At 40.7% G+C, this 140,017-nt stretch overlaps 3 protein-coding genes and 2 pseudogenes across 6 annotated transcripts; 3 read left to right on the top strand and 2 right to left on the bottom strand.

Moving 5' to 3' along the window:
* Positions 1 to 12,637: 12,637 nt before the first annotated feature.
* Positions 12,638 to 17,941, bottom strand: EPM2AIP1 (EPM2A interacting protein 1). Its single transcript, XM_016198851.2, has 2 exons — positions 13,515 to 17,941; positions 12,638 to 12,984 (listed from the first exon to the last, which is right to left on the bottom strand). Exon 1 carries the CDS (start codon positions 17,866 to 17,868, stop codon positions 16,042 to 16,044), a length of 1,827 nt encoding a protein of 608 aa, XP_016054337.1. The 5' UTR covers positions 17,869 to 17,941; the 3' UTR covers positions 12,638 to 12,984; positions 13,515 to 16,041.
* A 252-nt stretch (positions 17,942 to 18,193) lies between these two features.
* MLH1 (mutL homolog 1) lies at positions 18,194 to 51,989 on the top strand. 2 transcript variants are annotated; one of them, XM_087824872.1, is made up of 19 exons: positions 18,194 to 18,393; positions 20,076 to 20,166; positions 22,196 to 22,294; positions 26,544 to 26,617; positions 28,387 to 28,459; positions 29,739 to 29,830; positions 31,204 to 31,246; positions 31,380 to 31,468; positions 33,380 to 33,492; positions 35,349 to 35,442; positions 36,283 to 36,436; positions 39,371 to 39,735; positions 41,566 to 41,714; positions 46,277 to 46,385; positions 46,798 to 46,861; positions 49,228 to 49,392; positions 49,862 to 49,954; positions 50,239 to 50,352; positions 51,674 to 51,989. In XM_087824872.1, the coding sequence occupies exons 1-19, from the start codon at positions 18,278 to 18,280 to the stop codon at positions 51,839 to 51,841; spliced, it is 2,265 nt and encodes a 754-aa protein (XP_087680998.1). In that variant the 5' UTR covers positions 18,194 to 18,277; the 3' UTR covers positions 51,842 to 51,989. The 2 variants fall into 2 exon arrangements, with proteins under 2 accessions (XP_087680998.1, XP_016054336.2); XM_016198850.2 differs by lacking the exon at positions 18,194 to 18,393 and adding an exon at positions 19,234 to 19,449.
* A 2,000-nt stretch (positions 51,990 to 53,989) lies between these two features.
* Positions 53,990 to 138,859, bottom strand: LRRFIP2 (LRR binding FLII interacting protein 2). 3 transcript variants are annotated; one of them, XM_087824875.1, is made up of 28 exons: positions 125,654 to 125,776; positions 114,760 to 114,846; positions 113,517 to 113,567; positions 107,886 to 107,942; positions 107,752 to 107,796; positions 104,989 to 105,057; positions 102,381 to 102,422; positions 100,913 to 100,978; positions 99,359 to 99,433; positions 98,022 to 98,072; positions 97,895 to 97,939; positions 97,014 to 97,061; positions 96,522 to 96,578; positions 94,312 to 94,377; positions 91,703 to 91,792; positions 86,068 to 86,112; positions 84,644 to 84,760; positions 83,029 to 83,100; positions 78,073 to 78,243; positions 73,261 to 73,353; positions 70,849 to 70,941; positions 64,898 to 64,999; positions 64,510 to 64,642; positions 62,382 to 62,431; positions 57,500 to 57,623; positions 55,428 to 55,507; positions 54,715 to 54,819; positions 53,990 to 54,261 (listed from the first exon to the last, which is right to left on the bottom strand). In XM_087824875.1, exons 1-28 carry the CDS (start codon positions 125,741 to 125,743, stop codon positions 54,151 to 54,153), a joined length of 2,235 nt encoding a protein of 744 aa, XP_087681001.1. In that variant the 5' UTR covers positions 125,744 to 125,776; the 3' UTR covers positions 53,990 to 54,150. The 3 variants fall into 3 exon arrangements, with proteins under 3 accessions (XP_087681001.1, XP_087680999.1, XP_087681000.1); XM_087824873.1 differs by lacking the exons at positions 64,898 to 64,999; positions 70,849 to 70,941; positions 91,703 to 91,792; ... (10 more) ...; positions 107,886 to 107,942; positions 113,517 to 113,567 and adding an exon at positions 138,593 to 138,859 and having other exon boundaries at positions 125,654 to 125,799; XM_087824874.1 differs by lacking the exons at positions 64,898 to 64,999; positions 70,849 to 70,941; positions 83,029 to 83,100; ... (11 more) ...; positions 107,886 to 107,942; positions 113,517 to 113,567 and adding an exon at positions 138,593 to 138,859 and having other exon boundaries at positions 125,654 to 125,799.
* LOC148091409 (U2 spliceosomal RNA) lies at positions 107,290 to 107,401 on the top strand (annotated as a pseudogene).
* LOC148091408 (uncharacterized) lies at positions 137,013 to 139,603 on the top strand (annotated as a pseudogene).
* Positions 139,604 to 140,017: the final 414 nt, after the last annotated feature.

Here is a 140,017-nt window from a genome sequence, read left to right as displayed (position 1 = left end):
CCCGCCCGCGCCCACCAGCTCGCGCTCGCTGTGGATCGCGGGCACCCCCGGTCGGACACGGGGCACTTACCCCGAGCTCCAGCCGCCGGGCTCGCGGCGCGGGGCGGCCGACGTCGGGATGCTCGCGGCGCTCATGGCGCCTGCCGTCGAGGGCGCCCCTCGCCGCGGGCCGGAAGTAGCCCGGGGCCGCCTGGGAGCGCGGCGTGGTGCGGGGCTGGAGGGCAGGTAGGACTCCCCCCGCCTGCCATTTCGGCACCGATTGGGCACTAGGAGCGGCACAGCCCCCGGCCCACGGCCCCTAATGCGCCCTCGGCGCCTCTGGGACGCCTCTCCCACTCGCCGGGACCTGGCCCCGAGAGGAGCCCTCCGCCTCTCCCGAGGCCGGCTCCGGCCTAGACCGCCTCTTGCTGGTCCTCGCTGCCTTCCGAGGCACCACCGCGCCAGGCGCCGTGGCCCAGAGCAGGGCGCCCCAGAGCAGGGCGCCACGGAGCATTCACAGAAGTTTCCAAGGAAGATGAAACGATTTGAGGACAGTGAGCGCAAGGCGCGCAGCCCGCGTACTTCTCTGAGCTGAAAACTAGCCTCTCAGTCTTCCCAGTGATCTCCTTGCTTCTCGAGTCCTACCTCCTCCCCTTTCTTCTGTGCGTCCATCTCCCCCCGCGTCGCTGTGCATCACTTCCCGTGCAGCAGCCTTCCGCGGCACCCCGTTGTCTCCTAGAGACCGTACCGGGTGGCTGGGCCTCTGAGACTCGTGGCAACTTTTCCCTGCCCTTCCCGTCTTAGCACAAACACTATGCCAGTGGCTCCCAAGCTTGGCTGCACACGGGTATCACTTGAGGGCTCTTTAAAATTACTGATGTCAGGCTCCTACTCCCAGATAGTCTGATTTAATTGGTATGGGGTATGACGTGGGCATGGGGTATAACATGGGGATTTTTAAAAGCTCCCCAGGTGATTATAACATGAAGCAAAACTGGGGAAACACTCCGGGAGAGAGAAATACTGACCTGCTGTATCACTTACCCGTGCACGCATTCATTGGTTGCACTCACTGGTTGATTCCTGTATGTGCCCTGATTGGAGCTTGAACCCACAACCCTGGTTTATGGGGATGACACTCCACACAAGTGAGCTACCTAGCCAGGGCAACACCGCTACTTCTTGTTGGTGGTCGTGTCGTCGTCGTCCCCCCCCCCCCCCCCCCCCCGTTTTATGTATCATCAGGTATAAAAAAAAAAAATTTTTTAGACTGTGCTGGTCTGAAAACCTTCACCCTCCAAATAGTTTGGCTGGGTATAAAATTCTAGGTTGAAAATCATTTTCCTTCAGGATTTTAAAGCTCTTACTCCAGTGACCACTAGCTTCCAGAACTGCTATTGAGAATTCTGAAAACATCCAATTACTTGTTTATTGACCTCTTGGGGTTTTTTTTAATTTTTATTTTTTATTTTTTTCTGAAATATCTTTTTTCTCCCCAAATGTTTCAAAATTACACAATGATGTGCTTTGATATGGGCCCATTCATCTGTTCCACTGTGTGTTGGATGGATTCTTTCAGTCTTAAAACTCAAGCTCTCTAGTTCTGGGAAATGGTCTTGCAAATTTTTGTTGGTTATTTCTTCTCCTCCATTTTTCCTAGTTTGTCTTTTTGGAAATTCTATTGAACTTCCAATATTGAACTTCCAGGATTGGTCCCTGTGAAACAGTCCCTTGATTTTCAAATCACTTCTCTCCTAAAGTTAAGATTCCCTCAACTTTATCTTCTGATTCTTATTAAAAAGTTTTTTTGTAAGTTTCTGATATCAGCCCAGCCAGGCGTGGCTCAGCGGTTGAGCATCAACCTAGGATCCAGGCGATCAGGGTTCGATTCCCGGTCAGGACACATGCCCGGGTTGCAGGCTGTAGCCAATTAATGACTCTCTCATCATTGATGTTTCTATCTCTCTCTCTCCCTCTCCTTTCCTCTCTCTGAAATCAATAAAGTTATATATATATTTTTAAAAAGTTTCTGATATCATACTTTGATTTTTCCAAGTGCTCTTTCTTATTCTGTGAGCATCCCTTTGTTGGAGCACTCCATTCTCTTTTTCATGGTCACTATGCAGCTGGACTAAGAAATGAGGAGGATTGCTATGTAATACTATGAGGCTGAGGCCAGGAAATATTAAGTGGGAAAAAGCTAGGTGAGAACAGTGTTTATTGTATGTCCTCTTTAGAGTAAGGAGGAGAGGTGAATATTTTTATGCATTTGCTTTTATTTCCTGATAGAAGCAGTGGAAGGAAAACCAAAAACTAAGACAAATGGTTACTTATAAGGAGGAACAGGGCAGAGGGAAAAGACAGGGCAGGTAGCCTTCTTTAAAGAATATTAATTTGAAAGAACAGGAAAATCACGTGGCAAGTGTCCACAGGTCTCTCTCCTCCGAGTCTGTAGCTTGTCCCTTACTATGATATTTGAGGACCAGAGTCTTGCCCCACATATCGTTCTGCTTCTCACATGGGATTGGTTGGTTGAAAGAATGCCAAGCTCTTCTCCCTTGAAAGTGTCCAAGAACTCATTTTGATGACCTTGAATAACTGAAAATTGACAGATGATCTTAGGGACTTAGGGAGGCCAGAATCATTACTATTCTGAATCAAATTAATATTCTTCAAAAACATCAATGAAAACAACTGATGAGTCAATAGTGGACCCAATGGCCACTATGCCAAACGAAGATACAGACCCAACCCTATGTACCCAGGTAGCTAGCCAAGTAAGACAAAGCCCTGGCTGTTTTGGTTCAGTGGTTAGAGCACCAAAGGGTCCTGGGTTCGATTCCGGCCAAGGGCACATACCTCGGTTGCAGGCTTGATCCCTGGCCTCAGTCGGGGTGAATGAGGCAATCAATAGATGTGTCTCTCTCACATTGATGTCTCTCACTCTCCCTGTCCCCTTCCCTCTCTCTCTGAAAAGCAATGGAAAAAATATCCTCAGGTGAGGATTAAAAAAAAAAAAAGACAAATAGATAGATGATAAAGAGCATAAATAAACATCAGTTGACTTTTTTAAAGTGAAGAGTTTACATAATGCCAAGTAAAAAAGGGAGTACAATTTATTTTCATTCAACACTTATATGCCACAAATTTTTAAGTCCTTATGATAATGTAAGCTGTTGTCAAAAGGGTTCTCTAAGAAGTATATTAATTATCCTCCATATAGTTTGGCTGGGTATAAAATTCTAGGTTGAAAATAATTTTCCCTCAGGAATGTCATCCCCATAAGCTAGTATGGTATCAAAGTACAGTATCAGAAACTTAATAGGAAAAGGGAACTAAACAAATGAAACGTTAAACAGTTTGTTGTGCAACCAGTTGGTCAAAGGGCTGAGGCTAGAAAACACTGATGAGCTCATAATGGGTTTGGCTGTGCTTCTTGGACCCTGAACTTAGTCCACCCTGGGTTTTGGTGCTAAAGAATGATGTCATTTGGGGCATTTTCTATTCATGACACATTACATATGCCTAGAGGCAGACAGGTCTACACAATAGGAAAAACCATTCTGTTTTTCATTTCCACTTCAGTAGAGCTGATTCTTACTCTGTGTAGCACTCAGAGAATACTAATTGTGTCATATATGATACCTGGCTGTGAGCTTTAGAAGACTCCAAGACTCTGGCTCTCCTCTGACCATGCCCCTCTCTAGGGGGTGAGGAGTCCACTGGCCCAAAAGGGATGTGCCCATCCAGAGGCCACACCTTCCTTCTAGACCTTGAGCTGGGTAATAATTCCCTGCCCATGGCTCTGAGCTTGCTTTCAGGGTCTAGCCAGGCCTGGTTCTTGAGTCTGTCCTTCCAAGAATGGACCAAGCTTCTGGTGTCCACACCTCTAAGCCAAGGGGTAGCCAAGGGGCAGCTGTTTGCCAGGAGCATGGGGGAGCTGTGACAGAACTTCACTCATGGGCTGGGGTGTCCACACACATGAGCGTCTCATGCTGTTGGACAGAGATGGGACTGGGAAGAGAAAGACAGCAGGCTCTGGGCTCTGGATCTCCATTTGTACTAGTGTCCTGGACCCTGAAATGGTCAGGGGTGGACCTATTTCACCCTCACAGACCAGGATCAGTGTCCAAGGGGTGGGTCCTGGGCATGTTTGTTCATCATTCTCTTTATTCCTGGTGGAGGTTCCAGCCACGGGAGTGCTGCCTCATTTCTCTTCCTTCGTTCTGACCCATCTCCCTGCAGAGGGTGGGACCTCTGGGTGGCCCTCTACACAACCAATCTCAGCAGCTGGGTCAGCTCTTGCTCCCCCCACCCCTTCTTCCTCACTGCCCCCAGCAGTGGGATCTGCATCAGGATTCTTAAGAATCCTAGCCCACACCTGTAGCTGAGATGGGATGTCAAAAGCAGAGGTTACAAACTCAGTTGCCTACAGGGACCAGGCAAGTATCACAACTGAGCATATCTGGCCAGGTGTAAATACTGGTGAGAGGTAAGATTTGCAGCAAACCAGGACAGCCAGGCTCCTTCTAAAGTGACTGCAGCTGATTGTTGCCATAGGGAAGATGGGCTTGATATCAAAAACCTCTTGATATTTTGATAGAAACCAGAAATCTTTTTGTTGTTATTAATCTTCACCCAAGGATATTTTTTTCTAATGATTTTTTTTTTAGAAAGAGAGTTGGGGGAGGAGAGGGGGCCGGAGAGGAGAGAAACATCCATTTGAGAGAGACACATTGGTTGGTTGCCTCCCACGTGCACCCCAACAGGGGCTGGGGATGGAACCCGAAACCCAGGTATGTGCCCTTACCAGGAATCAAACCCACGACCCTCTGGTGCACAGGCCGATGCTCTAACCACGGCCAGGGTGAAACCAGAAATCTTGATATTATTATGTCAAGTTCCTACTTAACTAATCAAAATTTTTTTTATTTTTTTTTTACTAATCAAAATTTTAACACAGTGGACACTAAATAAAAGCCAGTTATCCATAGCCCACACCTTCCTTCTAGACCATGATCTGACCAGGTAGGTCACCCAGTTGATTGCCACTAATAAAACTAAATAGGATACCAGGTTAGGCCGGGAAGCTGGGAGGTTCCCCACACGTGGTTTGCCCTGAACTCACGGAACTCCAGACAGTTTGAGGAATTAATAACGATGTTTTCATTCCACCCTCTTCCATCTGGTCAACTCTAAAAGTTCCCCTACATGACTTATCTCCATCACTACCTCCCATGTGTAAGCCTGGGCTGACTCATCTGCCCAGCCCAGGCTTCTCCATTCTCACCACTTCCTGCTCACTGTTCCTTATGTAAGTTTCTATTTCGACCCATATCACATTGTTTTATTACTGTTTACTTGTCATCCATCACTAGACAGCAAGCACCTCGACATCTAGGATTTTATCTTACTCACTGTTTCCAGCTTCCTGGCAGGCAGCTGACACAATGCCTGTGGAATTAATGAACAAACTGTATCAGTAGTGAGACTAACGTCACGAACCTGAATTGGTGCCCCAGACAGTAAGTGTATTGACAATGTTTATGAGCCATGAGGAGTGGGGCCAACTCACATTGGCCACGATGACCAAGCAATTTGCATTTCAACTGGGAAACTGATTCTCAAGGTATAAGGGGAGGAGCAACAGAAGAAACCAGAAATGAAACTGAAGCCTCTGGGAGGGGCAGCAAGACGACAAATGAAACAGCGATGGCGACATAGGCTGGGAAAGGGAAACTATGAGGGGGTTGCGCAGGGACAGCTGAAGGGGCGGGGTGAGAATAAGGAACTGCTTCCAGCACCTCGAGCAGTGCAGCACTTGGCAGGGGCTTTGTTTCCTGGGATGATGTGAGCTCAGCGGTTCCCCGCCTCCGTCCTGAGGGATTCAGGGCTGCCCCTTTCACTGAGGCATGCCGCCACCTAGAGGCTGGAGGGTGCAGTTACACCACTAGGCAACAGGCTCAAATTTTACCTCCACGCAGGAGGAAACCCTGCTCAATCCAGCATGCTTATCCACCAGCCTAAGGACACGTGTACAGCTTTCACAAGCTCCCTTTACATCAGCTGAGGCCAAGCAAAAGGAGACCCTAAGCCATTCTTTTCACACCAACAGGCCCCGCCCTCACCCTTGATGCTTGTCTCCGGTTTTTCCTCTGACCCGGCCTGAAGCCCCTTAGGGACAGAGGTTTATTCGCTTCCCCCACAGGGCCTTACACACTGCAAGTGTTTTTTAAAAATCTCTGCTTAGTGTATTTATATGAAGATGGTATCTAATAGCAAGTTTGTCCAAAGCTCCAAAAACAAGTGAAATAAGCCATACACAAAAGGGCAAATATCGCATGATCCCACTTATGTGAGCTACCTACAATACACTAATTCACAAGCACAGAAAGTAGAATAGTGGTTACCAGGCCCCAAGGGGAAAGGGGAGGGGCACTTGTTTAATGGGTTTGGCAGGGGTGGGGGAACTTATAGCCCCGCCGACTCGAAATTCAGTAAGTCTAGGAGCTTTTTTCATAGCTAATTTTTAAGTTGATAATTTTGTATGGCCCGAGAATGATGTCATAAATATCCAAGCGGCCCTTGGCAGACAAAAGGTTCCCCAGCCCTGTTTTAGAGTCTTTGGAACGATGCAAAGTTCTGAAGTGACACAGTGGTGACTGTGAATGTACTTTGTGCCACTGGACTGTACATTTTAAAATGACTAAAATGGAACATCTTGCATTGTATTTTACCATAGTAAAACAATGCAAGAAAACTGGTCTAGCTCTATTAATATAAGACAAACAGAATTTAGGTGAAAAAAAGCATTGGAGAGGGCCATTTCACTGTGACAAAGGGTTCACGTCATCAGGAAGAATGAACAGTTCTAAATGTATATGTCCCAAACAACTGCCTCCATATGTGCAATGCAAAAGCTGTCAGACTCACAAAGAGAAATTCACAATGCCGGTGGGATATTTTAGCCATGTTGTTTCAGTAACTGGTAGAACAGACAAAAATCCTCCTACACAGCAGCACCGGGCAACATGCTTAAGAATGTTTATAGCAGCATCATTCTCAATAGTCCCAGACTGGAAATAACCTAAATACTCATCAATAATAGAAGGGAGGAATACATTGTGTTAGATTCATGCAACGGAATACTACACAGCAATGAAAATGAATGAACTATATGCAACAGCAAGGAGGAATTTAAAAATATGTTGAGCAACTGAGGTCAAACATAAAATAATCCACACTGTATCATTCTATCTATGTGAAGATCAAATTAAGCAAAACTAGACTATGTGTTTAGGGATGCACACTTACATGAAAACATTATTTTTTAAAAGCAAGAGAGTTATTCCCATAAAAGTCAAAATTGTGAATATCTCTAAGAGGGAGGGGCAGCACTGTGATTAGAAAGGGGCATATGAGCTGGCGGGTGGGAGGTGGATCGTGTTGGTGTAGACTTCTAGGGTTTTGACAAAATTTATTTTATGGCCTGGATGGTGACTCTATGGATATTTATAAGTACTGGTTAAGAGACAAATTTGTGCTTATGCACCTTTCTGTATATGCATTCTATGTTGCAGTTTTGAAATTTTTGTAATGAATTAGTGGAGTACACCTTCAAAATTCTTGGGAAAACAATTTTGAACCTAGAAATCTATACCTAGCCAAACTAGCTATCAAGATTGGGGACAGAGTAGAGCCATTTTTACACTTATAAAAATTCAGAGAGTTTATCTACTTATTTACCCTTTCTGAAGGAGATAACTGAAGATGTTGGCCAGGAAATCAAGTGTGAGGAGTGTGTAGAAAACAAGAAATGACAACTAATCTTATTCATCTAATGAAGAGATCCCAAAATGATGGCTTGCAGCAGGGTTTGAAGGAAATCTGCCTAAATTAAAACAAGAGGTCAACAGACTCCAAAAAGATGTCTGAAAGAATTCTAGAATAGACCGTGAACTATTTTAGAATAAAAAAGAAACTCTCAGTGCTATAATGAAAAAGGCTATTACTTTTTCCACTGTAGGGGGCAGGGGACAATAAACAATTCCAAGAAGACAGGAAAGTTAGGATCCAAACTTAAAGCAAACTAAAATGTGCCATGTATTTCAGCAACTACGGCAGTTTAAGAAAATAGAATGCATTTGATGATTTGCTAGGAACATTTGCCGTGACATTGTAAGTACAAGAGAAAATGTAGCACTATGTCACAATTTATTATTTGTTAATTTTAAACTTCTAGCATAAACCTAGAGACCAAGTGTGGGGGATGCTTATGATTTCCAAACAGAATGTTATAAATTTTTTTAATCTTGACAATGTATAAATATAAAAGCAGAGCCCCATAACCCTAGCCCCAGGCTGGATGGTTGAAGGGACTAAGAGGTAGAAGAGGAAGGAGGGGCAGAGGCAAGGGCAGGGGTAGAGGAAACACAAATCGTTTAACAATAGAACCTAAATTTGCAAAACCAACCAATGGGACAAAACCCAATACAACTATGAAAAAGTGAAGCAGAAGAGTAGAAGAAATGGTATGGATTTGCTAAGTTCTTATTTCTCGCAGTTGGCCATAGAGAGACAATGTTTAGAGCTGATAAACTGAGTTAGTGACATAGAGAGATATATGAAACCAAAAGACCTAATGTAAGAAAAGGTTCCAAGTAGTTATTACTAGAGCATAGCAGTGAGGGAGGAGCGGAGCGAGGGCAGCCAAGCTTTTTATTATCTCGGCAGTTTTGATTTTTCTGTGAACCATCAATAGGCCTGAATGTGCAGGCTGAAAGGGAGTACTTGGGGAGGAGGAATCCTTTCTCTATGCACGCTTGCTGTGGACACATGCATGCCCGCAGCCCCGCACCATTCATTAAGCAGGCCCATTGCCAGGGCAACCAGCTTTTCACTGAGACCAAAGGTAATGCTGAGGCCTGCTGCTCACCAAGCAGCCTTTCTCTTGAGACATGCTGCCACCTCCCTGAACTACCTCTCGTCCTGGTGTGACGCTGTCCAGCTGTAGGAAGCTTCCACCTGCTGTCTCTTACTTCCTCCTTTGTTGCCTGTGACGCTGGCCAGTCAGCATGACCTGCTGCCCTTGTTTTGTTACAAGCAAACCTGCTCATGAGAAATGAGACGCAGCCGTTTTTAAAAATGATATGCATCAAAGCACAGAGACTAGTATAAAACTACACGACTGTTTCCACAGTTGCTTCATTGGCACCAGGGGGAGACGGAGAGAAGACAGTGTACTTTACAAAAAAAAAAACTGATTATATTTGCATACAAATAACGTATATTGGGGCACAGAGCTTAAGCATGTAGTTTTGTGAGTTTCGACAAATCTACACACTTGAAGAACCAACAGCCCAGCCAAGATACAGGATATTCCCACCAACCCAGAAAATTCCCTCTTGGACCTTTTTAGTCAGATGTGCTGACGTGCACACACACACACACACACACACACACACACAACCTGCCCCCGCCTTCCTGCCCTCCCTGTATCCTACCCAGCCTCTCTACCCCCCGACCACCCCTCTCTTGATTTCTACCACCACAGAATCACCACAGCTTGGGTTCTTCTGTTCTTGACCTGCAGGTCAACAGTATGTTCCATCCTGTACCTGGTTTCTTGTTGTTGCTGTTGTTAATCCTCACGTGAAGATCTTTTTTTCCCTGCCCTTCAGAGAGTGGGAGGGAGGGGGAAGGGGGAGAGAGAAACCTCATGTGAGAGCCACATCAACCGGCTGCCTCCCACACGCATCCTGACGGTGGGGAGGGTGAACCTGCAACCTTGACCGAGAATTGAACCCAAGACCCTTCCTTGCGTGGGCAGATCCTCTAACCACTGAACCACCCTGGCCAGGGTGTATCTGGTTTCTTTTAATTGGGATGTTTTTGAAATTCATCCATATTGTTTTTGTGTATCAGAAGTTTGTTCCGGATTAGTACTCCTTCGTATGAATAGAATATGTTTTATCGACTTCTTGTTGCCAGTTTTTGGTCATTATGAATAAAGTTGCTAAGAAAATTCTTTAACAATGAAGTTTTTTGTCACGTTTTCATATCTTGAGTAAATACCTAGGAGTGAAATTGCTGAGTCATGGGGTGGGCTTATGTTTAACTTTATCGAGTAAACTTAATTCTCTTTAAAAATTGTGGTAAAATACACATAAAATTTTCCACTTTAACCATTTTTAAGTGTACAGTTCGGTGGTATTAAGTACCTTCACACTGCTATGCCATCATCACCATCATCCATTTTTAGAACTGTTCTTGTTTCAGAACTGAAACTATACCCATTAAATCATAACCCCCAGCCTCCCTCCCTCCCTCCCTCCCTCCCTCCCTCCCTCCCTCCCTCCCTCCCTCCCTTCCTTCCTTCCTTCCCTCTCCCCCCCTCCCCCCCCTCCCCCCCTTTCTTTCTTCCTTTCTTCCTTTCTTCCTTTCTTCCTTTCTTCCTTTCTTCCTTTCTTTCTTTCTTTCTTTCTTTCTTTCTTTCTTTCTTTCTTTCTTTCTTTCTTTCTTTCTTTCTTTCTTTCTTTCTTTCTTTCTTTCTATGAATTTGACAATCTCTGTCTCATGCTTAACACTCCAGTGAAATCACAGTATTTGTCTTTTTGTGACTGGTTTATTTCACTTGGCATAAGGTCCTCAAGGTTCATCCATGATGGAGCGTATGTCAGACTTTTCTTCCTTTTTAAAGCTGAGTAATATTCCACTATATACGTATATACATTTTATCTGTTCATCCATCGCTCCTATCTTTTGGCTATTGTGAATAAAGCTGCTATGAACTTTAGTGTAAAAATACCTCTTTAAATCCCCCTTTTTACTTCTTCGGGGATATATACCCAGAAGTGGAAATGCTGGATCATATGATAATTCTATTTTTATTTTTTTAGGAACTGCTATATTTTTTATTTTATTTTTGAAAGTATTAGATATCCTCCCCTTTTCCCCCCCACTGATCCCCTCTACCCCATATCTGACGCCCCCAGGCCTTCACCACACTATTTTCTGTGTCCCTGGGTTATGCATATATGCATATAAATTCTTTGATTAATCTCACCCTACCAACCCACCCCCACCTTCCCACTGAGATTCATCAGTCTGAGGAACTGCTATACTATTTTCTACAGTGATTGCAACATTTTACATTCCCACCAAAAATACACAAGGGGTCCAATATCTCCACATCCTTGCTGACACTTATTCTGTTTTTTATGTTGTTTTTTTAGTAGCCATCCTAATGAGTGTAAACTTGATTCATTTTTGCTATGCAATTTTTAAACATATACAAAAGACAAGAGACGTCTCCATGTACATACCCTCAAGCCTTAAAAATTATTGACATTTGATAGCAGGTAGAGGACATACTTCTACACAGCTATGAGAGAGGGGCAAAGATCTATTTGGAACTACCAACCACGGGTGAGTAACTGGTATTCTGTCTTCCTGCCTATGTTCAAGTCATGGGATAACAGTCAAGCATCCTTGATAACGGAGCAGCAGAGAAAGGCCACCATCAATGGGCCATGAAGGAACCCACAGATCCATCATTATCCTTCCAACTGTACCCTTCATATTCCAACTAACGAATATTTTCCTGACTTGTCCTGGTGACTCATGCGATCCACCAGAGGGAAACTAAACCAGATGCTGTCGATAGAACTTAATCTGACAGCATTCATGGGCTGGTGGGCTTTCCTACTTACAAGAAAACTTGAGGAACGCTAGCCAAGCACAAAAGCCAGGACTGAATTCTCCATCAAGCCACTGGCTTGCCCTTGGCTGACATGCCCATGCTTGAAAAACGCCTAACACTAGTTAATCCCTTACACTGGACAACATGACTCAAGGAAAGAGACTAAGGGTATGGCTCTCTCGTGAATTCCGAAAGTCCCAGGTAGCCAGAAATTAAGTTCAGAAACCTTCCAAACAGGAAACCAAATATGCAATTCTAAGTACTGCTGGCTAGATGTCACTTCTGAGTCATCTTCCCTGGGGAGGTGATAAGGACAGCCTGCAGGTAGCAAAGCAAGTGAACTTAAATATTCAGTGACCCGGAGGGCTGAGTCACTCCTCTAACATTGTTAAATTTACTTACTTTTAAATCCAGAAGAACAAGAAATTGTCTGTAAAGAAAAACAGCAAGTGAATAGCATGCCACCTTCTCGTAGGACTGATGCCTACAGCAGGAAAGTGGGTATTAACTCTTACGCAGCATTACCCTTCTATATTAAATGTACCTTTCTAATTACTTACAAGTTGTTTTAGTCCATAAACAGCTGTCCAGTATTTTTCATCCAGGTTCCTTTGGAAATTAAAAAAAAATTTGAGGCTTCTGTATCAAGGAGGTAATGACTTAATATTACAGAGTGGACTTATGTATCCCTGGGTTCGAATCCTGACTTTACTATATGTTTACGAGGGCAAATTGCAATCTAAGTTTGTTTCCCCAACAACGTTTGAGCCACGTCCCAAGCACCGAGCTACATTCTGGGAATACAATGAGATCCCTAGCTACAAAGAACTTAGTCTCATTCCTTAATTTGTAATATATGGATAGCAATTACCCAGTGAGCAGTCTAAGACAGGACCACAGTGAAGGTCCAACGAGACTGCAAAGGGGCTTCAAAGATTGTAAAACAATACACGAACATTTATTCATTCAAACATTTATTGAAATGTCAGGCATTGTGCTAAACACTACAGATATAACAATGGGCAAGGCATAAGCGCCCTGCCCTTATAAAGCCTACAGTCTAGCAGTGATTAATAACAAGTAACAATAAAGTGGGTTAATTAAGTATATGGTTAGGAAAAAATAAGGTATTTAGGGAGTGCGTAGTAGGGGCACCTAGTCTAGTGGGCATCAATGAAGGCTTCCAAGAGGAAGTGGTATATAAAGTGAGACTTGAAAGATGAACAGAAATTGTACCTTATCCTGAGAGCAATGGTGAGAGCAGGGGAGTGGTACGACCAGACCAGTCTTTTGAAACACTCTGGCTGCAGTGTGGAAAGGGATCAGAGAAAGGGAGATTAATGAGGGGCTGCTGCTATCATTTAGGTAAGTTGATGGCCTGAATTACAGGCCAATAGTAGCACTGGAGGATTAAGAAAAAATTAAACAGTGGACTTAACAGAACGGTTTTTGTGAATGGTATGATGTATGAAGAGGGAAAGTCATGGATGACTCAGGTTTTGGCTTAGGCAAGGACAACTGAATGGTCAGGAGTAGTAGTGCCATTTACCAAGAGGGAACGTGACAGGAGAAGGTTTAGGGGCCAGATCAATGACATGCTGTGGTGCCTATGAGACAGCAAAATGGACTTAAGTTAGTAATTAGATTTATGAATTAGGAAAGGTCTAGAAAGGAGATATAAACTTGGGAGTCATGTGCATACAGGTGGTAACCGAAGCCATGAAAGGAGATGGGAGCAGCTAAGGAGATGATGCAGGATAAGACAGCCTAAAACAAAACGAAACCATTCCAAGAACACAGATATTTAAGGGAAAGAGGCACCTGCGAAGCATACCTGGAGGTGGTATCTCCCCGAAGCCAAAGCAAACATCTTTCAGGAGAGTGGTCGTGGTGTCAGAGGGTGAGAATATTCACAAGGACTTTGTGAGCTTGGTAGAGCAGTTTGAGTGGCAGTATGGGAGAAGGGAAATGCAGACAAATCTTTTAAGAAAACTAGTAGGAATGGGAAGTATAAAGACATATGAGGTTTTTTTTAAAAATAGTACTTATTTAAACTATATTCACTGATACAACAGGAACAGTAACAACTACTTTATAAAAAATATTTAAAAAAAACAAGACTGCCATGCAGTTACAGAATTGCTCAATACAGAAAACAGTAAAATACACATTTTTCTTTTACAAACAAGACTAGTTTATAGCAAATTCTCCTATTACTCAGGGTCAATTTAAAATCCTCGGCTTATATCTCCCCTCCCACCCACTCAATGACTATATGATGCCAACTAATTTTATTACCGTAAGCAAAATATATACTAGAACTTCACAAAATGTACAAGACTTCAATATTTGAGGAACCAGGGTTAGAAAACAGAAGCAGCTTTAGGTCTTCCAATCATTCTTTCAATAAAGCACTTGCCATAAGAGAATGCTCCAAACTACTGGGAAATTACCGGCAGATTTTTGTTTGGTTGGATTTTCACTGTGTTTTTACAAAAATTTAAGCCTAGTCCCCGTTTACCAAAATCTCAACTTGACCATTCTTGGTAAGTATCGTGTTATAACACTTGCTTTTCTGCCCTCAATGAATTATATATAACACAATGGAGTCCTTTAATTTGGTTCAATATCAATTACTGATTTATAAATGCCACTGTGAGCTACCAAAACATGTCAAAGCTTTTACCTTACCAGCCAAACTCAGAATGTTGGAATTAATCTCCCGTATCAAGTTTGCCCAACTTGTCCTTCTAATTTTGTTTCTACCGGTAATTTTCCCTGTCCCTCAAAATAAAATAATCTACACTGGAGGGGGTCCACTGGTACTTCAGAGACGGATGCTTCTTCAGTGTGCCAGGTTGTCCTATGCACTTAAATGCCAGCAGAACCCCTCCACTAAATGCAACCACCAAAAAAGTCCCCTGTATGTCCCAACATCCTCTGGAAAGAGGGCTTACTGCCTCTGGTTGAGAACCACTGACATGCATTGGTTCTTATGGCACTATTTTGATTGCTGAGGCATCAGTTCCTTCTCAATTCCTGGTTGTATCCTGGTTCCTTGAATTTGCTGGACCAATGACCATAAAATAACGTGTAACAATAGTTAAGACAGGACTTTAGCACACGTTTTCAAATTGTACTTGAGAGGACCTATAAACTGGGTCCTGTTTTTAAGTCATTTTACGTACTTGACTTTGCTGTACAATTTCCTTTTCATGGTTAACGTAAGCTTGAAAATTACTGTTTTAGCACAAAGCAGATGGCTCACTAGAAATATGAAATTGCTACAATCTGAATAAAGCTACCTGGTGAGCTAAATACTTCTACTTGTGCACTATCTTAAACATAGAATGTGGGGGGCAGTTTCAAATTCTCTAATAAATCCACTTCCAGCAGCTAACAAAATCTGCTATTATATCACTATAAAATAGTTTCCTTTAAGCAGGATCTCTTTATAAAGCAGTAACACCCATGCAGACAGGACAAAGAAGCTGAAGTCTCTCACACCTCCTCATCCTGGAGTGCAAAAATCTTTCTGCTTTATCCTTCCTGACAGGGCCAAACATGTGTCTACAACAGAAAAAATTACTAATGGGCAATCATTAAGGTTCTATACTTACCATAGTCCTTTAATAGGTGAGCTGGTAAAACAGTACCCAAATGTGAAAAATTCAGGGGAACCTCCAAACGCTGGTTAGCCTGATCTCCAAACTGCAGGAAGCCTTCTAACCAGCAATTTAAAAATAACTCTTGTTCCTAAAATTGTATTTGATTATTTCTCCTATTAGTAATATCATCATCACTGGGGTGGATAGGGAGGAGGTGAGAGGGAGGTAATCTGTCAATATTACCTCAGGCTCACAAATATGTTTTTTAAAAGTTTCAAATATTTTGACAGTACCTCTACTGAATGTATGTTCTTCCTTTTCAGAAACTTCTGAACTTGCTATGGGAGTTTCTGCAAATTGGATCAAACATACATTTAAAGAGTTGACAATTTCAGACTACATGCATCAGAATTTTAACATTTCATTAAAGACTTAAAATTTCTTTGAAACACCTTAAAAACAGACTTCTAATTCAACTCACATCATCAGTACTAAACTTCTTTAAAAACAATTATATCATAAAAGCAAAAGAAGACCTTGTCATTAAGTTTGAAAAGAGGTGTTCCCATGTTCCAGTCCCATGCTGCCTCTTGAGACGAGGGAGAAAAAAAAAAGTCAGAAGAATCTGAATTGTGATCAATTTGAGTAACTAAATGGTGCTTCCTCACGATCCAGATTAGTCAACTTGAAGGTCAAATTTTTGCTTTTAGAACTGGATTCTCGTGGAGTGTTTCAATGATGTACTACAAAAGCTTATGGATCAGGCGCATTTCTTGCTCTCACAAGAGCATCCCAATGTGGCTCCATTTCAGTTGTGGCAATCCTAAACAGGGCGTGGAGATGCTCATCTGTCAGCGGCTGGCTCAAAGTGTGTTGGTTTCTAACCAAATATGAAAAAGCCTTATCACAGATTTCACTACTATCAAACAAGGATGCCACCTTATAGGCAACCCCTTTGATAATTGGGTAGGATTCAGCAGACAAGCCAGCATAGAACTGCCCCAGGTCTTTGTTTCTGTACTCCTCCCAAAGGTCAGAATTTGCCTGAAGTTTTGTTAGCTCCACCCTTACTGAAATAGGTGCATGTTCGGCTTTAAAGTTAAAAGGATTTGCAAACAGTTCTAAGTCCTTCTTAATGAACTTGAGGTCCTTGAAATGTCTCTCAAATTCCTTTTGCAGGCGACAGATCACCACTTTATACCTACCAGGATCAAGTATTTTTTCTTCTTCTTTAATATGCTGTTTAAGTTCATCAACGACTTCTCGCAAGGCAGCAAAGTGTGTTAGATTTTTTTCCTCAATGTGTCTCTGCAGCAAATTCAGCTTAGCTTCAAAGGAGCAAATATGGTCAAAGGCAGTAGCAGCAAAGACTCTATTGAACCGCAACAGTTCACTGAGTTCTCGAAGGTGGTTCATGATATCCACTAAGAAGCCGAAGTCACAAAGCCACTGCTGGTCTGAGAAATGGATGGTTGATGCCCCTACGGAAGCCAGGAATGCTTCTATCTCTCTCCTTAAGGAAAATATCAGTTTTAAAGTTTTCCCTCTTCTAAGCCAGTTGTTCAGACATCGTCCATTAACCCTCTCGCCATGCTCTGATTCCGATGAAGTTAGCAGAGCCTGAAATTCGGGTCGCCGGATGCCTCTTGTCTTAATCAGAAGTATCCAATCAGATACGGTGCTTATGACCTGATTAACATCTACCTCGTAGGAGCTCAACAGTTCCAAGTGAAGGAATCCCGAATAATGGATGACGTTCCAACAGTTGGGGCTCACAGCCTTTTCTCTCATGTAGGACACCAGTCCCGAGTTCTCGCCGATCATCCTCAGGGTGTGGGTCGTGGTCAGTCCCACCATTCGCTGCAAGCTCAGCCCGGCCGTCTGCAAGGCCTCGAGGATGGCCGCCATGAGGGCGCCAATACTGAAGTGATTGGTCAGGTTGACGATGGTCAGAAGCTCTTCTTGCACCTCCAAGTCCAGGTCCACGCCGCGGACAAAGACCAGGAGGTAGTTCTCATAGGCCACAAACGCCTGGTCGTCCAAGGCGAGGGAATAGGCTTTAAAGTCCTTGACTCGGTTAAAAAGCTGACTGCGAAGATTCTCGTTCATGTTCAAGACCCTCTGCCGGGTGACCTCTGGCGACAAATCGATGCCACCCAAAACGCCTACCTGCTCCGGCAGCACATCACTCAGCATCACCTCCAGGCACTGGTGTACAAAGTCGCCCTCGCCCCAGCCGCGGCCCTTCAGCGCCAGGAGGCGGGCGATGCCGAGGCCGGCGCGGGCAGCCCTCTCCTCGGGCGTGGGGGGGACCACCTCGGGCAGGTCGCCCTGCCGCAGGCGCTCCACCAGGGCCGCGCGCTCGCCCTCCTCCACATACCTCTGGTAGTACCGGTGCTCGGCCTCGTAGTGGCGCCTGACGTCGCGTTCGCAGGTGGGTACGACGAGGTGGGAACACACCAGGCACAGGGCCCCTTCGCCCTCCGGAGGCTCCACCACCAAATAACGCTGGGTCCACTCGGGCCGGAAGCCCCGAGACTCCTCCACTTCCATCTTGCTTCTCTTAGGTGTCATCCACATTATTCTGGAGGCCACAAGCGCGGGGCAGATGTCCCAGCGGCTGCAAAGAGAGGGGCGGAGCAGGAGCAAGCGCCAAAGGCCACCGACGCTCTGCGCCAGATCACCCGAGCCGCGCGACACCAGCCTCCCGCTAGGGGATCTCCGTTCCTATTGGCCGGAGAGCGGACAGTGATTCCTGCCGCGCACGCGCAAATCCTCCCAGCTGCTGGACATTAGCTGCTTTCGGGAGGGACGAAGAGACCCAGGAAGCCACGGACCTCAGAAATTTGACTGGCACCCAAGCTGCCCAATCAATAGCTCCCTGATTCGGAAAGGGTAGGGGATGACGTAAGCACGGAGCTCTGAAGTGATTGGCTGACTGCGCTGCCACTGAGCATCTCGACGTGACCTAGCCGCCTCTGGCGCCAAAATGTCGCTTGCAGCGGGCGTTATTCGGCGGCTGGACGAGACGGTGGTGAACCGCATCGCGGCGGGGGAAGTAATCCAGCGGCCGGCTAACGCCATCAAGGAGATGATTGAGAACTGGTACGGAGGGAGTCGCGCGGGCTTCCTTAGAAGCTGCGACTTAACGGGCCGCTCCTCGAGGGCCGCGGCCACGCCCCCCTGCCCTGGGCGGAGGCGAGCGCGGCGCACGCCCGCCGCGGCGGCGGCCCTGGGGTCCTGCCTTCTCGCGCCCCCCGCGCTGTCGCGAGACTTTCCCAGGCTTGGCGGGGGCGCGCGCAGAGGGCCGCACAGTATTATTTTAATGGTGCCGTTGAGCGGGAGAAGCCCTTTTAAAATCATATACGCAGAAGATGCAAAGTTTAAAATGTATAAGAATTTTCGGTGGGGTTTCCCCTTCTTCCTCCAGCTTATCAGTTACATGCTTATGCCCCCCCAAAGTCGTGCACATTCGAGAGGACGATTCATGTTGAGTTTTACTATAAATAAACTGTCGAGATTTTAGGACAGGCCGGTGATCTTTCTCTGGGTTTAACTTGTGATTTTCCTATTGCCAAGTTGATGATCCCCTTTTCTTTTATGGGGGGCACGTGGAAGATACGTGATCCTAGGGAGTTCGGAAGTTTAGGAATGTCAAACACTTAAAAACGTGGAAAGAAAGGGGGTGTAAACTGCAAACCTCAGAAAAGACATGCCCATAACGTACCCGAACATTGTGTAAGGTTCTTTATCAACTGATGTTCATACATACCTTAAAAAAGAAAAAATGCCCCAGCGGAGAAGGGTACATTTGTTAGAGGGATTTATTGTGAAAACGTAAACTGTTCTGGGCAGCGGGGCTGAGAGAACAAAGCGCCAGAAGGCGCCCCACGGGAGGCCGAGACTTAGGAGGGGGCAGGGGCTCCTCCTTCTTACTTACACGGTTTATAAAGGCTGGCTGGTCTCTGCGCTGCTGGAATTCACGCGTAGAACGCCTTGGGCCTGTAATTGTACTGTGCCAGGATCCTGTCTAAGCTGAGTGGCTTATAATTAATTCTATAAGCAGAGACTTTATATGGATCCAGTTATGTTATTTTTAATGTGTCAGTCGAGGTGGCTAAAGAACTCCAACTCCCGGGCTGCTGGAAAAGGGCTTCAATAGTTAAGTAACTTACCGTCTTACTTCTAAATAAAGAATTTTCTGTGCGAGGCCGCCGTAACTTCTCTTTCTCTCCCAGCACCAGCCTGAATTTGTTTTCTCTAGCGGATGCTCTGTGCTCGTAGGCTGTTCTCTGAAGGCACAAAAGATTCATTAGCTTCTTAAAGAACTTTCTGCACTGCCATTTTTTTCTTTCCCCCAGCATAAATATATTTCCTTGAAAAAAGGGGGAGAGTAGAGAAAAACATTTAGAACTTTTAATGACATTTCACTTGAGTCCTTTAAGAAGCTGAGGCTGAATAAAGTTTGAGTAACAAATGGTTGAATTAGTAGAGGAGAGGGTAAGAACAAGACACGTGCTAAAAGGACCTACTTCTAACTTCACCTTCTTTCCTGGGGGAACAGAAATGGTGGTGGGTATCCTATTGGAAATAACGGTTGGCCCCTCCTGCCCCTCCCCTTCCTCTAAACATAACAGTGTAGTCACAGAGCCTGTAAAACAAAGGAAAAAATTTAATCAGACAAGTCTTATATTTATTTGGGATTTGTTTTTATCCCTTGGCTCATATTAAAATTTGTGCACTAGGGTAGTTACAGTCTGCTATTTTTTTTCTGTTTGATTTGACAGTTTAGATGCAAAATCCACAAGTATTCAAGTGGTTGTAAAAGAGGGAGGCCTGAAGTTGATTCAGATCCAAGACAATGGTACCGGGATCAGGGTAAGTAGACCCTCAGAGGTGCTCCATGTGATACACCTGCAGGAAGTGGCAAAACCTTTCCCTGTTCTGGACACTGGGCTTCTGTGGATGGGATTGTTTGACTGAAAAATTCAACATCAACAATAAATGTTTATTGAGTTCCTATTCTGTACTGGGCACTGTGCAGGGATGTCAGGGAGTGAGTCATGAGGCCATTTAAAGGATGAGTGTTCTGGACAAAGAGAACAGTATCTGCAAAAACCATGACATGGAAGCATGCCTGACATGTTTGAGGATCAGCAAGGAGGCCAGTGTGTCTGGAACAGGAGATGAGATCTGAAAGATAAGCACACTGATCATGTCAGACCTTGTGGGCCGTTGTGAAATCTTCAGCTTTTACTCTGAATGAGGTGGGGTGCTATTAGAGGGTTTTGAGCAAAGAGTGACATGGTCTAGTGAGTTTCTTATAGAATCCTTTGTCTGTAGTATGGAAAATAGACTGTAGTGGGATAGGACAGGACAGAAGCAGTGAGGAGGCTCTTGTAGCAATCCAGGGGAGGGGTGATGGTGCCTTGGACCAGTTTGGTCACAGTAGAGATATAAGAAGCAGTGAGATTCTGGGTTGATTGTGCAGACAAAGCTCTCAGAATTTGCTAGTGAAGGGTGTAAGAAAAAGGAGTCAAGAATGATTTCAAGGTTTTTGACTGTGCAAATGGAAAAAAGTTGCCATTCGCTAATGGGAAAGACTATGGAAGAAATAGGTTTGAGGGAAGATCAAAAATTCACTTGAGGGCATGAAAAACTTAAGATGCCTTCTAGTTGGATACATGTGTGAGTCTGGAGTGCAGGTAGAGGTTTGAGTTGGAGATTAAAATTTTGTGTATTGCATTTTGATGCTATTAAAAGCCATGAGACTCACATGAAAAGATGCTCGACACCACTAATTAGGGAAATGCAAATGAAAACCTCAGCAAGACACCACTTGACATGCATTAGGATGGTATAAATAAATAAAGGAAGAGAGAGAGGGAGGGAGGGAGAAAGAAAGTATTGGCAAGGATGTAGAGAAATTGGAACCCTTGTGCATTATTGGTGGGAATGTAAAATAGTGCAGATGCTGTGGAAAATGGTATGATTCCTCAAAAAATTAAACAGAATTACCATCACGCAGTTCCACTTCTGGGTATCTATCCTAAAGAATTGAAAGCAAGGTCTTGAAAAGATTTGTACACCCGTGTTTAGACCATGTTAACATTGGCCAAAAGGTGGAAGCAACCCATGTATCAACAAATAAATGGGTTAACAAAATGTGATATATACATATGATGAAATATTAGTCAGCCTTAAAAAGGAATGCAGTTTTGACAGATGCTACCACACAGATGGTTCTTCAAGACATTACACTAAGTGAAATAAGCCAGTCACCAAAGGAAAAATATTGTATGATTCCTCTTATAGGAGGTTTCTGGAGTAGTTAAACTCATAGAGACAGAAGGTAGAACGATGGTTACCAAGGGCCTGGGGGAGAGACCATGGAGAGTTTTGTTGAATGGATACAGCTTCAGTTTGGAAACATGGATGCTGGTGATGGTTGTACAATGTGAATGTACTTTATGCCACAGAATTGTACACTTAAAAATGGTTAAAATGGTAACTTCTGTTATGTGTATTTTACTACAATTAAATGTATTTGTAAAATGTATCTAAATTTTTACTATAGAAGTTTTCTAATAATTTTTGTAAAATCCATGAGGTTGGATGAGATTATCAAGAGAGTGTGTGTAGGTAGAGAATAGGTCCAGGGGTGGCGTCCTGGGTTAGCCCCCTGTCAGAGGAGATGAGACAGAACCAGCAAATGAGACAAGTGAGGAGGAAGGAGCACCAGGTCAGTGTGGTGTTCTGGATGCCAAGTGAGCAAGTTACTGCTAATTTAAAAACTCCTCTCCTAAGAGGAATCTCTTCTTGGGTTCATTAAAGAAGAGGGAAATTTTAAAAGATTTGGGAAAAAATGAGTAACATAACTATTCCCTTATTTTTTGGTATCTTCTAGAAAGAAGATCTGGATATTGTGTGTGAGAGGTTCACTACAAGTAAACTGCAGTCCTTTGAGGATTTAGCTAATATTTCTACTTACGGCTTTCGGGGTGAGGTAAGCTGTGGGTTAAATAAGTGTGTGAAATACCCTCCTGTGGTGACATTTCTGCCCTTTGTCAGCATGTTTCTCAACAGATAAATAAGAGACTTTTTGTTAAATAAATGTAAACCTAAACAAACAAGTTCAATTTGCCAAAACTGAGACTTATTTAGAGATACTTAATATACTATAAACTGTATCTATAGGGACCCCCCCACACACACACACGACATTGTGTGTCTTTTGATGGAAGAACAGAACCTGCAAAGGTTTCTTGTCCAAAAATCAAATGTGACTCTGATCAATAGTCAAATCCAAGTACCAGTATACAGAAAATACAGGGGGCAAGGGAGCATTTACTGAGACTGGGAAACTGCATGATAAAATGCTGTTTTCTTCAACAAATAAACTGCAAGGAAAAGAAGAGAAGGGAGCAGGAATCTGTAGATTAAAAGAGATGTAAGAGCCATGTGAACCAGCTTAGAAGTATAGCTCTTCCTTGGATTCTGATTTGAGCAAAGTGTAAGAATTTTTTGAGACAGAGATATTTGAACACAGATTGGTTATCTGACACTATTAAGAAGGTATTGTTAATTTTCTTGGTGTAAAAATTAAATCATGGGTTATTTTGAGTCCTTTCCCTTTAAGGTATATACTGAAATATATGTGGATGAAATTATATGATGTAGCATAGGAACATATGATACAGAAAATAGATGAAAATATTTTAAAGACAAATAGTATCATGTGTTTATGACAATATTCTGTGCATATCTTTTCATTCACTGTGTAAGTAGACCTACGTAAATTTTAATGGCTACATACTTTTATATTACATGTAAGTTAGACGGACCAGGTACAGAAGCCAGGTATAGAAAGCCGGGTACAAAAACTCACCAGGGCAGGAAGCCGCGGATGCCTAGCAAGTGGCGAAACTGGGAAAACAAGAACTTTGTCCCCAGGGTAACCTTTCCTCCCCTAGCATATCGCTGGTCACATGGTTTAGACCCCCTGAGCATTCCTCCCTAAAGATAATATCTAGGCCTCAGTTGTATTTCAGCTCCAGGCCCAGAAAAGCAGCAAAACCAGACTAGTGGTGTCAGTGGCTTACTCAGGACCAGATTCATACATTGAAGAATGACCCCCTGCCCTGGCACCAGCCAATCAGTGGAGACCAGGACCCTAAAAGAGCACCCCTGGAAAGCTGATGAATATTCTGTTGAGACATTCCCCTGAGATTTCCACCTGCAAGAAAAAGATAAATATGCTCAGGACAAAGGACCCAGTGGGTGCTCTCCTCAAGGGGAACACACCAGCCCCATTTCCATCCCTCCAAGGGGACCCAAGGGGCCTTGCAAGCAGGGGAGCAATGGGCAGCGGCAGCTCATCCTGGGCTTACTCCCTGAACCTGTCTCCAAAGCCCCCTTCTCTCTGACTTCTCAGTGAACCAAGGGATTCCAGTCTAGGTTCTCCTGTTGCTTTGTTAGGGGCAGAGATGTTGATCATGCTCTGTTGACCATAATTGTTAGCTATAGTTATAAGACACATTAATTGTGTTCTGTTAACTGTGACCTGTTCTAATTAGAAAAAGCACTTTCTAACCTGGCTGGGAGTTGTACACCCTGGGACATGGGAATTACTTGTGGAATGTGGTCCATGCACCTTTTTCCGAGAACTGCCTGTCACCATGGAAAGATTAGCAGCCTTGTTCCCGAAACGGTGGAATCCTGGAGGCACCTGCCCTTTTCAACCCCAGTCCACATTGCCTATAATCTGGTCCTGGAGGCAGGCACCCACCTGGAGTCCCTGAGGCGCCCGCCTTTGCTAGCCCTGAGCTACCCCCAGCCCTCCTTGCCCGCTTCCCCATGCCTGTAATTCCTCCTTTCCCGTGTAATCTTTGTCCTTATACTCAATAAGCAGCTGGCTTATGGGGGGCGGCAGAACAGATTTTTGTGGATGACCATTTCCCATGTTGCCGGCCAGATTGGAATAAATGCTCATGTATGACTCAACCCTGTCTCTGCTTAATTGGCTCAAGTGGTGACAGGCAGCCCGGAGCCACTGTTGTCTGGTTTCAGCTTCTATGCTCTTTCTTGTTTCACTGTCCCAAGTATATTTTTGCTGCCATCATGGACCTAATACCCTTTGGCTCGGTGCTGTGTAGCCTTTCCCTTTGGATATCCCCACCCCCTTTTAATTTAATTTTCTTTTACGCACTGTCCGCTATGGCTATTTAGCCTGCCCGCGCATCACGGACCATTAACCTTTTAATGTGTGTATTGTAGTCTCTTCAGATGGTTTCCTTTTGAATGTTTATACTCTGCCACTTTTTCCTGTTTAATACTCTGATGAATACTCATGTACCTATACAGTGTTTTGTTCAGTTATTTTCCTTAGGATATATTTGTAGAAATAACATTCATAAGTAAACATATGTATACTTTTCAAACATTTGGTTACATTCCTATTGCTGCTGAAAAAAATAACCACAAGTTTAGTGGCTTAAAACAACACAGCTGTTATCTTACAGCCCTGGAGTGAGAAGGGGCGGCACTTGGTCTCAGTACCGGCGTCGGCAGGGCTGTGCTCCTTTCTGGGGGCGCTGAGGCACCGGGAAGCTGCCCTGTAGCTGAGGGGAATGAGCACAAAGGTGGGGATGGGGAATTCGTTTTTCAGTTATTTTGTCATGTGCATGTATTACTTTTATTTAATTTTTTAAAATTAAAAGGCAGCCGCCACCCAGTCACTGTAATTCAGATCAAACCAGAGCGCTGCTCTCAGGCCTCCTCGCTCCCGGTGAGCCCGGAATTGCTGCAGGGTATCTACCCCTAGGCTCCTTGATTTTAAGTTTGCTTCAGGTCGTGCTCTAGCAAAGCAGTTTCATTCTGGCTTTGCATGACCTGGAGCCTTTGCCTCTCTGTAGGGTATCTTTGGGGTTATAATTTCACTGTAATTAAAGAAGATTTATTGAGGGATTTCTGTGTGCCACCATGGCTCTCAGCACTTTGTACGTATTAACTCTTTTACTCTTGATGACTCCGCAGAGAAGCTTCTATTATTACCCTGTTTTACATACGAGGAAACTGACACTGAGATTAAGAAACGTGGCGAGCACAGGACTAGAAAGTGGCAGGCTGGGGAGTTGAACCTTGCGTTTGCCCCGAGTCTGTGCTCCTCCCCTGGCCCCAGTGCCGTACAGAGGCCTGAAACAGCGGGACCGGCTGCCAGGGGCACCCTCTCTTCCCGGCTTATGTGGTACTGCGTGTGTTTAATGTCCTTCCTGACACGGTCTGAACATTATTAGCTCAGTTACATAAACCGGGGAAATCTGTTGGGAGACGTTGTTAATCACTGAGCGGAGCCTTTTCCATGCTAATGAACCGAACCCGCCTCGGGCTGCGCTGGGTCTCCAGCGCCTGGGGCGCATTCTTGAGTACCGGGGTGTTCTTGCGAAAGGAGGTACAGATTCCAAAGGGCTAGGAAACCAACCTTGATTCTAAAGGGGAAAAAAGTGGTCATTTTAAATTCGTTTTGTCTTAACTGCATACTTGTAAGTTCACATTTCTGAACATGTAGTTGCTTACAGAAAAGCTTTGAAAAAAGTATGCACTATTGCCTATTTGGAGTGACTCTTCATTTCTGAAGGCAAGTTTTAAAATTGTTGGAAGACAAATCATTGAGAATACTTAACATGCCTCTACATCTAAACAATTGTTATTAATACATTAATTCTTTGGTGTATTTCCTTTTGGATTTTTAACATATTTTCCCTTTGTTTTAGTAATTATACTACAGATTCAATTTGATAGCCTCCTTTATTTATTTACTTATTTTTACCCTCGCCCGAGGATATTTTTCCCATTGCTTTTTCAGAGAGAGTGGAAGGGGGAGAGAGAGAAATGTCCATGCGAGAGAGACACATCGATTGGTTGCCTCCCGCATGTACCCCGACCAGGGCTGGGGATTGAGCCTGCAACCAAGTTACCTGCCCTCGGCCAGAGTTAAAACCCAGGACCCTTCAGTCCACAGGCTGACGCTCTAACCACTAAGCCGAACCAGTTAGGGCTCTCCTTTATTTTTAAACATGTTATCAAAGTGAGTGAACACAGTGCTCATTGTTGCCATTTGTTAATAGAAAATGGAAGAGGCAGTTTAGATAACCTTTCCCTTAATGATGTAGGCAATTTGGATAACCTTTCCCTTAATGATGTCACTGGGTTGACTCGGCAGTGAATTTTTTTCATTCCATTTCCTTTTTTCCTAGGCTTTGGCCAGCATAAGCCATGTGGCCCACGTTACTATTACAACCAAAACAGCTGATGGGAAGTGTGCATACAGGTATAGTGTGTCTTCTTTCATTCATGTATATTCACCCAGAAATGTGCTTTATGTCTGCATCTCGAAGTAATTTTATTTAAATACCAATGTTACCTTTTTTGGCTGAGATCTTGGGTAAATTTTCTTGCCTCTCTTTGGATTGGTTGATATTCTACAGGGATGGTTATTAGGTTATAATCTTATTTCATGGATTCTTAAAAGATGAGATGTGACAGCCCTGGCCCATTTGACTCAGTGGTTATAGCGTCGGCCTGCGCACCGAAGGGCTGCTGGTTCGATTCCCGGTCAAGGGCACGTACCTGGGCTGCAAGTTCGATCCCCAGTCCTGGTCGGGGCACATGCGGGAGACAACCAATTGATGTGTGTGTCTCTCTCTCTCAAAAGAAGGAAAAAATATCTTCTGATGAGGGTTAACAAAGGGGGGGGAGAGGGAGAAAGAGAGAGGAAGGAAGGAAAGGGAAGGGGAGGGGAGGGGGAGGAGAGGGGGGAGGGGGGAAGATGTGACATATTACAAGTGTCCAGCAAGGTGTCGATTCCACAGAGATGTTCTGAGTGGCCGGGTGTCGCTTGGAGCTGATCACTGGGCCGTGGCTGGGGTGCTGGAGGCTCACGGCTCCTCAGCTGGCTCGGGAGCCACTAGCTTCCTGTCACATGTGCCTCCCTGTGCTGACATGCCTTCTCATGGTTACCACTGACCACCTGTCATGCTGGCACAGTTTTTGGAGGCTGATGAACGGCCTTGGAACAGAACAAAAACAGGATTCAAGGAATCAAAATCACGTCTTTGTTTTTATAGGCACTGGCCACTCACTGGTGGGCAGTTCTGCCTGTTTTCAGTCCCTTGAACAGACAGGTGTGTGAAGTGGTGGAAGGTGGAGCATGTGAGAGTATCTAGCGCTGATCTAGAGGAGTTTGACTGTGACTATAACTACCCCAGGACCTGGGGGGCGGTTAGGGTTAGGATCCCTTTTTACAAAGTGGGAGACGTATGAGTCAATGTCCTAACTAGACTAGGACACAACTTCCGTTTCTTCACCTTGTCTTGCCCCGCTCGGGACATCTAGTGACTCCCCTTCCAAGGCAGGATGAAATCCAGAGTCATCATAGCAGTGAGCACCCTTCTGAAGGCTCAGTCCACCTTTCAGCCTCCTCTCCATGCCCCCAGGCGCTGTGTTTTCTAAAGCCTCCAGGCTCCTGTTTATATTTTTCGCTTCCTGTGTGATCTCCCCTGCTCTCTGCACCTGAAACTGAGTCCTCCCTAGAGCCCAGATGAATTGTCACCTCTCCTGTGACACCTTCGCCTATCCCACTCACCCAGGCTGGCTGTCCTTCTCTAGATCCTTAGCCCGTTGCCCTCCACTTTGGGTAAGAGTTGATGCCCTCGCTAGATCAAGAGCTTTCTAAGGCCTGTCTTTGTTACCAGGGCCTGTGCAGGCCTGATACATGGTAGCCCCTCAATAAATCATTGCAGAATTATTGAAAAAAATTCACTGTTCATCTTATGCACTGGCAAAACTATTCTTTGTAGCTCAGAACTCAAGAATTAAAAAGCGACATTTGCTAGAAGAACAGGGATACATATATATTTTTGGTATCCAATTGGAATGGTTATGAGAGTAGTGGAAAAATAAAGAGGGAAATGGTAAGACAGTATATAACCTAGCTATGTTTTAATGTGTCATTGGTATAATGTTCTTTTTTATCCTTTGGACAACTAAGTATCTCTTCTGTTTCTGTTGGATATTTATAATCTTATGTTTTCTAATTAGAGCAAGTTACTCAGATGGAAAGCTGAAGGCTCCTCCTAAACCGTGTGCAGGCAATCAAGGGACCCAGATAACGGTAAGAAGGGGACATGGGAGGGTAAACTGTTGAAAAAGAGCTCTGTGTAAATATTGAAATAAAATTGTCCCTGAACTTTCAAAGTAACAGTGAAATGAATCTCTGCTAGTTAATAGAAATCCCAAGATACCACCCTCTGTGCAAGAGAAATGATTATTGACTTTTGTGGCATGGCAGCCTGTCCATCCCCTCATCTATGTTAAGAAGCTGGGAGATTCTTTTCTTGGGATGGCAGAAATCAGCAGCAGGGTAGTTGGCTTTGGAAGAACCTTAGGCTTGGCTCCAGAAGATGTGGGAAGTTAGAGTCCCAGCCTTGCCACTCAGTGGTTATGTGTCCAGAGTCAAGTCGCTTAATGTCCCTTAACCTCACTTTTCTCATCTATCAAGTGGAATAAAGAATACCTGCCCAGCCCGGCCGGGCGTGGCTCAGCAGTTGAGCGTCAACCTAGGATCCAGGTGATCGGGGTTCGATTCCCGGTCAGGGCACATGCCCGGGTTGCGGGCTCGATCAGTGACTCTCATCATTGAGGTTTCTGTCTCTCTCTCCCTCTCCTTTCCTCTCTCTGAAATCAACAAAGATATATTTAAAAAAAAAAAAAAAAAAGAATACCTGCCCACTCAAAGGGAGTTGGAGTAATTTGCGTGTGTCATCAGGAGAAAGTCCATTATGCTGCCTTATTTCTTTGGTGCCACTTGTGTGCTCTTCCCATTCTGTGATCCCGTAAAGCATCCCGCTGTCTTCATCCCACCACTCCGCCTCCAGCCCCAGCTAGAGCGCATCTCCCTGGAGACGCCAACCCCCGGGCTTGCTGAGGCAGGCAGGAGGGGACATGAACGTGTGCTTCCAAGTTCATGTTAACAGGAATCCAGTCCCAGGTGACCACAGTGTGATTTCCAAGAACCCCAAACGAGCTCAGAAATTTTGTAATTATTCTTATTTGAAAATATTTGAATGCCATGTGATATTATAACCGTCTGTAAATTTATGTCTGCCCCACTAAATCTTGTGCTGTTCCGGGCAGGACTGTGCTTTATGTCTTCACATTTCCAGTACAAAGCAAGGAGCCTGACCTAGAGCTATCGCCCAGTGCCTGCTTGAGAAATCAGCGAATGAATGTGGGAGGCAGGGAAAATGTCCCCCGTTTCCTTTGTAAAGGCTGCCCTGGGCTGTCGATAAATAGAGTTGGACTCTTCACTTTAAGATGCAGCTTTAGGTGAACTGCTTGGGCCTTTATTTCCACATCTGTGAATTTACAAGAAAACTCGGTCTTCTGTTCAGGTGGAGGACCTTTTTTACAACATTTCTACGAGGAGGAAAGCTTTAAAAAATCCAAGTGAAGAGTATGGGAAAATTCTGGAAGTCGTTGGCAGGTACAGTTCAAAATCAGGGCATGGGTCTCTGAGCTTGTGCACTGAACACAGCTGCTGAGCTGGAAACCAGCAGTGCTGGCCTGCAAATGTTTCTGGCCAAGGTTTGCTCACTACTCCTGGCTTTTCTCTCATGCCCCCAGGAGAGAGCAGTTGGTGTCTGTATCAGTGAGGGTTCTTTGGTGACAATCAAAACAAACTGACTAGCTAACCGGGCCCAAAATAAATTTCTTGGAAGCTAGGAGTGACTCCGAGGGGAAGAAGCGTGGACAGCTGCTCCTTGGGGAGGAGAAGAACCACGGTGGCTCCCGCGATTTAGTGGAGTGGCCCTGTTCCAGTTGCTTTCCTTCTGTTCTTGACTCTGCTCAAGAGTCTCCTGGGGCAGTGGCTGGTTGGCACAGCTTGGGTCCCCCAGCACATGCTCATGTCCCTGGGACGATTTCTTGGTTGGCAGTCGGACTGCGATGTACCGGGCAGGATGGGGAGGAGGTGGTTTCCCACAGGAAGACCAGGGCTGTTAGAAGGTGAAGGGATTCAGCATTTCGATAGACTTAATCTGCTGGCTCCGAGGCTCTCGCGTGGGCTCTCTGCACCTCCGTGTCCTTAGATTGTGACAGACACGTTAACTACTTTGCAGTCTTTCTGAAAAACCAGAAAGGAATAAAACACTTGCCCCTAATAAAGTGGAACAGACTCAGACATCAAGTTTCTGCGCTTTTCCTGGAATTGTGTAAATCAGTGTCAGAATATGCATCATCTCCAGGAAATAGAGGAGCTCTAGTGGGCGGTTTGGGTTCTAGGTGTGGTACAGTGCATTAGTTATTGTTATGAGTTAGTGCATTTTGCTAGACACAACCCTTCAGTTCATGGGACCCGTGCGGGGGGCGGGGGGGGAGTAATAAGTAACAGTCACTGAGGAGAGGCTGGGAGATCCCGGCACAGGACCTCGGGCTGGGGAAGAAGCGGGTGGCGAGCAGGTGTCTTGAGGGTCTGAGCAAGAAGAAGAGAGTGCAGGGGGTGTTAAAGCTGGCTTCTCAACCTGTCCTTGAGGCAACCCAGACCTTTTGAGTTTGTGAAAGTAAACTGTGGGCGAGGAAATTATACTGAGATACCCTTAGGTGTGGTCAGCAGCCTACAGCTGCAGAGTGGGACCCTGTTTCCCTCTGATCCAGCCACTTCAGCATGGCTGTCTCCACGAAGTCTCTGCCGCCTTGTTCTCCTGTGGGTAAAATGTACATGAAGATGTTTCCGTTTGTGTCTGTCTCTGTTTACATCACTTCACTCCACCAAGTCACTTAACTGAAAGGGGCTCTGACAAGTTTTGTGCATTTGGCCCCCCTTTGCTTACTGACTTATTTTCTTTTTCTCTTTGCCAGATATTCAATACACAATGCAGGCATTAGTTTCTCAGTTAAAAAAGTAAGTTCTTGATTCATAGGGGACGGTTATGTATTATAAAAGATAAAAGGACTTCTTGTAGTTTGCCTGTGGAGGTAAGGTTCCGATGTTTCCGTTACGCGTGAGACAGTCAGTCGCCTCTTCTGTTTATCAGCAAGGCGAGACAGTGGCCGACGTTAGAACGCTGCCCAGCGCCACCACCGTGGACAATATCCGCTCCATCTTTGGAAATGCTGTGAGCCGGTATGTTGAGAACTTATGTTTCATCACGTTATGTTGGATAAGATAGCACTTACCTTAAAAGTTTGCTTTAATCGAGCCTGCAGGCTGGTGTTCAGGCCCCACTTCCGGGGGGCTGTTGTCTCTCAGGTGGCCTGGCTGTGAAACCCGTGTTCTTCCTGGGCCTCGGAAGGGATCTTCTTCCTCCAGCGCTCCCTCTTCTCCGTCGCTTTCTGTTGTCGCCACTTTAGGACTTCACCTGTTATCGCTCAGCATTCATTCATTGCCTCCCATCGTCTAGGCTTTTTGCCAGAAGTTAAGGCTGTAAAGACAAAATATTTCCTGCCCTTAAAGACATCCTTCTGTGGTGACAGGCACATTTGTGAGCATCACCAAACCTTCACCGTCAAGGAGAGCCTCAGGCTTGCACTGCAGATCCCTCCTGGCCGACCCTCTGTCACCATTCCCACTACCACCAAAACCGCCGTGTCCCTCACACGTTCCCAGCCAAAACCCCAGGACTTGACAAAGTCCAGAATGCCTGTGTCGTAGTCGGAGAGGGGCACTAACGCCCTTCTACGTATATGCCGGGCCAGGCGCTAGATGAGTGAGGCAGCCCCTGACTCCACCTTTTCAAATAGTCTTAAAAGCAGCAGCAGGAGTCGTAGAACCCAGTTTTCTTCTTTGAAGGATGAATTATTCATTCTTTGAGCAAAACAAAGTTTCTGACTGGGGAACAGTTGCTTTCCTTTTGATTACCTTTCTTAGTGATTAGGTGTTAATGAATTGTTTTTAAATGGTGCTCCCAGAGCTAAAGGGGAGCTCTAGTGTACTTTTAAGTGAAAGTGTACTTTCTAGTGAAACTTTTAAGAGCTTCTTGACCAAATTTTAAGCCTAAGCATTCGTTGTTATGAAATTCCTGGGGACTGTAAGAGACAAGAAATCTCAGAGAGCAGCAGCTCCCAAAGGGTGTCTCCAGAACACCGAGCCTCTGGAGACGTTTTGGGAAGAAAGGGTTTGCAGGTTCGCTGTGCATGGGGAACGCCGCCAGCTTTGCCCTGTGCCCAGAGGCTCAGCGCACATGCTGCCACTGCGTGAAGAGCTTCCTCCAGTCAGCCAGTGCTCAGCGCGTGCCTGCTGGTGGCTGGGTGCCGCGCTGTGTGCTGGAGATATATAGGCGGGAACAAAGCAGAGATGATATTCGCCCTCAGAGGACTCCCGTTCTGCTTGGAAAGACATGAAATAATTATGCCATTCGTTAGTGGTTGCGCTAGTGCTGCAAAGGAAGGATATGAGGCACACTTACGTATAAGGTGCGAGGGAGACTTAGGGGAGGGGAGGGGAGGGAGATGGTCAGAGAAGGCTCTTTGAGGAAGTAATCCCTGAGAAGTGAGGGGTAAGGAGGAGCTGGGCAGAGGGACCAGCACGCAGGAAGACCGCCCCCCCCCGCCCCCCCGGCAGAAATGAGTGTGGCTTGTCCGAGGACTTCCTTTCACCTACTAACGTCACCTCCCTAAAAGCACCCTCTGGGGACACCACACTGGAGCGCCATTAGGTGCGGTTCAGTATAGTACAGGATTCAGCAGAGAGGAGTGTTTTAGGAATCTCATCTTTTTGGGATGTGGTTACTAAGATAAATAAAAGTTTCAGCAAAATAAGGTTTCAACTTGGCCTTGTCATTCTGCCCCAGCGATTAGAGCAGTGCTCGGCATATAACGTTGGTCAGTGCTTGCAAACACGGACTGGGTGGGTAAGTGGGTCGCGGGCAGGCGGACTGATGGGTGGGCTCAGAGGGCCTCAACAAACCAAGTCACTGGGGTCCTCATTCGGCAGTTTGTTTATGGGAAGGAGCCCTGATTTTTCCAATTCTGATTCTTTATAATGTTTGAACTTTCTGGTGTTTCCAAAAGCCTCACCGTTTCTCTTTCCAACCAGAGAACTGATAGAAGTTGGGTGTGAAGACAAAGCACTAGCCTTCAGCATGAGAGGCTACATCTCCAACGCCAACTACTCCGTGAAGAAATGCATCTTTTTACTCTTCATCAACCGTAAGTGCGGAGGGGCCGGGCGGGCGGTCCGCAGGGCCCTCGGCGGGACCGTGGGAAAACTCGTCCATGGGTTTGATTACACAGACCAGCTCGAGCCGAAGTGTGGTTTGATTAGGAAGCGTTTGTAATTCACTTCTGGCCTAAGTCTGCTCAGCCCTCTGAGACATGCCGGGAGAGGGCATGGCAGGCCCCTGCGAGCCAGCACACCTCCGTCACCTGCTGGCCTGGGAGCCTCTCCAGCAGGCCCCTGGGCAGAGCCGCCTTCTCGCCTTAGATCGAGGGCCACTGCTTGAAACCGCACAGCAGGACACAGGTGTAGACAGTGTTATTAAAGCAAAGAAATTGGATGCTAAGTGCCTTGAGATTTTTCTTTTTAAAGAATGAGAATTATTGCCTGGCTGGGCATGGCTCTGCGGTTGAGCATCGACCTAGGATCCAGGAGATCGAGGTTCAATTCCCAGTCAGGGCACATGCCCGGGTTGAGGGCTCGATCCCCAATGACTCTCTCATCATGGGTGTTTCTCTCTCTCTCTCCCTCTCCTTTCCTCTCTGAAATCAGTAAAGAAACATATTTTTAAAATTAAAAAAAAAGAATGAGAATTATTTATAATACAAAGAACAGTACAAAAATTGGGGGGAAATTAACTAATAAATGTGGAGCTTCTCAGATTCCTTTCCTGTCTTTATGTCTCTGCTGACATAGTGTTTACGTGACCACTGCCTGTTAAGCAGATATTACTGTGCATTCTGCTTCTTGTGACTTAACTGCATATAACAGGGTTTTGAGAGACAGCGACAGCGCAGCAACCAATAATCCCAAACACGGTCTCATTCTGTTTTTTATTTTCCATCTACAAACAAGATGCATCTTTCCACTTGTTCAGTTATTATCATTTTTATCCCATAGGTCCTTTACCTTTATTGTTTAAAGCAGCTCATAATTATTTTATAGGGTTTTTTTTTTTTGTTTCTTTGCTATTGGAAATGGTGTAGCCTCTCTTTCATTTATAGTGATAACCAGCTATAAATGTCCCAAATTATACATATTTGACAGCAGTTCAAATCAATATAGAAGCAAGTAAGGAGAGAGCCAGTATTTTATAGCCACATTCTGTTAAACTGATTTATTTTAGCTGAGTCTTTTCCAGCTTTGTTGGGAAGGACGTAAGCCTGAAATATAACAAAGGTTGCTTTAATCGAGGCTCGGAAAATGTTTTTCATTTGTTTTTTCCTGACCATGAAGAGTAACTGCTTTGTAACATATGTGTTGGCTACAGAACAGACAAGCAAAGATCACTGTAACTGCCATCTGAGTATGTCACGTCCATCTCCTGGGGGGCTGTTTACTGCACAGGCTCCGCGTAACATTAGCTAATCTGGTCCTGAGGCCAAGTTCCTGGTAGCAAAGAGGGGTCAGGCTCTTGTGCATGTCATTTGGTTATCTCACATGCTGCAGGCTCGCTCAGGTGGTGGGGACAAAGAACACTCCTGCGGCACGTGGTCGGTAGCCAGTACGTATTTGCGGAATGAAAAGTCTGAGAGCTGAAGTCAGACTGCCCACCGCCCAGCAAGGGCAAAGGTCGTCCGCGTGGGCAGGCAGGGGAAGGGAAGTGGACGGGCAGGATTTACGGCCCTGTAGTGTTTCTGGTACTTGGGCGAGCGGAGAGAGGCCCAAGCGCCTAGTGAGATACCGGGAAGGAGCCACAGGGAAAGGGGGCTCTTCCTTTCTGGGAGTCTGATGGAGTCACCCCAGAGGCAGTCTTCCTGAGGTGATCTCGTGGCGTGGTATGACTGTTCCCCTGTCACCTCGCACATCAGGACAGTTGTGAGCTGGTTCCTTCCCTTTTATTTTTTAGATCGTCTGGTAGAGTCAACTTCCTTAAGAAAAGCCATTGAAACGGTGTATGCAGCATATTTGCCCAAAAACACACACCCGTTCCTGTACCTCAGGTGAGGCAGCGCCAGACCCCTCGCCCGAGATGCACGAGAGCCAGAACTCCATGGTGCTGCGCTCTGAAGGAGCCGGCCCGCTCAGCCTGGCGGGAGGCATCCGAGCGCCACTGGCCAAGGCCTCTGTCCCTCCTCACAGCGAAGGGCCGCTTGCTCTCCTTTGTTCACTCGCGAAGCAGAATCTCACTGAGAGCCTCCCCTGTGCCAGGCACTGTGTTGGTAAAACAAAGATGAATAACATGTCTTGCTCCTAAACCAGGCAGATGTTGCCCCAAAGCTGGCAGAGAAACCCCTTCCACCTCCTGGGCCCCCCCCAACGCCCCCTACTGACAAAGGCTCGCATTGCAAAGTTCCGTTGTCAGCAAGCCGTGAAACAAGGATTTGGGGCTGATCCTGTAAAGCACTAGGCATGTAACTGGCACATTCATCATATGTCAGTTGTTACTGTCATTCCAGAACTAGTGGAAATTTTTATTATGTGACCTGGGGCAAGTCACTTAATTTCTCTGGGTCGGTTTTCTCATCTGTAAGCATGAACCTGTCCCCTACTTATTATTCGGTATTATATGAAGATCAACACAAGAATATACATGAGAAAACTTTCTATCACTAAAATGTAATATAAAAGTCACTTTAGAGGAAAAGAAAGATGATATAATTACCCAAAGCTACACGGCTTTTTCGTAGAAGTCAGCTTTTGAATCAGGAAACACAAACTTGACCCTGAAGCTGTGACCATTTTGTCACGTGGCCTCCCCAAGTCTTGGCCACGACATATACCATGCGTGAATTTTCCCCATCCTCCGCCATCTGAGGTGATTGATCTTTTGTTCCTGCCAGTCTAGAAATCAGTCCCCAGAATGTGGATGTCAATGTGCACCCCACGAAGCACGAAGTTCACTTCTTGCACGAGGACAGCATCCTGGAGCGGGTGCAGCAGCACGTGGAGAGCAAGCTGCTGGGCTCCAACTCCTCCAGGACGTACTTCACCCAGGTGCGGCGCTGGCACCCAGCCCTCTGTCTCTTGCGCCTTTGCCACCTTCAGATATGCCCCGTCAGACATGAGGCCCACATTTTTGCCTGTTGCTTTAGGACTTTCTTTCCAAGTATTTGATAGTTTCTTTTTAGTAACATTTCCGTCTTTGGACCTGATTGGGAAAGTGGTGTCACGTTATCCTTGGGCCTGGAGTCGTAGGCCTGACTTCTCATTTTGCCTCCATCTGGACCTTCAACCGACTTCCTAGGAAAACAAGCCATCCGGAACAGAGCAGGGCACGTTTTCCACGCGTTCTTCTCCCTTGGAGGTGTCCTAAGGAGGCTGGTCCCGCATACACAGGGCAGAGTGGAGGGGCTGGGCCCTGGGAGGCGGGGGATCCAAGGGCCTGCCTCTCTCTGTCAGTGCACAAGCCGAGCGTTGCTGTGGCTGGTGGGGTCCAAACTCAGCTGTCCCTGCTCCTGTGGCATCCTCAGCCTGCCTTCTCTCCCTGCTAGCAGGAGACCACCCGAGCCCCTGACTTTTGGCCTAGGAGTCACCTTCTGTCTGCTCCCCAGTTTGTACCTTATACTCCACTGACCACAGCTAATGCAGCAAAAGCCCTGGTTTGCTGTGAAGCCACTTGGTAAGGAAATCAGGAACCCTGGGACTCCTGCAGTTTGTTCCAGCATCATCATATTGACAAGCTATTTCACTGTTCTGGACTTTAAAATTCCTGGTTGCAAAGTAGTGTTAATTTCTGCTTCGTAAAACCCACCTGTGAGTATCACATAGGCAAATACACTGCGAGGGTTTTTAAATTGTCCGTGAAGAACGGTTTTTCCTTTCTGAGCAAAGTTGCTGCTGTAACTTTTTCTAATTTAACTCTTTACTATTGAATACTTCTAAACATGCATAAAAGTAGATAAAACAAATACTCATGTGCCCATCACCCAGGTTCATACTGCTTTCTTCCTCCTGCTCCCACTTTGGGGTGAGGAAAGGAGTGTTTTAAAGCACATTCCAGCCCGGCCAGGCGTGGCTCAGCGGTTGAGCATCAACCTATGATCCAGGGGATCGGGGTTCGACTTCCGGTCAGGACACATGCCCGGTTTGTGGGCTCCATCCCCAGTCAGAGGCCTGCAGGAGGCAGCCGATCAATAACTGTCTCATCATTGATGTTTCTGTCTCTCTCTCCCTCTCCCTTCCTCTTTCTGAAATCAATAGAGATATATTTAAAATAAAAAAACACACACATTCCAGGCATTTATTTTTTACTTAGTTCTCTGTTATGCACTTTAAAGTATTTTTTTCTATAACCCAGTGCCCTTTTTAACTAATAAAACAAATAGTAATATTACTTAATATCCAGTCCATATTCAGGTGTCCCAACTGTCTAAAAAAGATCCTTTTGTAGTAGCTTTGTTTAAATCTGTATCCAGTTAAGTTTCACTCTTTATGTTTGGTTATGTCTTTTAAATCTCGTTTAAGTGTCTTTGAAACTAGGTAAATCACCACCTTCTGTTCCCATTGGCTTACTCTAAAGGTTTCCTGTACAATAATAATTTTGAATTGGCTGCTTCTTAGAGTCATTTAACTTGTTCTGATCCTCCACATTTCCTAAAAACCAGAAAGTAGATCTAGAGGCATGATTATATTCAGGTGAAAAAGTGTTTTTTCTGCAAGAATTCCTAGTAGATGAAGCCACGTACTTTCTATCACATCCCAGCAGGAGGCGCACACTGACTTGTTAGGTCGTTTTGGTGATTCAGCTGGTGACAGTCTGGTCCCTTCCTTGTAAAGCTCCCCACTGATACTCAGATTAATGGTTTCACCATCATGGTGGCCGTTACCTGAATCAGTTATTTCATTAGGATTGCAAGATTAGGATTTTCTGATTTTATTATTTTTTGTGTTAATTATAATTCTTTTGTCTAGAACTTTCCCTCATTTGTTAGAGCTATTTGGTGATCCTGAAATACAGCACATACTAGAAAGTATGGATAATGCTGAATTCTGTCCCTTTAATTATCAGTTTGCACAGGAATGAGGTGTTCTAGCAATCTCCCATAACATCTAGTGACTTTTCCCTGTCTCTTCCTCTCGCTCCCTCTCCCCCTTTCCCTGTTTCTCTTAGTGTATCATAACTGTTAACAAGGCCCTATCATTTAATCCATCTTGAGCATTTCTTTTTGATGTTCAGATTATCCCTTCTTAGGCCAGCAGAAGTCCCTTCAAGCTGATGTTCTTGTCCTTTTGACCCAATTCCATTAGCCTTTGAGAGTTTGTTTGTTTCTGGCATGACAAGATGTTATAGGTTCCCTTTGTACTTTCCAGTACATTTCTCCAAGGAGCTCTGATTTACTTTGGTAGGGAACTATTTAGAGACTAATCTGGATCGAGGGGTCCTCATTACTCCTGGGTGGCCATGGCTTTGGGGCCTGCCCAGTGGACAGAGCTAGGGAGTGTGTAAGTGAGCAGAACAGCAGCTGTCGGGGGCTGGGGCAGAGGGGACCAGTGAGCGTGATGGGCACCGAGGTCCAGCTGGGAGGAGGAAGTCTGCAGAGGACGGTGGTGATGTCCACAGCAGTGCGGATGTGCCTCATGCCACAGAGCTGTGCACTTAAAATGGTTAAATGGTAAATTTTGTATATTTTACCACAATAAAAATAAAATCCCCTTCCAGCAGCAAAAAAAAGCTTAAAAATAGAACTTTACACTAATATTTCCATTTCAGGCCAATTTTATGATTATAAGGATTTTGCTGAATTTTTAAATTTTATATTTGTATATCTTTACTTTTATACTTCATATTTAGGTCTCAATTGCTTCTATAATAATAATTCCGTGATGATAATCATACCGGGTCTGACTGCTTTCTCCAGCGCTGCTCCACTCTGGGACCTGGGCTTCTAGATGTCATATTCTGAATCTCTGTCTTCTCTTTTGTCACAGACTTTACTACCAAGTCTTGCCGGCCCCTCTGGGGAGGTGGTTAAATCCACAACAAGAGTGACCCCCTCATCTGTTTCTGGAAGTGGCGACAAGGTCTATGCCCACCAGATGGTCCGTACAGATTCCCGGGAGCAGAAGCTTGATGCCTTTCTGCAGCCGGGGAGCAAGGCCAGTCAGCCCCAGGCCATCGTCCCAGAGGACAGCACAGATGCCTCCAGTGCCAGGCAGCAAAATGAGGAAATGCCCGAACTCCCAGCTCCTGTCAGTGTGGCTACCAGGAATGAGAGTTTGGAAAGGGTTGCAACCAAGGGGACTTCAGAAACGGCAGAGAACAGAGGGTCCCCCTCCAGCCCGGGCAACCCCAGGTATGGCCTTTTGGGAAAAGTGCAACTGGCCTCCTTTGTTCTGTAATAAAACAGCCTGTAACTTGGGCTGTTCATGAACCACCTACATCTCCTGTCTGCCTGACTCACCCTCGGCCTCTGTTTGGACAGTGCTGGGGCCTTGTCCAGCATCTGCTTTTAACCATGTCTTGAGAGTTACCCATCATAGCGACCTTTGAATTATCTTAAATGTCCACAATTCCAAGCATTAGTTAAAAATATCAGGAGAAAAATCAGATTTACCCTTTATTTTCAGTAATGACTTTGGTAAAGCCTCAACAGCAAAGGTAGTGAGAGAGAAAACCCCAAAGTACCTGGAGGATTCTCTTTCATCCCACTCAGAGCTGCTTCACTCCTTTCAGAAGAAACATACTTGCTCCATTCTAATTACGAAACTCCCTGAAGCACGTGAGCTGGTGATGAGTGGGGTAGAGGAAGGAGGCAGGAACAGGACTAATGACTGTCATTGCATTTTGAGCACATCCAATACATGATCTGCAGGTTTTTTAAAGATATCCACTGAAACCTGTGAGGTGGATTTGTTATTGTGCTCAGATACTGAACCTGGAGCTCAGGGTCATCTGCCCAAGGCTGCACCTCTACTGGTGGCTGACCACCAAATCCCTTCATTAATTGGCCATTGGAACCTGGACAAGGTTTTTGTTGTTGTTGTTTTTAAAAAATACATCTTTATTGATTTCAAAGAAAGGAAGGGGGAGAGAGAGGGGGAAATAGAAGCATCAGTGATAAGAGAGTCAGTGGTCAGCTGCCTCCTGCACACCCCCACTGGGGATCAAGCTTGCAGCCGGGGCATGTGCCCTGACCGGGAATCGAACCACTATCTCCTGGATCCTAGGTCGATGCTCAACTGCTAAGCCACACCGGCCGGGCTTGGACAAGTTTTTTAACTCCCATTTGCTCATTTCTGAGTCAGTCTAGCGAGATGACTTCTGAGGATTTTTTCCAGAGAATACTAACATTTATTGAGCACCCGCTATGTGCCAGATACTTTACATGAATTACCTCATTTCATGCTCTCAAATGAGAGCCCTGCCGGGGAAGTAGTACATTTCTATTTATTACTTAGGAAACTAATACAAGTTCTTTAACCACAGAGCAAAGGAAATCTTTTTAAACCGGAAATCAGATGGTATCACTGCTCTGCTGAAAACTGGTGGCTTCCTGTTGCCCTTGGGATAAAAACCCCTGCCCTCCATCCAGCCCACCACCACCCCTCCTCAGGGTGCTTTGGCCACGCTGCTCTGGTGGCCAGCCTGAGCTCACAGAGCTTCTCACCCCTGTGCTCTCACTGCTCCCTTGGCTTAGGACGATTCTGGCTTCTTTCACTCAGATCTCAACTCAAATGTCGCCTCTTACCAGAGGCCAGCCTTGTCCATTTAAAGTTTTCTTTCACTTCCCCACCATTCTGTTACCTTGTTTTATTTTCTTCATAGCATTTGTTGCTACTTAAATGATGTTTGATGCTCCCGCTGTATGTAGTCGGTATGGAGCACTGAATGAATGAGACTTGGGAAGGTCAAGGGCCTGCAGCTCTACAAGGCCGAGCTACACTCCAGAGCCCTGCGTGTGCAGCAGCCAGCTGCTGGGGCCTGAGGGCTGGCGGATAAGCAGCGTGCCAGGGAACAGACTGACCTTGCTGGCCTGCCACCAGGATCCCTCCTAGATGTGCAGAGCCAGCACAGGGAAGCTGCTCCCTTCTCCAAGATGCAGGATACCAAGCTGGGCTGAATTTTTTTTTTTTAAATTTAAAAAGAATAGTAATGATTTGCCAGTCCCTTACCTTCACTGCAGAAAGAGACACCGGGAAGGCTCTGATGTGGAAATGGTGGAAGATGAGTCCCAGAAGGAAATGACGGCAGCTTGTACCCCCCGGAGAAGGATCATTAACCTCACCAGTGTCCTAAGTCTCCGGGAAGAAATTAATGAGCGGGGACATGAGAGTACGTAAGTGCCGAGGCCTTTTGGGGACTCTGAGGGCCCAAACTGCTAACGTTTAGTTTTTGGAAACGCAGAACGTGTTCAGGTTAGGATGGCCACTGCAGTGTGCTGAGCAAACCTCCCTTCCTTTCCTAACCCACAGCAGCAGCAGCTCAAAGAGTTTTCAACTGGGAGTAAAAGGAAAATAATCTCTGGTTTTAATGGAATTAATAGGTATTCTCATAAAACCACAGGAGTCAGAATAAATTCATCATTTAAATAAGCTTCAGTTAGTTTCTTAAAGCAGCAAAATTCTGCTCCCGTGGGCTGGCTGGGAGTGCTTTTGCTGACAGCAGCAGGCTTGAGGGCCCCATCCTGGCACTCCCACTTCTGTGTGACCTTCGACTCATGACTTAACCCTTTTGTGCCTCAGTTTTTCCTCCTGTAAAATGAAATTAATTTTACCCTTGAAGATTATTGTGATTAGAGATAAAATATAAGTAAAACACTTGTTACATATATTTTTATATCCTAAAGACAGTGATAAAGCTTTACAACATCGTCCTCAGAAGTAGCCTCCCAGGATGCCTGAGTGTGTGACTCCATTCTGGTCCCGGTTACTTCACAACTAACTTTATGGTTTTAGGAAATTAAAGGGGGCTAGTCGCCTCCCAGGAATGAACTGACCCAGGGATTGAGGTGTGTGACAGCGACTTGTTCTTCACAGCACTGACGTCACTCCGGGCTCCATCTAGCAGCTCTGCCCTGGAGTCTACATGAGTTAGCATGGCTCTTCAGTTTTCCATCTGTAACACATTTCTTGATAAAAAAATAGTTAAATTTCAACACTGCTATAAAATGTGTCCTAAAATATGACAACCTAGATTAACTTTTAAAGGAAATGGGTGGCTGTAGAGCAGTTTAGTACCTTTCCCCCTAATCTCTAACCTTCTAGAACATCCGCTCTGACTCAGTGGCCTCTCACATTTTCTCTGTCCCAGTCACCACTGGTTTGGGCGAATTCAGGAAGGCCTCAATTTGCCTTTCCCCATTCGCTCTCTTTTCTTAGCACTCTGGGCTTTTGTCTGCATGTGGGGAAAATATAGGGTGTCTCCACTGTTGGGAGGGGTAAAAACTTCCTGTGACTAAGGTCTTGCCAGTGTGGAAGGAGCTGCCACTTGGCTTCTGGTTTTTGTTTCCATGAAGATTTGCTCCGGTTGCTCTTTCTCTGTTATTGGCTTTCCAGCTGGGAGCTTTTAAAACCATTTTAAATAATGTAAGAAAGGTGGGCTGTTACTTGATATATTTAGCAGACTTCCTCACAGTAATTTTAATGGACTCCCTCAGATTTGGAATTGACAGTTTTCTTTAAGGGTTTGTATCCCTCTTGCAAAGCAGACTATTTAAAGTTAGTTTCAATAAATTTCTGAATAGGTGCAAACTATTTTCATTGCAATATAAAAATAACATGCGTCAGGTTTGATCAGGTTTGGAGTCCATTGCTGAGGCTGAGATGGCGAATCATAGTCACTCACGCCATCTCCTGTAATTCTAGAATGGTCTTGTGAGGGAGAAAGAGGAGATGCTGTTCTATTTTAGAGTTGAGGACGTGGGATGGAAGATGGTGAGGACAGATTAGTTGGAACATGCAGGTCCATGCGTTGCTGAGGCTGCGTTGTTACTGGCATGGCCTATATGCAGGGAGGGCAGCCCAATATTCAGATGCAGAACTACATGCACGGCCTGTGCGGGACAAGCACTCTGACTGATCCCAGACAGCTGGGGTGTGCAGACGCGCCGCTGTGGGGTCTTACGGGGGAGTAGCTAGCCGTCTGTGACTTGGGGAGTGGAGTGAGCACTTCCTTTGGAGCCAGAACTCTGTGAGGCTCCTGCTAGCCACACCATTCCCGAGCTGGTCGGAAATGTGTTCAGTTTCAGGGCATCAATTTCCTGCTTTGTAAAATGATGCTACTACTGGACTGTTGCGATAAACACCTAAGATACCATATGCAAGCTTCAGAAGCTTCAAGCCTCTGCTTGAGGGGAGGGACCACTGCCTTGGGTCCTGTCCACTGGCATTTGGTTTCCATCCTAGCCCCTGGCAGGGGAAGCTGGTTGTCTTTGAGTTGAAAGCTGTTCAGGGATTTCTCGGAAGCGCGCATTTGGTGAGCTGGGCCACTCCCCTTAATAGGCCAACAGCCTGGCTTCCCCTTCCCCCAGTTGTGCCCCTGGCCCAGGAGACACAGAGGTATTTTCCTTGTGATGACATTCTGGTTGCATTTCTTTGTGTGGCTATTTCATCAGCGTAGCGTCTGTGCAGGATCACGCCTGTTGAGCTCACTGCCTCCCCTTGGTGCCTGGCACAATGCCTGGCACGTGCACTCAGCGGGCATTTGCTAAAGGACTGAATGACTGGGAGGTGAAGCCCGACAATCATTCCGAAAGCCTGTCCAAGTTGTACCCTCAGTCAGACGACTCCCTTGAGTAGATTTACCCATTCCTGGTGGGCATACATTCGATCTACAAATGAGGTTAATTTTTGACCCAGTATCCAGTCCTGTGTCCCGCGGAATTGGGCTCATCTCAGATTAGTAATGCCTGAACTTACTTACTGCTAGTCCCATATTTTTGAGTCTGTAAGTGAATGAGGCAAGGAGTATCCTAGTTATTTGCCATCATTTGAATGTGAAAGTGTGCTTAACATTTTTCTTTTCTTGGTCTTTGGTGAACAGTCCTAGGTCTAAATGTACGTACTCATGTCATTTGTCACCAGATGAGTTTCTTTGGTACAAGAAATCGTTTTAGCAGACATTTGTCAGGTATCTTCTCAATAGAGAATGTGCCACGCCAAGGCCTGAGGAGGACGGGAGTGAACCATGACCCCTGCCTTAAAGGCACCCGGCGTTGTGGGGACTGCGCCCTAGATGACAGGCTGCAGCGGAAGGGGCTGAGGTCACTGGGAGGGCTGCTGGGCTGGCTCAGAACATGATGTACAGGGGCTGCTGCCCCGCAGATGGCATCAGGAGCTGGAGGGTTAGTCACCCTTCCCCCAGGTGTGGCCTCCCTGCTGCTTGGGGAAAGCGCTGAGACCAAGGCCTCCGCTGTGAACTCCCGTGTGGTTGCGCTGGAAGCACAGAGGGATTTTGCCGGTTTGCTGCTGGCAGGATGGCAGGGACATGCCCACAGGCTTCGAGTGCTGTGGGGTGTTTAGGGACAGTGAAGTGGGCGCCCTTCAGGTCGGAGAGGAGGCTGTGAGGGGCCCCGTGAGGCCCAGTCAGAGGGGCCCTCCTGGCGTCTGGGTTGATTCTGGAGCCTCCTCGGGAGGCACCTTCAGGAGCAGGGCCTCCAGCGCCCTCGCAACGGCCGTGGAAAGTCTCCCGCCCGCCTCGGCGGCCTCACCGCTCCCTCTCCTCCAGGGCCTCGCTAGCCAAGATGATTTGATGTTCTCCAGCTTTTAAAATCATTTCCGCCCACGCAGAACGTCCTGCAGAGACGTTCAGTTTCCAGTGGGAGCAGAGGGCAACACTTACTCGAAAACTGAAGAAAATAAGCTGCTTTTTGTGGGGAGAGCAGGGAGTGTTGCAGAACTTATGTAACAATAGCTTGTGGTGCCCAGGCTTTAAAAAAGGCACAGTAAAAACGCAACGTACAGGCTCGCTGCTGTCCCCAGCACCCCTGCCCTTTGGTCTCCAGCCCTCTTCCCTCAGTCCCCTGCATGGTGGTGTCTTTACATCTCTCATTTAAAAATATACACACGCACACGTATACAGATATGTTAAATGCAAAATCATATTTATAAAATAAATGTAGGCCCTACAGAAGCAAAAAAACAGGCACGTGCTAAGGAAGCAGAGCACAGCCTTCCCCTTCGAAGTGCTTAAGTCTTTTTCCTGTCCCACCCGTTGCCCTTCTCCCTGGAGGTAACCGTGACCCTAAACTTTGTGATTATTTTCTTTCTTTTTATTATAGTTTTACCACCCATATTTATAGCCCTAAAAACACTAGTTTTATAAGTTTTAAACTTTACATAAATGGAATTATAGTGTATTTTTATGAGCTGTAAATACCCACACACATAAATATTCCTAAAACTCACCCACCTCGTTTTGCTTACTGCCCTCTGAGAGGGAGGGGAGTGGGTGTGGGACACGTTGGCACTTCTTTTCCTCACACTGAGGGCGCAGCCCCTTGGGGTCTCGGCTTCGTTTGTTGGGGAAGTGGTTGTGGTCTCTGGTTAGGGTCTCCGTTTCATACTATTCTAGGCTTCTGTTTTCCTTTCTCCACATCTCAGAGTCTGCAAAAACTAAAGTTCACGATTCCTGAGGACCCTCTGGTGCCTGTGGATAAAGCTGGCATCAGAGCTCTCGTCACTGCTCTGGCTTCCCGCTTTGTCTCAGATGGCTACCCCTGATTATTCCTTGTTGCGTTCTGAAAGATGAGTTGTTTCACTCCTCATGTGTGTTCGTTTTCAGCAAGAGGTGCAGGTCAGGCATCTTTGCTTACTCACCTCTAGTTGGGCGCTCGGTGCTTTGGGCTGCAAAGGTGGTGGTGGGATGGCACTGCTTACCTGTGTTTTGTTTTCCAGCTCTGCAGGAGATGCTGCATAACCACTCCTTTGTGGGCTGTGTGAATCCTCAGTGGGCCTTGGCACAGCATCAGACCAAGTTATACCTTCTCAACACCACCAAACTTAGGTACATCAGTGAGTACGTGGAAAGAGCAGAGCTACTGGAAGAATGGTCCTGGAGGCACAGGCATGATGTAGTTGGAAGGGCCTGGGCTTTGAAGTCAGACATGGTTTCAAATCCAGGCTCAACCATTTACCATGGATGTGATGGTGGGCAGGTTCCTTTCCAAAACTTTGTGTCAGAGTTCTCATCTGTAGATTGGGATAAAGTGTTACAGGGTTTTGTGAGGATAAGAAATGACATATTGGAATCCCAGCTCTTTGGAGGAGATGATCTTGGTGGACTGTTAAAAAGGCTCCCAGCAAGGCAGAGCCACCTGTGTCCCGGCCAAGTTTCAGGGGTGCTCCCTTTGTCCCTACTGCTTGGCTCTCAAGCACAGATTCAGCTTTTCCTAAGGTTGCTTTATTTTTATTTTCAGTGAAGAACTGTTCTACCAGATACTCATATATGACTTTGCCAATTTTGGTGTTCTGAGGTTGTCGGTAAGTTTCTTTCCTACATCCTATTCCTGAAACTTCGACGACTGGTCATTTCTGAAAACAGCTTTGCCCTAATATCTTATTTGTAATGTGGTAAATTTTTCTAAATATGCTTAGAATAGTTTGTGTTGTACGATTTGCATGTGGGGGTATCTTTAATTATTATAGTTTTATACAAAGAACAGCCATTTTGTAGCCAACTTTAAACAAATGTTTATTATTATAGAAATTAGTATCTACTTAAGAAAATTTAGACCTAAACACAACCCCAAACAGCAATTTTAGCTCATTTCTTCCAAGACTTTTTCATTGCCTAATTTTAGAGTTAAAAATCATACTACATATCTGTGTTTCATATTTTCTTTTTATATGTGACATTACCAAAAAAGCCTTCTGGAACTTTTATTAGGATTGTGTTGAATCTTTGGCATTTTTTAGAAATTCTAAGTTATTTTGCTATACATAGAAATACAAGTGTTTTTGTACATTGATCTTGTATCTTGCAACCTTATTAAACTCATTAATCCTAGTAACATTTTTATAGCTTCCAGTCAGATTTTCTATATAGATAATAGCATCTGTAAATACAGTTTTCCTTCTCCCTGTCGAATCTGGATGCCTTTTCTTTCTCTTGAATACACATAGACCAATGCTGAATAGAGGTGGTGAGAGTGGAAATCCTTCTTATTCCCGATCTTAGGGAGAAAGCAGCCTTTCACCATTAACTGCTTCCTGCTGTAGAAAGGTTTTTTATAGATGCCCCTTGAGGTTGAGTAAGTTCCCTTCTATTCCTGGTTTGCTTAGACTTTTTATTTAGGAGTGGATGTTGAATTTTTCAAATGCTTTTTCAGTATTTAAAATAATTGTACGGTTTTTCTTTAGTTAATATAGTGAATTACATTCATTGATTTTCATGTATTAAACCAGTCTTACACTCCTGGGGCGAACCGTTTGTACATGATGTATTTCCCTTTTTAAATATTACTGGGATTTGTTAAAATTTTGCTTACAATTCTTGTATCTGTATTCATGAATGATACTGTAGTTTTCTTGTATTGTCTTTGGTTTTGGTATCAGGGTAATCTGCCCTCATGGAATGAGCTGAGAAGTATCCCCCCCCTTTCCGACTTCTGAAAGCGTTTGTGTAGAATTGGTGTTTATTCCTTAAATGTTTGGTAGATTTCACCAGTGAAGCCATCTGGGCCTGGAGATTTCCTCATAGGAAGGTTTTAAACTAAAAATTCAATTTCTTTCATAGATACAGAGCTATTCAGGTTAACTTTTTCTTCTTGAGTGAGCCTTAGTATCCTGTTTCTTTCAAGGAACTTGTCCATTTAAGTTTTTAAATTTATTGGCATGCAGTTGTTCATATTTTTTACTCTTTTGATGCCTATAGATCTATAGTGATATAATCTAATTCCTAATATTGATAATTTATATCTTCTTTTTTTTAACTTGGTCAGTCTGGCTAGAGGTTTGTCAATTTTATTGATCTCAAAGAACTGACTTCTCTATTTTTCTGACTTCTATTTCTTTGATATCTGTTCTGATTTTTATTCATTGAGATGTTTTAGGGCCCAAAATATGGTCTAGGTTGGTAAATGTTCCATGTACACTGGAAAAGAATTTGTATTGGTCTTGTTGAGTACAATGTTCTGTAAATGGCAAGTATATCAAGTTGATAGTGATGCTCACACCTTCTGTGTCCTGGCTTTGTCTACTTGTTCTGCCAGTTACTGAGTAAGGGGTAATGAAACCTCCAACTGTAATTGTGAATTTGTCTATTTCTCTAGTTCTGTTAGTTTTACCCTTTATATTTTAAAGCTCTGTTATTGAATGTATAAACATTCAGGAGAGTTACGTCCTTTTGATTGAGTCCTCTCGTTATGTAAAAATAAGAACAGTGTGCCGTGGGTTTAAAACATGAAAGGAGAATGTATGACCACAGTAATGACTTCAAAAAGGGAGAAATGGAGGAAAATGGAGGCACCTTATTTTTAACAGATTTCAGTTTTCTTCCACAGCAGATGATTTACCTGAAACGTCATTCTCTCATTCACCCTCCCCATTGCTTCAGTTACGGGCCGCGCAGTAGAAAGAAATGATCTGCCCAGTGATTTTCTAGAAATGTGTGTCCTCAAAGCTACACAGAAGGAAAATGCCTCCTCGCAGTCTCGCCCTTCCCTCCTGTTGAGCAGGCTGTGTGTCACCTCTGCTGAAATGGCCACTGCAGAGCAGGAAGAGGTTTTATTGAGTTTCCTTGGGAATCAGTGTTAGGCTTGTGGCTCTGTGGCTCTTCCTACAGTGGTTTTGTGGAACTTGGGCTTCACTTGGGTGTTGACTCTCCTTCACGTTCTTGTCCTTCCTAGGAGCCAGCACCGCTCTTTGACCTCGCCATGCTCGCTTTAGATAGTCCCGAGAGTGGCTGGACAGAGGAGGATGGTCCCAAAGAAGGACTTGCCGAATATATTGTTCAGTTTCTGAAAAGGAAGACTGAGATGCTCGCAGACTACTTCTCTTTGGAGATTGATGAGGTGTGTGACGACCATTCTTGCGCTTGTTGTGCTCTTCACATGAGAGTCAAGTTCTGTAGTTGGTCCCAAATCAGGGTGAGACTAGTCGTTTGCATGTGTAGGTTACACAAGCTTTGTCATCCTTCAGGCCATTCCTGTTGCCAGGAGGCTGAGTGTCTCCCCGTCCCTGCCAGCCAGTGAATGAGCCACTTGCTCTCCATTTCTTCCTCTTACCCTGATATTTGGGGCTTTCCTTCCTGATATGCTCTTTGGGTGAGCCAAAGAAAAAGTTGTTCTGCTACATGACAGGACAAAAAGCTCTTTTTAAGTGCTTAGCTCTCCTGCCCCGTCAAGTACCTGGTCATCAGAATCACAGGTGTGAGGACAAGACCTGGAGGAAGCTCTGGGGAAATGGAATCTATTTAAGTTAAACTGTAATAGCATTATTTCTTGTCCCCCCCCCCATCCTGGCCTTTTTTCCCACAAGCAGGAAGGGAACCTGATTGGATTACCCCTTCTGATCGACAACTATGTGCCCCCACTAGAGGGTCTGCCGATCTTCATTCTTCGACTAGCCACTGAGGCAAGTGATGGAGCCAATACTAAGCATGTGGGCACGTGAGTGTGTGCTGGGGGGAGGGCATAGTGCCCCACCTGCGTTTGGAATGATAACCATGAAATGGGCAAAACAGGTAAAGGCCCCTTTCTCACCCTCACCTAACCCCAGCAGAATCCAGCAGTTCTAATTCACGGCTTTCATGCCTAAAAATCGCATTTAGCTTTAAAGTCATCTGTGATCTCCATTTAGCAATGAAGTGCTTTTAAAGCACATACTGATGTTGAGGTATTGAATTCTCTTTGGACCAGGTGAACTGGGACGAAGAAAAGGAATGTTTTGAAAGCCTCAGTAAAGAATGTGCTATGTTTTACTCCGTCCGGAAACAGTATATATCCGAGGAGTCGACCCTCTCAGGCCAACAGGTATTGTGGTGATGACGCTGGCACCCCAGGACTGGGATGGGCCCTCACACAACTTTAGGAGATGAAACTTTCCCATCTCTAAATTCCTAGGATTTCACTGCACATAAGGACACAATGGTCAGCCTTTATTCCTGAATTTTATTTTCTTCTGCTGGTCTAGAAGGTACCTCCAGAGTGATCTCCCTGTGAGATGTAAAGTCACAAGTCATCACAGTGAGACGGGAGGTTGAGTTAGATTGTCCAGGGCAAGTGGGTCTGTATCTCCCATTGGTAGCCCCTGAGTGTAGCCACAGTCTTTAGATTCTTGACCAGCCTCCCATCTCCTTTAGCTTTTGCCTGACTCTACATCTGACCACTGCTTTGCCAGGAAAACAAGGCTGTACTAAGGTCAGGTCCCCAGCTTTTCTTATGGAATGTCAGCTTGACACAAATAGGGTCTGGGTTCCTCTTGTTCCTGTGTCACTTTTTCTAATCAGATGACAGTGCTTTTCAATCAGTAGCTATTTCGGAAGGGTTGGGTGGGTGGGGGTAGTGGAGGTTGAAATGGTCTAAGAATCAAAGGGTAGCAGCTTTTTCTCGGTGATTACTTACAGCCATCCTCTGAGGTGAAGTGACATGCTCGTTTCACAGGGAGAAAACTAAGGGACAGTTGGCATGCTCAAGGATTCTGAGAGCCTGTAGGTATTGGAGCCACGGTTCAGTCCTAGGTCCTGTTGGCCAAAGCCCCTAGAGAATAAATATCTCATTGCAGTGAAGGAGGTAAGGTAGCACACTTACCAAACTGTGCTGAGAGTATGCCAATTGATTGGAAAAGTTTACTTCAAGGAAAAGATGGATGAGAAAGAATATATTCTTGTACATGAAGTAGTTAAGGCTCAGATTTAGGAGAGGAAGGATGGAGCAAAATAATCCCCATTATATTTATTTTCATTTACCTATGGAGCTTTTAGGAAAACGGGACTACATTAAGACCTGTTTTAGAGGTAAATTAGAAATGTACTGCCTACTATTGCTGCCCAAATACCATAGTCAGGACCAGACATTAGTTAGATCCTACCACAATAACGCATTCTCCCTGAATGGAAACAGAGGTTCCAGGGGAGAAAGTCTCATGAGAGCCGTGGCTTCTTCATTTCCCCCATCTCATCGCTGTGTTCAGGCCTGTAGGGTATGAGAGGCTGGCCTAGACCCTTCACAAGCATTAGGTAGCAACCCATTTATAAGCTACCAAGACTTTCCCAGCCCAGTGCATGTCAGCCAGGAAGCCAGCGTATGCCGGGATACAATGGGGAGGCTTATGACATCTGACACGTTTTTCCAGAGTGAAGTGCCTGGCTCCACGCCAAACTCCTGGAAGTGGACTGTGGAACACGTTGTCTATAAAGCCTTCCGCTCACACCTCCTGCCTCCTAAGCATTTCACAGAAGATGGAAATATCCTGCAGCTTGCCAACCTGCCCGATCTATACAAAGTCTTTGAGAGGTGTTAAATATGGTCACTTATGGACTCTGGGTGTGTTCTTCCTTTGTATTCTGACGTGGTAGGTCTTAAGGTTAAAGACTCACATTTGCCTTCTAACTAGTAGCACTCCGTATGCATGGGGATCAACTATAAATAAATTGTCAGATATGTCCTAACATGATTTCTTATTTCATTACACTTGAAAGCTTTTCTAGATTGATTTCGCCTAGTATATACCTGATAGTGTTAAAGAATCCCAAAAGTAATTTGAAAGCCCCCTGGACATCTGATAAGAATTCTAAAGAGGCCTTGAAGATTTCATAGATCATGTTCTGATTTGATTCTTTCTAATATTAGGTGATAGATATTGTTAGTTCAGGTGCTTTTTTAAAAGAGGTCCCTGAACATCGAAGACTCTAATGACACTGCCTATGGAGAAAGCTGAATTGATAATCTATTGGTACCTTCAGTAACCAAAGAATAATTGATTCTTAATTTAAAAAAGACTTGAGAGAAGAACATAGCCCTTACCCAGTCTACACCCAGTATGAGTTTCTAAGGCAGCGCGCTTGGTCAATAGCTATGACTGCCACCAGCTTAAGGTAACTGAAGTTCTAGGTCTTATTTGAAGGATGAGATATAAATACACACTTAGACTCTAAGTGCCATTAAAATAAGCTAATATTAACCTGCATTAATAGGAATGTGCACAGGGAGGAAGAATGCCTATATTTTTAAGGTAAAATCCAGATTATAAGACTCAATGAAGAAAGTTCTGTTAGAGCAAAAAACTATCTTACGAAGAAGTGGAGCCATTCCACGTGGAAAAGACAGACGACAGACAGAGAAGGGGCAAGATCCAGTTTAACACTCAGAACTTCCACAAAGCAGGCAAGGGCACCTCAGAAGTGAGATTCCACGAGCCTGGGAGGGACACAGGCTGAGTGACCATGGTGAAAAGAAGAGGGGTCTCAAGGCGCAAGAGCTGGACCACACTGCCTGCTGGTTCCAGCTGTGGGATTCTAGGGCAAACCTGCATTTCAGAACATGCCTCCCCAACTAGGAAATCATCTTAGTTCAGGAGAGCAGTTTCCATATTTTAAAAACAAAGGGCTAACTACTCTAAGCAACAGAATCACTGACTCATTTGAGTTCCCTTTATTATCTAGTTTCAGGTCTAACTTGATTCTCATTGTGGCCTTGATTCATTAGACTTTCCCCAGTATTTTTTCTGTGTGAACACACTGACGATACAATAATATTTCCATAAAACCACCTTGATTCTGAGAGCAAAAGAGAATCACAAATCCTACAAAATGGCTACACTCAGTGACAGAAACCTCTGGGGACCTTAAGATGAAACTGAAGTTTTTAAAAGACAAAGTCCTATATTCCAGAGCTTTCCCTAGGAGGGAGAGAAAAGAAGAGGGGCAAGATCAGGCAGGTGGCCATGATCTCCTTTAAAGGCTCCTCTAACAAAATGAATGTGTCAGTAGCCAATTGTGGTCAGCAAACGGATGTGTTTAATAGAATCTCCAGGTAGATGTCCCACCTGCCTGTCCTGCCCCCCCCCCCAAATTGGGCTTGTCTGAGGTTTCATTCCACAAAGCAGCAGCAGATGAAATACCTTAAAAGATACAGCACAGTTGATGTTGAAGACTAAGGACCCTACTCTTACTTTAAGAGTACTGGGACCTGGATTTCCCTGCCCCATGCAATAAAGCAAGTTTTATATACACTCCCCATATCTTTTTCTAACATTTTCTTATATAAATTTAAATATTTTACAAAAAAGGCTTTTTCCTCCAAACATATAAATTTCAGTGAAACATATATTCCCCACCTGTGAACTTGTTTCTTCACTAAAATATAAATGCTGTCTGACATGAAGGGCATGCTTTGACCACTGGAGATCACTGAAGTCTGAATTGCACTGTGGAGAAGGCACTTGTGTATTCTCTGAGGTCTCCAGCAAGTAGCTCAGTGAGCACTCAGAATTGCTGTCCTCCACAACCCGGGCAGAGGCCTCCGAGTGCCCAGTCACTGAGGAAGCTGGGGGCAAATGGTGAGTAAATTTGATTCTAAAATTACGGGAATAAAAAAACAAAAAAAACCCAGCATGGACCAGTTCTTAGCCTAGAATTAAACTACAAACAAAATCCAAAGTGTTCATTCATGAAGATTCAAACCTATTTCATTCTCTCATAAATTATAAAATACAAAGGTGGCTATATTAACGACAAAACTCAAACAGTACTGAAAGGGGTTTGTCAACGGACAGAAGTCAGTCCCTCTGGGTGGGGCCCAGGAGAGCAGCCAGGTAGACGGGTGGCGTTCTTATTGCTGGGCCAGAAGTGCTGTCCTGTTGGCCTTCATCTTCTCCAGCCGCTTGGCCAGGTGGCTGTTGGTCATCTCCATCTCCTCAATCTTGTCCAGTGCTGTTCGTAACTGGAGACAGGGAGAACTCGGTCATTTCACAGGGTCAAAAACAAAACCAAGTGCTACTTTATTTCCAACTTTCTGGGACATGGACGCACTGCTGGCTGTGATGGGCTTGCATAGGATCCCACAGCCTAATTTTTTTTCCAGTCAGCTACTGACTGATGTAAAACAATGGTGCTGAGCATTAATCATAGACAGGACCTACAGAAGTTGGAGAAATAGACCTCATCTAGAACAAAAATTAAAAGTATTCCTTTTCTTCTTATCTAACTGATCAAAACATAAAAGGAAATGGCAGTCACTGTACAGGTCAAACACCAACACAAAGAGTAAGTGACTCTACCGCTGTTTCCTTCAGATTGGACCCTGGATCATATTCCTTATGCAACAAAGAATTTGTTTCCAAAGGACTTTTTCGTTTTTAGGAATGTTTTCCAGGAAGCATATTAAAACAAGTACCTCTCGTTGTAGCTTCCTTTTTTCTGCTTTCAGTTCATCTTCCACTTTCTCAGCATTTTCAGCAGCAGTTTTATATCTCAGCACCTGTCCCTCAAGCCGGCTAATCTGTAAATATGAGAACACAAGCCTCTGGTATTGGGCACTAGGAACAATCACTTTTTTGCAGCCTAGATGGAAATACAATGTCATTAAAATTCCAAGTAATCTAACACAAGTCGCCTTAGGGTGAGTCATAGGTCCTCTCAGAACTCAACTGCTATTTATAAATCAAGAAAGGTCCCCAAAGGATTACAGCTGTAGAATCATTACAGGGCCAATTTCCCATGGTAAGTTTTATGATGACCATATTGTTTAAGCACCAAAGTAACAATGCAGGAGGAGACACTAAACGGAAAAGATACTAGACGTTTTCAAATGTGCAATAAGGCATTTTGTTATAAACTACGATCTTCCTGAATTCTCATGAAATATATACAAAAACTAAAATTACAGCTAAAGTTTTCTGTATTTTTACAGAAAACAGAAGGCGGATATACCCTGCCAGGTGTTCTCTGCTGGCTTTTCCACTTTAACATAGAGCTTTTCTAGAGATCCAAGTGTATACAGGCAGCCCAAAGGAGCCTAGGCACCCATGGGTTAGCCACTTAGAAGCAGGAAGCAGATGTGTTTTAAGGGAATTTAAATCACTAGGCACCATTAGAAAAAGTACTTACACTTTGCTCCAAGGTGGTTATATCCTGTTCTGCTTTTGAAAGCTTAAACTTGTATTCACTAATTTGTCTATTAGCATCCCCTAGAACAGAAGAGAATAAATGAATCACCTCTCAGAGGTGAAGGTGTGACCCATCAGGCAATGACACCCTCTGCAGCACAGGAGAGGGAGCACTGCGGGGTCTAACAGGACAAAGCAAATGCACATGGGGCGACCATGGTACTAGGGCAGCCCAACCTCTGGAACTGTGGATACTACGAGAAGCTCTAGCACATGTGTTACAACAGCATCCCTTGGGTCAGGGGTTAGAAGAAAACTCACTCTTCACCCCATGATGTCTGTAGGCAGAGCGTTGAGCAAGGAGCCCAGTCAGCCAGCCTTCTCTGCAGCCCTATGGCCCAGGGAGCCTGTGCTCACAGGACTAGGCCCTCCGGCTTCCCAGCCCCTAGCCCTGCACCTTCCCACCTCTCAGTCCTTCTGCTCTCCCATACCTCAAGTGGCCCTTGTTCCCCACCTCTGATTTAAGTCTTAACCAACCTCCAAGGTTATGCTCCATTTTCACCTCCTTCATGACTCTCAGTTAACTATAACTTCTCTTTCTCTTGTATTTTGTTTGCATTCTTTTATAGTATTTATCATGCTTTCTTAACATTACATATGTATATAAGGACAGAGGCCCTGTCTAGCCTTCTTGAACCCACTTCTGTATCTAGCCAAGTGCTTTGTATATAGTGCATGCTTCATAAATATTTGCTGAAATAAATGCTTTTCAATAATGTGGTCATGTGGTATGGGTAGAGATATATAAATCAGTAGATATATATTTGACCCAAGACGGAAATAATTTAAAATAAGTTTATCTTTAGCCAGTCTGGCTCAGTGATTCTTAGAGCATCGGCCCGTGGACTGAAGGGTCTTGGGTTCAGTTCCAGTCAAGCGCACAAACCTCGGCTGCAGGCTTGGTCCCCAGCCCTGGTTGGGGCACCTGCGGGAGATGACCAGTCGACGTCTCTCTCACATCTGTCTCCCTCTCCCTCCCTCCCTTCCGCTCTCTCTGAAAGCAGTGGAAAAATTCTCCTTGGGGGAGAATAAAAACATTAAAGAGAAGTTTACAAGTGATGGGGGAGAAAAAGCCCTCCAGCAAGGCAAAGTGGACCAGAGTGCTCCGAAATGATTGCAGGGTGGGAATTGTAATCCAAAGAATCCACCTAACTCAAGAACTTCTGTGCTGTCCCACACAGCTAGGTTACAACCACCTACATAATCTTCAATGCCAGAGGCTGTGCTAACTGGATGGTTACTATGACCCTAAAGCCATGAGGTTATAAAACCCTCTCCCCAAAAGCCACCCCTGGGCGTCAGAGAGAAGGATCTATCCTGGGCTCTGAAACAGAAGCTTCAGGATCTAGTTTTTAATTCTTCACCCCAGAAACGTGTGATCAAAATGTGCTGCTTCCTTCTCACTCTCAAACCACCCATTCCTCCCTGTTTTCAAAAGTCTACGTCCTTTGTCTCAGCCATTTCATCTGTGTTTGAAATTCCATTCCAAACACCATGCTTTACAGCCAAGGCAGTGTCCAGGTGCAGGACTCCTTTCCTGGCTTTCTGGTGCAAAGGAGCTGCCTGCTTTTGTTGTGGCCTTGTTTTAAATTCCATCTAATAAAAATTAGAGTTAACAAGAAAACAGAGAAGATTCTGAAACTACTCAACATTAGTGTGAGTTAGTTCCAAATATGCCCCTCCAATTATTCCAAGATAAATTCCACAAAAAAATTTTAGGTAGGAAGGGTGCTACATGGGAGCTTCAGGTTGACGTGGGTATGGAAGAAGGCAGTGTGAGGATGTCACTATGTGCAAAATGCTCTCATCCCTGAAGCACACAGGCTAGCAGAAGTTTCTACTTGGCTCCATCACTGACCAGGACTGTTCTTCCAGACAACCTGCAGACTAACCCATCTTTGTAACAGCTCCTCTTAAGAAATGTGAATTATAAGACACCAGCAGTGAGTTTACAATCCCACCTCTAGGACACGGCCCATACAGACTGGGACTGTCCTATCCCTCAGCACTTACTCTGCATTTCGATGAACTGCAAGTCGGAGCCATTTTGCAATCCGGCCAGGTCACCAGCCACCGTGCTGTCACCCCTGAAGCATTTCTGCCGCTCTTCCTCAACCTGCAGCTTCAGTTTTCTAACCTGCAGGAGAAACAAAGGCTTCTCAGCAAGATCCAGTTTGTCAAAACAGGCAGACGACTGGCCCAACGGCCATGTCATAGAAGAAGGCAGACCTTCACCAGCCACACACATCATTCATTCAGAAGCAATTTCCTTGAGTGCCCACCATGGGGACACACTGCTAGAGGTGCTAGGGGAAGCTGTGAACAAACAACAAAAGGAATGAGCTTCAGGACCAGGTGACACATAAAAATAGTTGTATTTTATTATGTGAGTGGGATTTTGGAACACCACTTTTCAGTATTTTTTGTTCCTTTTATTAAAAATGGAAATTCTACTAGCAGTTAGATGTTTTTGTTTTGTTTTAGAGGTAGGTTAACACATTGTATGCAGGAAACGTATTTATACGTTTTACGTTGACTGGTAGAGCAAGCAATAAAAACTACCCACAAACAATGTGTTAAATATTCTTATTTAGAAAATTTTCTGTATGCAGAGATAATTAGAAATACATTTTTAAAGTACGTTTAGAGTAGCTAATTCATGTCAGCCAAAACTAAAAATAATACAGGTGTCCGTCAACAGGAGGGTACACAAACCACAGCACAGCTATACAACGGGATCACTACTCAGCAAAAGAAGGGGGAAGTGCAACGGAACACCACAACAACATGGCTGAATCTCATAAGTATGTGAAAGACGCATTCCAGTTAGATAAAACTCCAGACAGTACAAACTAATCTAGAGTGGCAGAAGCAGGTCAGCGGTTGCCTGGAGAGGGGAGAGGGAGGTGCAGGATGGGAGGTCTACGAAGGGCACAGAGACACTGGGCGCTGTATTTTCAGCACCTTGGTTGGTGGCCATTTCACAGGTAGTGCTATGAGCTGAGTTCTGTCCTCCCCGCCACTAGTTCTTGAGCTGAAACCCTCAGAATATGACCTCCTTAGGAGATAGTCACCGCAGACACAGAGTTAAGCTGGGATGTGGTTGTATGGAACAGGGAGGAAGCCTAATCCAATGTGGCTGGTGCCTTTGTAAAAGATCTCGATGGAGAGATAGACACATGCAGAGAGATGACAATGTGAAGACACAGAGAATGCTATCTATGAGCCAAAACATGCCAAAGATGACCAGCGAACCACCAGAAGCCAGAAGAGAAGCATGGGGCAGACTGCCCTTCTCCAGCCTCAGAAGGAACCAACACAGTGCTAGCACCTTGATCTAGGGCCTCTGATCTCCAGAACGGTAAGACGATACATTTCTGTGGTTCCAACCACCCAGTTTGTGGTAGTTTATCATGACAGCCCTAGGAAAATAATACAGGTGCGTACATTTGTACACTTTAACTATGTGCAGCTTATTCTACACAAAGTATACCCTAATAAGGCTGGGGATTTTTAAATTTGAAAAATAAACTAAAAATTAAAATTAAAATGGACTTTGTGTTGTTGAAAATACAAGGCTCAGTGGAGAAAGGAGCCCCAGGTGTGGAAAACAAGGAGATTAGGGGAACAGAAATGCACTGAATTCTGAGGCCTCTAGTGTACACTCAGGTCCCAGAACACAGACATCTGGGCCTGCACCCTCAGGCAGAAGACTGGAGGATATCTTTAGAACTCTGACTAGCCTAAAATAAAAGACCGACATTCCCACATTGAAGTTCCCAACAAAACACCCAGCCACATCAATCTTCACAAAAACTTGGATAAGCCTCACCCATTTCCTCAGAGCTGCCCATCAGCTTTTAAGTATCCAGCTCTTACACTGAAGACCGAATAAATATACATAAGAGCAACTGGAAGGAAACAAACTGCAGACAGAAGAAAACAAGCCAACCAGCCTATCAATGTCCTCTGAGATAAGTGAAACTATGTACACCCTTGAAATGACTGCAGAAATAGAAACTCAACAAAAGTATTAGAACATAAAGTTGACAAACTTTTAGAAGTAAAACAAGAAACAAAAAGAAATGGGAAAACAGGAGAGAAACAAGCAATCAGAGCATCGCTGCCAGAGGTCTCATGCCCTCTCCTTCAGAAATCAGTCATGTCTCCCTAAATGCCTACAACTCTTATCATCACAGCAAGCACAATTCAGAGCCAATCTGCCCACCCACACACACAAGGGGAGGTGCCTCTGGACTGAGACACAGCCTCCCCATGCCTTCTTTATCCTTCATCAAGGGTCAAGGGTGAGTCTGCATGCTCAGAGTTCCATGTCGCTTCCCCAACTATATCCTCAACTCCAACAACAGGGGTCAAGGGGAAGCCTGAGCACTAGGAACAAATTTGCCACTCCTCTACTGAGGAAAAGGCAAGCTCAACACTGGGATTACAGCCATGCTTCCCAGGCACTTCTGCCCTTGCAACACACATACAGTCATCACGACTATTTGCCTTGAGTGAACTGAGACTAATCCCAGTATCACCATCATTCTGTCCAGCTCAAAAAGGGTCATACCTTCTCCGGCACTCTTCCCAAAGGGTTCTGCACAACCCCTTCCCTGTCTTCACCTCCTAATCTTTCCCAAATCCTGAAACTCTTCCCCTGTGCCCATTCTATCACCAGCAACCCCCTGATCCTTGATCTCTTCTCTGAGCACTCCCTTTACCCTAGTGCTCTAGTAGGATCTTGCTTCCTCTGCGGCCCTCTAAAGTACTCCCAGAGCCCTTTATTTCTCCCACAGTCCTCCTACTGCTGAGCCTGAAAATGGAATGGTGTCCTTTTGCTTTCCTTGCAGTTGCCAAACTAGTCTCCCTCTAGCCTCCCCAAACTCCCAGTTTATAATCTTATCTCTTCAAATTATGTATACTAACTACCCCTCATCACTGCCATCATCCCATTCTCTCTTCATTGTTTTAGCTCCTGTCTCACACTCCCTCAAAACTATTCCTGTCTTAATTCTTGGCAATTTCAAAATATATCTAAGTAGAAGATTACTCCTGCAACTGGTCTCAGTTTCCTGGAACACCTCCTCTCCAAGGATCTTTGCCGTCTGTCTTTTCTTGGCCTCAGCCACTCCCACAGTCATGTACTATATATTATCATTAGATAACTGCAATCCCTACATACATCTGATCCACATATCTTCTAACTGCTATTCCAGATCTTTCTGGCTCATTCTCTTTGGGCCCCAATTCCAAAAGACCTTTGGTCCCAATGGTACCTGTAATTCATGGGTCTCAGTTCTTTCCACTGTGTCTTGAGCTTCCCAGATGTCCCCTCAAACCTCTTTTCCAGGTTAATCCAGGTCCATCAACACTCTCTTGCACACACCCGCACCTCCTCTGCCCATTCTACTCGCCTGGTAAAAGCTAACTCTGCCCATTCCATGTCTGCACCGATGCAGCTTAATGAGGATGGAGAAACACAATAAATGCATTCACAGAAACCTCTAACATACCATACAATCTACTTGTTAGTTATATTTGTTGTTTACTGCCTGGTCTCCTACCACTAGAACATAAGGTCCACTGGGGCAGGAATTTTAACTGATTTCTTCACTGAAATATCCCAAATGCCTAGAATAGTGCCTGTTACATAGTGGAATCTCATTTAACATTTGAATGACTCAACAGGAGTTTCACTCAGGACATTTTCCCAGAATTGAAAGATAGGAATTCCTACAATTGACAGAGCCCCACACATGCATGAAAACTCCAAACTCCATCACTGTGAAATTCCAGAACACTATGAAGAAAGAGTATGACGTAAGATTCTAGAGAGAGGAAAAAGGGTCACATACAAAAGATCAAAAATAAAATGTCCTTGAAATTTTCAACAGCCAAAAGTAGAAGCCAGAAGACAATAAAGCAATTTCTTTAAAACAAAAAAAAGATGAAGGACAACAATTATAACACAGAATTCTATACCCAACTGTTCAATCAGCTAAGAGGGTACTCTGAAGACACTTTCAGGCCCACACACCCTGCTCTCAGGAAGTTACTGGGAGATGTACCAAAATAGGAGAATGAACACAAAGGAGGGAGGTGTGAGACTGCAGAGAGGAGAGGCGACCTACACTACAAGCGGGGGAAAGCCCAGAAGGGGATGAAGGGCGGCAGGTCTATGAACTGCAGGAGTGTGCCGGGAAGTCCAGAACGGATGAGCGTGAGGCTCCACAAATCAAAGGATGGGACCGAGAGAAGACTTCGTGCATCTGAAAACACTGAGAGGACTTAAACTGCTGTTGGAAAGTCTGCAGCTAAATTAGTAATAAACACACAGGAAAGCAAGCAAATGAAAGGAACAGTACAATATTAACTTTGGGGGAATCAAAGAGTCATGGAAGAGAGGAGAGGCAGTCGTGGGGATGGGAAGTATGCATGTGTGGTACGGACAGGGAATGAAAGAAAGCTAAGTGCTCACCTTCCATACATGGAAGGCAACAGAGAATGCCAAAAACAGAACAATCGAGAAGCAACATAAGCATGTTATACACAAATAAACAAGAACAGTACACACCAAATGAATCAGCTAAAAGCACCAAGTAGGAATGGTCGGGGGTAAGGGTGGGAGGCAGGGCCGAGCACTTCTGTCTTCATAACAACTTTGGAGAACGGTCTGACCCTCAAACTATGTGTCCTATAAATGTTTTCAAAGAATAGGAAACAACAAAGAGGTAAAATGTGAATTCCTTTTATCCTTCAAATCTGACTTGAGTGCTGATATTTAAAATAAGCACATCTCTTTCTAGTGTGCATTAGTTTGCTAACATTTCACCATGTGATTCAGTCAGTTACAATTAACATTACCTTCCAATGAGAAGAAAGCCTTTACCTGTGATAGCAGCTCTTCCTTTTCTCCAGCAAGTTTTCGTAGCCTTACATCTAAAACAAACAAAAAAGGCTGTAAACTAAATTTGTAATGATGTAGTATATAAACAATTAAAAATAATTCTACAAATTAAATAGCAAACATTATCCAATAAACTTACAGCTCTGACTATCAAGACATGAAGGTTTAATGGTTAGGAAAAGTACTTCATTACTCAACACATATTTCCACACAACTGATATTTATCAGGGCACTAAATATATTTGCTCCCAAGAGCAGTGATTTTCCACTTAAAGACAAACTGAAGTGCAAAGATCATTTCCCTGATTCAAAACTTTGCAGCTCTCACTAGTACACATACAACTCACACGCCAAGGGTGCTCCCACAGGCTTAACTAAGCCCTTAGCAGGAGAAAACGAAATATGGGACAGAAGACAGGGGTTAAGAGTGGGACTGAGAGGAGAAGCTGGATCAGAGAAGACAGAGGGCCCGGCCAGGCACAGTGCAGCGGCTGAGAGTCAATCTAGGATCCAGGAGATCGAGGTTCGATTCCGGTCAGGGCACATGCAGGGTTGTGGGCTCGATTCCCAGTTGGGGGCATGCAAGAAGTAGCCCATCAATGACTCTCTCATCACTGATGTTTCTCTCTCTCCCTCTCCCCTCCTCTCTGAAATCAATAAGATACATTAAAAAAAAAAAAAAAAAAAAAGGACAGAGGAACACAATGCTGGAAGAAGTGAAGGCCCACAAAAGCTAGTGGGGGGAGGGAAGGGGACCAGCTCTAAAATGTGAGCCATCAAAGGCTACTCAGTCTCGCAGCAGGATCATTGGGACCACTCCTGACCTGGAGGGAGGGGCTACTTGTTCCCAAGCACACGTATTAATATCGGACCCTTGGGCTGAGGGGATGGATACCAGCAGATAAGTAAAAGCAGCAGCTGAAACCCAGCCAGCAGCCACTACAACCAATCAGGGTCAGAGCTAAACATAAGCTCCAGTTTCTTCAGCACCTTCCAAACAAGCACAGATGCTCTAAGCTGCCAGAGCTGCACATTCAGTCCATTCTCTAGAGCAGCTCCACTCACCTAGCTAGCATCTACTGCTTCATCAAAGTGCTTTACAACTACATTTCTGTAATTCTGACACTAGAGACTGTGCTCACTAACTTTTGAAGAGTTTTTTTTTTACTTCCTCCACTCAGCCTACTCTTCTAGGAAACCTACACATCTATGAAAACAAGATGAAAAAGATGATTTTTAAAATTAATTTATTTTTTAAAATATATCTTAATTGATTTCAGAGACAGAAAGGGAGAGGGAGGAGAGAAAGACAGAAACATCAATGATGACAGTGTCATTGATTCGCTGCCTCCTGCATGCCCCCTACTGGGGATCGAGCCCCCAACCTAGGCATGTGCCCTGACCAGGAATTGAACCTCAGACTCCTAGATCATAGGTTGATGTTCAACCGCTGAGCCACATCAGCCGGGCAAGATTATTTTTTAAATAAATAAAAGTAAGCTGATGATACAGTAACTATCTGTGTCATTTTCCTCCTGTACAGCAGGGTTCTTAGAGGAGGCCATTGGTGGGCACCTGTGTGGTTTCCTGAGAGAGGTGTCACTAGATTCTCAAAGGGTTAAATTTAAGAGATTTAGACTTTACGAGGCTCAGAAGCCCTGCTCTGGAAGTAACACTAATATCTACCTTCTTGGTCATCTGTTTCCTGCCTTAAGAAATGAGGTTGCAAAGAGCTATAAGAACCCTGGGATAAGTAGCAGAACACAGAACCAGATGCTCCAGGAAGATCATACTTGGAAAGTGGCCTACCAGCCCACTGGATCCCTGAGACGCAGGTTTTTATTTCATTGCAAAAGCAATGTGCTATCTCTAAGTGAAAAAGCAATGTGTGTATACCCACAGTGCTTCCACCCAAGGGACTTACAATGACCCAAATGCTGGTTTCCCAAGGTCAAGATGTCTGAAGACACTGTGCCCAGATTTCTTCCTGTGAAGGACCTAGATAAGACTCAGCCCTTGTGTTGTTTTTGTTTTCCAAGATGAGATATGAACAAGCTGGAAGTCTAATAGGGTCACATTAATCCAAGTAACATAGCAACCAATGTCTTACCTAGAGGACCTTCTCCTGCAGACTCCAAGACCTGAGCAGCTTCCTGAGACACCACAGTGATGGCTCCAACCACTGGCTCATGATTAACATCACCATTGGGAGTGCCGTCGGGGATTATAACTAAGCCATGTTTCTGTGGGGAAGGAAAAAAACCCACCATCAAAAAGACGGCCCACATGGAGGCAGTATGCTCTGTGACAACAGGTCTGCCACAGGTAAAACCTGGTGAGAGCCAGTTACACACAATACAGCTCTGTAGAAATGACTTAAACCTAACAAATGTGGGTTGAAGTGCAATTGCTGTGGTGTGTACGCATGCCAGGAAAGATGACAGACGAAAGGAAGGAGAAAGCGCTGAAGGACATGAGCTGTAGGCTAATTAACATACCTCTCCTGTCTTCACCGTCTCCTTCAGGTCAGCCAGCTCCTCTCTGAGCATATCTCGCTCATTCCTAAGGCAGGCAATGTACTCCTTCTGTTTCTCTAGGGCCTGGTTTTAGACAGGTAGTGAGGGAAAGAACGGCACAGAAAAAAAAGCAAGTGAAAGGGAGCAGAGAAGTACCTGAATCGAATCAAGATAAAGGCATAAAAGACAAGGCAGCATTTAGAAGCTTGGAAACGAGTAGTTAGAGATGGGAGGAAATACAAAGTTATATGGATATTCATCTGCAGAGGGAGTTTTAAATGCAACTGGTTAATCGTGCACAAATTCAACAAGCGTGCTTATCACATCAGGCAGGAAAGCAAATCTTTCTTTTCCAGTCAATGAAAGAAACAGGAAATGGAAAATGAAGGCAGCAGTAATATTAAAATAAAGTTGACCTTACTGTCTCCTTAGTACGTTTTTATTTGGTGAATCAATCAAACAAACAAAGCCCCCCCATTTCAACTAAAATAGTTTATTCAAAAATACACTTGACCTTTTTTGAGGGAAGAAAAAAAGTTCTACAAGAGAAATGACCAGTATACACAATGTATTTTCATTAAATATAGGCTGTAGTGACTTTTCTCCAAGTAGTATGGCAAAACATTCCTCAAATACTGCTTCATTAAAAATAGCTAGTTATGTCCGGCCAGCATGGCTCAGCGGCTGAGCATTGGCCTAGGATCCAGGAGATCGAGGTTCAATTCCCTGTCAGGGCACATGCCTGGGCTGCAGGCTCCATCCCCAGTGGGGGGCGTGCAGGAGGCAGGCGATAAATGACTCTCTCATTGATATTTCTCTCTCTCTCCCTCTCACTCTCTGAAATCAATAAAAATGTATTTAAAAATTAAAAATTTTTTTAAAAAGCTAATATTCAAAGGAATTCTCGAGAACTTATTTTGTTAATTTAATTAAATACAATTAAGAGTAATTTGGTTTTCTGATATACTTTCTTTTTTAAAAAAAAATATATCTTTATTGATTTCAGAGAGGAAGGGAGAGGGAGAGATAGAAAGAAACATAATGATGAGAGAGTCATTGATCAGCTGCCTCCTGCACGCCCTGGACTGGGGATCGAGCCTACAACCCCAGCATGTGCCCTGACCAGGAATTGAACTGCGATCTCCTGGATCCTAGGTCAATGCTCAATCACTGAGCCATGCCTGGCCAGGCCTGATATGCTTTCAAAATGTGAAAAAAAAAAAACAAAACAGTGACAAATACAGCCCACCTATAGTGGGTAGCAAATGTGGTTTTTGGAATCTGACTTTTGAGTCCTGGCACATAGTAACTTGTCTATGCCTCAGTTCCCTCATCTGAAAAAGGGGCAGGGGTAATAGCAGCACCCATCAGGTGGGCACAGGCTTAAAGGGGTGGTCAGTGTAAAGCCTCACCTGCTGTGCATGAGATAACAGGGAGGGCTCTGGAGAAGCCAGCTGGTGCTTCTCTTTGCATCTTCCCTGCCACAGCCTGAAACCCACAGCTGTCAGAGCTGAGGGGCAGTGCAGAAGCAGGAACACACTTTGGTCATCAGTAGCAAATCAAATCTACTCTATGTAATCAAATAGCCCAGACCTCAAAACATACCCAAGTTAGGCAGTCTATTCAGGGACCTGACAGCTGGGCCTTTCTCTACCCATTTGTTCATATATTTAATGTTTTCTGCCAACATTCCCATTAACCCAAGAAGTTCAACTACAACAGGTCACTTTCCTCTCAGTTTATTGGGGTGGCTAACTGCTTAGTAACTGGTTGCTGAGTAGTTGGACAATTTTTGAAACCATTACAATCATATTCTACAACCAAACTGGGAGTAAGTAAGGAAAGAGAGCAACTACCATTTGCGTAGCTCCAACTATATGGTAGGCACTGTTATATATACATATAATTATGCCTTTATATATATAATTTCTCCCTTACGTACCCTGTATTTTGTCTTATCTCCATTTCACGGATCAGAAAACTGAGGCTCAGAGAAGTTATATATTTTTTTGCCCAAAGTCAGAGTAAGTGGCAAAGCTAGAAAATGAATCCAATTCTTTTTGTTTCTGAAGCCCTTGCATACTTTTCCTATGTGACAGCACCACAAAGGCCACAATTATGTTCTCTTACTGTCGTCCCAGATGCTTCTGGAAAAGTAGTCCACGGGGCAAGTCCTACTCCTCCCTTACCCAAACTGCAACATCAATATCTTTCTTTCAACAACTGACACCGTATGCCACGGCTCAAGTCTGCCTGTGAATTAGTATGTTTCTCATATCATAAGGCATTACTCTAACACTTCAAGCTAACATTAACACTCCATTACATTAATGGCAATTGTGCGACTACGACAACACAGCACAAGCAATACTCTCCTGTCCATCGACAGTCGCTGGGTTAGATGTTTTTGGTTACTGGTGTCTGCATGCAGAGGTAAGCTGTGCATCAGCATACGTAACTGCGTCAGTGATCACGGTCACAACATGATCCATGTAAATACCACCACCGAACAGAAAAGCTCTCTCAGGAACCGACCCACGTGAAACTAGGAATTCCAGCGAATGCGTGAGCATGCCATTTGCTCCTCTCCCACATCTTACGGCAGTGGACTTTATCTTTACTTTTGGACTTTTTAATTTCATCTTCCCATAATTAGGGATGGGAAAATAAAATACATCCTGTTAAGTTCTCCAGTTTCACCACAAAGTTTGAAGAGAACTGAAATACCTTATAATTGGAGTAAATGTATTCATGCTGCATCTGAAACCCTCTGTATTACCTGACCGTATAACCACTGCCCTTGTGTTTCCATTCAATAATAGCTCCTATGGTAAATTTTTTTCAGGGGTCAAGTACATGCTTGTGGTGATCTAAATAATTCTTTATCCCTGACCTAACCTCAAATTCTAGTGTCAAGAAGCCTGAAAGATATGTATAACAGGCTGAACTTTGGGCAACAGCTTAACTCTATATAATTGCACAGTGGCACAAATATCTTTAGTCAGAATGGGAGTGAGTCCTATACTGGGCTATACAGATATATAAGCGCTTCATATGTATCTATTCTACACATGGTCACCTGGTACTTGGAACAGCCTTGGGGATAAAGGCATGAGCACTAGGATCAGTGAAGGAAGAACTAAAGAAAACTGAACTTTAATATGAGAATAATGGCCATGCTCCTTCATGAAGTTACTAACTTTAAATCTTGAAAATGAAGCTAGAGATGAGTGCAGTAGGTAGTCACTGGCCATGTTGGAAGTGGCTTTATTAGTCAAGGGAGGACCACATCACACGCATTGGAATGGCTACCACCAACAAAATAGAAAACAAATGTTGGTAAGGATGTGGAGAAGCTGGAACACTTGTGCCAAGCTGATGGCAACATAAACCGGTGCAGCTGCTATGGAACATAATATGGTGGTTCCTCAAAAAATTAAACATAGAACTGCCATTTTATGCAGCAATTCCACTCACAGGTATATTCCCAAAAGAAATGAAAAAAGGGTCACAAAAATATATTTACAAACTCATGTTCACAGCAGCATTATTTGAAACAGCCAAAAGGTGAAAGCAAACCAACTGTCTATCAACAGATGATTGGATAAACAAAATCTGGTATATACATACAATGGAGCATTACTGTCTTAAAAAGGACATCTGACACATGCTACAACATGGATGAACTTTGAGGATATATGCTAAGTGAAATAAGCGAGTCACAAAAAGACAAATATTGTCTGATTCCACTTATATGAGACACCTAGAGTCAAATTCAGAGACAGAAAGTAGAATGGTAGTTGCCAGGGGCTGGAGGGAGGGGTGGGTTTTGGGGGAGTTGTAATTTAATGGATATAGAGTTTCATTTCTACAAGACAAAAAGAGTTCTGTGGCTAGATGGTGGTGACAGGAGCACAACAATGTGAATGTACTTAATACCACCAACTAACTCTACACCTAAAAATAGTAAAGTTTACGTTATTTGTACTTTACCACAGGTTTTAAATTTTTTTTAATGTCAAAGAAGGGACAAACTATTGATACGTGCAACAACTTGGATGAATCTCAAGGGAATTATGCTGAAAGTAGGTAATTCCAAAAGGTTACATATTGTACAATTCCATTTATATAACATTCTTAAAATGGCAAAATTATAGAAATATCTATAGACTAGTGGTTGCCAGGGCTTGGAACAGGGTGGAGGAGGTAAGAGATATGGCTGTAAAAGGGCAACTGGAAAGATCCTTATAATAGTGATGAAAATGTTCTGTGTCTTGACTATATCAATCAAGGTCAATGTCCTGGTTGTCATATTGTGCTATAGTTTTGCAAGATGTTACATTTGGGAAAAACTAGGTAAAGGACATACAGGATCTCTTTGTATATTTTTAACAATTGCAGGTGAATCTACAATTACTTCAAAAATGTTTTAAAAGTTTAATTTTTAACAAAGCCAAAGGAATGCATTATTATATACCACAGAGAAAGAATATACCTCCTTATTCATTTAATAATTCCAAGAAAATTTAAAAGTCAAATAATTTATATCTTAACCATCAGCTCAGCTTTTCGGTAAGAAAAAAATTTGTTTTATTTTGAAGAGCTATTTTATTGGACTGAGGAGTTTGGAATTTTTCTATGGCTGGTTCAAAATAATAAGTTTAAAATACTGAAATAATTATACAAAATAGAAACTATGGGCTTGCAGATATGTGCTAAAGAAAATTATGTAAGTTCCTAGAAGAAACCCATCTAGACAGTGACCAGATTTTAACTAAACTGTCAAATTACCTACTCTGTGCCAAACATTTTTTCACACCTCATTTTAAATTTCTCAAGTGAAAATTTAAATAAAGTTGGTAGCTCACAATTTTCAAACTGTTAACAGAGTTGTTAATTTATACTCCAGAAGACTCTTCTAGTTTTGGGCAGAACTTTAGAAACTTGGTATTTAAGTATTAGGAACTCTAAAAGGTAGCTTTATTTCTTTAAAGCTTTTGGTCTAACCAAACTCTTCAGAGGTAATTTTGTTTCCCATGTGTTCATTAATGACAGGATAAGGTAAGGTCACTGGATGTGTGGAAAAAACTGGATACTAGACCACCCCTAACAATGGAGGTGTGATCCAGAGGGTCATGTCATGTCTATTTTAAGTGCTCTTGGGGATCTTTGCTACCTTTCCCTACCCCACCTAACCTATTCCCCCACCACAGCCCCTCCCTGACAAGGTATACCTCCAGCAGCTATGGCTATGCGGTACCCCAACTGCAGAACAGATAGCTCCTGCCATGAGGCGGGGCTGCCAAAGGCCACACGGGATGAACTGGTGGAACTCTTTTCAGTCTACTGTGTACGTGGAATCTACCTCAAGGGCTTAGCAAAAAAGCACGGAAGACTTTTTCCTCATCTGGGCCCCTGCTCTGGGGAGTTGTGAGGTTATAATTAGAGATGACGTCACGATCTGGCAGCTCTGGTAAATGACATTCCTACCCACTTCCGTAACTAAACTGATGTTAATCTCTTCCTATTTTACTAACCAAGGATTTATGGAATGCTAACAACCCTCCGAGGTCCCCACTCCTTATCCTCTTGCCTCTTATCCAAATTCTTGCAATGTAAGGATATAATGTTAGCCACAGAGCTTGAATTAAATGCCTGTGGCCGCTACTGGGTAAGAATACTGGAGAAATAAAGAGCAACTTCCTTAAAAGTTCCTATTGTAGGTTTCACAAGCCCAGAGGCAGCTGGAAGGAAGAGTTCTTTCCACACATAGTATCAGGTTTTCCCACAGAAGTTTCTGTCTTCTGCTTATTTCTCACTGTATAAATGCTAAAAATAGTCAAAAGGACAGACTTTTAGGCATCTCTAAGTTAAATTATATTGGTCTATTCCTCGTCGATGAACTTTGGAGCAAAGCCCAATTTCACCCATACCCTAATGCTTTTATCTTTCCAAAGAAGTGTCTCCTGCAGCTCAAACAACTCCTTTGTCATGGTGTCTACCTTCTGCTGCATACGATGATTCTCCTGCAGAGGCAGAGGGAGAGAAGTAATGAAAGAGCAAGAAGAAAAAGGGGGGAGGGAGCAAAACAGAACAAAAGCAAGCTGATAAAAAAACGTGAAGGGGGAATGTCGGTGACAAGAAAAGCGGGAGTTGCCAGCTAAAAGGAAAGATGACATCCAGTGTCTTGGAAACACGACTCATTGGCTCACGGCTAAGACAGTAAGTAAGGGGACTGGGAATAAGTGTTCCAACCACAGCTATGCGGCTGCAAGCAGCCAGGTTTCTGTGTACACACTGCTCCACATGTGGACAGGAAGACTCTTCCTGTGATAACTGCCCGTTTTCCAAACACAGAAAACTTACATTTCTAAAGAGGGAAATTCAGATTTGTTTATGATTCTTATCATAAAGAACAAGCAGTAGTTTAAACTTTATTTTCTTAAGCAGAACTAGAAAAATACAAGAGAGACATATCTTAGTTTTATCACTTTGAATTTCTGTTAGCAGAATAGATTATAGAAAGACCATCATGAATTATGAATGAACACACTCACATCGATGTTCAGAAAAACCAGAATTTAGTATTTGGTAATTCTTAAAGAACTCTTCTGTTTAGGCAATGATGCTCAATTGCCCTCTTATGTTTAACAGGTTTTCTTTTATGCATTACTGGTAAATTATCATCTCTTACTCATGCATTTCTTACCTACTTTACCATGCAATTCTGCAGACCAAAAAGCACTGTTTTGTCATACTCAATGTTTTTCAGTTATACATAAATATGGATATTAACATCTAAGAGATGTTAATTCTAAATATAAGAAACACCTAAAACTAATTTAACATTTTTAAAGTTTGTATACCCAGCACCCTGGGCTTTTAAAGAAACCACAGTGACAAATTACAGAAATCACACATTACAATTCCTCTTGAATGCCATCATCAAATTAAAAACTAGAACACTTGACTGATTCTAACTTAAGATACTGAATTTGAGAAGGAGGGCCCAAAGCAGTTTATTATTCTTTTGAAATCATAAAAGGGGAAAAGTATGTGTCTTAATTAGAAAAAGAAATAACACGTGGCTGGCACACTGACACACAAAACACAAAAGGACAGAAAGGGAGAGAAGCTCACACTTTTTTAAATACCAGCAGGAAACAGAATTTGGATAATGTGCTTCTTGCCATATATGGAAAAGCTAAGACAACTAACTTCCCATGTAATTTGATATTTTCAAAAGGTTATCTGTCTGCATTTAGAATTCACAAATTTTACCTGTTTTCAGCACACTAGTTTCAATTCAATTATTCTCAAGAATGAAAGTAACACAAAACCACATATAGAAAAACAGTCATTTATTTTCCTCCATTAAATGGTTTTTGAAGTCATTTACAGGGAGAGAGATTAAGTGAGACACGTGCCTCCATGGTGAAGGGAAAAAGAGAGGTGGGAGGTAGGTGTGGATGGAGGTGAAGGTGCCTGAGTGACCAGGGATGTGGGTGAGTGAGTGTGGTAACTGAGGCATCTTCTAGAGACCATTAAGAGGTGGCCTTCCTGATACTACTCATATGTCATCAACACTAAGTTAATGTTAGACCTCCTTGATAAACACACCAAGATTAGTGGGCAGGATCCCTTACCAACAAACTTAACTCCATACTTAGAAAAACCACCACCTCAGAAGGAAAAACCGCAATTAAAGAAAAACAGAAATGGCATGTGAGGTAGGAGGCACAGAAGGTTGATAAATGCTTTCAGAGCTCCCTTGGTGGCCCACACCGCTTCCCATTCCTAAAAGGTTGCCAACACTGGCCCTCAGAGTTCCTCTGCCAGCAGGAAGCTGAGCTCAGCATGGGCCAGCTTTTGCCTTTTTGCACATAAGAGGCCTCAATAATTTCTTATTTTCATTTAGCCACCTCAGAAATGTCTATCTCAGTGAAGATCAAGCTTCTTATTCCCCAAGAATCATGTTCCAAAGACAGCTTTTACTACGTCCCAAAGAATGATGGTACTCTGTAATCTTTCCCATTGCCCATTTCCTAAGATGTCTTTAGGAAAGAATGTATTTAGCAATAAAAGACAATTACAAAAGCTTCTATTATTAAAAGGGGGAATGTTTATAGGGTTCATTAATATTAATATTAATATTAATATTAATATTAATCGTTTAAGCCTGCCTTTATGTTTCATGTTTGTAAAATTGCAGGGTACAGCCAAATATGAAGAGACAAGTAGTAAATTCTCTGTGGCATTTTAACTCCCTTCCTTCTCAACACATACCCCATCCCATTCAATGTATTTTTTCCAAAATTAAGTATTCCCAGAGTTCATGCACATACCTCAATAAGCTCATCTCTTTGTCGAAGGCCTTCTTTAAGTTCATCCATTTTATGCTGCAGCACACTACACATATGTTTCTGCCTCTCTAACTCCTGTGATTAAACAAATGATACGGTTTACACAGGTAACAGCACACAACAAACTGAGACATCTACAATATAAAAATACAGAGGCTAAGTATGACCTCCAGAAACACACCTGAACTGCTGATGTATAGTAACTTAGAAAAATTCTGTGGTCTATGGAAAGGTACAGAAAATTTTAATTTTTCATCTTATAGGGTCATGTATCTAGAAAACCCAAACTAATCAATGGCAAAATTACTAGGAACAATGAGATGAATTAGTAAAGTAACAGGTTAAAAATTAGTGTACAAAATTCAGTATCTTCATAGATATAAATAAAATCAAGAGAGAAGATATAACACAATATAAAAAAATAAATCTGTAACATACATACATGTAAACTTACAAAAATATCCAAAATCTATATGAGGAAAATTATATAAAATAGTCACAGAAGACAGAAAAGTAGGATTGAACCAATGGAAAGGCATACCATCTTCTTGGATAAAAACACTCAATACAATAAAAACGTCAGTTCTCTCCCAAATTAATCCATGCATTTAATGAAGTCCACATAAAAACACCACCACTAGGTGTTTTTCTCATTAGAGCAAGACAAGTTGATTATAAAGTACATTTGGAAGAAAAACATAAGAAAAAATGGACAAAAAGCATGCTGAAAAGAAGAAAGCTACCCTCATTAGGTATTAAAATATATTATAAGGCCTACATAATGAAAATGTTGTTGTAATAGCTCATGAGTAGAGATCAATGGAGCAGAATAGACCAAAAATAGACCCAATTACAATATATTAAGTAGACCCAGTAGACAAATCTATTAACAACAAAACAAAAAAGCATCTCAAATCAATAAGGAAAAATAGACTTTTAAACTACTGCTGGTACAACTGGATATCCATATGAAAAAAGAAAACTGGAACCAGCCTGGCCAGTGTTGCTCAGTGGTTGAGCATCGACCTATGATCCAAGAGATTGAGGTTCAATTCCTGGTCAGGGCACATGCCCGGGTTGTGGGCTCAATCCCCAGTGGGGATGGTGCAAGAGACAGCTGACCAATGACTCTCTCATCAATGATGCTTCTATTTCTCTCCCTCCCTTCCTCTCTCTGAAATCAATAAAGATATATTGAAAAAGAAAAAAAAGAAAACTGGAACCAAACCTTGCACCATATACCAGGACAAATTCCAAATGGATCGAAAGTGTTCAGAAAGAAGGGGGGGGGGGGGCGCGCAACATGAGAGGGAGGGAGAGAGGGAACAGTTACAGCACTCGAGAAAAGATGAGTGAAACCAAGGAATGGGGAAAAAGTGACTCAAAAATCTACAAGCAAGAAGAGGAAAGAGATAATAAATTAGACTAAATAAAAATAAAAAATTTTGAATGGCAAAAGACACTACAAAGTAAAAAGACAAACTGCCAAAAAAATATTTACAACTTACATAAGAGACAAAAAGTTACTACCTCTCCATTATACCAAGTCTCTAAAACTAGAAAGAAACACACACACACAATTATACAGAAAAACAGACTAAGAAGGAGGAGAACTCACAGAAAAAAGAAGAAATTGCTTTGAACATGAAAAGATAATCAGATTAAGAGAAATATAAATTAAAATCATATTTCTCACTAAAACACCGTAAGAGTCCAAAACCTTGACAACATATTCAGGAAAGCACTATGAGGTAGGAAACAGGCCCTTTCCTACGTTTTGGTGGGAATACAAAATGCTATGACCCCTACAAAGGGAATTTGGCAGAATCTAGCAGCATTACCATACCTTTTGACCCCGCAAACCCACTTTCATGACTCCCCAAAATAAAAAAGGCCTATACATACATCATTTTTGCAGCACTATTTTTAACAGCAAGAGACTACAGACAACTCAAATGTCTATTAATAAGGAACTGGTGGGATAAACTATAGTATATCCACACAATGAAATAACTATATAGTGATTTTTAAAAATGAAGATCTCTGAAATCTTCAGAGAAACACTTAAACACATTTTTGATTGATAAGAGTTTTATAGCCAATAGTCTGAGAACAGGCATTCCAGAGAATAAATGTACTGACAAGGCATAGAGGGGTATTCAGTGTTTTGATACTAGAGCATAAGACCAGAGATAAGGCCAATACTCAAAATTCCTATCTTTTGGTACACTAAAAAAAATATTACCTGGTTGAAAATTAATCACTGAAGGTACTTGAACTTGAGGGAGTGAAGAGAGGATAGAAGAAGAAAAAAGAACATCTCTATATACTACAATCACATGGTGATTAAATCAAGGTGCAGAACAGTATTTACAGAAAGCTACTATTTTCTAAGAAATACATGCACATATATATTTGCACATATTTTTTGAATGGTAAGATATATATATATATATATACCTTCTTAGATCAAAAAATGGAAGAATATACCAGTAATTAAAATTTTTAAGGAAGGGAAATAGGGAATGAAAAGACAGATAGAACGTTGACTTCTTTGAATATATATTTTTTTGTTGATATGACTTCAGGTATATGTAAACGCTTTCTGTAACTATAAAAAAAAGTAAATTGAAAAGTAATTCCTTGTGGAAGCAACCCAAGTATCTACTGACATGTGAATGGATAAACAAAATGTGGCACTTATATACGTACAGTGGAATACTATCCAGGAAGGAAATCCCATCACATGCTACAACATGAATGAACCTCGAGAGCAGTATGCTAGAGAAATAAGTCAGTCATGAAAAGACAAATATATTAGTCCACTTATATGAGGTATCTAGAGTAATCAAACTCACAGAGACAAAAAGGACAATGGTGGTTGCCAGGAACTAAGGGTAGGAGAAAATGGGGAGTTTGTTTAGTAAGTACAGGGTTTCAGTGTTACAAGATGAAAAAGTTTTGGACATCTGTTGCACAACAATGTGAATATACTTAACATTCCTGAACTACATACTCTAAATGGTTAAGATGGTAAATTTTGTTATATGTTTTTTTACAATTAAAAGTAAAAATAATTTAAAAATAAAAAGTAAAAAAGCAATTTCTAAACACTGAAATAAATTGCAGTGAACCTAACTATATATCCAGTTAACAGCATAAGCACAAGGAAAGAAACTATTTCAAGTAACTTTTAAAAACAATGGTTGGACTATACATAGCCTAGCAGTAAAATAACCACCAAACAGAACAAAACAACAAGACATATAACTATTTTAAGTAATTATATCGTTGGTGGTAACGTTGGTATTGCTATTCTGGGTACTGTGGGATAAAGCAATGAGAATAGAATATAACATAATTACTATCATCCCCAGTGACTTTTGAGAACTGAGAATGGTAGTGTGGGAAAAAAGAGATATACATATGTAAGAAAGGAGAGGTTAAGTAAAAACCCTGGAGTCCTGAACATGAATGAGAACCACCAGCATAAACTCATATTTTGACTTTTTAAAACGTCTGTTTAATTATTTTTTAAAAATATCCCACATACATGTTCACTTGATACTAAAAAGGCCTATAAACAGTAAGGAGCTTAGTGGCAAGCACAGCCCTAGCACCCACGCTGTTTCACTAAAAGAGAGGTGGGGTTCCTCAGACAAAGAGCTGATTCCAGGTCTGCAGCAGGAAACACACCAGACGAGCCTGGCGTACCTGCTGGTGCTAGAGAGTGAAGAAGCCGTCAAATGCAGACTCATGTCAAAATTACTTGGGAATCAACCTAACAGAGTTCACATTAGTTAAAGGTCAGACAATATGAAAATCAGTAAGAATAAAACCTATAATTGACTGAAATCGTCAAATGTTGAGTACTTGACTTTGTAATATTAAAAACAACAAATAATGGATGACTCTGAAAGAATGCTAAACAACTAATTCTTTATTTTGAAAACTCCTAAATAAAGTAAAAGAATTAAGTCTTTATCTCACCTTTCCTATCTAAATGGTCTCATCAGACCCAGACCTGTGAGGCTCAGTGGTTGAGCGTAGATCCATGCACTAAGAGGTTGCCGGGGGTTGCAGGCTCACTCCCCAGTAGGGGGCATGCAGGAGGCAGCTGATAGATGCTTCTATCCCTCTCTCTCCCTTGTTTCCTCTCTCTCTAAAATCAATAAAAACATTTTTTTAAAACTGTCTCATGTGAGTCATTGAGATAAAGCGACGTTTCTCTTTAAAGATGGAGTTACGCTTTAATTTTCCATCTGCACATTTTTAGAATATAGCTTACAGACCTCTAAAGAAACCATATGTTGATTTCTGACCCACATCTCCACAATGCCATTTCTAAATTATTTATTAAAAATTTCTTTCCAATCATTTAGAAAGCAGGTTCTCTTGAAAAATGGGGAAGGAGGGAATAAAAAATGAACCATTGCACTGAAAGTCTTTGAAGCTCTGTAGAATTCCAGCCAGTTAAAACAGGAAGAAATAAGTAATTAACTGCAACTGTCCCAATTAAGAGATAGAAAATAAAGATAAAACTTGAGTTCCATTCTATTTTCAGAAACTAAAGGAAGTCATAAGCTTTCCCTTAATAAAATAAATCTTATAAAAATTTAAAAAGAAAAAAACTTTAGAACCTGTTATTCTGTTAATTTCCTTAAAACCAACAGGTTTTGACAGAAACATCATTCCCAGGTATGCTGAATTTTTCTGTTAAGCCCAGCACTTTTTAAATGGCAAGTTTTAATTTTCTGACCTGAGAGAAAGGCATAACACAAGATGAGCCGTTACCTTTGATTTTTCTTCATTTTCTCTATAAAATTCCGCCATCTGTTCCTCTTGTTCTTCAATAACATCCTTGAGGGTGTCTACCTGGTAGATCAAATTGTTCTTCTCATTGTCTAACTGTGCATTAGAAACCATGGCTTTCTTATACTTTTCTTCCACTTCAGACAAAGACTCCTAGAAGAAAGTCAAAGTCATCAGCCTGATACCTAGAATATGTTTGTTGCCTATATACAATACATAACAGGAAACAATAGCACTGGCACAAATACATGAAGATGCGACCTTTGCAAAACACAAGCAGTCTGGGGCACTCCGTGTTTAGCAACATGCACATGAAACAGGAGGACGATGAGCCAATAATGCCATTCTAAGAACTTTAAACGCTCCCTGCTGTCCACGGAAAGAAAACAAGCAGCAACACAGCCCCTGAACACTGAGAAGGTGTATAGACAACACATATTTGTAAGAGTCACAAAATGAAGAATCATCACTGTTTTCAGAAATGTCACTCTTGTAGTTTTTAACAACAAGCTGTTTGGTATTCAGAATGCGATGATAAAATAGAATGCAGCCTCACTTTACACAAGTAAACTTCATACTCATTTGAATTTTACTACTTCCTGGACATCTGTTTTCAGTACTTCCCTGGACTGCATAATGATGCTAATGTAAATAAATGTATAAACATTTTTTCTAGCAATTATTCAAATTTTAGTCATTTCAAAATAAGTAAACAATATAAAAATGATTACTAATAAGAGAGCTACTACATCCTGGCCGGTGTGGCTCAGTTGTTTGGAGTAGTGTCCTATACACCGAAAGGTGGCAGGTTTGATTCCCAGTCAGGACACATACCCAGGTTGTGGGTTCAATCCCTGGTCAAGGCGTGTGCGGGAGGCAACTGATCAATGTTTTTCTCTCACATCGATGTTTCTTTCTCTCTCTTTCTCCAAAATCAATTAAAAAAATCTTTTAAAAAAATACAAGAGCTAAAACAAAATACCTGAAATTTTATATTCTTCTAAATTTTCTGTGTAAAGTAGCTTATAAGTCTGTTTTTGAATAACTATGTCTAATTTGATTCATTATTACTGCCTGGTAACTTTTTTAAAAGAAAAAATATTTCACATAGAAAAAGTCATCACTGCTGGAAATAAATTCAAAAAATACTAATGCAAGTGTTTATCAAACCAAATCAATACTACAGAAATGAGAGCCCAGAACACTTATATTTATGATCAATTCCTTTTTGACAAGGGCACCCAGGCAACTCAATGGGAAAAGAATAGTTTTTTCAATAAATAGTGGTGGGACAAATGAGTATCCACATGTGAAAGAATGAAGTTGGACTCCTATGTCATATCATACTGACAAAAATGAACCCAAATGGATGAAAGACCTAAATATAAGAGCTAAAACTATAAAGCTCTTCAAAGAAAACATAGCAATAAATCTTCATGAACCTGGAGTAGGCAATGGTTTCTTAGATATGATACCAAAAGACTGGTAACAAAAGAAAAAATAAAAATTTTAAATGTTTGTGCTATAAACAGTACCATCAAGAAAGTGAAAAGATAACCCATAGAATGGAAGAAAATATTTATAAATCTTATGTCTGATAAGGGACTTATATCCAGACTATATAAAGAATTCTTACAAATCAATAATAAAAGACACATAATTCAATTTTAAAATGGGCAAGGATTTGAATATATATTTTTCCAAATGGACAATAAGCACATGAAAACATGCTCAGCATCAATAGTAATTAGAGAAATGCACATCAAAACCACAATGAGATACCATTTCAGACCTACTGAGATAATAGCTATAATATATAATATGGGGGGAAAAGGGGGATTCACAAGTATTGGTGAGGATGTGGGAAAGCTAGAACCCTCATACATTGCTGGTGAGAACATGTAGCTGCTTTGGAAAACAGTTTGGCATTCCTTAAAATGGTAAACGTAAAAACATCGTATGAACTAGCAATTCTATTCCTAGGATTCTACTCAAGAGAAATGAGAAGATATGTGTATACAAAAATTTGTACACAAATATTCATAGCAGCATAATTCAAAATAGCCAAAAATAGGAAACAACCCAAATGCCCATCAACTGACAAATGTGATAAATCCATACAATGGAATATTACTAATACACATAAAAAACACAAAAATATAAAAAATACACACACATACACCCCACAGATACATGTTACAACATTGATGAATTTTGAAAACATTAAGCTAAGTGAAAAGTCAATCACAAAAGACAACAAATAGCATGATTCCATTTATATAACATGTCAGAACAGGCAAAGTCCACAGAGAAAGAAAGTAGATTAGTGGCTACTCAGGGCTGAGTGTGAGTGGGAGAGAAGTGGGGAATGACTGATAATTAGTATGGGGTTTCTTTTTGGGGTAATAAAAGTGTTCCAAAGTTGGGTTGTGGTGTTGGTTGTACTACTCTGTAGCTATGCCAAGACCACTGAGTTGTGTATACTTTAAATGGATAAATTTTACAGTATATGAATTATATCTCAATAAAGACACACACACACTCTTAATGACATTTCACAAACTAGGACTGTATTAACAGGCAACATTTATACTAGAATTGGGAACAAATATAACCCAAATAACAAATATAAGCAAAGTCAATTGTATAATAATTTAAATATAGTAATATCTTAATATAATACAGAATTTAGAATGATTCTGATTCATCTTAAAGGCTAATAGCATTCAAAGTCCTCCTCACAACTCAGTCCATATAAAATGGGGAATAACTGCATGAACACTAGAAACTGAGACAGTTCAAGCAGTAGATGCAAGACACAATATATAACACAAGAAATTTGACATAAAACTTATGTAATGTACTCTTCCTTTAAACAAGACCACAGACAACTGTTTTACATTTAAGTATCAAGGTAGTTTTAGTGATTTCTATCTAGCTTACACAGTGATACCCATTAGGAATTAGTTTTACTTAAATGTGTCTAAGGCAGTGATTTTGAAAGTGTGGGTTCTGAACTAGCAGCAACAGCATTATCTGGGAATTGAATAAAAATCCAAATTTTCTGCCTGGTTGGCGTGGGTCAGTGGATGAGCGTCGACCCATGAACCAGGAAGTCACAGTTTGATTCCCAGTCAGGGCACATGCTCTGGTTTCAGGATCGATCCCCAGTAAGAGGCGTGCGGGAGGCAGCAGATTGATGACTCTCATTGATGTTTCTATCTCTCTCTCCCTCTTTCTGAAATTTAAAAAAAAAAAAAAAAAAAAAAGCAAGCAAATTTTCAATCCCATCCCAGATGCACTGAGTAAGAAAATCTGGGAGTAGGGTCCAGCAGTCTGTGTTTTAACAAGACTGAGGTAATTCTGGATGGGGGAAAGCACCCAAAGGCAGACATACTTAATAAAAAACAAAAAACAACAACAAAGTCATAAACAATGACCCAGTATCCTTTTTAATAGGATCTGGATATATCACACCACCATGCTTCATCATCAATCAGATTTTTTTTTAATGACTTTTCTTCCACTTCAGTCATTTCAAGGATAAATAAAACCTGAAGTCATGTTCAATTATACGCTGACCATAAATTAAGAAAAGGTATCTTATCTGTTCACAGTCTTCAAAAAAATGCAATAAATGGTAGATCTAAAGGTGAGAAAAACATTTTAAATAAAATAAAAGCAATAAAAATGCCTGAGTGGCTTGCCTGCTGTCCTGATACATTATATTACACCAGAGACTTAATATGAGCATATGTATTTAATTCTTTTCCTTGATCTAAGATATTTCTAAAAGTCTCATCTTGAAAGCCTTAAAAGGGGGCGTGGGGAATAAATCCTGAGAATTGGGGCAATAAGACTAAATGAGCATATCAGTGTACTAACTGTAATTCTCCTGATGTCACTGAACACCTGGCACTGTCACACCAGAGCTTCCAGGCTTCCTTCAAGGGCAGTCTCCACAGGACTTCCCACCCTGTCTGGTCATGAGTCTCAACTCCAAGTTCCTTATGAACAACACTGCCTGCATGAAGATTCTGGCTGGCAGCTGGGCTACCTCACACCACACAAGGGAAGCAGATGAAAGCTTTGCCCATTAGCGCCACACTTTGTCCTTTGGATAACCTGAGTCACCTTTCTGAATGCCTTGCTTACACGTTTTAGAAGTCTATTGTGTTTTCCTATCTCAAATAGGGGCATGTGTGTGTTCAGAGGAACTTAATTTCCTCTCATATTAGGCTTGAACTTCGTAATAAAACATGGGAAGACCATAATAATCAAGTGCCATTTACAACCAAAGTGCCTGCCTTGCATGGACACTTGTACTGAAAACCGGTAGTCATCCTTGTTTGGAAGAGATAAGGCCCATTTAAGTTGATCTCCAAATTCTTTAAGGCACTGAATCTGTGTAATCCTTTCTGACCTATAGGTTAAAAACAAGAAAGAAAGAAAACACAGGCCTCATGCTTCAGGCTCCTTCCTCCAGAGGGAATACTTATAATAATGCTTATATATTTCTTCCTCCTGCCTTTAACATTGACTGAATTTGGTGACAGAAACAGGCAATCCTCTCTCATTTAGCTTGGAAGAATTTTAAGGTCAGTTCTCAGTTAAAAAAATATTCTCAGAATACTTTTTAGGTGTTTGCCCAATTCAATATTGTATGGCTAAGACATAAGGGACATTCAAGTCTTTTACAAGGTTTAAAAACTGTAAGGTATATTACTGAATAGTACAAAAACCATATACTAAACATTTAAACATAAGCGGAGACTAAAAGTTCACCTTTCCTATGCACTGCAGGCTAAGCACATGCTTGAAAGACGAACGCTGTTAGTAAAGCTATGTGCAGTGGGGTTAATAAAACTCGTGAAGCCACCATTACCAACACTTCTGCATACAGACAGCATGCTTGGGCTACAGAATGGGCCCTGATACCTTTAGTTCTTTAAGCCCCTGCATGTATCTCCCTTCTACATCCTGTATCTGGTCCTTAAGGTCATAGATATCCTGCAGAACATAGGAATGAACCATTGCATAAAACCATCCACAAATATATCTTAAACCTCAAAGAATTCAGATGAAAATGTGAAATGCGTATGAATAGTACAGACTAAAAGCAAAAAAATCAGAGTGCACGAACTTAACTGCCACTCCCAACCACTACAAGGGGCAAGCAGATCAGGTGACAGTGGGGCTGAAGAAGGCATGGAGTAATGTACCTAACGAGTTAAAACATTTTCTTGGCATTAACCCATGTTGAAAGAGCATTAGCAAATGGGGGTGGGGCTGTATATAGAAAAAAGAAAACTATATAACACTTTAACATACAAATTTAAAAATTTTATAAATCATTTAAATATGTAGTAAATTAATTCTGAGCAGCAAACTTTACTGACTCATGCAGAAGCTTTTGAAAATGTAATAAATGGATATGAAAAAAGTTTTCTTTCAATAACCTGGTTACCGATCACAATTAATTTGGGAGAAAGAAAGTAAAGGGAGGAAAGTTAAACACAAACATTTTGACACAATGTCAAATGAGAGAGTCTATCTTAAGAACACCATTTAAATGTTGAGAAAAGCACTTGTTCCAAATGTTACCATAATCCTTATAAGAAAAGTGAAGCAGATTGAATTTTAAATGGAAAATACTGTTTCTCTTATACCTGGCCCTGCTACATAAGGTCTATTCTGGATGCTTGATTTAGGTGGGAAATAACTGCCCCAGGGCCCTAACCACAAGTCTGCAATTACAGGCAGGATCAATTATCCAAGGCTGATACACACAGTCTCTGTATTATACTTCCTCTGCCCCCTACATTCCCTTCTTGGTGAGTCTGTCTGTCTTTTATTCATTGATTCATTCAACAGAGATTTAGTGAGGGTCTATTACAAACTAGGCACTAAGATACAAAAATCTCATTTCTTTCAAGGAAGTCATTCTCTTGAAGAAATAGAAATAAACAGGAAGCACAAGCAAAGTCTGAGGCTGGGAAATGGCAGGGTCCACAAACAGACATTCAAATAAATACATTTTGAAGGTCCCCATCTTTCAAATTAAATGGTTGAAAAGAATGGAGACTCAAATAAACTTTAAATTACTCAGGTATTTCTGTTATCTCAGATATTATTATATTTGTCTTATCATGAAAAATCGAGAGATAACTGTATTCAAGCAGCCAAATAATACCATAATGGCTCAAAAGACTAGTAATTCCCAGAGTCTGGTTCCTTGTCCACCCACATATTTTCCATTTAAAGTATGGCCAATTATTTCTGACAGAATTACTTTTACATCCATTTAAAAATTAGCAGAACTCATTCCAATATCATCAAAAGTTCAGGAAAGAGAACAGAAAGAATTAACGAATCTCCTTCTTTTCATACCAAAGTCACATTCTTAAACCGTATTAACAATTTTCTTTTAAAGAACTCATACTCCTTTTCTTTCTACTGAATCACATTAAATGTTAAATAGTTCCAGGATACTAGTATACTGCAAAGAAGCCAAAAAATTGTTTTTAAAAAGCCAAACAAAATTTTGGTTTACCCGCAATTCACTTAATGAGGTGTCTGGATCTATTAAGCTGCTGGTGTCCCCGCTTCCTCGTCTGGATGAGTTTCCACTTAGAGGGGTTGTTGCTGAGGCAGAATTTCGAGATGAAGGCTAGAGAAAAGAAATACGACACTTCTAAGTCTTGTTTCTTTAAAAATGTTTGCCGTGGAAACTAAAAAAAGAGGCAGGGTGGTAAAGGAGATCTAACACACTGTGGGTGAGAAGTTACCAAGTGCAACCTACAGGCAATTCAGGTTGGCTTTGGGGAGGGGTCCTGTTCAAACATTTTACTGGAATCTAGAATTCATAATAACTAAGAAGGGAATAGTTGGTGTGAGAGTTGTTTCTTAAATTTATCTTTGCTACACTGTAAACAATACTGGGGTGAGCACATCAGATTAATTTGAAAAGTTTTCGAATTTTGTAACTGGTATGCTAATCAGCAGTCCTGTTTAGTTCCTGAAGCTGCTTCTTTAGGATTTTCTCTTTTTCTGATATTTTGTTAATAAAAGTTGGACATACTATTTGCACCTGAGAGCAACAACACCATGTATCACTATGACTTAGACTATTCTTCCCACAAATAGTTTAAATGGGAGATTATGCTGTTGGATTAATAAATGGCATAGATCTGAACTGTACAAAATAGTAGCCACTAGCCACGTGTAGCTACTGAGCACTTGAAATGTGATTAGTCCAAGTTGAGATTTTTTTTTAAAGTATAAAATACATACCAGATTTCAAAGGCTTAGTACAGAAAAAACAATGTAAAATATCTCAATAAATTTTCACATTATGTTGAAAATATTTTGGTTAAATAAAATATATTATTTAAATTCATTTTACCTGTTTCTTTTACTATTTTAATGTAGCTACTAGAAAAGTTAAACTCACATACGTGGCTTACATTGGTGGCTTGTATGATATTTCTATTGTAATCCTAATAATTTCCCTAAATGACTATCAAAAAATACTTCTAGAAGAAAGTTAGACTTTGACACAAAGTGACTCCCAGAAAAAAATTTATTTTACTTCAAAGAAATAATTTATCTTAGAGGGGGAAAAAAAAATCTCAGTGTGTGTCACCACCATTCCTAAAGACACTTCATCTGAAGACACTTCATCTGCAGCATTTTATGGTTTCTTCTCAGGATCAAATTCTAGAGAAATGAAAATCAAAATAACAGCCAAAAGCTTAGGAGGTGACATTCAGGGAAATAAAATGCAGTGTCTTTTCTTCCCAGTGCTTCACATGATTCAACCTCAGAGGAATTCGGAGGTCAATGACAGGAAATAGATGAAGAGAAGAAGAGCAACTCCATTGGTTCAATTGTAGTAAAATAAAGAATGAAACAGTAACAGAAAGTAAGTTCAATAGACCTTGAGAATTTCATTCCCTTAGGACTTCCTATACTCACTCTTGTGTAATTTTCAGCATACTGTTTGTCAGATTTTTCATCCAACTAGAAAAGAACAGAGATAAAAATCAGGAAAGATGCTTAGGCATGTTGATTTTTTTAGGGGGGGGGAAATTGACCTCATTTGAGTTCTCAAGTTCAACTGATGTTTGGAACCTAAAAGTAAACACACTAAAACTGAAATAAAAGTTGAAATACATAAGACAAATGTCAAGAACTTAAATTCTTACCCCAAGGAAGACATGAAGTTAAGCAAGCAAGCTATCCTTTAGCAAAAGTTTTCAACGTTTAGATAGATTTTCTTTTCACTGAATTTGAACACATTAAGGAAAACTAAACATAAATTTAAGTTTTAGTATTGCAAATGTTAATACAAAAAAAACTTGTACACACCAACAGGAAAAGTCTGATACAACCAAAAGCCAAAAACTTTGTTATCTAAACATTATTAGGACACATAAATAAGACTAGTACACTTAGCCAAAAAAAGTTCAGAGTGGGCTAAAGCATGTTAAATATATCATCAAAAAATTTTCCCCACACCATTAAAGATTCAGTTGTTTGTCTTTTTGTTTTGTTTTGTTTTTGGGTTTTCTTTTTGATCATACATGCACACATGTGGAAAAAAAAAATCAAACAGCACAACAAAAGAGTATGTGAAATAAGCGTCTCTCCCTCCCACATCATATCCTGACCTCCAATTCTCACTCCAAGGGTAACCATCCCCCAAGCCTTTAAAAAATGCCAACAATAGTATCCCAAATACATTCTGTATCTTCTTTTCCCCCTTATCAAGTTTCAAAGATTAGAGGAAGTACTTCTTTTTTTTCATAGCATTTATTGCTTCCCGACCCCATGATGTTTATTAATTTATGTCTGACCTCTCTCTTCAATGTAAGCTCTATGTCTGTGTTCTTTTCCGTATCCCTAACACCAAGAATAGCCCCTGGCACACAGAGGGACTCACAGTTTGTTGGATGAATGAAAAAATGAATCATACCCCACCTGGACTTGTACACCGACCTCTATCTTAACAGCTGCACATATCCTGTTATCTGGACATACCATCACTGAGTTACCCTATCTGCTGCTGACAGGACTTCAGATTGTTTCAGTTAGACAGTGTTTCAAGAAGTGGGTACCTTAAGGTTAGTCCAAAACCCTGACTTTACAGCTGAGGAAAGAGAAATTCAGAGGTGAAAGATTTTGCTGAAGGTTGAACTACTACTAAATGTCAGAACTGGATCCAGGTCTCAGTTTTGTGAATTTTAGCCCAGTATTCGTCTTATTTACCTCCATATACTGTCCCGACTACCACTGGAGGGGGGGAAAGTCCCATAAAAATTAATTACGTAAAAGTACACCCAGACTCCAATTATTAGATCAACCCTCCCAGCCCAATCCAGAGAAGAGATTTGAAAACCTTCATTATCGGTTAATTATCAAAACACAAAACGTCATTATTTCTGGTTCTATTCAGATCACTTCACTCTAACTTCCTCGTATTTGAAATTTTTTGTCTTTTCCATGACCCACATTTATCATATCCATTTTCTCAGTAAATACCTTTCATTATGAGCACTGTATCAACAATATAAATACTATCTTAAACTTTGAACTCTTTTTGTTACATCTTGCTGTAATTCTCTAAAAAGGAATTTATTTCGGTTCACTCTTATTTTTTAAAACTACATACAAGATGTTTTATAACAATCAGGCAATGACAGTTCATATATTGGCAATTTTTGCCATAAAAAAGAATAATCTTTCATTGCATCTATACTGGTAAAATACATTGCTATTATTCAATGTGTTGCTCTTTACAATGAAAGAAACACGACATCTGAATAAAATGCCTTCATTTCCTCAATGTACTCCCAACTCTCTTCTACTAATGAATTAAGGAGAAAAACAAATAGCATTCAGAAACATTCTTGTAGGTCAATTTGAAATCCTGTCTCATATACCCCCCTCACAAAAATGACCCCCAAACCCATCCATTTTTTAAACTTACATTTGAGAGGTTGCATCACTGCACTAGTCCATTGCAATGCTGATTCTACTGCTTTCACTCTCTTCTGACAGATCCCAAATGTCGCAACATAAACTGGTGATGTGCCAAACCTCAGGGATTGTAAAGCCAGCAAAAAATGCCTAGAGCAGCCATGCCGCAGTCCAGTTATTTTGGCTGCAGTGACTTGGCCAGAGACTCTTCAGTTCCCACTTCTCAGCCTTTGTGCATTCTCAACAAAATGCTAGCTAAAAGCCCCGGTGCTCTAATAGCCAAGAGGTCTACACAGCTACGTTGCCCAAAGAGTCTGCCAGATCCTGAAAAGGCTTTTTAAGTGGAATAAAATTTAATTGTGTTTAATATATGAAAGTATAAAATAGGCAACGGTAGTAAAAGGGTACAAACCTTCAGCTGTAAGATGAATGAGGGTGGAAGATCCAGTGTAAAACATGGTGACTATATTTGATTTTCTAAACTGTATATAAACAACATGGAAAAAATGAGCATGCACTAATATAAAAAATGATTATAGTGAGTGAAAAATCAGAAAGCAAAGGCTATATGTACTATATAATCACAATTCTGGAAAACAAGCAAATTAAAGTGCAATAGTGAAAAATAATAAAAATAAGTCATCTAATTTCTAAAAAAAAAAAAGTAAGTGGCTAATAAAAAGGTAGCTTAAAAAAAAAACTAAGCAAAGCTTTTATTTTCCCCTAGTAAGGCTTTCAGGACTTCTTCATTAATAATGACTATAGCCTACTATTCTCAAAAAATTTCAAGTAAATATTATGCCATTGAGCTCTTAATTAAATAGGTGATTTCCCGATCAAGAAAAGGGTATTTTTCTCCTTGATAGTTATAAATACAGTTAGCTAACAGGCTTGTAGTATTTCATATTAGTATTAATGTGCAAAAAGAATACATGATGGCAAACTTTACATTCCAATTTGAATGCTGAAAGTTCAAACACTAACATTTTTCTTAAAGGATTTCAAATTATCAACTAGTAAACAAAGTCGTAAATATCTTTCCCATATTTCAGTGATAAATGCTTCTGCCTTATTTATGTCTGGAACATCCGAAAATGCTTTGCTCTTGACATTATATAGAGTGTTTTTTCTTGAAATCTAAACTCCTTGATGATTTCTTAAAATTAGCACACATGAGAAGTATTTCTTAGAATATATATCTTGACAAATCTTTGAAACTGTTTTTTCGTCAAAGATATTTATTATTCTCTGATTAAAAGGACCTTTAAGTTTTATTTTAGCCTACTTAGATAATTTAAAGTATTTATACTATAGTTTGTTTAATGTAGTCATCAGATTATAATCCTGTTAACTTCTAATTTGTATATACTGACTTGATAATGCTATTCAAAAATTGTTTGGGGAAAAAAAGATCTGATTCTCCAAGAACAAAAGGGAAGGGAACAATTAATTTACACTCTCCTGAAGCAAAACTGGCCAAGGATTCCATTCAGAAATGGTCTAATTCTTATTAACGATCAGTAAAACTGAAATTAGCACATTTACATTCTTTTCCTTTAATCCAGCCTGACCTAAAGGCCAGAAAGAAAAACCGTGTAGAAAACAAGAGGCTAGAGTGACCATAAATACCGTATAAATTAGAGCCTGGCACCCTTTTTCAGAGCATCCTATACACATATATTTGATCCACAATGGAGAAGCCAGAAAGTACCATTTAAATTTTTGAACTTATGGTCAGTATATTAAATTCAAGATATTTCACATAAAAATGCAGATTTCCAGCTTATCTTTTTTAAAAATGTGTGTGTTGGGAGTGGGAGGAGTCTTACCAACATCAAGTCCACTTTTTATTTGTCTACAATGAGCTGAATTATAGGATACCCTTTAAAGGTATCCTACACCAAGGCAAAATTAAGGATATTATATGTATAGGTTCTTAGATAACCATTTAAAAATATAAAAACCAGAATAAATTGAAACTTTCTGAATGAAAACAGAGCATTTTAATTGTAGTGATAAAAAAATAATAATAATAAAAATATATATATATATATACCACTGACTCACAAGCTATAAAATTACAAGGGGCTGACCAGATGTACAACCTGCTCTAGAGAATCTTCTGCTTATGTGATGAGGCGTACAAGCTATACACACAGACTACATATACGGTGCGCATATATATCAAAACATACCATACACTTTAAATATGTACAATTTTAATTTAAAAACATGTAAATAAATAAAAATAACTACCTGGGAAAAGAAAAGTTATATTTAATTAGTAGGGGCAGGGGGAGATTTTTAAAAAATTGTCAACCTTTTCACTTCTGAGTAGTTACTAAAATAAATTGCTAAGAAATACATGTAAGGACTCCATAACCACTAATTCAGACATCACAAATTAGAGGCTAGAATTCAGTTTTAAGAGAAAAAGTGAACACAATAAATTAAATATGTTTATATCTATGAAAAAAACATGGTACTAAATAAGTAAATCACAAAAAGGCAGTACTTCAGGGGAAAGACTTGGGAACCAGTCTTCCAACTTTGTGTGCGGAGATTCCTTGATCTGACCCAGGGTGAAATGGGACTGTTTGAGAGCCAACAATCCAGAATACTTACAGACCACACTTAAAATTACTTCCTATGATTAAAGTCAGAAATAGCTATTTAAATACAATCTATGATGTGCTAAACATAAATAATTATCTCTCCATTAAAAAACTGTCTAACTCTCCTGTGAAGAAACACCGCCTCTCATCTGCTTCAAAGTATTTGACAATCAGAATAGTGTTGGTCCAAGGGCAAAACAACACTAATGCTAGCAAAGGAGAAGAGGTGTCACAGAGGGTAATAAGGCTGCTAGAGAGCTGTTGGTGGGGTTCCTTCATTAAGACAAATGCCACAAGGCATCTACTGGACTGTCTTCCTCCTAAACTCAGTCAGTGATGAATGTGAAAGCAATGGGTAGGCATTTCTTCAAAGCAATGCCATAATCCAAATGTTTAAGATCTATTCAGATTCTTCCCAGTTACTATAAACTAGTGACACTTTACTAAGTAGTATATTTTATTGTTTAATGTCCAAAGTTCACCCAGAACTTTACAGATTCATAAAAACAAAAAGGGTAGAAAAATTTTAAGACCTACCAGGAATATCTAAATATGGGCTAGGTATCAGACAGTTTTCAGGAATTATTTTTAATTTTGTTAGGTAAGATAATGGTACAGTGAGTATGAAAAAAATCCTCAAAAGTTCGGTAGAGATACATACTGAACTATTTATTGGAAAATGACATGATATATGGGATTTGCTTTAATATAATTTGGGGGGGAGGAGGGCAAGGGGAAGAAAAAGATGAAACAAAATTGGCAAAATACTGATAACTGTTGCAGCTATTGATGCGTTTTCTATGGGGGAAATTTTCAACAGAGGAAGTTTTTTAAAAATCAGAACATGTCAATATATACATTCCAAAACAAAACAATTAACTGTATTTCCTGCTAGTGTGTTCAAATAAATATTTGAACACACACAGTAAATTAAGTTCCTAGTTTTAACATAGCCAACGTATTAGCCATTAGTAACACGCCTAGGACAACACAAGCACCCCGTGCAATCCACTCACATTGGTCAAATCCAGGACACTGACATCATCCACCTCAGAGACATAGCTCCCCCTGCGATTGGAGCGACTGAAATAATCGGCAGCAGAAGCCTTTCAGTCAGGAAAAAATGAGACGCTTTAGAAATTAAGAAAAGAGAGAAGAAAAGAATAGGAACATTGGCATATGGGGGGAAAGTCTTTTTGGTATGTGATAAAGTATCCTGAAATGAAGTGAGGAAACTACTGCAATTAATCTACTCAAAAAAGTAAAAAAGACATGTAAAGGGCTTCCCAAATGATATCCCAGCTCCCTCATTTCAGCTTTATTCATCCCAACTAGAGTTCTACAGAGATCAATTACTGCCGGAGGGCCAGCAACACTCCCACGTTGAAGACATGCATCACCCTCACCAGGAGGGTTTCTAGTGTAATCTACCTAACGCCCCTACTATATTTCACAAATTTATTATCCATTATAACTATCAACTCCGTTGAGCACATATATGCTGAACGCAGAATTATTTGCAGGGTATTTACTGCACCCTTTACCCAATTTCCACTGTTCCCTCTTTTTCATATTCCTCAAGACCAAGAACTGAAGAGCAAAATAATCAAAGTACGCCTGGCCGCCTCCTGGTTCCCCAAACACAGCCGGTCATTTTCCACCTTAGACTTTGGCACCGGCCTAGAAAGCTCTTCTAGCTCTTCAAGCAGCTGGCTCCTCACATTTCATGTCTCAGCTCAAAGGTCACTTCCCTCAGAGAACCCTTTTCTGACCACGCATACCAAAGGGACAGGCACAGGCGCACACACACACACTCCCCTCAATGTTGCCTGTCTTATCACCTGCCTCTTCTCTACACAGTCCCAAGGTTACCTTCTTTTTGTTCCTTTCTCCACTAGTTTATTTTCTATTTCTTTCACTACGACATCAACTCTATGGAGTCAGAAATGTGGTCTGGCTTACCATCATTCCCAGCACTTAACACGGTGTCTCACATATAACAGGTACTTCGTAAACATGTATTGAATTAATAAATAATATTTTTTTAACTCACTCATCAGCTATTCCTTACCTCAGAGCTCTGATTACCTTGCTTAAAAGCCCTTCCCTTCCAGGAAGGGAATATGGAAACCCCCCTACAAAGAAGGTTTACAACTGTGAAGCTCTGCAAAGGCCTAATACGATCAAGCAGGAGTATTCTTATTCACAGTAATAGTAATGCATCGTAGATTTACACATACCGAGTGTTTTATTCGTATCTGTGGTCTCAGGATTTTGATAGTTATTCTCTATATAGTAATTCATTTAGTCCATATATTAAGTCTACCTACAATTATTAACATCCATTGTAAAAGTAAAGAAATTGCCATTAATACACTAATAAGTTGTCAAAGTGGTTCAAGCCCAGGCACCATTATTTTAAAGTCTCTGCCTTTAGATTAAGAAGCACAAATTGGCAGTTATAAAAATAGTCATGGGGATGTAAAGTACAGCATAGGGAATATAGTTATTAATATTGTAATAACTATGTATAGTGTACTAGACCTACTGGGGTGATCACTTCATAAGTTATATAGATGTCTAATCATTATGTTTTACAACTAATATCATGTTGTGTGTCAACTGTAATTGAAAATGTTCAAAATTAATTTTTTTAATTATAAAAAATAATAATAAAGCCCCTGCCTTTCCACCCCATCACTTTCTAAGGTTCTTTCAGATGTTCCGGCTTTTTCTTTCTTCTTCAGCTTTGATTAGAAGCATTAATCGGCTTGCCAATGAACCACAACTGCCATTAATTAGATCACTTGCTGGGTTTTTGGCAACAAATCTCACAAACACTTGGTGTTCCCTTCTCTATGAAACTTCTGGTTTACAATCTTTCACAAAACATGACTCATTAAATAACCTTCCGTTTTTCTTAAAGGAATTATAGTCTCTTAGTTATTGGGCTCTTTTTTCTGGCTCTAAGCGGACACATCATCCTCAAATGTACTTTTCAAATCAATTCTTAAATAAAGCAAAAATGTGATCGGCTCTGTAAAATTTCCAGCTTCATCAAAAGAGTAACTTGAAATTACATAATCTGTATTTTAACAAAGCGATTTTTGCCTCTACAATTATTATTCTAGTTGAATTTTAAGACCAGAACTTTAAAATTCTGCCATCAGCTCTTAAAAGTTCACACATCAAAAGATGTACAAACAATGGTTACACTTAAATACACAGCAAAGAAAATGCCTGATGGCAACCTGACTTACAATCCATAGTTATGTGTTTTACACAATTTGGAAGCATTAGTTTTGCTTGAGAAACTGTTTTTGGTGAACTGTGCACATAAATGTGCGTAAAACAGTAACAACGAATAAAAAGAGAAAGTCTTTCAAATACACAACGACCAGCACATAAGGGTGTGAAGAGGCAAGTTATTAATGGAAGCTTACATAGCCAACAGAGAATGTGTACTGTCAGAAACACATTTTTGAAGGCAAATTATTCATATAAGCTAAATTTGAAGAAAATGCTCATTTTGTCAAATGCAAATTTCACCGTTCCACAAATTTCATGTGATCCCACAATGCTGTGATTTTAACTTGTTATGTGTCTGCATGCAAGCCACGCTCACCGCACTCTCCCTTCGCCCACGACTGGAACAGCCAGAAGACGCAATGCTTGCGGTGTCGTCGATACACTATAGATATTAAAAGCAGATCATGAAAAAGGTGCAATTTCACTACAGGTCTTATGTGTAATAAGGACATTAGGTAAGGTTTGGGGAAGCATGCATACACTCTCTATGAGCATTATAATTGGCACCACCTACTGTGCACTAATAAACAGGAAAGGTGTTTCAAGGTATAAGGAGCTATCATTAAAAATCAAAAGACATTTCCAAAAAGCACAAAGAATAAAAAAGTACTTTATCTTTTATTTAAGTTAAAGAAAAGCTGGGAGGAGGCAAGTGTAAACCAGCCAAAACCATCTTTCATGCTTTTAAAACCTCTAGGCCCTTGGGATTCCATTAGGGATCAATAAATATATTTAATGTTTTCGTTTGAGAAATTTAAAAAATATTTTAAAGTGAACTAATATAAGTCAATGACAGAATTTCCTACCAGTATCACACTGAAATTATTCTTATTTTCCTTTATTCCTTCCTATGCAACTTCCTATGCAAGTGGAGGCACTTCTATCATCGCCCTACAGTTTTCTTCCTGTTTCACCAGCAGTACAAGACTTATCTTCAGTACATGTAGGTTATCTCCATTCTGACATCACTAAGAAACCATTCTGGCATTGCTAAGATAATAACTTTGAACCCAACTTGCAAATGAAACAGCAACTAGCCAGCACACAAGGACAAGATTCTACACTTGATGAAAACATCTTACAATAATTTTGTTTCCAAGAGGCCACCACACTTGGGACATTAAAAATGGTGCTAGCCCCGAGAACTGCCAAGTAGAATTTTATTAGAGGGTGGATTAAAAGTACATTTCCTCCTTATGTGAAAACGCTTTTATCTTCTTAAACATCCCTGAGTAATTTTTTGTGAGTATGGGAGTGGAATTCTTGAGAAGTTCCACTTGGAAATGGCAGGACTGAGCCAAACACATATGTAAAAGAAAGCCCATACAGCTCACCTGTTCCACTCAACAAAGTAACATGTGTTGACCATTAAGAAACTGCTTTAATAATGTCTCCAATTTTGAAACTGTCAAGAACAACAAGGTAACTCCTAAAGTCATAATAACTATATAGTTATTGGAACTATGAATTAGTACAGCTTTTTGGTGGGCAATATACATCATAATTTAAATGCATATACTCTTTGATCTTGCCCATTTCATGATTAGCAATTTACCATAAAGATCTACTCACAGAAGTCCACAAAAATATACTTGTATAAGAATGTTCATTGTACAAGTGTCCACAGTAGCAAAAATCTGACAGCCTGAATTTCCATCATTAGGAAAGTAATTTTTTTTAAAGGTACAGTCCAAGCAAAAATGGAGTAATTATCACCATCAAAAAGAATGTGCTGACATAAAACTAACTCTAAGAGGCATTTGGTGGAAAAAGTAAGGAATATGGTTTACTTTTTTTAAAAATCTTTTAAATGTAAAAAAAGAATAAAATAATATTTATGTATTAATATAAAAAGATACTTTAAGAAAGCAAATTAGGAGCAGTATGTAGGAGTCCATATACATACTGTTCAAATAAAGAACACTCATATATGCAAAAAATATCTCTGAAAGGATATTCAAGTACAGAGGCTGCATATGAGGAATGGAAATAGATGGGAAAGGTCAGGGGACTTTTACACTGTACTTTCCTTGAGCTAATATTACTTTTATAAATTAAAAAAATACTTCAATACTGCAGAAAGATTAGGTGATTAGAACTGTCGCACTTTTGTCTTTTATGTAACAGTTCTTGAAAGTTGACTGGTTTTATTTATTAAAGTGCTGGCAAGCAAATGATATGGCTCAATGCAGGAAACAGATGGCCAGGAGAAACACAGGTAGCCGACTCAGACACTGACCTGTGACCACTGAAGAGACAAGAAATTCCACACAAACAACAATTAAATATAAATTTTAAAAAATTCCAATGACACTGACTCCAGACTCATTTAGGAAATTACATGCTAAGTCACTTCCTTACAGAAACCACCAATTGGGACAAATCAGTACTTGAGCTTGTGTGAAGGAAAACGATAATCCATGCATCAGAGTGAAACACACCACATCCTCAGGCGTCTGAACTGCGAGCACAGATTAACCAAGCAACCGAAGGTTTCTAAGAAGCATGCAGAGGCTATCCGCTCACCACAGGGCTGCTTCGGGCTGAGCTTGCTCTTGATGAGTAATAACTGTATTCAGATGGCTAAAAAGTTTCCAAGAAGAAAGGGTTTATAATAACAATCAGCTCCTCATCCGGCTGGGAATATATTAGTGACCTTGGACCTAACTAGCTCCTGGCTCCCAGAGTTAAGGTAACTTATTCCCTGGTCTGAAATTCCACTCATTCCCACCCTCAAGGTCCACCAGCCCACCGCAGGGGGTAGAAGAGGGTGCCCTGAGAAATACTACACTCCTCTTCCTGAGGAACGAATGAACAAGACAAGAGGTTTCTCTATTATACTTTAAGCCATAATTTCCAGCAGGCACTTCCTCATAGCCTGGGTGAGAATCACAATTGGCTAGCTGATGGAGCACAGCTTGCAGAGTAATCACAGGTCAGATTAAATGACCTTTACTTTGTAAGTAAACTGCCCACCTATGCATCACCCTCCTCACCACCTTCTCCGGTTAAACTTACAGTTCGAGAACCATAAGGGGTATACAATCCACCATCACACAGTGACACCTACAGAACAAAGGAAATACCATTTATCTATTCAGCATCAAAGTTCATTTGCAGTGCTCAGTTACAAAAAAGTTTTGAAGAATGGTGTAAGTGCACAGCCTCTCAAGGCGAAGGCTGTGAAGTGATACACACATTTACATGCATAAATTCCCGCATCGGTCTCATTAAAACTTCAAGCTCACACTTCATTAAAAAGCACACTGGTTACAGTATTTCCTTTAACCCATCATGTCAGGAGAACTAACATTCATGAATTCAATCTCTCAAAAGAGGAAGCAGAGCAGAAAAGGTAAGTGAGATCCAAAGCATTTTGCCTACTGTCACAGTAAAATTAAGTAATAAAGCCTCAGATTCCCAGTCAACTAGAACAGGCCACAACACAACAAACAGCTTGAAAGCAACCAACTCATAACGCGCATATTACAAAGAACTATTGTTTTGCTTTCTAGCCAGCCTGCTTTATTAGAGCCCAGTATTAACGTGGCCAAGACCACAGCTGTCCCAAAGAAAAATATGACATCCCAAGCATGGGCAGTCATCTCACAAAAGTAGGCAAGTGTAGTGGGACCCATGCAAATGTATCTTCTCTACAGGAAACCAATTCTAAGAGCCCACCAAAACCAGCAGTATCTACCACTGTGAAGAGATGCTTATTTTTACTCTCCTAAAGTCTTATATGTTAAGCACAAGCAGCACATTCTGCAGTGCACATAACATTAAAGCCAAATGTCCTTGAAGGAATGTTTATTTTGAAGGAAAGTTGTCAAGCCAGAGTCAGCACCATGACAGTGGCCCTACCAGGAGTATACACAGGGGAAGAGGAATATACAGACCAGGCTGGCACTTCTCAGCAGACCAGAGTTCACAGTAGGGGAGGCCTATGAAAAAAAGCACATGATTTAACCCAAAGAAAAGCAACTAGTGGCTTTGAAGGCAACCCACTCCTCAGAAAGTACTAACCCTGGTACTCTTAGATGTTGCCAGAGGGTCACTGTACAGGGAAGAAGACTGCTAAGAAACAAAAACAAAATGAAACAAAATAATTAAGGGGAGAAAGAGAAAGAGAGAGAGAGAATTGGTCTCACCACCATGAGAGTAGAAAGCTTACGTCTATTTCATACTCCATAATTCATTAGCCACTCCTGAATGCTTAAGGTACTTAAGTAACGCATAAAGTGGGAAAACTTAATCACTAGAAACCTTTTTAAATGCCAATTTTAAGGGATAAGAAAGAAAAACACTTGGAATAGTTTTCTATGAACGTGTTTCAGTCCTGTTGGCCTTTGAACATTGTTAGGAGATGGGACAGCACTGTAAGAAGACTCAGAAACGAGGGCCACGGCACAGGGAGGGTGGCAAACAGTGGCCACATTTCAGTCACCAGCAGCTCCTGTGATGTTTTCAATGATCTCATGACACACTCCAAATGGTCTTAACCTGACTATTGGGGAACCAGAAGAAAGAGCTCCGAGTTATCACTATAAATACTCTTTTCCAAATGTTTGGGGAAAATTAGAAAAACCTGTATTTCAAAACAAGCCATGGACAAAGTGCCTTAGTTTAATCAGGTAAGTATACTGGTCACAACGAATCTGTGCACTATCAAGGCACAGCATTTCATAAAAAGGACTCAAATCTTTCTTTTCCTGATGTCATTTGAAGACACAATTTTCAGTTCTTTTTTACCAAGTCAAATCAGACATGGAAAGTAAGAGTATCTAAGTTGTGTGTGCAGGTTTGGACAACTGAAGTATTTTAAATGTACTGTGTGCAAAATGCCTTGAAAAAAACAAGGATTTTAACACTTAACAAATAATCACATTCTCCCCATCCCACTTATAGTATAAATTTTCACATGTAACTTTTATTAAAAGGGCACCCACATGCTGTGTACTGATGCCTACAACTTATTTGAAATGCATCCCCCCAAAAGATGAATGGATGGAGGGACAGTCAGATAATTATATAATAAAGGAAATAGAGTAAAATGTTAATTACAGAATCTAAACAGTAGTTACTCGGTGGTTACTACGTAATTCTGTGAACTTTTTTGTATGTTAAATATTCTTCATTAGAAAAATTTGGGGGGAAATGGTACTCATTTGCAAACATGGTGATTTAATAATTCCCAGTTTAAATTTACACTCATATAGTCTATATAAATTCAGTTACCACAAACTAGTATTATACACACAGCCATTCACAGGTTAGTTTTAACTAGTCAAAGTGCAAAATAGGAAATTAGAAATGTGTTAAAGTCGGATAAAACACACGAAGCCAAAAAACTGTAGACAAACCCGAGTGTGGTAGGCAGAGCTGGGTTTGCTATGTCTAAGACTGCTATAGTTTCTCTGGTCATAGTAGAGGCCACTCTGCAAAAACCAAATCAAACACATTTTTCTTAAGTTAAATGTTGTTAACAACACACAAAGGCAAAATATGATATTGGCAAACCCCTTCATCTCCAAAACAACGAGTTACGGTTACCTGCTTACAAACCAAGTACTTACTTGTTTTTACTTTAAAAACAAGAATATAAACTCTCAGGCAAATGAAATGGAAATAAGTGACTTATTCTCATGACACACTTAGGAATGTCCCTGAAAAACCCAGGACAACTGAATAATTACCACTTTTATAATCCATTTGGCAATGCCACAGATATTATTAAACAGTGATTTTTTCCAATCTTCCCCTAGTCCCATTATTTGTCAAAATAAACTAATCAAATTAAATTACCAGAGAGAAAGAGAGAGCACACTAAATATGGTTTGGTCTAGAACATCTATGGCAGGTCATTTTCAATACACTGCACAAAACAGTAATTTTATGTACTGTGGTTACTTGAGAGGGAGAAAATTCTCTTTCTAACCTCTCCAGCCATCTTTTTTACCCAAGGTTAAGGAAATTTGGGCAATCCCTGACTCCTCCACTGCTGACGTAACCAGGGACACTCCTACTCTGACCCCACCCCTGCCACTTCTGGCCCAGCCTTCCTGTGCCACACCCTCGAGGAGACACTATGACTCACCTCTCCTCAGAGCTCCCAGTACTCCACTACTCGACCCTCCAGGGCTTCTCACCAGCATCCTCTCCATTCTGTTCTCTCCTCCCTCCCCTTTCTACCAGCCAAGGTCTCCTGGCCTTCTCTCCACCCCAGCAATGGTCAGAGCAGGGAGCTCAGAACTACACCTCCTCTGAGGGTACAGTGCACCCTCACAGGAAAGAGGTGTTCCTAGCACCCCAAACGGGCATTCTGGACATATTTCCCCCCCAGGGAAATGTTGTTTAGCAAGGTGGCTGGAATGGAGAGCACTATTAGTTCAGCAATTTAATTACAAGTTAAAAGAGTTTTCTGCAAGACAGCATGGAAACTCTGCCATCACATGCCTTAATGTTTCTACCAGAAAAGTCATTCCACATTCCCAAAATCTGATCTACTAACAAACTTTCAGAATAGAACCCATTCGTGAGTTTGATACTGCCTATAGTACCACAACTAAATCAATTTAAATGTCTAATATAAGGATAAGCAGCTCACTAAATCTACTCTTGAGGTACATTCCAAAGGACAGACCATAAATGAAAATATGTTGTTAATGAACTTTTCTGACACCTTCCTAACTCTAGCCCCTGGGGTTAGCATATATTAACTTGATATTAAATCTTGTAAATGAAAGCAAAATTATTTTTAAATAAGGTTCTGATAAATCAAGTTTCAGTATATTATCAAATTTCAATAATGCCTAAGGAGCACACCAAAGCAGCCATAACTCTTAAGTTCCCTAAGAGTAATCCGTGAAGTTTACAGCAACACAACATACTGTGATAGGAGACACAACAGAACTAACCAGTGGGTCTTTATGGGAACCAGAAGATCTCTTCTTCATTCCATAAGAGTGACTGTAAGAATGATTCTAGGAGTAAATTTTTGAAGTTAAATATCTGAAGATGAATGATCATACAGTGAAGTTTGAAAAAAAATAATTTAATAAAATTATAGACAGAAAGGTCCATATGAGATACAGAGTAATCCACATGCAGTCTAATTCCATCTGTTAGTAAGTGATCCACAGCACCTGACTGGCTAAGATATACTGCCTCTCTACACATCTGCATTTCCCCTGACCTCCCCCACCTCTATGCCATCCAGCTCAGCGCCCAGTCAGCTGGGGAAAAAAAAAGTAATTAGGACACAGAGCCAGGCAGGATATTTGTGAGGACCTTCACCCCACACCTCACTTGAGTCCCTCTATCTTCATTATAAAGGTATGGGTGACAAGAATCCTTCTTTGGACCAACAAAAACAAAACTGAGATAACAAAGAACATGATATTGCATTGCCCCAGAAGTACTCTTAACCCAAGTGAGGGGTCCCACAGCATGTGCTGCTCAGGAGCACAGAGCGAGATGGTATGGGGATTCCGCATAACAGCAGCATTACTGGGTAATAACCTTCTATGAGTCCTCTGAAGATAGCACTATCTCAACACATACCTTCACCTAGGAAAACAGAGCCAAGTGTGTATGCCAGGATAAAGGACAGCAACAGTACTGACCAAGTCAACTGGCAGACAAGAAATCCAATCTAGGTGTGTCTTGTTCCCCTGAAATGAGGAAGTACAGCTAGACGTGTCCTACCTAGGCCAACCTACTGACATGCACAGCTAGATCCTGAATCAATAATTATGTACTCATTTCTTTTTTGAATATGCTTCTCTCTCTTTTTATACATTACCCTGGACATTTTAAGAGATGTCTTACATGTTTAGAAAATCTATTGACATAATATTAATCCAAGAAAAACATGCTATAGCTTATCTTCCTTGGCTAAAATGACATGCCATAAAAAAAAACCAAATCAAGCAAAAATTAATGGATATAACTGATGTTTCGGGAGTTATCTGTCACTGCTAGACATTTTCTGTCACTGCTAGCTGTGACACCTAACATTAAACACAGTGAAGCCTGTGCTGCCATAGTTCAGTGCGTATCAAAACCCTGCTATAAACACGCTTCAAGGGCAATGAATGTATGTTAGCTGAGTGATTCATCGTCTCAAGAAAATACATTACTACCAATCTTAGTCCTGAAGAGGGAAGCAAATAATTTTTATCTGATCCTAAAATTCTAAAAGAAAAAAGTTATTCAAATGTTAATTATGCCACAATTGCAAAACAATAGTTTTTGCTTTGTTAGTCATACGTATTCCCCAAAACATCATAACAAACCTGTGAAAGTTAGTCATAATCCATGATTAGCATCATCAGGGGTTTATAAAGTAAAACTACATTTAACAAAAAGTCATGCACTACATACTAATGATGAAAGTCTTGATGATCTATCCTTGAGAGGATCATACTGATTTCAGAAAAAGATGAAAGTAGGGTTATTTCCAAAGTCAGAAATATAAAAGGGGGAAAAACTGACATTTGCAAGTTATTAAAAATCCAGCACTATTTTAAAAGCCCCAAATTATTAAACACCAAGGCTATTAAATGTGAATTAAAGAATATCCGCCCCACTGCTCTTTCCTAGTATAAGTTATTGCTAAGCTATATGTAAAGTTGAATGTTCTCTTTAAATACAGAGCCCATCATCAATAATAGTGAGATGATTTGATCTCACTACACTCTGGCACAAAAAACCCTAAGGAAGGCTTTAAATACAGGAATTAAGCCTTCTGAAGCCAAAAGATGTTTTGCTTTTTATTACTGTGACTGTTACCATCATTTCCCATCGTTTGAACAAGGAAAAAACAAGGCATGGACAGTCAGTGAGGCAAGAGCACATAACTCATCAAGCTCACATAAAGCAAGGGCCGCAGCAAAATAGGGGGAATTCCCTTGCACCGGCTCATGGATACACACCTAAAACACTTCTCTTCTCAAGAACCTTCCCTATTAAAAATGCTGAACCGAACTAGAAAGTTGGTCAGTGCACAGTATAGAATGCACAGCATACATACAATTGTGGCATTAAATATAAATCAAAGAGAAATATATAAAACCTATAATCAGAAAACCATACTTCATGGAGGATCTTTAAGAAAAGAAGATGCCCTGGCCGGGTGGCTCAGTTGGTTGGAGCATTGGGGACACCAAAAGGTCGTGGGTTCGACCCCCAGGCAGGCGTGTAATGGAGACAACAGACAGATGTGTCTTTCTCATATCAATGCTTCTCTCTCTCTCCCCCTTCCTCTATCTCTGAAATCAATAAAAACATCCTCGGGTGAGAATTAAAAAAGAAAAGAAGATAATGGATTACCACATTTCAAATCCAAAAAACTGAATTAGATAGTAACTGGTTAGATTTATGGTCTCCTACCGTTCGTTTTTAAGCATTCTAGTTTCTATTTTTATGCAATCTCGCCCAGAAGACCAATGAATAAAACACATAAAGGCAGTGAGCCAGTGCCTCAGGTCCTTTGTTAAACACATCTTTCTTCTTACAACTCTTACAACCACTTATGATTTTAGGGAATAATGTTTAAAACCTAAAATAATGTTTTCCTACGTGTAGGTTGCAACTAAATAGTAGGTCACGAAATCAATTTATGGGTTCAACCAGCACTTAGAAAAAATGAAATAGAAAATAAGAGTTTATTGTGCACAGTAAGAATAAATATTATTTTGTGAAATTTTTGTTTCAATAATATATCCTGTATACTTATATAATATACAAACACACTGGCACATATCTGCATGCATATACTGGGTGACAGTGTAAAATGTATTTCTTGTTGCAGAGATTGCATTTTCCAAAAGTTTAAATTTCAGCAGAAGATCAAACTGTCAATCCTAGTTCTAATAAAACATTACAATAAGAGTTCAAACAACACCCAGGTCCTCCCTTCATGCCCAATGACATGGTCATTTACAAAAGATATTGGAGGGGAAAAAAACAAAATATATTTCAATAGTATAAGGCTAAGTGATACAATTTTACCACTGGTATAAATTCAGTGAAAATGATACTGTAATAAATACCAAAAGGTATTAAAACAAAATATCTGCATTTGCAATGGTTTTCTCATATTATCCTGAAGTTAACAGAAAAGGCAAACAATGAAGAGTGTTATTTCATGTGTGAAAAATCTTATTTATCCAAATTTTTCTAAAATGTCTAAAGATGGGCATTTAGTAAACGATGCACAATGGTAAAATATCACTATGAGGAGTAACATTTCCCTGAAAATAAAGTTCCTTCTCAAAAGAAATTTCATTTACTTCTCATCTCAATTAACAAAATATCTTTTTTGTTTTAAAAAATACCACAACCAAAACATGTATTACTCAAGCCACACACTCTAGCATATAAACTATTCTATTCTCCCAACCAGATACATTCACTGAAGATAACAGTCAGGTCTTATTTCTTCTCATTCTCTCTGTTGCATCAGTGGCATTTCCCAAAGGCACAGGATTTAAGCTGAACTGAAATTAACCTGTTTCAGTTTTCCCTTGCCAAAATATAATGCACAGGTCAGCAGGTTTAAAGAGATCGCTGAATATATCTGGTAGGGAAATCCGTAACTTGGACACCCCAATTGCTATTAGAACGGTTAGGTTAAAAAAAGAACACCCCCTCCCCCCCAAGAAGTGATAGTTGGTATTTATGTTGTTTAAAAACATAATAATTCACAAAGGAGGGGGAAAAAGGAAATACAAAGGGCTCTAGCTAAAACACTTCAAATCTGCTATTATAAGCTATCAAAAAGAGTGTTTTTTAACTCAGGATACTTGTCTGAAGATTTTCACTTGGAAAAAACAAAACAAAACAAAAGAAAGTATAGCAAACAGGTTGTAGAAACAAAGTTCAGTAAGTGTCAGTTTCCATTAGAATGTACCTATTACTCAGGCCCCAGAACTGTGAGTCAATAGTGAATGCATAATACTAACACTGCACATTTTTCTGGACTACACACCATGATGTCTTTCCTTTTGGGTGTACTGGCTCTGCTCCAATGTGTCCCAGATATGTCCTTCGATGGGTTCTTCAGCAGAATTAAACAGTGTAGTAGTAAATGACAAAACACAAATTGCAAGCATATTAAAATTATACTGAGGCTATTGACACATAACCATGAACCAATACATACAACAATAAAAATCTCCACAGTGAGAAAAAACAATATATCCTACTGCTCTGATTCAAGATCATCTCACATTCTAATTTTGGATGTCTACCATACAGTATTTCAGTATATAAAGTGGTGACCAAGCAGTTGCAAGATATTTTTTAAGGCATATTGTTTTTAAAGTAACAAACTGTTTCAATTCTAAACCCAGGGCTTTGATTTAACCCTCCCTCCCCCAAACCTACCATTCACAGTCTTGAACTATGTTTCCCCTTTTTATTTTTAACACAGAATGTATAAAAATACACTGACACCATTTTTAGCCCAAACAGCTTCTGGCAGGCCACCTTTCAAGAAGGTAGTAATTGGAGAGTTAATTGGACAAAAGGAAACATCAAAGTTCTAAGAATGCTGCATAAAACCACATCTGCTTCACATCCAGGTACTTCTAACGTTCATACATCAAAGTCCAAAAGTAATTAGACTTTTAAATACACAGCTCATAAGAAAAATATTTTTTTGAAAAATAACAGGCAGAGAAATACCAAAACCCAAAATTTTAAACAAATTCTAGTAAAAATTAGGTCAGTATTTTAGGCTATCACATTAATTTTTACAAAGAATAAAAGTTGTCCACATATTCAGCTTAATGTAATCAGTAAAGATAATTTTAAAAGCAAATAATCTGATGAAAACTTAGAACTTTCAATATTATCTAGTTAAAAGGAAAAAAAACTAGTCTCAATTATATTTCTTTTAAACAATGTTATTAGTGAGCTTTCAAACTTATTTCCAGGAAAGTTTAAATATTTAAAATGTGCTGAATGTACACTCATACACAGTGAAGTACTAAAGTCTTCTACAGTGTAAAATTTTTATTAATATTTAAGTTTGCACAGATTTTTTTTTTAATATTGGAAGCTTTACTCTTTTTCCCATAGTAACAAATTTTTCTTAATTACCATAATGAATAAAATACTGTGAGAATTCTAGTTATAACTTAAATGCATTTAATGATATTATTTCCATAAAAAGAAAATCAACTCATTACTTTATAGACACTCTGTGTAAACAATTTCTTATTAGTTTAGTTTAGAATCTCTTTTTTGTTTGCGGACTTGTTTTAAAGGCTTCTGAATTAGGTCGAACTTGGATAGTTTTATGATTAGGTTAAACTAATATATTATAATCAAGTTTCCCTGAGGCCACATACAAATTTACAAATAACCAGCTTGATAATAACTATGAAAAACTGTATCTATGAACATTATAATAAAAAGCAAAGGAAAAAGCCAGGCGTTTTTTAAAAGGCAGGGGAAAGGGATTATTTTCAAAGCCCTCAAAGACATTCAACTTCTAATCTTTTGTTGACTAACTCCTGTATGATTCTTCTTGAAGTATTTAAATATATATATATAATCTATCTATCTCCAGGGAAAATGACAAACTTACTATCTTAAAGTCTTTCTCCTATAAAATCATTCTGAAGCTGCTGATTTGATTTGTGTAAAGCTTTGTTAATATTCTTATAAATTTAAACTTTCATAATTAACCAAAATATTTATGACTCAAAAACTAGCTTATTAACTTACTCTAAAAAGACAGCAGATTATATTCATCAAAAGTAATATAACCAGGGTAAAAAACTATTTAAGAATACAAACGCATCAATAACTAACATATTGGGACATACTCAGTTAATTACAGTATATTTTTATACATTATGTAAGACGGGAAGAAAACTAGACTTAGAAAATAGACAAATATAGACCTTAACATGATAGATTATTTTACTGATGAAACATCTGGATGTAAGCATATATAGGTAAAATATTATCAATGTGCACATTAGAAGAATTGCTTTAAAGTTTAAAGCACAATTTTTTAAGAGAGAGATTAGTGTCTTGGCACATATGCAAGCCTTTAACAAGCGATTTCTCATTTATCTTGATACGCAACAATGCATGTTAAAAACCTGAGACACACTACCAAATGTTAGTAGAAATGTTGAAGCATGATAATTTCTGTAAATATGACAAGCAGGGATTTTTCAAATTAGTAGCTCCATTTTTCCATGTAACAAAACTATAATTAGTCATCCAAACTTCAAAATATTTCTCACTTAATAAATTATTTAAAAAACTATTAATCGCTTCTTGGCCTTTTGGCTAAGATCAAACATAGTATCTGTTCTTATCAAGTTTAATATCTACCCAAGGACAATGTATTAAATGGATTTTTGGAGCAAGAAAAAAATTTTGAAAATATAAAAGTAGGAAAAATCTGAAAGTTAGAACCATGCAGATGTTATTCTACAAAATCAATCATAGTATTTTGTGATAATTTCCCAAAATCAAAGGTCCTTTTATAAAAAGAGTAAATACTTACGATAATAGATGAAAATATTTATGATTTAGCATTGATTTACTTATAGCAATAATTGAGAGAAAGCATCACTTTCCAATGAAAGAACTTTGCCAATATATTCTTTAAAAAAAGGGGGGGGAGGCAAAGGAATATATGAGCATTGTCAGACTGCTTAGGCAATGGTGCTGCAGAAAGCGCAGACATATAAGCTTTGCTATTGTGTAAACAACTTAAAATACCAACCCTGTGACTGCCAAGACTTCGAATGGACAATGCATCCTCAACTCCCTGATAAAAATAAAAACAAAAGATTGTGAGTGACTACATTAAGTTAAGGAGGAAAAGCATTAGAGGCAAGTTTATAGGTTATTACAAACCAGATAAGGACGATGATGACTGGACCGGTGGGAATACCTGGCCCTTTCTGAATCTTCCTGGGAGAGGAGAAAGTACATGGAGAATTAATCACTGAACAGAGGATTGCCTATCAGAACAACTGAGTGAAGAAGAGTCAGTTCAGAGCACAGCCGCATATTCCTTACAGCAAGCAGGTATGCGCAACTCCATTTCAAAAGCTGAGTCTGAGGCAGCCACATGCTTCAGTTGGAAAGAAAGCAGAAATAATCTTGTAACTATTTTATTTTAGCAGTGTATGTTTGTCTGACCACTTGTAGAATGTAATCTATATATGATGAAGACAGCTCAATATACCAAGATTAAAATAAGTATACTTAAACAGAAATGGAGTTTAGCATTAAAAGTAGATTTTTACCTTTTTTTTTTTTTCCACTATGAATGTTAGTTTATGCAAGGCAAGAAGAAATGTTTACTGTGTTAGAGATGTATTAAGGAGACAGTGTACTGCTTTTAAAAGACTTGGGTTATAATTTTCTGCTCACTGCAAAGAATTTTTTTTTTCCTTCACTGGAAAAGAATAACTAAATGAAGTAGCCCCTGACTGTGTATTGTTATATGAAAAACTACTTACAATTAGAATTAGATAAATATTTTAGAGTTGGTAAAGTTAATAGGAGGTATGCCTTATAAAGAAAGCAAAGAAAACTGACCACCACCTAACAGCTGACTAAACTAAATGCAATTCTCAACTTTTCCATTCAGCTATTAGCATTGGAGCATTAAGTCCTGAGTCATGTGAAGTCAAATGACTAGTCCCTAAAACCTAACCAACTGAAACAGTAAGAAACTTCTGATCTTTCAGATTTTCAAAGCTCAAAGGGGGCCATGGTTGATGACAGTGATGAATCAATACCTCAAACACCCCATGGCCATACAGCATGAGCATTATGCAGATGTAACAAATAGATGTGGCAATGCCTGATGATTTACTGCAAATACAGAAATAATAATTCAGCTAAAACACCACATTTAATGCCCTAATTTGTTCATGACTTTGAATATAATTGCAAAAAAACTGTTATCTGCTGTGTACATTGACACATTTGAGGAAATCTGTTCAGAAGTCTATTTATAAGCACCAATAGGATTCAATGAGTCAATATTCAATAGGATGTTACCTTTAGGAATTCATCAATGATTTACATTTCCATTATATAACAGACACATGAAATCTGCGAGAAGCCAAGCAAACTTCTCTCCTTTCTTTAACTATCAGGTGATACCACAGAAGTTTTGGGGGCATATGCATTAGCCCAGCAGGATATGTACAGCTTATTAAGTGGTGACTAGTTCTAGACTAGTTAGCTTGGTTAATTTAAAGAGCCCTGTGCTACAAAAACAATTCTACATGTTCCCTCCCAATATTATTTGGGATACTAGAGTGACATACATGGTTTAATGTTCAGTCTCCTTTTTATTCTGTCCTTTCTTTCCATTCCACCTACCACACAAGAGCACTTTTTAAAAACCCACCTTTAAAAAGCATATCCCACTAAAGATGAATTCATATTTATTTTCAATTACACCTATTATAAAAATAATGCTAAACAAAAATACCTTATTAAGTATTGATATACCTCTATATTTAAACAGCTTTTCTTTTTTAGCCACTTTTGAAAACTGGCCTAAAAAGACTTCAAAAGACTACAGAATAAAATGTAAACCCCATACAAGCCAGTTAATTTGGACTGAGCAAATATAGCTTACTGCAGTCATAAACTACACCAACAAACCAGTACTGTCCCAACAGAACTCTGAAACAATGAAATTGTTCTATGTTTGTACTGTCTAATAGTCACTAGCCACATGTGGCTATTGAGCATATGAAATGCTAGAAGTGCAATTGAGAAACTAAATTTTTAATTTTAATCAATTTAAATCTAAATTTAATTACACACATATGGCTAAGTGGCTACTGTACAAACAGTAGGGCAAGTTCGAATCAAATATTTATTACACCAAAAAAGACCAAAACCACATATTTTACTAAGAGTCTGCCACCAGCACCACTCTTATACAGAAAGACAGGTATTTAGGTAGTTTTTAACTACTCTCCCTACCTTGAATACTTTTGCATAGTGGTAAATATGAGGCAAACAGAAGGAAAACCTTGCATAAAAGAAAAGACCTTAGCACCACCATTGAATTATTCTTAAGTGCTAGAAGGGTCCTTAAAGATCAATTAGTCTGATCCCTTCAAAGTCATAAAGCTGGGACCAGCATTCAGCTCTTTTGACTCACCAGACAACTAAACCATAAAGATTCCATCCTACACTGGCTAACTCTACACTGATTGCATAAAAAGAACATGAAGTAGCAAGGAATCCTGGTTTTTACTCAGAGAGTTCTCCTTGTCTGAAAGAACAAAGAGCTTCATTCTCCAGGTACTTCTGCAGTAGTATTTAAATTGCCAGTTGGCTTTTCTTGAATTAACAGCACCAGGGACCTATAGAAAAAAATTTCAGCAAACTGTGTTTTTTGGTGTCAATTACAAGGCAGAGTATCCCTCTCTTCCAGTCAGGAAAACAGTGTATGTTCATTGTCCTGGGAGTCCTTATCAGTATAAAGGATCCTAGGCTGAACTTATAGGTCAATGCCTTAAAAGATGGATGTACATATGTTTAAGGCTTTCTGGAAAATCATGTTTTGATACATTTAAATTAAATTAATGGTAATGAAACATTCTTGTTTTTAAAAGTTCACTTGAAGTGAGAACAACATGGTTTTATTTTTTAAAAAACCATACCCCCAAGAATACACATGGCCATCTTCTCTGTCAACAAATAATACTTAAGTCAGGCTGGAGCCATTCACTTAGTTTCAAGCTGCATTTGCTATTTCAGATCACCAACATGCTACTGATTAAGACAGCCTTTTTAAAAATAGAATCGCTGACTAAACACCATATATCTGAAGGCTCAGACTTGGGCCTTTTCTTGTTGGTCCTTTTGTAACCAGAAATGATAGGTTTGGTTGCCTGTCACAACAAAAACAAACTCGTAAGACAGGTGACGGTGCAAAAGGAAAAAGTTTATTCAGGTGATGTGACCTGGGAGAACAGTGGACTGCTGTCTCAAAAACCACCTCCCCTTCCCTGCTCAAGCCCACAGTTCTTATAGAGATAGGCCGGGAAGGGCTTTCTTTTCTACCCAATTATCTTGCTAGCTTTTGGTGTGCTAGGGCGCTGTCCATTCATCTTTTTAGCTTTTGGCACGCTTAGGCCCTATCCATTGATCTTTCTAGCTTTGGGTGCACTCAGTGTAAGAGCCTCCCCCTGTACCATCTTGTCGAACGGGTGAGACACTTCAGTGTTCCCTGCACTCCCTGTCTATGGTAACACTTTCACCTCCTAGTCCATTAGCATATGTGGGTACTCTCTCATACCTTCAAATTCTGGCTCTTCCAATGACTAAGCAAGTTGTTTATGTCATCAATCCTTTATCACCTTAACTGTAAAGTGGAGACAGTGGTACCTATCTTACAACATGAAATGAAAATATATGTAAAAAGCATTAGCACAGTGTTGACATATAGAACACACTCAAAATGAGCTTCATTTCTAAGTCTTGTGCCCTTGCTTTCCGTATTCACATGCCAATATCCCCCCCACACACACAAAAAAGGATTAAAATTAGAAATTTTTCTATGGGAAGATTCTTCCTTCTAATAACCAACAATCCTATTGTTTGTATATACATTATTTATTTTATTATAAATTTATTAGTAATTTATATTTCATATTGTGACTATCATATACCAACTTCTACTATAGGCTCATTGACAGAAAGTAGCCAGAGAGACAAGAATAAGATATAGAGGTTAGAAGTGATAATTATTCCCATCTGAAACTAAACCCCACCTTCTCTGCATGTCCAAGTCTGAGCTTTCATTCAAAAAAGCTGCCACCTGCATTTAAACCTCTAATCCAAATTGTTCCCCCTTCCATGAAAATCTAGCAGACTCACTGCGTGAACTACACACATTTCACAGGGATGAAACTATGTTTATCTTCATGACCTTTGAATATGGGAATCAAATACCAAACTTTTAATATAGGCTTTATTCTTATGTTTTGGTCTGCCCTAAGGTATTAAAATCTTAAACAATTTAATTTTAGAACTATAATACATAATTAAAAGAAGAAACTAAACTAGTATTTCCATGGAAAATTTGCAAGCAACAGTGATTTCTTTTATTCACACAAAACATTCTTAATGCACCATTAGTAATATTAATCCACTTACATGCAGAATATTAATCCACTTACATACAGATTCCACTCCAAAGTAATCAAACATCTTTTCTCTCTCTCTTCTAAACTATTACAAGGAGAAGTACGAGAAAGTTTTAAATTTATAGGTCAATACAGTCATAAATATTTTAATTCTGGCTGTATCGAAAAATGCTGCTATAGAAGGGATTTGCTTATGAAAGTTGCTGACTTAGCAGCAATTAAACAGTGGTTCTTAATCCTTTAGGGAAACAGACACTCCTCTGAGTATCTGATGATTAAAATATCCATGGGGGCCCGGTCAGGAGTGGCTCAGCAGTTGAGCATCCACCTGGGATCCAGGCGATCCGAGTTCGATTCCCGGTCAGGGCACATGCCCGGGTTGAGGGCTTGATCAATGACTCTCTCATCACTGATGTTTTTCTCTCTCTCTTTCCCTCTCCTTTCCTCTCTCTGAAATTAATAAAGATATATTTAAAATATATATATATATATATCCATGGGCATTTCACATTAAAAAATATATATACACACACACATATATGTAGTATCCCAAAAAAATGTATATACACTTAACAGCTGGTGGCTCAATTGATGCTTCTTTCTTTTCAGATATAACCCACTGGAATTAATAATTATTCTAAGTGTGTATACATTTTGGGGGGACACCCTGTATACAGCCAAAATTTTGTGTGAGATTTTATGGTTTCATGCCCCATCCCCAAGCCTATACACATACCAAGTTAAGAACCCTTGCAATAGGAAACAACCGGGGAACTCATTAACATTGAAAAAAATTTCAAATTTAGAAATGATTCAAAGTAACTAATATTCTACTGATTTGCAACTTGTTCTTATAGTTAACAATTCTGGGAGCGGTAGTAGAAGGTAGTAGAAGGCTTGAAAAGGAAATGAAAGAACTGAAAAATTAAGAGTAATTTTCAGAGGAGATGGAAGAATGACTTGGGTCATCTCTCAATAAAAACCCTGCTTAGTTTATAAAAACAGAGAGGGGGTGGGGGAAAGGGAAGGCAGGGGAGGGAGAGGGAGAGGAGGAGAGAGTGAGAGAAGGAGAGAGGAACAAATTTAAGGGAGGGAAGAACAAACCCATAGAAAGAAAACTCAATCTTTCTTGGTCAGCAGTATTCCTGAGATGAGTGTGAGGCCGTAGACTACAACAGAAATGGTTTGACTCCAAGTACAAATTTTGTTCACTATAGACAGAAGAGAGAATCTCTGACCTTTCCGTTCAAACATGCCAACCACTCCTACTTTGCAAACTGTTAGTAAATGTTTTACTTCAAGATTGCATTATTTCAGCAAGTGATCACAACATGCAGGACAGGCAATCCTGGCCTACCAGCCACTTGTGAATCTGTCCCCACTTTCGATCAAAGGAATGATGAGAATGCTACAAATGCGAAAGATTCATAAACTGAAGATTTTCCAAGTTACTGCATTCTCTGAAAAGTCCTAATCATATACATTGCCCTGAAGGGCAATGATTGTTGACTCAAAGTTACACATTCAAAAGAGAAAATTACTAAGCTAAATATGTTCAATAACGAGAGACCTCTGGTTGTAGTTTAGACGACCATAAATAGACCTTATATTTAATAATTATCTCCTTATCATTGACTATAATTTTAGGAGTTTAAAAGACAATGCATTGTAACATTTTTATTTCAAGCCAAGAATTCAATATTTGAAACGACATATGAGGTTAAAAAATATTACAACATATTGACTGTTTTTGCTTTTGGTTTGCAGCTGTAACAATACAGAAACTATACACTTCTATTTAATCCATTAGCAGAAAATCCACCACCAATATCAAAATAAAGTATTTAATACTATCCTGCAGGTTTTTCCCCCTTTGTATTAATACAGCATCAGAAATATTTTTTATGGGAATTTTCAAAGCTAGGTCAATGTCAGAAGGAAAGGGTAAAAAAAGAATATTTGTTTCATTTTTAAGCAGCCTAATTTTTATATGCCTATTTTTTTAAAAGTTGGCTTTGCTTTTCTTTCTGATGATAAAAGCGTACTGAAATTTATAGAAAAGCATAAGAAGAAAATAAAATCAGTAACCACTTCTTTCCAGTAGTTTTTGATCCTGTATATGGGTACCAGGTTTTTGTAACACAAAATTAGAGTCCTACAAGTCTTGCAGCTTGTTGTTCTTTTTCATTTTATTACATAAATATTTTCCCCCATTAATAAATATACTTAAAATGACTTCACAGTGCTTTACTACACAGGCATCACAGTATAAGTAACTGAAATTCTAGGACAGTTAGAACTATAGTAAATAACTTTGTCATCTCTAAGCATACTTTAGCTAATAAGTTAAGCACTTATAACACTATAATAAATAGCTTACAATATTGTACATAGTAAGAGCTATATATGTGTTTGCTGTTATTATTTAAAACAAAAATTGCATTTAACTGGCCGACCTAGAATGGATTGTTAAAATACATAAAACAGGTTATATACTCTTCCCAGTGTTTCAAAGGGAACTATATTTACTGCAGAAGTAAACTAGCCAAGTATTGATTTTTTTAGACTAGCACAAAATTAGGGCTGTTCCCCTCAATTACCTCTTTTTGCTGTCGCTCCAGTTCTCTCATGCGTATATCTCTTGCTTCTGCCCGGGCGGCCCGTTTTGCTGCCAGCCTTGCCTCTGCCTGAAAAGTAATATAAAGATTCAGCTTCATTTAAAAACAGCAACCACCACTACCTCTACATCCGCTTGGAGGACAGGGCGCAAGTCAGACAGGACCTTCCATGGGCTGGGGGCTGCGGGGGGACAAGACACCCTCTATCAGCCGTGTGACTGACTTCAGTCAACTCCTCTACACTCGTTTCTCTCTCTAGTCCCAGAGACTCTCCTGAAATCCGGGGCTTTACCTATTAACTGCTTGCCTTGATTACACATTCAAAACATTTCACACAATTCCTTACATGTAGTTCCAAATTTGCTTTTTCAGAATGTCTTTCCCTAGCAACTTAATCATACAAATTAGAAACATCAGAACCAGCCTCTATTTCATTTTGGGCATCGCCAATGTCCAGTCTCCAAGTATTGTCAATTCTCTACCACTGAGTTCTTGCAAACCCTTCTTGGCCTTTTTTACTTCACTGTTTCTGCTTGTTTCAGGAACTCTTCATATCTCTCTCTCTTTAAATTGAGATATAATTCACATATTATCAAACTCACCACTTAAAAGTATACAATTCTATGGCTTTTTAGTATATTCACAAAGTTGCACAAGTATCACTACTAATTCCAGTACCTGCCCACATGTACCATCTGCCACCATTCCTGGACTCTACTGTGCTCTATTAAGCCTCTCTGCACAGACCGCTTGCTTGGCAGGAGGTATTCTCTCTTACTCAGCTAAAATATTTTCTCTTTCATCAAAAATACTGTATGCACATGCCTCTGTTGTGGCTTTACTATGCTGCATTCAAGTTACAGGCTTCTGTCACCCCACAACTTGCATGCCTCTATGTCTACTAAGTAAACAAAAGAACTTCAAACCACTGGTGAAAGTCTCAAGGAAATGAGACAAGTAAATAGCTTGATGCACCACAAGAAACAAAAATCTCTCTGGTTTCTATCTTGTAGTGGTTTCCTCTGTTCTTGGTCACATCCTAACTCTGATTTTGATCTCCCCTTCTGATATCTACAGCAGTTGTTTCTTCTCATTTGTTAAAATGGTACCCAAGTCTCACACTAAGAAGTGATTCAGCCAATGTTTAAAAGGGTCTACTGTGTGTAAGCTATTACGCTAGATGCTAAGGATACAGAGTAAGATATGAAATCTCTGCCCTAAAGAAGTTCACAATCCAGTTGAGGGAGACAGAAACACAATGCAAGAGGGAGCAATTAAGTTTGCCTGGCAAGGTCACAGCAGGCTCCTAAGAGGAAGAAACAGTTTAATAGTTAACACTTATTCAATTACCCTATTTTGGCAATTTCCCAGTCTGTTTAACTGGCCTTTCAGTAGCAAAAACCCTAGGAAGTAACTGCAGTCTACCAACCTCAGGCTCTAAACACTCACATGAATTTTACATTGGCCTCTATCTTTTAAAAATCTATACCCCCACCCTGGCGAGTGTGGCTCAGTTGTTTGGAGCGTCGTCTGTACACCAAAAGGTTGTGAGTTTGATCCCCAGTCAGGGCACATACCCAGGTTGCAGGTTTGATCCTCAATCAGGGCGCATGCAGGAAGCATGCAGGATCAATGTTTCTTTCTCACACTGATGTTTTTCTCTCTCTCCCTTTCTCTACGATCAATTAAAAATAAAAATAAAAAACCTACACACCACCTTCTTTTTTGGAAAAAACTATGCTCTGCCTTCTTTATCCCTCTATGAGGGAGCATCACTTTATCACTAGAGTTTGTATTTTACAGAAAAAGACTACAAGTCTAAATTAATGCTTCAGCAGATAGCAAATATACTTCTAAATTACAAAGTATCATTTTTCCTGGGAAAAATTTTCAAACCTCTTTTTTTAATTTAAGAAAGGCATAACAATGTGTAGAATTTCCATTTCCATGTATATTAGTAGCTTTGTACTTGTAGCCTCCCTTAGAAATTTATCAAGAATGCCAATTTCATCTTTCTAACATCTGTGGCCAATTTTGCACAATAGATACTAAAATGGGACTCCCCTTACCAAACCGAAATTATAGATCATGGAAATCTATGTTCTAACAAAACTTCTTTCACAGCAAAAAGGAAAGAAAGCTGACTACTGAGCAACAGAAAGAACATGGAATTCAGAGCCACAAGAACACACTTTCTTTCCCTTTGTCACTTAGCCAACTTGATCAAAACTCAGATGCTACTTCTCTTGGACTGGTCTTGAGGAAGGCCACTAAACAAGCTTAAGAGATTTAAAACTACTTTATCTGGTTCTTTGGATACATTGCTACCAGATGCCTAAGGCCGCGCTGACAGTAGGAGATTTCGATCTACCAGACAAAATCTGACCCCAAAAAATTAGGTATAATGTTGATTCATTCATCATTGTGCTGGCTGTTGTCATTCTTTATTTGACTCTCTAAGGAAAAGGGGTCAGTGCCCCTGACTAAACAGTCAAGGTACTGCATGTTTTAAAAATTCTTGCAGCACACCGGTTGAAAATCTGAAAATCGCTGCTTACACTGGTACATTTTTACACAAAGCATACTTCTAGGAAGTAACACTAGCATTTGCCCTTCAGAATACAATAGCATGAAAGAGCTGCTACAGACTTCCCACCTCACAACATAAAATAAATGGGACATAACAATAAAGGACCATAAAAATTTACCTAAGTTCAAAACAAAGTTGGTTAAAAAATTAAACACAGAATTACCATTTGATCCTATAATTCCACTTCTGGGTACACAGACCATAGAACTGAAAGCAGACTGAAACAAATATTTGTATGCTAATATTCATAAGCAGCATTATTCATTAGGGTCAAAAGGTAGAAACAACACAAATGTCCATCAACAGAGGAACAGATAAACAAAATGTGTTAGATATGTGTACGAACAAGGAGTTGCTATAATAAATCATAAATTGCTTACTGGGCAGGTCCTGGTAGACAGTCATGCCCCAGCCCTGTAACTTCTTTGGTGAAAGGTTTTTTGTTGTTTTTTTGGTGAAAGGTTTTTAAGCAAGCCCTGTCTATTGTTCTTGCAAATCAAGGTGCACACACCTTTGAAATGCCAGAAGCAAGGCAAGATCTACCCAAGCCACTGGATAGTGCTTACTGTTTCCTTGGAATATAATCCGCAAGTGGAATTTCATTTGGGACTATTATTTGGAAGGGGAAAAAAGGCTATGTTTGTTTTTTCTAAAGTTTGATTCCATCATCCTAAGATTCAAAGGCAAGAGAATTATGTTATACAACAATATACAAATTTATATTGTTACATAACTTATAAATGCCATCCTTCCCAGGGGCTTTGCCCCAACTATCTGATCTCTGTCTTCACTTTCTCCCTCTACTGGTTTGTTCTTCTCATCATAAGTAGGTTCAAAGTCTCTCCCATCATTTTTTAACTGAGGAAGTTTTACAGTTCCTTACCAAACATTGTAAATTCATGTTTTTTATGTATTCACGGTTGATGCCATTAAACAAAATCTCTATTAAAAAAAAACAAAACGAACAACAAAAATCCCATCCTGGTTAATTTCTACCTTGCCTTCTCTTGATAGCCAACTTTTCTAGCACCTCCTTCAGTTCCCACTCTCATCAAAAGACTGCATTCTGGCTTTTGTCCAAATCGCTTCACTGAAATTACTCAAGCAAAAGTAACTAATGACCTCTAACTACCAAAGTCAAAATTTTCTAGTTTTACCTCACTGGTCCTTTCTGGGCTTCCATCACTGACCACTCAGTTCCTTCTGAAAAATCTCACTTCTTGGCTTTCTGCAATGCTAGTCTTTCCTGGTTTTCCTTTTGCCTCTCTGACCTCTCTTCCTCAGAATCATTCATGGGTTCATTTTTCTCTGCTAGCTCCTTAAATTTTAATATAACCAAAGCTTCCTGGTTTGATCCAACTTTTTTTACTCTATGTTCCCTCTCTGGGTAATATTGGTAGTCTGCAAATCTTTATGTCCAACCCAGACTTTTCTCCCTCTGTCCTAATCTAACTGGCTCTTAAACACTGGGGCTGTGTTTTCCATTCCCCTACTTCACTCCAGCCATACTGAGCTATTATTCTGGCAGTTTGTCACACTGTTCTAGTTGTTTCACATCCCTATGCCTGTAGAGTGCTTAGGAAACAATACACAAAACCCCATAAAACAATGGAGAGCTTTTATATATTTTATTTCTTTAAAAGGATTTTATTGATTTTTAGAGAAGGGACGGGACAGGGAGAGAGAGAGAAACATCTATGTGTGAGTGAAACATCACTTGGCTGCCTCCTGCACGCCCCCTACTGGGGATTGAGCCCACAACCCGGGCATGTGCCCTGACCGGGAATGAAACCTCGATCTCCTGGATCATAGGTCAATGCTCAACCACTGAGCCACACCAGCTGGGCCTGCCTATCTTTTTTAAAAAAGATCAGAAACAACTGTCACAAAATGTTGATATCAGTTGGATGGTGGACTCACGGATACTTATATTATCAAAACCTCTCAGCATTTAATAATTTCCAAAAAGAATAACACATGAAAATGCACAAGTGCCTTTATAAAAAGGGAAACCTCTTGTTTCAAAACTTTTGCCTACTGTGATGTGATAGTTTTAAAGAGAGGCAAATTAAATTTTCATAATTTGACAGAAATGCACGGAACTGAACCAAATCTGGAATTGCCAGCCTGCACATATATCCATACTATAAAACACCACGCAACTGGCATGAGTAATGTAGGTATAATCTGGACCTTTCCAGGCTATGCTTTAATTTCAAGAAATCTGAAATACAAAATTCTAGAATGTGAAACATTCCCAGAAAATGACTAATTCAGGTAGCTAAGACTCAGAGTTTACTGTGTTTAATTATGTTTATTCTTTCATGGCACGTATGCCAAAAGAAGCCTGAAAGACAAATTAAGAGACATAATATTTATTGTGTTGCTATGGTTTCCAAATTAACAAATAAAAATCATCACTCAATTTCCTAGCAACATCCTTTTAGTAGAAAATCTTAGGTTGCATTTTTCCTTAGATCTTACAATGTAATTATGTTTAACCCCTTTTTTAAAGCTTTTGATAACTGAAAACCAAATATTTAAATTTTTCTGAGCATAAACACCAATATGTATTAGATAAAATCTAGACATTTTAACCCATTTTCTTCTGATGTCAAACAACTATATCTGCCTTCTATTCAAAGACCTTTTCATAACAAAATATACTTTTGGAATGAGAGAGGAAATTTAAGGTTACAAACTTGATTACTGAGGTCTAAATACAATCTAATAAGAAGATAGCACAGGAAAACTGAAACTTTGAATCTGCAATGACATATCTAACCACAGGAGAAAATGTGAATCAGTTCTAGCAGATATACTGGGGGAGGGGGGTTGCCAATATTGTCTTCATATTTAAGTTAATGATACTGTGCTATTTGAATGTTTTTTCCCAAATTCCTGTAAGTCACGGGAATGATGAAGATTATCAGAGTGAACATTATACCTAATTTTTTTTAATCACATTGATACAAAACTAAGTCTTAGGGTTTAATAATCCTCCCTTAATTCTGGTTAGAGGGAAGAATCAAGGAACAGAGAGATACCGAGTAACAGCGGCCATCACAGAGCCAGGGCCAGGATGTGCAAGGGGGTAGGGCAAGGGGGTAGGGCAGGGGGGGCAGGTAGCACAAAGAGAGTGCTGCCCCAACTACATCTCCCACCCTGCTGTGCCTTAGTTCCAGTGAGTAAATGTGGAGGGGGGGGATGGAGAGCAGTCTGCACTGGATGGGAATTGGCTGAATTCATACACTAATGCCAATAGAAGGAATTCCAAATGACTAAAGAACTTAGATTTACTCTTTCAAAGGATTTGTCTAATAAAAGCAGCAAGTAGAAACTGGGAGAATTGTTTATTTTTTTTAACTGGGTAGAAAAGGAAAGAAAAATATTCAGTTTTTGTAACTCTGAAAAAATAACTCACATTTCATAATCTTTCATAAAATTTTGTATACTACCACTGAGAACACTTAAAGGTATTTTAAATAATAGTAATTCTGCCTCCTGTGGGGTTACATTTTCAGACAAATCCAATTTGCATGGAACAATCTGAACCAAGCACATACAATGACCAAAAAAGTGTCAGAATTAAGAAAGACTCAAGACTTGACTTGGAAATCTTAGCTCTTAGGGATCGGCCTTAGGAGCGATTTTCTTCAACTCCATACTTTCTCCCTAGACAATCTCATCCACACTCTCATTTAAATTACATCACTCTAGGCCATGCCACCACACTGCCTCTGCAAATCTGGACTCCTCCTCCTCATCTGCTGATGCCTCTTTCTGCTATAATATCCAACCTGCAGTAAAGTTATCCTCTTATGACACAAATCTGATCATGTCGTACCCCTGCATAAAACCCTTCCATGTTTTCCCACTGCTCTAAAGACACAGACCAAAATCCTAAATACATTCTATAAGAGTTTATATCAGGGTTCTCAATCTTGGCCCTATTGACATTTGAGCCAGCTATTTCTTCAAGTGAAAGATGGTATTAATGCTCTTAATTATTGCTGATTATGGTAATTCTTCACATTTTTTAAAGTTGCTATCCTTGCCTTAAGTTTTTTATCCTTAATCAGACAAGGCCTAAAAATGAATAAATTACTCAAATAAAACAACAAAATAACTATGAAAATATTATTAGCTCTATTGAGCAATTACAACTATCAATCCATAAAACAATGGACAGTATCTTTTTAAACTAAGCACAATTGTTCTCTTTGTATCCTTCTTTTCAGACTGCAAAACCACATTGTTGATGTTTCTATCTCTCCCTCTCCCTTCTTCTCTCTGAAATCAATTAAAAAAAAACACAAACATTAAAAAAAAAAAAAAGAAAGAAGAAAATATTATGAACTATATGTGGAAGAAATGGATAAATTCCTAGAAACATACAGTCTCTCAAAACTGATTTGAGGAGAAACAGAAAATCTGAACAGATCAATTACATACAATGAAATTAAAGCTATAATCAAAAACTCTCCAACAAACAAAAGTCCTGGACCAGATGGCTTCACAGGTGAATTTTACCAAACATTCAGAGAAGAACTAACACCTATCCTTCTCGAATTACTCTAAAAAATTCAAGAAGAGGGAAGGCTGCCCTGACTTGGTGGCTTGGTGGCTCAGTTGACTGGAGCACTATCTGGTACACCAAAAGGTCATGGGTTAGATTCCCAGTCAGGGCACATAGCCAGGTTGTGGGTTCGATCCCTGGTCAGGATGCTTACGGGAGGCAACCAATTAGTTTCTCTCTCACAATGATATTTCTCTCTCTCTCTCTCCCTTCCTCTCTCTAAAATCAGTAAAAACAGAAACATATCTTTGGGTGAGGATTTAATAAAAATTATGAGGGAAGACTCCCAAGCTCATTTTACGAGACCAGCCTTATTCTGATTCCAAAACCAGATAAAGACAGGACAAAGAAAGAAAATTATAGGCCAATATCCCTGACGAATATAAATGCAAAAATCTTCAATAAAATATTAGCAAACTGAATTCAGCAATACATTAAAAAGACCATACACTGTGACCAAGTGGGATTTATTCCTGGGATGCAAGGTCGGTACAATACTTGCAAATCAATTAACATAATACACCACATAAACAAATATGATCATATTAACACTTAGAAAAAACTTTTGACAAAATCCAGTACTCATTTATGATAAAAACTCTCAGAAAATAGGAATAGAGGGAACATATCTCAACATATAAAGGCCATGTATAACAAACTCACAGCTATCATACTACATGGGAAAAAACAAAAAGTGTTTCCCTTAAGGTCAGGAACAAGACAGAGATGTCAGCTTTCACCACTCTTATTAAACACCGTACTGGAGTCCTACACATAGCAATCAGACTAGAAGAAATAAAGGCACAATTGGAAAGGAAGAAATAAAACTGTCGTTATTTGTAGATGACATGACACTGTACATAGAGAACCCTAAAGAGTCCTCCAAAAAACTACTGGAACTGATAAATTCAGTAAAGCAGCAGAATACAAAATAAATCTCCAGAAACTGGTTGCATTTTAATACACCAATAATGAACTATCAGAAAGCAATAGGAAGAAAACAATCCCATTTACAAATGCATCAAAAAATAAATTACCTAGGAATAAATTTAACCAAGGAGGTAAAATTATTAAAATTACTCAGAAAATTATCAGACACTGAAGAAAGAAACTGAAGAGACAAATAAATGGGAGCATATACTGTGCTCATGGATAGGAAGAATTAACATCATAAAATGCTCATACTGTGCTAATTCATATGGGTTAGTTGGTTGGAGAGTCGTTCTATGCACCGAAGGGTTGCAGCTTCCATTCCTGGTCAGGGCACATACCCAGGTTTCCGGTTTGATCCCCTTTTAGGGTACACGTAGAAGACAACCAATTGGTATCTCTTTCTCACATCAATGTTTCTCTCCCTCCCTCTCTCTCCCTCCACTCTCTCCTCTCTCTTCCTTCCTCTCTCTAGAATCAATGAAAAACATATCCTTGGTTGAGGATTTAAAAAAAAGAAAGAAAATGTCCATACTATCCAAAGCAATGTACAGATTCAATGCAATTCCTATCAAAATACCAATAGAGTATTTCACAGAACTAGAACAATCCAATTTTAGTATGTATATGTGCGACACAACAATCTAATTAAAAATTGGCTAGAGGATCTGAATAGATATTTTTCCAAAGAAGACATACTGATGGCCAACAGATACATGAAAAGGTGTTCAACATTACTAATCATCAGGAAAATGCAAATCAAAGCCATAATCAGACATCACCTCACACCTGTTAGAAGGCTATCATCAAGAGGACAAGCAATAACAAGTGCTGGCCAGAATGTGGAGAAAAGAGAACTACTGTGAACAATTAGTGGAAATAAAAATTGGTGCAGCCACTATGGAAAACAATATACAGGTTTCTTAAAAATTTAAAAACAGAACTCCCATATGGTCCAGCAATTCCTGAGTATCTAATGAAAATGAGAACACTAACTCAAAAAGATATATACACACCCCTGTTCACTGTAGCATTATTTATAATAGCCAAGATATAGGAACAACTTTTTGACATTTATCTCTCAGCTTCATCTGTTTCCTTACCTATAAATAAGGCGAATAATACCTATCCTACCTAACTCATAAGGTTATTGTGAGAACCAAGATATGAAAGTACTTTCAAATCGTGAAAAATTATAGAAAAACAAGCTATTAATGAAGGAGTTGAAGAAGATTCAGAAACAGTATAGCAGAGTAAGTGGTTAAATACTCAGATTTTGGAGCCAGAGTTCATTTGTTTGAATCTAAGCTCTGCTATTTCCTAGTTATCTGATGACTTTAGGGAAGTTACTTTACTTTTCTATGCAATGGTTTCTTCATCAGTAAAATGAATATAATAATAAAACCAATCTCATAATTTTATGAGGATTAAATTAATTAATGCATTTTTAATACTTAGAACAGTGTTTGTCACGTAAGTACTCAAATGTTGGATGTTAGAATTTTGTAAATGAAGCATCATACCCTAAAAAAGAGTTCAAATACATAATGACAGTACAAAAAGAGTCTAAAAGGTGCTGGTATTCTCTCTCCTAACAGAATTTAGGTATATCCCTCCAATTTTGGAAGTAAGCATTTTGTTTCAATTTTCAACTAAAACTATGTGGCTTCCAAAATACTTCACTCATGCAAATACTTATCATTGTTGTAAAGCAATAGCTATTTTATTTCATTTTTAAATATCCTTTACTTTTTTATCTAAAAATATCTCATTGATTTTTTAATTTTGTTAAAGTAATATAAATTTTGTCATCAGTTTTTAGATTACTTTTCTTTGCTTCAAATATCCTCCTACAGAATTTGACTTCTAATTTAAAAGCTAACTGAGTAGCTTAAAAGAGGAAAAATGTAACAATGAACTGGGCCAAAAAAGACTGTGTAATATGTCAAAAGGAAACAGCACAAGTTCTAAATGAGTTATTTACTAAAATAACAAAGAGGAAGTGATGAGGGAATAATTCTCACCAAAAAAATATAATTTAATAATGCAGTACTCTAAGCAATTCTTGTACCAGATTAGTTTATGGTCAGGTCTGGAGCTATAGACAGAGTCTGAAATAAAGTTGGCACCTCACTAAGAAATCACAGCTAGGAGTTATCTTAAATTTCCAATATGTAACAGGAAATGTTGCCACTGATTCAACAGGTGACACCCCTTTCCTTTTTTTTTCTTTTTCTGAGTTGTCAACAAACTAAAACAAAAATGCTCCAGAAGCCCTGTTACTAGCTAAAAGTTAAATGTAAAAATTCCACTGCAACATTTAAAAAAACTGTTAAGACACTGAATCTGAGCAGATACCTAATAAGGACTGTTTCTGTCAACATTTACACAGTGCCTCCTGGAATATATTAACTGTATATAGCCCAATGAGCACCTATAATATAGTTATCATATCTTCAAGATTCTAATCACCTTAAGTTTTGATGTGAAGGTTAATTATAAATTTCAATATATTAGGACAAGTACCTGGAACTCATATTATCCACACACACACACAAAATGAAAAATTAATTTTAAATGAGTTGGATATCCAAGTAAAGAGGTGGCAACTATATTTTACTCTAATACAGTATTTTAGAGGCCAAAGACAACATTATTTATAGCAAACATTCTGAAAGTAGCTCAGTGAATGAAAGCCTATATCTCTCTCACCCCAGCATTTTAACACCATTCTCATCTATACATATCAGTGTCGAGAAGAGGTTTTTCACACACACCTCTCTGGCAATGTTACTCAAAGCTTCATCTTCTGCAGAAAATCGGTCTTTCACAGGTGTTCTTTTCCTTCCAGAACCAGGAGTCCCCATCTTGTCTTCCTGATCGTCTTTTAACTCTGAAAAATGATTTCAGTCTGTTTTTGGCCCTGAAATAAACAGAAACAGAATAATTTAGGATGTTTCTCTTTGTGCAGTTTTAATGCTCATTTATACATTCACTTTTAACAAAGAGAAATTATATTTATGTACTTATGTATATATTAAAATTAATCAAATACTTTTTCTTATCAAATTATTCCAAAAATTTTTAGAGTATTTAAATTTGTACTAACTACTGAACCTCTCTCAACTCTTTTTACCATATTAACCATGGTAACCTATGAGAATGTGTTATATTAGCCTCAGAAAACTGCAGACAACAGTAATTTTACTTGTTTAAACTTACTACATCTATTTCTAAAATCTAGTTCCTCTCCAGAGCAAAAAAACCCAAACATTTCAGAAAAGTCATTCAGCCTCAAGCTTTGAGAGAACACATTCAAAAAATTTTAATACAGGCCTTAAAGTCACAAGGTAACTTGGCTTTTTGGTGTAATTTAAGAAACAATTCCAATTAACCCATTACCACATAAAAGGCCAAAAGAAGGTTTATTATACAGCAATTAACAATAACCAACACTGTCCATGCAACAAATATCTGAGTCCTTGCTATTGCCAGGTACTATGGCGGGTGCCAAGTTCAGTGATAAACAAAACTGACGTAAGCCAATGATTAAGAACATATCTATGGATCCACTATTTTTATAAGTATTATAGGTCTATTTTTACAAGAGAGAAGAAAAATTAATCCTTCAGGATTAAATAACAAGATGATAAAGACCATCTAACTAACCTAACACATGGTGAGTATTGGAAACTAAAGATTCTCGTGAGAAAGCATCCCAGCTTGCACGCCCTCCCTCTCTCCTGCACACGTTCCTGAGAAGTGCAGCTCATTGAGCTAAATACCCATTAACTTAAAAAATTTTTCCTAGCTTTAACAAAATTAACTGGCAAAACTTCATTATACTGTGAGTCACAAAAGAACTCTCAAGTATGTTTGTTCTAACAGAATAAACTATATTAAAACTATAAGTGACTTTAATGTACTGGAATTTATTTGATTCAGGCAAAATGAAACAAAACCATTTCATCAATCAATCCACTCCTCCAAAAAAGTATTCTCCAATGAAAATTCCAGCCATTGCCAGGCCAGTGTGGCTCAGCAGTTGAGCATCAACCTAGGATCCAGGAGATCGGGGTTCGATTCCCGGTCAGGGCACATGCCTGGGTTGTGGGCTCCATCCCCAGTCGCGGGTAGGCAGGAGGCAGCCAATCAGTGAAGACGCCCTCATCACTGATGTTTCTATCTCTCTCTCCCCCTCTCCCTTCCTCTCTCTGAAATCAATAAAGATATACTTTAAAAAAATAAAAATAAAAAAATAAAACATTCAAATCCAAGGCCCAAATAATAAAATGGCCTCAAAGTGGATCACACCCAAATCAGGCACAACATACTACAGAGCAAAGACACAGTGGCTGAAGCCAGAGCCAGGGTGCTCTTCTGAACACATTTCTCTCTCCTCTTTCCCTAGAATCCATCTTGCTTCTTTCTCAACTAATACTTCCTTAGAACTTAGACCTGCCAGGATTTTCCCAGCACACAGGTCTACATAAAGAATTATCTTGGCCCTGGCTGTGTACCTCAGTTGTTTAGAGCATCGTCCTGATACACCAGGGTTGTGGGTTTGATCCCAGGTCAGGGCACATACAAGAATCAACCAATGAATATGTGAATAAGTGGAGCAACAAATCAATCTCTCTCTCCCTCTCTCGAAGAATCAATACATTTTTTAAAACCATCTTTTCTTTAAAATGCCTCAAAACAAGGCTACCCAGTCCAGAGAGTAAGAAGACAAAAAAGGGACAGAGGACGTGGGTGAACAGGAAATGGGAAGAGTCCTGGTCTGCCTTCCTAGTCCTAGCTACAGAGGGCATCTAGGTGTTTGTGTGACTAACTGGCCAGGTCCTGGCACCTTTTTCAACTGCACAAGAGGCAGACCAACCATTACCTATTTCAAAAAACAATCTAGTGCTTTTGAAAGAATTATATTATTTGTACTCTGCAGGCAGACATCCTTAAAGGTTTTCAGCTCCTATACAATCTATCTTCTAATCACTCCAGAACATTCTGTATCAGTGACAGCGGAAAAACCTTAAAAGAAGTAAGGTTTCTGGCATAGCCAATGGGAAACTGCTTTTCAACAAAATGACATAAATAAGGCTGTAGACTCAAATATATTATTTCCAATTTCTGATCCTAAAAGGGCTTTTAGTAAGTTTCTATCTCAAAGAACACTTTTCCTCAGGAGCCATGTTACTCTCTTCAGCTTTTCCTTAGTGCTATCAACCAAACTAAGGGCTGAACCTTTACACCAACAAAAACAAAACGGCCTGCATTTTGTCAAGTCCTTTACCCAGACAATGTCAAGCTGATTTTCTCCAGATGGTTTTGTCATTACGTACTGGTCTAAGGGAAAGAAGGGCAGTACCTTCAGAACGTTGTGGATATAAACCTTCCAAAACAGACAGATACATCAATAAGGCTTTCTCTTCCCTAGTGAACTTCTCATATAACACATTTCTGAAAAACAGGCATTTTGCCACATTAAGTGGCACTTTAATCATGAGATTGTTCCCTTTTGTGAGAACAGAATGTGTATGTAATGTCAGTATGTCACATGCTAAATATAGCACACTTAGTTCTGTCTGGATACAGTTCCCTTATATCTAAGTACTTCATCACGGAGAACTCGAAACACTGGCGTGATAAGTCCCTGCATCAGAGTTGTCATTACAGATAACACTGGTCTGCACAATAAAACACTTGGTAGTTATTCATAAGCAATTCACAGTATCTGGAATGGCACCTGAACTAAAGACTTAGTGGGACTACAGTTGTTCCCACTGGACAGGATTTCAGGTAAAAGGATCGGAGTTCATCAGATTGTACAAGCAACCACTGCACTGCCCTTCCTACCGCCAAAGCCTTGGTTTCTTCATCTATAGAGCAGAAACTGTCCCAACTATTTAACATGGTTAATGTGAGGCTCAAAGGAATTAAGATAAATGCAACCACTTAATAAACTTACAAAGCACTCCATAAATGTTTAAAGTATCTTGACTTAATTACCTCTTTTACATATTTGGTTTATGAAGTTGACAAAAGGGCAATCTTTGCCTTCCTTTACAACTTCATACTTTTAACTAAACAAAAATATCCTCAAGTTATTTCCTCCAGCATGCATTATATGATATCATTAGCTATGGTAGGAATTTTTGCTAAAACATGGAAAAATCTGGAAAATATAAAAATGCCTATAGTATAATCATTATACTATACAGTCTATTTACATAATAAAATAAAATAAAATTTAAGATACTGTGTAGTATTCAGTCTGTTTTTGAAAATCTAAATGAATACACAAGTTTTGGGACTGCAGCCTTATAATGGGTGTTTTTAGTACCTTAAGTGAACACTTGACTTAGAAGGAAATAGAAGACAGAGGTCATTAAATGGTACACTTAAGATCTATGCATACCTTTCTATGTAATTTTAAAAAATATTTATTTATTCTCATACTTGATAATTAAATGACATTTTCAGATATGCATGGTCTCAATAACTCACCTCTTTTATAACCTTTGTCAATCAGCTACTTTATCAAATAAAAGAGAAAAATAAGAGAGAGGAAACATAGTATACAGAAAATAAATTCAACAGAAAAGAGAGGCAAAGGGGATTGATCCCCAGCAGTATGACAGATATTCCAGGAAGAAAGCTACGGATTAAAGCAATGTAGAGTCCTGCCCAGCTGGCTCAGTAGGTTGGAGGACCATCCCGTATACCAAAAAGGCTGCGGGTTTGATGACAGGTCAGATCTGCATTTCACTAATGATTAGTGAAATGCATATACTTTTCATATACTTATTGGCCATTTTTATATCTTCTTTGGAGAAATATCTGTTCAAGTCCTTCGCCCATCTTTGAATTGGGTTACTTGTTTTGTTGTTGAGTTTTAGGGGTTCTCTCTATATTCTGGATATCAATCCCACGTCAGATACATGATTTGCAAATATTTTCTTCCATTCTGTGGGTTGCTTTCTTACTGTTGATAGTGTCCTTCAATGCACAAAGGTTGTGGGTTCAATACCCAGTTGAAGGAGGCAAACCAATCGATGTTTCTCTTTCACAGAGATGTTTTTCTCTGTCTCTAAAAAGCAATGGAAAAAGTATCCTCAAGTGAGAATCAAAAAAAAAGAAAAGAAAAAAGACGTAAAGAATATAATAGAGAGCCCAGAAATAAACCCTCGCATATATGGTCAAATGATTTTACAAGGGTGTCAAAACCAGTCAATGGGGAATAGACAGTCTTTTTCAGCAAATGGTGCTGGGAAAACTGGACATCTACATGCAGAAAAATGAAACTAGGTCCTTACCTTACACCATATATAAAAACTGATTCATAGTGAATCAAAGAAATAAATGTAAGCTAAAACTATAAAACTCTTAGGAAAAAACACACACACAAAAAGCTTTATAACACTGGATTTAGCAATGATTTCTTGGATATGACACCAAAAGCACAGGCAACAAAGGAAAAGATAGATAAGTTGAATTTCATCAAAATTTAAAACCTTTGTGCATTGAAGGACACTATCAACAGTAAGAAAGCAACCCACAGAATGGGAGAAAATATTTGCAAATCATGTATCTGACATGGGATTGATATCCAGAATATAGAGAGAACCCCTAAAACTCAACAACAAAACAAGTAACCCAATTCAAAGATGGGCAAAGGACTTGATGGGCAAAGATATAAAAATGGCCAATAAGTATATGAAAAGTATATGCATTTCACTAATCATTAGTGAAATGCAGATCAAAGCCACAGCGAGAGACTGCTCCACATTGATTAGAATGGCAAAAAAGAAGGAGAAAAAGGAAGAAAGAAAAAGAAAGAGAGAGAAATGTGTGTAAAAATAAAGAGAAATTGGAATCCTTGTACATTGCTGGTAGGACTGTGAAATGATGTAGCTATTGTGGAAAATGGTATGGCAATTCCTCAAAAAATTACACAGAGAACTGCTATATGATCCAACAATCCCACTTATGGGTAGGTACCTGAAATGAAATGAAATGAAATGAAATGAAATGAAATGAAATGAAATGAAATGAAATGAAATGAAATGAAATGAAATGAAATAAATGAAATGAAAGCAGGAACTTAAATATTTAGACACTTGTGTTCACAGCAGCATTATTCACAATAGCCAAAGGGTGAGAGTAAATCAAGTGTCCATCAACATACATGGAAAAGCAAAATGTGGTACATACATGCAATGGAAAATTAATTCAACCTTAAAAGGGGGTGAAATTCTCATACATGTTACAACATGGATGAACCTTGAGGACACTGTACTAAATGAAATAAGCCAGACACAAAAGAAAAATATATGATTCCACTTATAAGGTACCTGGTGTAGTCAAATTCATAGAGACAGAAAGCAAAGTAGTGGTTACTAAGGGCTGTGGGGAATGAGGAGTTACTGTTTAATGGATAAAATTTGGGACGATGAAAAAGTTCCAGAAATAAATGGTGGTGATGGTTGCACAACAGTATGAAAGTACCTAAGGCCACTAAATTGTACACTTAAAAATGGTTTAAATGGTAAATTCTGTCATGTATATTTTACCACAATTTAGAAAATTGTAGCAAAGGGTGAGTATGGCAAGACAGGTGAACAGTGACAGTCTCATTTCCTTGACTGTCCACTTAGATATAATAATATCCATGACAGAGGAAGAAACATCTACTCCAAAACTGTTTTCCCCCCCTTTCTTTCTTTATTTCTTATAATCCTTGGGTCGCTTAACTGAAATACTTTTTTTAAAAAATAGCAACAACATGTATGCTTACTAACTGTACTGTTTGTTGTTATTAATGATTTAAACCATTTAACTGGAAAATATTTAAACATCCTAATCCTCTGCATACAGTATACTGTACTCCTTTCACTTAGAAAACAGAGAGCCAAAAGATTGTTCCTAGCTGTTAAAATGTTTCCACTTAAGAAAGTGGGGGATGTTGAAAGAATAACAAAGAGATCAGAACAAGCAACTTAAAAATAAATTTGTTTCCTAAAGCAGTAGATATATATTATATCAAAAGTAGTTAAACCCTGGCCTGTGTTGCTCAGTTGGTTGGAACATTGTCTCATACACTGGAAGGTCAAGGGTTCAATTCCTGGTCAGGGCACATACCCAGCTTGCCAGTTTGATGGCAACCAATCCATGTTTCTTTCTCTTTCTCTCTCTCTCTGTCCCTCTAAAAATCAATGTACATGTCCTCAGGTGGGGATTTAAAAAACACACAACTAGTTAAAGTGTTAGTGTTCATAATGAAGGAAAACTAAGATATACAAAGCTCAAAGTGAAAACAATGGAAAAAATAAACTATGATTCTTTTAAAAGGTTTTAATATCCCACTTCTGAGAAAATAAAAACACGCTTCTATGCGAATGTACTCCAAGGCTTTCCCAACCTCATTTTTAACTATCTCACCTCTGTTCTACTCTAACCTTCTTTTCTTTCTTTTTTTCTTCTTCTTTTTTTGGAGGAGGAGGAGTGAAAGGCTAAAACAGGAGAGATAACAGGAATAAACCAGATAATAGAAACAGAGAAGGAAAAAAACAAAAAACACGCCAGTTTCTTTTTCTCTCCTCACATTGAATACTAAATGCATCTTCATCATCAAATACTAACAACCACATTCTTAAGGGCAAGAATAAATTTCCTGGAGTCACAACCTAATCTAAAGCAAAAGGAAGGATGCAGGCTTTGCATCTGTAAATTGTCTGTATGCCAAATTCTTCAAACAACCTTGACTGCAATACAGGCTACAGTTAAATACGGTGACATGAACCTGGGTCCAAAGGGTGGGGTACTAAGCTCTTTTACAGCTTTCTAGTCCAACAAGTGAGATCAGTTAAAAAACTTTAAACTCAAGTGCTTCACTCACTAAGTATAGAAAACACCAAGGTTTTTATGAGAAAGCTTGGCTATCATCTGATGATAACCAAGAGTTTAGAGATAACTTCATGATATTGCACGATACTATAACAGTTCTATAGGAAGAAGAGAAGGAGAATTTGGGAAGAAGTTAATTTCTCTGTATGAACTCAAAATAATCCTGCAAAACAGCTCATTCATTCCCAGTGTCCTTTTGATCCCAATGACAAGTATGAAGTTCTCTGAATTAGCCTATTTCAACTAGGTACAGGGCCTCCCTATGTCAGCAATAGCAGTGTTTTCTCCCTGTTGTAAAACATGTGCCTGATTCTTAGCAAACACTCTCAGAACCAGAACATAATATCAACACTGGTACAATCCTATGCTCCTGCTTGTGCACATTTTTCTAAAATATTTTCCTCATTTGTTTTCCTTAATCATGCTCTTTCCTTTAAACAGGAAGACAAAAAACCGGATCCTAGGATATGCATGCTGAGCAGATTTTCACCCGAAAATGTAGCCTTAATCTTCTGAAGGCAAATGTCCTTTCAGGCTCCCTCTTCTGTGGATGCCACTTTTCCTAAACCGCAAGCCTTCCTGATTCACAGCAGGTCCAGGACAGATTACAGTTATGTGGTAGGTTCTGTCAGGCAAGCTCTGACAAGGCCTCAAAATAGACCCTGGGCACCAGCCCGGGAAACTGCCACTCACAAGTTCCAACTTCATCATAAAAGGTTAGCCCCTTAGCACTTTTTTCTCTCTCTGTAGTCTCTATCATGTTAAAAGGGCAAAGATTCCTGAACGTCCTCCTGGTAATGAGTGAGCTACATAAAACAGAAATTAAACATTTTAAACCTTCTTTATCCTGCTCAAGACACTGCAGAATAGAGACTGAATCTGTACCTACCTCCTGCCTTGGGAAATTAGCCCATCAATAGCACTCTGGTTTGCAAAAGAATTTTTGGATCTCAAACTCCACAGAGGTTATGAATTGACTAGAGTGAAGAAGATAAAAAAAGAGAAGTGGATTCTTTATTTCCCTCATGACTAATAACACAGCAGACTTCAGCAGGGCAAGAAGTTAAACTATATATAATGTTTTTAATTGATATTAGTCATAAAGTCCTAAAACAATGAGCCTACTACAAAAGGTACTCATTTAACTATTACCAATTATAAATGAAGTGATTTGTCTGTAGCAGCACCAGTCTTTAAGCTACAGTATATTCACCCTCATCAGGACAAATAAAATTAACCACCCACCACTCTAAAATATTTTAGAGTGCTGCCTTATAAAACACAGTTGCAGCATTCTTAGACGGAAAGGAGGGTAAACAACACAAGTAATTAAGAGCTCCCTTCTCCCTCTGCAAGGCTAGGAAGGAAGTTACCTTTTATTATGAAACAAAGCCCAGTATAGGATTGAAATAAACTTTTAGATTTCACAACTCAAGTCCCAATACCGCAATCACACTTTCAGGAATAAGTTCCATACACATACTTAGGGACTAGGACAAAGACTTATAAATGAATTGTTCATTATAGCAGCGTTTGTATAAAACTAAAAACAATCTAAATGTCTAGTAATAGGGAATGGCAAAATAAATGATGGAAAATGAATAAATTATGGTTCATCTACATTAGGCAGGACATTCAGTCTTTTTTAAAAATCAGATGGGAAACGGGGATAGGGGGAGGGAGAAAGGGTATGGGGGGATAAACGGTGATGGAAGGAGACCTGACGGGGGTGGTGAGCACATACTACAATACACGATGATGTATCAGAGAATTGTACACCTGAAACCTATATAATTTTATTAACCAACCTCACCTCAATAAAGTCAATAAAAAAGTTTTTTTGTTGTTTTTGCTTTTTAATCCTCACCTGAGGATATTTTTTCTATTGCTTTTTAGAGAGGGTGAAAGGGGGAGAAAGAGAGAAAGAGAGACATCGATGTGAGAGACACATCGGTTAGTTGCCTCTAGCACACGCCCCGACCCGGGCTGGGGATCAAGTCTGCAACTGAGGTATATGTCCTTGGCCAGAATCAAATCCAGGACCCAGCTGGTCTAACCACTGAGCAAAACTGGCTAGGGCAATAAAAAAGTTTTTTAAAAAATCAGAAGGACATATGTGCTCACATAGAAAGAGCTCTGCCCAGCTGGTGTGGCTCAGCAGTTGAGCACTGACCTAGGATCCAGGAGATGGCGTTTTGATTCCTGGTCAGGGCACATGCCAGGATTTCGGGCTCGATGCCCAGTAGAGGGCGTGCAGGAGGCAGCCGATCAATGACTCTCTCACCACTGATGTTTCTCTCTCTCTCCCTCTCCCTTCCTCTCTCTGAAATCAATAAAGACATATTTTTTTTAAAAAGCTCTCAGACATATTAAGGGTAAAAAAGAAAGGTATAGGACATTTCTCTTAAACCTATGTGAGTACATATGTATAGAAAACTTGGACACGGACACGCGGGAAACCACCTGGATTACGGGGAGGGGGAGTGAGAGAAGGCTAGAAGGTTACTGAAGAAAGGAGATTTACTTTTCACCATATAACATTTTCTTTTTAAATGGTTTATCAATTTTAAAACGTCCTGCAAAAATCTACTGAACCCATGAAGTGAACTTTCTCCTTCCACGTATGCCATTTTTCCCCTCTTCCTTTTCCCATTTCTACTCTTACCTACTACTTACCACAATAAAAGCGTACAAATGTGCAACAGGTCTAAGTTTCTCCAAGAAATAAAACAAAATTCTCTCTGTCCCCCCACGAAAATAAAGAAATAATAGAACAAATGACAAAGTATGACATACAGTAAACCCAGCTTTCAGCCCATTGTTTGATTCCTTTTAGGTCTGGCCCACTTTTTATTATAGGCCAAAAAGTTTTAAAAGTGCAATGGGCAACACATACAAAAAATCACTTCACCCTGGCCAGGTAGCTCGGTTAGAGCATGCCCCAAATCGCCACGGCTGCAGGTCTGAGCCCCGGGCAGGGCACATACAAGCAGCAGCCCTGTGGATGCATAAACGGTGGGCGACAAATCAAGGTTTCCTTCTCTCTCCCTTCTTTCTCTCTAAAATCAATAAATTAAAAAAAAAATTTTCAATCATTTCCACAGGTGTCCTGTCTATGATCTTAAAGGGGAGAATGGAGGGAAAGGGCAGTTATTTTACTCACAGGGTAAACTTGCTCAGTTCCTTTCTTCTGAAGTTTAAAAGTTCTGAATGATGGTCATAAAGGCTATTCATTATCTGCAAACTGGACAAGGTAGTACGTTTTCCTGGTTAAAGGACCTCCCTCCATTCAGATTCTCCAGAGAGAAAGCAACTACCTAAAAGAAAAAAGCTATGAAAGGGCCTCTGTTTTGTATGTGCAATGATCTTACGGTGAGGACAGAAGAATTTTATTTCCTCTTAAGTGACCCTCATCAACATTCCCAGCACACTGCAGGGAGATTTTTTTTTTCCATCCATCATTAATTCTGTTCCTTTTTACACTAAGAACAGGGTAAACAAGTCACAAAGAGCTCTGCAAGAGACTGCTGCCTCCCTCTCATTTCCAATAAAGATCTGTTTTTGGTTTTGTCTTGAGAGAGAAAGAATCTACTCTGTCAAATATATTCTATCACTTTTGTTTTCTTTCACTAAGAGATGCTTAAATCCTGACTAAGAAGGCTTCTCTTGCCCGTCTACCTATCCAGGCTGTCAGTGACGCTGACGGTGGTTTCTACAGGGATTTTCCAAAAGGGAATCTATTCACAGGGAACTGAAACTCTTATGTCACTATGGGCTGGACAAAAATCAAAAGCAGCATTAGGGAACACTCTGAATATAAGAATCAACAATCTAGGAAACAAGATGTCAAAATTTAGTCAAGGAATTAAAGGAATTTGGTAAGCAAGACCAACGGGGTAAACTTACCATTACTTTATCACTGGTAACTAAAGTTCTTTATAAACAAAAATCAAGGTAAAATAAGCTGGATTCCAGAAAGAAGAAACAGAAAACAGGCTCAGACTATCAAGAACTCTGAGGTTCAAAGTTATTTTGCTTAACAACATTTTAAAAGCCAAAATGATCAAGTTACATTTCAGCATAAAAAGTTATTCCTAGTTTAAAATGAATTCATTCCAACAATAAATAAATCACAACTTCAGTGTACACTTTCTTCTATACCAGAACTTAAATAAGAACTCACCATCTACAGTGAGTCTCATGCCACATTCTTAAGGACAGATTTGCAAAATGGGTGAGACCTTTCACTCAAAAGACTATTTTGTATACTGCAGATTCTTTCAGCGAACTTTCCCCTACCCTGACGATGGTAGTAGCTCTCCTTTCACTGGTGTTTATTTCTAGAGCCCTTCGTTTATCTCCCCACATTGGACAAAACATGGGTAAAAATCACAACCACCCACTTAGGAACTAACAAACAATTCTACACCCAAATATTCTGCAAAAGTTCAATTTTTATTTCCTTACCATACTTCATGACACTAAATATCCAGCAGCAAACCTAACAATGTATAATACAACACTTTCCATAAAATGACAGGAGGTATCTAATAAAACAGGCAGTAACCAACTTCTAGCTTTCCTCTACTTCAACTGTAAGATCCAAATCAATGATTCACCAAGTAGTGACCTAACTTCCTATGTGAATCACACTTTCCAAAATCCTTATTCTACATCAGCAGAATACTAGCTCAACATCTCTGTATTTGCTAAACAGAACATGATGTTGGTAAAACAGGGTTAATTCTGCAAGACTTTCAAACCCCAGCGAATCCCAAGTCCCTGCCAACTAACTCTTATCTGCAACACTCTGCCTTCTCCAAAAACAGATTTATCCCCAAAATAAAACGTTATCTGGGGGGGGGGGGTAGTTATTTTAAACATTAAGAACGCACCCATCCATCCCCTGCTCTCCGTCTCTGATGCCATCACTGCATCCTCAATCTCTCCCTACTGTGATTGAAAAATAAGTGGCCACTTTGTTGCCCTCACATACATTTTAGTCAATTAACCTACTACAACTTTTCTATTTACGGCAGAAACGCTGAGTCATTAAATGGAAACTCAAGGGAAATGTGCTACAAACTAGTTCAAGTTTAGGATAAAATATTTCTCTTGCCACATCTCAGCAGCCTGATATTTGTATCTCCCACGGTGGAAAAAAAGTAGAGCAAACACTTGAGCACACACACACACCCCATGAGGAAAAAAAAGGAGGTGGGTTTCCTGGTCCCCCCGCTTCCCCCTGGATCCCCACAGGCCAGAGAAGCAGGCCCGACTGGACTATACAACTTAACCATCTGGGTGTGAACAACACCCCTTATTAGTCAAAGCGTGAAGACCGACACTCCTAGCAAGCGCCTGCTATGCCCGCACTTCAGTTCTGGTCAAGGAGGAAGAAGAAAAAAAAAATTCCGTAAAAATGCTACGCCCTCCACCGGCCTGACACCGGTCCCGGGCGGGCAGCCTGGGGACGGAACCGAGGGGGTGCCGCGTCGGGGAAGGCGGAGAAGGCGCCACGAGCGCCCGAGGCGGAGGGACAGCAGCCCGATTTCATTTCTCCCGCAATGCGAGCAACACCTTCCCCTCGCGAGGACCGAGGGTGCGCGTTCGAAACCGGCCGCGAAGCCGGAGCCCGCGGGAGGCAGGGGGCGACCCCGACCCCGGAGCACGGAGCCCGGACGCGGCCAGCTCCCGGGAAGCCCGGCCTCCAGCAGGGGTCAGCGGCGGCGCGGACTCGGGGCTGCACAGGCTGGGAAGGGGGCCCCGGTCCCTGCTCTGCCCGGGACAGCGGGAAGAGCAGCCCTTACCTGCCTCTGGGCGCGGGCAGTGGCTGCGGCGCCGCCCGCGAAGGGCCGGAGCGCGGCCCGCCCGCCGGGAGCCCGCCGGCCGAAGAGCGGGGAGCAAAGGGCGAGGGGCGCGGAGGGCGAACTCCGTCCCAGGTCCCCGGCCAGGGGGGCCGGGCTGGACGCGGCAGCTCCAGGTGCCGGCGGCCGGTCAGCCAGTCACGCCGGTGTCCCCTCAGCGCCGCGGCTCAGGCAGCGAGAACCAGCCCCCGGGAGGAGCCGCAGCCCGAGCGGCTGGCGGAGGAGGCGGAGGGGCGGGGCCACAGGGTCGGCGACCCGCTCACCCGGAAGTAGTTGTGGCGGCGGCGGCGCGCGCCGCGCATTGGGCTGATCCCGGCGGGGCGAGTGCGCCCGGCTGCCGGGCGGCCCGCTGCGCGCCTCACGGGCGGGTCGAGCTCCGGCCTCCCGGCTCCTCCGGCGCGAGCTGCTGGGGCTGCGCGGGAGGGAGAGAGGGAGGTAGGGTGTCGGGTCGCGACCGCCGGTGGGGTGGAGGCCCCGGGAGGCCTAGAGGTGGCTCCTCCGGGTCCACGGTGCCCTCCCGGCCCCTCTGCCCCAGGACGGCGGCCCAGAGAGTGAATTGATGCGCGTGTCCGTTCAAGGCCGCCCCTGCCCTGGTCGCCCCTAAACTGCCCGGCCTGGTGGGCTTGGGTAAGTGGGCCCGGGTGGCAGCTCCGACTGTCGGAAACGCGGGTGAGTGGGTGTGGTTGAAATGCTAAAAGCCTTATTCTCAAAATGAAAACGAGTGATTTTAAATATTATTTCCCGAGAAGAATGCTGGGGGCTGGGCGGGGATAGATCGTCCGTTAGATATCTGGCGGACACGGGCCTGTCATTCATTCCAGAAGTCTCTCTCGAGACCCCCGAGGGCCCAGGCCCCGGAGAGGCACCAGCGTCCTGCTCTTCGTGTGGTCGGGCGATTTCAGCCCGCAAGCAAGGTCACGACGGATTGTGTAAGGCCCCGCAGGAAATAACACAACAGTGGTGAGAGATCGTATACCCCCTGGCACGGTGGGCTGGGTAGACGAGGCCTGCAGAGGAGGGAAGTGGGCAGCGGGCAGCCTCCTGAGAAGAAGGAACGGAATAGGCTGAGATGCAACGTGACAGGCAGGGTGGGCTCCAGAACCCCCGGTGAGCCGCAGCTTCCATGTTAAGAACCTGTCTCCAAAGCCTTCCAAGGGCTGTTTCTGTGCTTCTGCAATTTCAGGGGGCTCGTGGCCCTTTTAAAGTGCATGGGGGCTGGGGCTAGGGCATGGATAGGTTCAAGGCATGAATTAGGGAACTTTGGTCTCCAGGCAGTGAGACATCAGCGGCTACTTCATTACACCGTCAGCCTTGAAAGACAGTTTCTTTAACTTTTCACCGTTTCTCTTTCCATGACACTATTTTCCT

The sequence above is a fragment of the Miniopterus natalensis genome, chromosome 15 (assembly GCF_054644295.1).
Source record: "Miniopterus natalensis isolate mMinNat1 chromosome 15, mMinNat1.hap1, whole genome shotgun sequence".
In the NCBI taxonomy this organism is placed as follows: domain Eukaryota; kingdom Metazoa; phylum Chordata; class Mammalia; order Chiroptera; family Miniopteridae; genus Miniopterus; species Miniopterus natalensis.
Note: the sequence above shows the minus strand (reverse complement) of the source record. Positions and strands in the feature narration are given on the sequence as shown.

What these genes read in the sequence shown, in the direction of transcription:
- LRRFIP2 (XM_087824875.1), bottom strand. Translation starts at nt 125,743, where the DNA reads ATGGGGACTCCTGGTTCTGGAAGGAAAAGAACACCTGTGAAAGACCGA. An exon ending in TGCTGAGAAGTGCCAGCCTG is followed by an intron (nt 97,062 to 97,894) that starts GTCTGTATATTC and finishes TTTGTTCTGTAG; the next exon opens with GTGTCACTGTGTGATGGTGG. An exon ending in AAAATGAAGAAAAATCAAAG is followed by an intron (nt 73,354 to 78,072) that starts GTAACGGCTCAT and finishes GTTTAATCACAG; the next exon opens with GAGTTAGAGAGGCAGAAACA.
- MLH1 (XM_087824872.1), top strand. Translation starts at nt 18,278, where the DNA reads ATGTCGCTTGCAGCGGGCGTTATTCGGCGGCTGGACGAGACGGTGGTG. An exon ending in TCCAGCCCGGGCAACCCCAG is followed by an intron (nt 39,736 to 41,565) that starts GTATGGCCTTTT and finishes CCTTCACTGCAG; the next exon opens with AAAGAGACACCGGGAAGGCT. An exon ending in CGACCCTCTCAGGCCAACAG is followed by an intron (nt 50,353 to 51,673) that starts GTATTGTGGTGA and finishes ACGTTTTTCCAG; the next exon opens with AGTGAAGTGCCTGGCTCCAC.
- EPM2AIP1 (XM_016198851.2), bottom strand. Translation starts at nt 17,868, where the DNA reads ATGTGGATGACACCTAAGAGAAGCAAGATGGAAGTGGAGGAGTCTCGG.